At 40.8% G+C, this 138437-nt stretch overlaps 7 protein-coding genes across 15 annotated transcripts; 4 read left to right on the plus strand and 3 right to left on the minus strand.

Annotated features, from left to right (window-relative positions):
* The first annotated feature begins 6939 nt into the window (after positions 1 to 6939).
* Positions 6940 to 40413, plus strand: tmem131 (transmembrane protein 131). Of its 3 annotated transcripts, XM_083940661.1 has the most exons (41): positions 6941 to 7204; positions 9638 to 9699; positions 9985 to 10025; positions 13312 to 13380; positions 14685 to 14805; positions 18932 to 19048; positions 19161 to 19283; positions 20491 to 20571; positions 20689 to 20839; positions 20956 to 21012; positions 21115 to 21176; positions 21261 to 21369; positions 22339 to 22447; positions 22524 to 22677; positions 22779 to 22949; positions 23836 to 23946; positions 24326 to 24460; positions 25583 to 25687; positions 25779 to 25865; positions 26022 to 26174; positions 26264 to 26339; positions 26432 to 26546; positions 27693 to 27831; positions 27929 to 28038; positions 28124 to 28196; positions 28370 to 28521; positions 28624 to 28766; positions 30755 to 30941; positions 33630 to 33815; positions 33909 to 34064; positions 34679 to 35118; positions 35216 to 35400; positions 36522 to 36652; positions 36755 to 36873; positions 36955 to 37107; positions 37202 to 37352; positions 38113 to 38228; positions 38316 to 38397; positions 38975 to 39078; positions 39210 to 39346; positions 39431 to 40413. In XM_083940661.1, exons 1-41 carry the CDS (start codon positions 7033 to 7035, stop codon positions 39695 to 39697), a joined length of 5412 nt encoding a protein of 1803 aa, XP_083796787.1. In that variant the 5' UTR covers positions 6941 to 7032; the 3' UTR covers positions 39698 to 40413. The 3 variants fall into 3 exon arrangements, 2 of the variants coding, with proteins under 2 accessions (XP_083796786.1, XP_083796787.1); XM_083940660.1 differs by having other exon boundaries at positions 6940 to 7204; positions 36755 to 37107; XR_014593851.1 differs by lacking the exons at positions 38975 to 39078; positions 39210 to 39346; positions 39431 to 40413 and having other exon boundaries at positions 6940 to 7204; positions 36955 to 37111; positions 37205 to 37352; positions 38316 to 38349.
* A 236-nt stretch (positions 40414 to 40649) lies between these two features.
* LOC310966784 (inosine-uridine preferring nucleoside hydrolase) lies at positions 40650 to 45992 on the minus strand. Of its 2 annotated transcripts, none has more exons than XM_083940681.1 (6): positions 45959 to 45992; positions 44453 to 44641; positions 42136 to 42318; positions 41950 to 42061; positions 41740 to 41876; positions 40650 to 41657 (listed from the first exon to the last, which is right to left on the minus strand). In XM_083940681.1, exons 2-6 carry the CDS (start codon positions 44633 to 44635, stop codon positions 41295 to 41297), a joined length of 978 nt encoding a protein of 325 aa, XP_083796807.1. In that variant the 5' UTR covers positions 44636 to 44641; positions 45959 to 45992; the 3' UTR covers positions 40650 to 41294. The 2 variants fall into 2 exon arrangements, with proteins under 2 accessions (XP_083796807.1, XP_083796808.1); XM_083940682.1 differs by lacking the exon at positions 45959 to 45992 and adding an exon at positions 45289 to 45469.
* Positions 45993 to 46255: 263 nt separating this feature from the next.
* Positions 46256 to 53342, plus strand: LOC310966780 (basic immunoglobulin-like variable motif-containing protein). 5 transcript variants are annotated; one of them, XM_083940673.1, is made up of 11 exons: positions 46256 to 46566; positions 46761 to 47321; positions 47456 to 47585; positions 49481 to 49576; positions 49663 to 49767; positions 49865 to 49959; positions 50033 to 50165; positions 51139 to 51222; positions 51296 to 51392; positions 51479 to 51794; positions 53224 to 53342. In XM_083940673.1, the coding sequence occupies exons 2-10, from the start codon at positions 46835 to 46837 to the stop codon at positions 51776 to 51778; spliced, it is 1527 nt and encodes a 508-aa protein (XP_083796799.1). In that variant the 5' UTR covers positions 46256 to 46566; positions 46761 to 46834; the 3' UTR covers positions 51779 to 51794; positions 53224 to 53342. The 5 variants fall into 5 exon arrangements, with proteins under 5 accessions (XP_083796799.1, XP_083796798.1, XP_083796802.1 ...); XM_083940672.1 differs by having other exon boundaries at positions 46256 to 46495; XM_083940676.1 differs by having other exon boundaries at positions 46256 to 46495; positions 50039 to 50165.
* A 1411-nt stretch (positions 53343 to 54753) lies between these two features.
* Positions 54754 to 59664, minus strand: LOC310966783 (homocysteine S-methyltransferase). Of its 2 annotated transcripts, none has more exons than XM_083940680.1 (8): positions 59457 to 59664; positions 58366 to 58433; positions 58015 to 58187; positions 57810 to 57913; positions 56759 to 56920; positions 56455 to 56660; positions 54971 to 55050; positions 54754 to 54887 (listed from the first exon to the last, which is right to left on the minus strand). In XM_083940680.1, exons 1-8 carry the CDS (start codon positions 59559 to 59561, stop codon positions 54790 to 54792), a joined length of 996 nt encoding a protein of 331 aa, XP_083796806.1. In that variant the 5' UTR covers positions 59562 to 59664; the 3' UTR covers positions 54754 to 54789. The 2 variants fall into 2 exon arrangements, with proteins under 2 accessions (XP_083796806.1, XP_083796805.1); XM_083940679.1 differs by having other exon boundaries at positions 57771 to 57913.
* A 566-nt stretch (positions 59665 to 60230) lies between these two features.
* Positions 60231 to 83587, plus strand: nme7 (NME/NM23 family member 7). The gene is made up of 12 exons (XM_083940677.1): positions 60231 to 60318; positions 62184 to 62285; positions 62489 to 62655; positions 63074 to 63184; positions 65282 to 65332; positions 65532 to 65739; positions 65865 to 65970; positions 70630 to 70694; positions 71369 to 71437; positions 75258 to 75359; positions 82820 to 82927; positions 83448 to 83587. The coding sequence occupies exons 1-12, from the start codon at positions 60316 to 60318 to the stop codon at positions 83478 to 83480; spliced, it is 1125 nt and encodes a 374-aa protein (XP_083796803.1). The 5' UTR covers positions 60231 to 60315; the 3' UTR covers positions 83481 to 83587.
* atp1b1a (ATPase Na+/K+ transporting subunit beta 1a) lies at positions 83533 to 92942 on the minus strand. Its single transcript, XM_083940687.1, has 6 exons — positions 92710 to 92942; positions 88201 to 88329; positions 86618 to 86773; positions 86193 to 86377; positions 84971 to 85054; positions 83533 to 84875 (listed from the first exon to the last, which is right to left on the minus strand). Exons 1-6 carry the CDS (start codon positions 92801 to 92803, stop codon positions 84618 to 84620), a joined length of 906 nt encoding a protein of 301 aa, XP_083796813.1. The 5' UTR covers positions 92804 to 92942; the 3' UTR covers positions 83533 to 84617.
* Positions 92943 to 117251: 24309 nt separating this feature from the next.
* Positions 117252 to 122641, plus strand: dpt (dermatopontin). Its single transcript, XM_083940688.1, has 4 exons — positions 117252 to 117577; positions 120210 to 120335; positions 121436 to 121543; positions 121780 to 122641. The coding sequence occupies exons 1-4, from the start codon at positions 117303 to 117305 to the stop codon at positions 121844 to 121846; spliced, it is 576 nt and encodes a 191-aa protein (XP_083796814.1). The 5' UTR covers positions 117252 to 117302; the 3' UTR covers positions 121847 to 122641.
* Positions 122642 to 138437: the final 15796 nt, after the last annotated feature.

A 138437-nucleotide genomic window follows, 5' to 3' on the forward strand; every position in this document is an offset into this window, starting at 1 on the left:
GTTTGAACCCACCCCCTCTGGCGAATCACATCATAAAAACAAATATTTCAGAGGAGCTTGACTGACAGTTACCGTTAGCCGTTACAGCTAAGTAAACATGAAAGTTAGCTTACCGATCAAGGAGAAACGTAGACGTTTCGGCGTGCATTTTACTCCCGTTGAACTCTTTTATCTCAGTCCATGGAGTGAATTCTTGGCCTATAGTGACTCTGGTTTTTGCCCGTCTCCGTTCACTCAGCTGCTGGGAAAGAATAACCCAGTGCCAGCCTACAGTAGCTGCACCAAACAACAGAAAACCTGGCAGCCCGCAATGCTGGCTGCTATTGGCTGGTACAATGTAAACAGAACATGAAAGAAAGTCATTGTCAAAAAAAAAAATGTAAATATTAATTCAGACTAAATATATTTTTTTATGGAAAAGCAATACTTTCATTCTGTACCCCTCAAAAACGCCCCGTGGGTGTATTCTTTATTTTATTTTTTAAAAATATAGCTTTTAATAAAGATTCTACATATTCAATCTTTGAATTTAAAAGTCTAAAAGATTATCTAAAACAACTGGGCACTGAAGTTTTTGACCAACTTTTCTCAGCAGGAGTATGTCAGGAGCATGTCAGCCTGTGCAACATTATGTCTCATTGATGTGCTTTTGGACATCAATATCGTCTATGGCACAACACAGACAGAAAAGTAACGAATCAAACCAGACTTATTAACTATGTTAGTCACACATGAGACCCCGAGTGGAAATATCGTCTCTGGTGTGTCCAATGAGGAGCATAAACACATCTCTGTACATCGTTGCTGTGCAGACTGGTACATCCTTGAAATGTGCTGAGAGACACAGAGTGGTTGTACGTATGTGTCTCTTGGTACACACTTTGTTTCCTTTTCCTTTTTGTAATTTTCTATGTCAGAGCACCAAAACACAAAGAAAGGCTTCAGACGTGTGTAAAATCTGTGGTAAAATGGAAAAAACATGCCTGACATGCCTGTGACGTAAAATAAGAAGACAAGCTGCATAACAAGTAGGTCCTCAGATGTGTCTTGGCAGCCAATATCAGTTTGAGTGGCCGTGGCACTGCTCTGAGTCCTCTTGTGCTGATGAGCTGCCCGCTGTTCATCAGACGCCATCCATGATTATCTGTACATGTCTTTTTTCCCTTATTACAAAACGAGAGGATGATTTATCCTCTGCCAAACCTTTACACAGGGTTGCTATAACAACCTCAAGGACAAACTTATGGGCCTTTGCCTGAAACATCAAACAAATCATGCCAGGAAGATGTGAAACTCTGATCTACAGTCGCTGCATGTGTGAGACTCTCTGCTGATTTGTTTTTACTGTTTGTTTCACAACCCTCTAGTAGAGCAGTAATTTCACTCGTGCTGTAATCAGACACACTTCTACTGATTGTTCCTGTTTCCACTCGTAATCAGTCGATCGGCAACAAGTGTTTTACAAGTGTCCTACCTTTACGTTCACGCTTCTCCTTCACTGACCTGCAACAAATAAATGGATGGAATGGAAGTATTCAAAAAGCTGAATACCATTTTAGTTGGTTTTGCTGATAAAATAGAAGATGAGGCTTTTCTACAGTCAGTGGTGAGCAGCTGAGAAGATGTGATTATTCGGGACATTTTGACATGTCGCACAACAGGTAAAGTGCAGTTGTCAAAAACAAAATGACTGTTGGCAGAATTCCATTTAGCTGTTCCTGTATTATGCTCAGCGACTCACTGTCACAGCGTACCGGGACACTTGAATGCAACAAAGCCATCGATAATGTTATCAGTCACTCTTGTGCCTGTACAAGTCACAATGTCTGCTACATATCAGTTGTCGTCCACGCTCACTGGTTTTTATTTATACTTAACCCAATATGTGAACTTGCCAAAATGCTGTCTTATTGAATCCTTGGTTTAAACTCAAAAGACGGAATATAATATAAATATTGCTGTTAATATTCTGTACAGGATGAGTTCAATTCTAGCAAATACTGTGTATGATCATAAAAGCAAGGTACCTCATTACATAGCTGAGTGTTGGGAATAACTAGTGAATCTACACACAGTAATGTACAGGTATGAAAACATAAATATATTATGTATGTACAGGTGTGTAACATACAGTACATGGATGTAAGTTCAAACAAAGACGGACAACCATTCCCACTCACATTCACACCTACGGGCAAAATATTAGAGTCATCAATGAACCTAACACGTGCATGTCTTTGGACTGTGGGAGGAAACCGGAGAACCCGGAGAAAACCCACACAGACACGGGGAGAACATGCAAACTCCACACAGAAGGGCCCCAGGAACCAGGAACCCTCTTGCTGTGAGGCGATGGTGCTAACCACCACACCATGCACCGTACCCCCCTAAATGATACTCTGTCCAGAAGTTGAATTTCAAAATCTAGACACAAAATCAATGAAAACTATTGAGAAACTCTTGAGGGGACTGATTTTGCCACTAAACTTCACAACTTGCTATACTTTGAAGTCCTATTTACCACACAAAGAGAGCTCCCACAACTGATATTTCATCCGACTCGCCTCGTACTTATGGTCTTCATAAATAGATTGTGGTGTTAAACAAGGAGTAGGAGGAGGAGGTTTCAACACTTTCTGACAAAATGGTGACGGAAACTAAAGAAAAGCCTTGCTCTGAGAGGGATGCATTTTATTACATCTCTGCCCTCTGCAGGAAGCTTAAGACACTACAATCACAAGCTCAGCAATGTGTCCTTGAAGCTGATTCAACGATCACAGACCTTTCTCACAGACATTCTGACCTGTACAGTTCATCACAGTATGAAAAACAAAAGTGTAATCAAAAACACTGGCTCAGTCATTTGGTGGTAAGTAAATGTTTTGTATGGAACTATGGTGCATTGTGTACAAAGCAGTCATTAAATATATTACTGACACCTGTACGACAAGTCAAACTGTCAGTCAAAAGTCAGCCACGTATTTGCTCATGTGTGCTCATGTGTGCTCATACGGGGTGTAGCACAAAACTCTGCACCCACATAGGCACTGTCTACAGACCCCTCACCATATCCACAGCTATTCATTCTCTTTGTGGGCCCTTACTCAGTGCCCCCCCCCCCAGTCTGAGACTCCATCCTACTATATAACCTCTAGTAGTTGTTTGTATTACCTAATTTGCAATACATTCTTCACCACTTTCAGAAATCTGGTTTTGCCTGTTGCTTGTTCTTGACAGGTTGTCTCCAATGCCCCCCCCCATTCAAAAATGATTTAAAATGAATAACCCACAACATGAACTAAACATATGTCACCCATATGTTCTTCTTGACACACTAAGTAGCAGTAATCTTTCAAATATTCAAACCATCCCAACTGCTCATTCAGTTTAGCGTAAAGCAAAGTAATAAATCAGCTTTCAAATGAAGACCTGTCTTGCTGCTCGTTCTGCTGTTCACAGAAAGTTGATTGTTAACATTCCTTTATATGCTGTGATCTGCCTCAAATGTTTCTTTGAGCAAAGTTAGTAGAAGGTGTTTCTGACTGTTTCTCTCTTGGCAACAGCCCTGCAGCCATGAACAACTGTCAGTCCGGATTCCTGTCCTGCTTGCTCAGTGTTTGGTCCATCATCAGGCCAACAGCCGCTAACAAGTAAAGAGTATTATTACAGCGTGTTAGGGGACCCCAGGGCAGAAATTAACCCTGTTAACCCCCACTATGGCAAGTTCATTATTTACCTATAGGCACCTGGAAACCAACCAGTGCTCATATGGAAACGATACGTTCAGTCAATTAGTCAACTGACAAACTGGCAACAATTTTGATAATTGATTAACTGTCAAAGGCATTTTCTGTGCAAAAATACCCAAAATTCACTGTTACCAGCTTTTCAAACGTGAATATTTGCCAGTTTCACTTTTCTGTTGGTAAGACAAACAAACAATTAGAATATGTTAACGTGTGCTTCAGGGGATAATTATTGGGCATGCTTCCACTTCTTCTTGACACTGAGAGATCTTTTTTTAGAAAACTAAATGTATCTTAATAATGCATAATAAACTATTATAATATAGTACAGGAAAATGTATATAACAACTGTTGTTGGTTGCAGCCTTACAGTTCTTCTATGATTGAATAATACAATGTTGCCCGAGGTCTCATGAGAGTTAGTTGACACACGAAAAAAACTAGAAGCATTTGATAAAACACTTATCAACAAATGAGCAGAATAGGACCTAAAAACCTCAACAAGACAGACTACCCAAATTCTATGGGGTACACCTGTTTTATTTTTCAAAAACTCTGTGGAGTTACTATACATAAATTCACCAAAACAAAAAGCGTTACAGTGACATGCTAATGCCTAATGAGCTGATGCATCACTTTACATCTGTGCATAAGCTCGGGCTTTCTTGCGCAGCCACTCCCATCCTCAAACTCGACTTCCATTTTGATCTCAACTACACATCTGTAACGTTTTGTGACTGCACCTTGCATGGTTGTGACAGTATTGTAGTGTCAACCATATACCAACACTGCTGTCACAGCTGGTAATTAGGAATAACTCTTGTTCCTCCTCTGTCTTTGTAAGAGCCTGTTGTACTGAATGTTAGAAGAGGCGCTGCACCCATAAGGAAACAGCCAACCTTTGTCACCCTTATAATAAGTAATAAGCTTGTGAGTGTTATCTCACTATGCATGCTCTTTAGTGATATAGTCTGTTGATGGATAGGGCCTCTGTCAACCATAAATTACGCATCAGTTTCTATTCATTGGATCACCTCACTTGGTGGCTGTCTTTAAGGCCTAAGGCCAAACTGAAACCTACATACCCAAACACACCAGAGTCAGCTCCCATCAGCTGAGCAGAGAGAATCTGAAACATCCTACAGGACAGCATTATCATGGCTCAGGTTATCTTGCTTTATCAGCATTTATCTGACTCTATTGCTGTAAACCATTAACCTTCTCCCTGGTTTTACTTTCCACCAGCAGCCACATGTTGTATTATTTATCTTGATCATTATCTATGTACATTATTTATTTGCTGTCTGTTGGACTACAGTTGTCCACTGCTTTCCTTTCCTTCACTATAATGGATCCAAAGGATGATAGCAAAGAAAGGGAGGAGGCTGAAATAAAATAAACAACAATTAATGAACAAATAAGGGATAATGATAGCCATATATAAAAAAGGGAAATACTCAGGTAAAGTGCAAGTAGCCCACCTGTGCTAAGTATAGCACTTGAGTAAATATATTTAGTTACTTTCCATCACTGATCAAATTACACCTGTTTAAACAAATAATGAAATGGTTGCAGAGGTGCTGGTTGCCAGCCCCAGGCCAGTATGGGGCCCGCAAGGGCTGACAAACTTCAAACTATTGAGTTTGCAATGAGAATAGACTTAGACTTAGACTTCTCTTTATTGATCCTTTGGGATGACTCTCGCAAGGAAATTAAGATTCCAGCAGCTTACAAAAACACAAGGGAGGTATAAAAGATACAGTAAAAGATAACCAATAAACTCTTAGCTAAATAAATACAGGAAGTACAAAAAAAACAATAAACAGTAAACATTAAACTCTTAGTCAAATATAAATGAGGTAGATGTAAGAATACAGGTAAAATAAAATTCACAGCAAATGAAATCAGATAAGTTAAATGTAGAGGAAATGTATAAGATCAAATATGTATGACTGTATATGACAGAAATGAGCAGCAATATTAAATTATTGCACTTAAGTGGCGGATAAAGTTATTGCACAAAAAAGAAGAAGATAAATGTCCAGGTATGTAGAGAAGATTATTAATTGCACAGTGAGTGGCTCCCACTCCTTCCCTTCTGTCCTCTTTATTTCCTCCTGCCCCGAGTGAGGAGGTGTAGAGTGTGACGGACTGAGGGACAAAGGAGTTCTTGAGCATGTTGGTCCTACACTTGGGCAGGGGCAGCCTTCCACTGAACAGGCTCTCCTGGTTGCTGATGACGGTGTGCAGGGGGTGGCTGGCGTTGTCCATAATGTCCAGCAGTTTGTCCAGTGTCCTCCTCTCTGCCACCGTCACCAGTGAGTCCAGTTTCATGCCGACCGCAGAGCCGGCCCGTCTGATCAGTTTATCCAGTCTGGAGGTGTCCTCCTTGGATATGTTGCCCCCCTAGAACACCACAGTGTAGAAGAGGAGAGTAGGAGGCCTGACATCTCTAAAGGGACCCCAACTGACTCCAATCACTCACTCCCATTCCCTTTTTTTTTTTTACTCCCATTGCAAGTGTCTTGCATGCTTCAGTCTAAACCTATCTGGCTGTTTAGTTGTGACGTAACACCCTTTCAAATATGATTTCCGGGTCCAAGCCGTTCCGAGCCTCGTATTTCTACAAAGCAGCAGTGCCGTGTTCCCGGTTGTTTGAACAGATCTGAGTTTTTATAAAACTACGTAATTGTCATTTTACATCTTTCTTATCAATGAAAAAGATGTCTAACTGATGTTAGAGGTGATCGTAATGGTTCACATGATCTGTAGTTGTATCTGTTGGAAATCCGGAAATCGTATTTTGAAAGGGTGTTACGTCCGACTTCACAGCCGGATAATGGTGACGCTGGTTCAAAGGGGCCCCTGTGAATGTTTGGCCCCAACAGGCTCTAGAATCGCCTCTGAATGGTTGTACCAGTTAAAATGACAGTTGTTGAATAGCACCCGGTAAGTAAAGCTCCCTGATGCTATGCTACCTTTTCAAGCGCGAGACTGAGTGAATAAACCGCCCGCATTAGGGAAAAAAACACGATGAAAAGACAAAACGTCCATTCATGTTTCTGTCGGAGAGCCCCGCTCACTCCGCTGCAGCAGGCAGCAGCACACACCGCTGTGCGTCAACCTGGGACGCGTCACACATGAAGCGGAAGAGGAGGAAGAGAAGAAGAAGAAAAGAGGCCAGCGTCCTGTTCAGTAGTTAGCTGCTGCTGCTGCTCAGTTGGGATCGAGTTTTTTTTCCCCCTCCCGGCTATGATTGACAGAGTCAGCAGAGGTTTACACGGGCATGTCCGCACACTCGCTCGGTTGTTATCCTAACAGACAGAAGTGCAGCATGGCGGGTCAACACAGAGCCCGGAGTGTCCGACACTCACACACCAGAACAAGAACACCGTGTATCGGATTATTGAGGATGTTATTTATTGCTTTTATTCACTCGACGCGGGCCAATAAACAAGGTTTGTAACTTAGCTGCGGCCGCATTAGCTCGAGCTAACTTCCGTAGACAGTTGGGGCTTCCTCTGCGGGCCAACTTTAACACAGCTAGCATTAAACCTCTCTAACACCGCTTTCCTGCACTTGTTTGTCTTTGCCTTGAACGACATTCCCTTAAAGATTGTATTGATGTTTGAATTGATAGAAAACACAGCGTTAGTTGAGAATGAAAGTGCTAACAGTTATCTATGTGGCCTTTAACTACAGTGACGTTAGCTTGATGTGTAGCTTGTTGTCATGTTGTCATCCCGTCCATGTATGGCTCAGTTAGGCTAACACTCTTCTAACAAACACAGAATAATACAGGCAGCTTGTTAGCATCATGGCTAGCACTAATGTTAGCTTATACCACCTACTGAATAGTCTTAGTATACTGGGATTAAGGGACATTCAAATCAACATTGTCTCCCTACCTAACAGTACTTCCTCAAACTGGACTAAATAAAGGACATGTTTGGGTCAGTCAGGTGACTGGTTATTTGTAAACGTGGCTGAGCGTTTTTGGTTTTGACGCTGGGTTGCTTCCAGCTTGGCACTGAGCGGTCCAGGGGTTAAATGTGACAGCCGCATGTTATTTATCCAGCGGACTGACTGAAGTGTTGTGCTGTCATCATGTCAGGTCATAGTGATAAGTCCACCGATCATGAATGGACAGCAACGGTCCTAGTCCGAGATAAGTTGTGCCAACTTTGACGCGTGCCTGGTGCTCTTTAAATTGTTTACATTGGGTTCACGCACTTGCAACACCATCTGAGCATTTACCTAACAAGAAATGCCCTTTGGGTGGTCAAAGCTTATATTGTGTCACTTTGTAATGCATCTACTAATCTATTAACAGATTAACACTGTTATTTGTGCTTTACTGTTTTAATCAACTGTCCAGATTTACACAGGGCGATGCCAGGAGAAATGGTGTGATTTAAATGAGAGAAATGATAAAACATGGGTTTGCTTTCAGTTTGGTGATGGCCTTAGAGCAGTGGTCTCCAACCCTGCTGCTAGAGTTCTACTGTCCTGCATGTTTTAGGTTTGCCCCTGCTCCAACACACCTGACTCTAAAGATGTGTTCCTTATCAAGCAGCTGAAGCTCATCAGGATTTTGATGATGATTAGAATCAGGTGTGTTAAGGTAGGAAGATATCTAAAACATGCAGGGTAGTAGCTCTCCAGGAGATCCACCATTGCTGAATAACAAGAGATGTATTGATTCAATAGTGGTCTAAAACACTAGGTTTCACTTTCTGTAGATGTGCATTCAAGGATCTAGGATAACTTTTACAATGGGTGTCCCTTATTTTATATTAACTTCATTTACATAGGACTTTTTGTCATTCTTATTATTTATTGTTGTATGTTCCCACTGAGGTTCAGTTGGAAAAGTTATTTATTTCCACTCCACTTGCCAAAAAGTGACTTGAACTTAGATAAATTCACCCCAACTCTGACCTGACGCTCGCCCACGGCAGAATAACTCTAATGTTAGCTGTGTGTAAATCAGTAGTACAATCTAAAGAGGAAATGAAACGTAGTTGGCGCATCAAGCGATTAGATCACCTGGATCTGCTGAGGCATTTCAAACGAAAACACGCTTTATAGCAGGCAGGAGAGAATGGAATGCAACAGTTTATTTATCCAACGTAATGACAGGTTTCCATGCTCAAGGTGTGCTGTGTGCATGATCTGCAAAGGTCGATTTGTTGTCAAGTAGTGGTTTGTGGGTCATGTCAGGTGAAAAGCTTCTCAGTGGAATGAAAGCGTAATAAATGCTGAGTATGAAGTTGAATTTTAGGCTCTCCAAGCTTGTAAATTAATTCTCGGAGAGTCATATGACAGCCAATGTAAGAAACATCCGGGCCTGAACGTCCTGTTGATAATAGTGTGATAACTAAGGCTTTACTACCCTTTCAACACACAACTCAACAATATGAGCGTGTGCTGAGACAATTCACTGTGAGCCTCATTCACAGAAGTGCCAGATGGACTCACACCTTATAACATCCTGAAACAGATGAGTGTGTTTTGTGCTCAGAGTGGTAGATGAAATGTTGAAAAATCCACGCCAAGTGGAGCAGATAGTGAAGCCTGGTATTTTTCTTGTCTCTTGTCTGCACTCAAAAAGTACAAGAGATTAAAGTTCATGTAGGGAGTTATCTAGTTAACTAGTAATATATAATTTTGTGGCTCAGGAAGCTATAATGACGGCTAACTGATGACGTTTGCTTTGCAGATTTGAGAGGAGGCGTAAACAGTGGAAAGCAATTTTTAGATATGTCCAATCCTGCTATAGTTTGAACTTAAAGTTTTCATAGGTGTTAAATGTTCAAAACTCTTGTTCTCTTTTTTAGTGATTGTGATAATACTTATACGGTTTTCCTGTTGTCTCTTTTTATTTACAGCATTCATTCAGTCAGACACAATTCTAGAAGTTTTACATTTTGGTGAGGGAAGCATATTACAGGTAAGTGCTATCACTTTTTAGTCCTCATTTTTGTTGCCATTTGTTTAAGCCAGGGGTGGGGAACCAGGACAGTGGCCCTCCAGGAGCAGGGGTTCCCCACCCCTGGCTTAAGATTTTACTCACCACATATACAGAAACATTTCCTCTATTACAGAGCTGTAAGCGAGTGTTAGAATAAAGCAATTTACTTGGTTTACAAATGACCCACCCCTTCGTGTAATAAATAATGTTATGTCTAGTTAAATCCCATTTAGATAATTGCTTATGTCTCTGTTCTTTTTGCAGACTGAGTCTGACATTGATTTTAGTTTATATCATCAACAAAGGTAGGTTTTTATTTTTCACTTCATTAATATCCTCCCTTCTTTTGCAGAAAGAACTCCAAACAATTGTATGCTCATGTAGTTTAATGCCATTATAGTAGTGTGGGTGTTATAGGGCTGGGCAGTCGAGATATCTTGGTAGGCAATGATTGCTGATCGTAACAAGCGCATGCTCAAATTTCTCAGAAAATCTAACGTGAAGTATTTTGAGGGAATATCATTTGAAGATTGCGGTTTCATTTTTACATCACAATATTTGTATGTATGCATGTAATCACAAGCAGTGTATAGCTGTGATTTCACTTAAAACTTGTGTTAATTTTGCTCTACAAATATAAAACTCAGTACACAGGAGTATAAAAATAGGCTTTACCATGTGGTTATTTTATATGACACTATTTATGAAATTACATGAAAACATGTTGTGATATATATATATATATTATAGTTATTGAGATATGGAATGACCTGTATTGGGATAGAAGATTTTGTCCATCACGCCCAGCCCTAGGGTGTGGTTCAGGTGCACAGGTACTGTGTACACAATCTACCTAGGTTGCGTTCTTTTGTTTAGTGTCACTACAAGGTGAATGAGGGGAGCTTATACAGAATAGCCTGAATAGCTCTTCAACTGAACTGACACTGCAAAACAAGAGCAGAACAATTATGCTTCCAGCTGTAAGGCTGCATTGACACCAAATCAGGCATAGCGGTGCAGATGCCAGTCCTCCTGTTCATTTGTGTGTGGGTAGTGCATTCAGGCTGTGGTTGTGGGGACAACAGGGGACGCTGAAAAAAAAGAAAGTTGAAACAGAAAGAAGAACTTTAGGAGAAACGCAACCTGTGTGGTGGCCAATCACGTAAACAACCGTTGATCAGTCAAAGCCCAATGTCCAAAAATTGTCCATTTCAGTGACACACCGCCGCACAACCCTGAACCAATCGCCGCAACACCTGATTTGGTGTAACTGCAGCCTTACATGACCAACAGGCATAAAAAAGTAGAACACCACACAGACGAAAGGTACTGCAACAAATGCCTTATCAGTCACTATGGACAAGCAAGTAAAAAAACTTTTTCAAGGCCAACAAACATGGGTAGGAATTTGGTTGCTCCGCCAGGCTACAGAGTATCAGTTAACAGCCAAAAATAAAAAGCTTCAGCATCATCATCACCAGCTACAAGACAACAACAACTTGAAGCCGCATTATCTAACAAGTTTGGTCCATAGCTTAAAATCAATTAGAGAGAGAGAGATCACACCCATATGACCCCCTCAGCTCTCCGAAACAGGAGTTGTCAGGGAAACTGCTCAGTCTGTCACCTGTTGCTCCACCAGAAAGCAGTGGGCCTCTCTCCTGCCACAGCCACTTGGAAGAGTTGAGATCTGGCAGGGCAGAGTAGAGTGCAGAGAGAGACAGTTTGTCAGTTTGTATCCACAGTGACAAGGCTGAAAGGAGCAGTGTGTGTTTTTTTTCTCGTTACTTCATCTATGTAGCCTCACTTACCTCCAGTACTGACAAGTGTCTGGTTCGGTCACATTGCCTTCTAGTCAGGATGGCTTAAAATGCCTTGAGACAAACGTAGCTGACAGAAGAGTGCTCTGAGCACTGTGAGAACTTTCTAAGAAAGGCTCGGCTACTGCACCGATTTTTCAGTGTGAAGTGTGTGTCTTAGGAGACAACTGGAAAGGGCTACGTGGCTATGTCCAACAGGTAGATCTGCTCGAACAAGTCTACACTGTCAATCAGTTGACTTTTTAACATCATGTTTTTGTTTTGCAGCCTCTGCATAAAATCAATATTGCTTCTTTTACGCACGTGTTTCGTCTGCCCCAGCAAGCCTTTACTGTTTGTACAATATGTTCTAATCCATAAAAGGGTTATCTCCCACAGGCATAGCATGACCACTCCCTCCAGTTAGGGGGCGGAGGGTGTTTTTTTGTTTTGTGTTTCAGTTTTTTTCATATTTTTAACTTCCCCTTTTTTTCCCTGTGTGTTCGTGTAGGGTTTGGAAACCTTCTGGTGTTCATTACTATCTCTATTACTCAGAGTGCTCCTCTTTAGAATGGTTCTGCAGGAATTCAAACGCTTGTTAGAGTCATTATTTTTTAATTTTATTTATTCTATGCACTTAATTTTAGCCTGACACTGGACAGATATGTACATCTGAGGCCAAGAGCCGTAGCCCTCCTCATGATCTCCCCGGCTACTCCAATTACACCCCGACATTCAACACATTAGCTCTGAAGCACAGAGCGAAAAGGCCGCCACAGAATTCACAGCCAGGATGCATCTGAACCCTTTAACTCCGCAAGAATTTTATCAGTAGATGTTATATTAATGGTTGAAGCGAAGACAGGCTGTGGGTGACAGATTATCCCAGAGGAGCAGTGCATGGTCGGGGCTCTGTTAGGATTACTGTGCGCCTCAGGGGATGGAAATCCATCCCGTCTCTAGTGAGATCTGCTATTGGAGCACGCCGCTGCAGCCATTGTCTGCCCCTGTTGGTTTGGTAGTAAATAGGTGAAAATGATCTAATTGTCTGACTCTAGGGTAATGTTAGAGTAATATCATGTGAGTGAGGTACCACCACAATAATTCTGGTGCAAAAGACAGGAGTATAAAAGATTTCAGCTATAGCGTGTAATATTTTTGTGGCCATTTTAACTTGTACACAACTTTTTTTTTTCATTGAAAAGTTCATTTGACATTCCAGTTTTTGCTGTTCGACCATAAAATGACATATCGTTTGGTTATGTGCCACACCCGCATCAATGATGAACCTTTTCCATGAGATTTACATAAAGGTTCTCATTACATGGTAGGGTAGAGTATGTTACAAAGAGGAGTTGCTTCTCTTTAGGGAACAGCCCTGTCTATTGTTAAGATACACCTGTTGTTTAACAGGTCTGGTGAGTTATGACTGTGTCCTAACCAGGCAGGTGCAACCGATGCTCAAAAGTAGTTGCCTTCGTGTGAGAGACGCCACACTTACGGTTACAAGAAGAGACACGTTTGAGGGGTTTTCTTTGGTTTTCTTTTTCGGTTGACTAATCTTTTTTTTATGTCTATGGCTTTTTCATGCAGATTTTACATATGGAAATCATGCGCTGTATATGGGAGTGGTCCGGTGGCCTCCTTAATGTATTGTTCAAAAAGCCTGGGCACAGACTGTGGTGTCTGTGCTTGTGTGTTTAGCTTCTCATTTGTTTGAACCGCACACAAACATGGATACTATTCTTCCTTTCTTGCTGTTGCTGCTGTCACATGTCCGTGTCTCTCGCAGCACGTCCCCGCACCGTGGGAACTGCCGCCCTATACGATTTGAACCTCCAATGTTGGACTTTCACGAACAGTGAGTGAGCATTTTTTATTTTGTTTTTGTTGCATGTTACATCGTTTGAGACACTTGCCATTAGTAAATCTTAGTGTTTTCTTTTTGGCAAGAAGAGACATAAATCTTAAATACTTCATCAAACACCCTCAGATATAATATTAAACATTTTCAATAGTTAGTACAGACTAGAGCTCAGTCATTACATCCTATATCTCTCTGTATTATATGGAGTAATCCTTTTGAGTGACTCTGTCTAACCTCAGCCTGTCAACAAAAAATGCATAAGTGAAGAAGCGTTTAAGTCCAGCGTCGGCGCCTAGCTTCACCCACACCAGACTCAATAGATCACATTCTTCTCAGTCAGTGGGTGCACACCCATGTAGACTGACCCAGCTTTAAGTGAGGCCTACCTTACCACGGTGCAGAGTGCAAATGATTCAGTAGCTCTCAGAAGAGCCAGCTAGCCCTACACAAGCTCACAGAGAGAGACCCAGCTGTCTCAGCCTGTCCTCACTAAACAATCCACTTATCAGCTGTGAATGTTTGAGGGCATGAAAATAAAACCTTGAGAAAACCTCACCCTGCCACTAACACACTGGAAAGGAAGGCAGGATTAGATTAGAGGTCTTTGAAAATCAGACAACTTAAGATGCACTTCATTTAAGATGTTTAGATGATAGACATGTTTATATCTTCCTTATTTGTGTTGGAAGAACCGCACTCGACTCTTCATACACTTCATTTAAAGGACCATACAAGGAATGTTTCAAGTTGAGTCAGCTGTGGGGCTGCACCAAATACATCAACATTGGAATGCTTCACAGATTTCTTTCTTTGCATGTCTATATATTAATTTTGTTTATATACTGTATTTCTGTTCCATTGCAGATAAAGATTAGGCTACACTAATATAAGTATCAGTATTTGTAGAATTAGATAGCAACGTTGGCTGTAGGATTGTTTCCGATTCGTGTAATCTAAATATTTCCACTAACTCCAGAGCGTTGTTTCTGTCGTAGCATAATGTTGCTATCAGCCTAAAGGCGCTGTTATTATGTCATCATTATGCTGCCTACGTGTATTTATGGTAATGAAACTGACAAAGTATTTTCATTAAAGAAAGTTGACTTTGATTTGACAGTGGCTCTCCAAGACCGGAATTGCCTACCCCTGTCTTAGACAAACCCTTTTGATTTTTTGTCATCGTCGTCATTTTGTCATTCAATCATGTTGTTGTATGTTCTTCTACATTTAATCTCTCGTCTCTTTCAATATGTCGTTGTGTCATGGCTTTTACAAAAGCTTCTTCTTTTCATTTACAGGCCCGTTGGAATGCCAAAAATGGAGAAAGTTTATTTACATAATCCTAGCTCAGAAGAAATTAGTTTGATATCAATATCAGCAACAACAGCACATTTTCATGCATCCTTTTTCCAGAATAGGGTAAGTACTATCACCTGGAAGTCTCTTTGTTAACATCGATTCATTTTTATCACAGATTCTAATACTGGTCTATTAAAAACTATGAAAATGCAGATTTAAGAATTTGGGGGCAAACCTTTGTCTAAACTGTTAAATGTTTTTTGGGGGCATGTTTAAAAAGAAAAAGTAATTAGTGTGTACATTTACAATTCTTAAATGTGAGATGATCCCATATTAAAATGCATCCAGTAATTACCACCTTGGGCTAACATGAGTAAATAAAAAGCATACTTTTGCTATTATCAGTGAACGTAAATGTAACAGTGTTGTTGATAGAGAGGGAAATGAAAATAAGATGAATTGAATGAAAATAAAATTCTGGTTTTAGGATTAGGATAGTGGCATAAACTGGTAAAAAAATAAGTTAGATGTTTTTTTGAGGCGTATCCTGAGGTGGTATTTCCCCCTTCATTTCTTACACTGACAAATGATTTCAAAGGAAAAAAACGGTTCCTTGATCTTAAGTCAGATGACTGTTGATCTCACCATGTTTTTGATCACCATGCTTCATGTGGCATATTTAAAAATGGAAAACTCATTTTGATAACTTTGCTTGACTATTGTAAACCCAATCAGGAAACACAATGTATCATTGTCCTATCTCGCAAGAGGTATTTGTATTCTTTCTTTGCTTTCAACCCGAGTAGACTCGAGTGCAGGGCACCTTCTTGCATCAACAGCATAAATGTGAACAGCAGTACGTAGATGCTGACAATAAAGTGGGAAGTCCTGATGCAAATTACATGTCATTAGAGCATGACCACACCAAAGAGATGAATGGCAGTGTATAAAGAGACGCTCTGAGATGCCAAGACTGACTAATCCATTGCCAAATAAACACAAACTCTAAACATGGCTCATACTCTTTGTTGGCATTTATTGGCAAACACAGATATTCAGCATTTAAATCCACAAGCTGCAGGGTCCCAAAAGGATGGATGCACTGCACAATAACTGATACTGAAGCGAAGGACCTGTGGACCTTGGTGGCTCACCCCTTTTGTTGTCTGATGTGTGTTTTTGTCTCTTAACCTCCAGTTCACACAACCTACTATACAGTTCTCAAAGTTGGTAAAAACAGCAAATCCGACCATGGGCACAAAGTTACAAAAGTCGAAATTAAGTTTAAACTGGGTGGCTCCCACTGGCTCCGGCCGTCGCCATCTTGGCAGTGCCTAGTGCTCCTGGCTAATCCAAAAATGAGCAAAGAGCTGAGGTGGGCTGAATGAAAGCACCAGGCGTCGCAGAATGTTAGAGGCCACAGCTGCTGGTCTAAACTGAGTGGGAGATATCTGGAGCTTGACCTTGGTACTGCCGTTTACGCTTCCTGAATTTGGGCTGCTAGTGCGGCTAACTGAATGTCTCCCCTGGTCAGTTACCACCACGGATAGAAGCTAACTGTGATTCAACTCTAATACATGACTAATGAACAGATTGAAGTCAATCAATCAACCTCAATTTAGATTACACTGACGCATCGGCAAATAAAAAAATGCAATAATCGTTAGATTAGAATTCCCCACACCGCTTGAAAACTGCACATATTTATGGTTTGACACTAGAGTCTACAGGGGACTGTATGTATGTTTTTCATTTACAGGCTCGTTGGAATGCCAAAAATGGAGAAAGTTTACTCAGATATTTGATAAAATGCAAGTCCAAAGTGATCACAGGCAGCAGATGGAAGTTCAAGACTAAACAAGAGTCGAGAAGAACTTTCCGATTTGCTGTTAGCAGGATTGTGATGCTTTTCCGATATACATTTTCTCACATGGGCATATTGGCAGATAAACAGAAAATGTTTTCTGTAATGATTAAGAGCCTCCTTTCAGGAAAGACCTGTTCTGTCACTTTAAGTGCAGTTTCTGCTGCACACATCGTTTGCTTGTTTAAGTGGGGCAAGGACACGGTGTAGATTTGGCCAGTGTGTTGCCCCAAGACATTGATTATACAAGATGGGTCGTTAAGAGGAGGATGTTAGTTGTTATTGTAGGTATGCTGGAGGTGTTTAAAGTGGTAATACAGGTAATATAGAGGTGCCCGAAGTCCAGCGCGTTCATGTGAACATTAGTCGTGTAAAATACATTCAATTTCAGGACATGAGGGTTTAGTTCACAGAGACATTCAGGGGGAAGGAATGTGGTGTGGTATTGAAAAAAACTGAGGCCTCTCGTCCTCTGTCATGGGATATGTTTGTATAAAGGCTTTCTACATCAGAGGAGATAAAATCACGTCTCCTCTTTCAGTGACTTATTTCTAAAATCATAAGCATGAACCATCATTAGTTCAGGTAAAATGGAAGATTTTGAATGTACAGTTTTACGTGGTAATTAACATAATTTGCCACGGGTTAGTTTGACTCTAGGTTCCTACGGGTTTCTCTGAATTATCAGCAACTTTAAGAACAGGTTTACATAGAATAGAAAGACTTTATTGATTCCAAGCTGGGAAATTGCATGTGGAGGAATGTTTGCAGTTTAGTTGTTGCTTTGATATCCAGTTCGTTTGAGTCAAACTACTCAAATTCTTCTTGAGGCAGACACATAAGACACATAATGGGAGAATATATGTGAAAGCTTTATGTTAGACCAGTCGTCTCGGGACATGCAATGTTTTGGTTTAATATTGGTGTTTTTCTTTAATAAATGCCAAATACATGCTATGTTTATTAACTGCATGGCACCAATGCATATCTTGTATCTATTTCTGTTTATTTTTGCCAAGTATTATTTTGCTATGGTTTTATTTGTCTTGGAGGACGTATTTATACCCCAAGATTCTTCATGCACTCAAACCCATTAATAGTTAGAGACCACAATCTCCAGAGATCTCTGCTGTGGTCACGTGTGACCAAGTGTTATGCATCAGGACTTACCAAGTGACTGTGTTTATTAGCTGTGTCGCTATGCACTAATGCTTTCAAGTACACACTGCATAGTATATTGTTATTTAAAATAAATAAATGTACTTAACTTTTAGTTGAGCTGGGACTGCGGAGCCTAACTGCCACTGCCAAGACCAAGCTAAATGTTTATCAAAGATTAGGGTTTCCCAGAGCTGTCTCTCTTCTCCATTTCCCGTGTGGATTTTAGTGTGTGCGCCTTGTGAGGAAACTAATCTGAGCATAGAAATGTATTTCACCTCCTCTGCATTTTCTTTAGATAACAGTTAATGTTCTAAAAAGAGCTTTGACTAAAACATCGATCAAAAGCAAAGCAGGCAGTAAAGCACAGAGCTCTTTGTAGCGCACATGCAAATACAAGATTATCTATTGTCACTACCAAGGTAACTAAACATGGGTTGATTTAAGGATAGTACATTAACAATACGGAGCTTCATATAGTATTCCATCTTAATGGAAAGCACTGTAACAAATGCCACCATACTTCTTTTTGACTTAAAAAACAGGAAGAGAAAGTAGCCGGTTTAAGTGTATATGAAAGGCACAATATATATGTACACAAACAACAAACCCATGCCCTTGGGATGTGGTATAAAAATGGCCCAGTTTATATATTGTTTCCTGCTTGAAGAAGTTTCCTGGCTGAAATGAATTGCCGGGCTAAATGAATAATAATAACAATGCACAAGTTAGAGCGTATGTTTCCTGTTATGATTTATCATTTTGCTTCTGCACTTTCAACCAAGCCTTTATGCGGAGAAGGGTGAATTTAACTTCCATTATCTGCATTTCTGAAACTCTCAGAACGTTCTGCAGCAGCAGAGATGACACAAAGTCCTGTTCTGTTACAGTAGTGTACAACCACTAACCACGAGTCTGTGTAAATCAACAAGAAGTTCTTTCTGTAGATGCCCTTGTTAGTATAAATTGTCAGAAAAGGCTTCAGGGGTTTCTGAGTCAAAAACCCACTGAACAGTCACCACCAAAATGCTAAAGTTAGAGTGTAGCTGTAATGTTTTCGTAGCAGCAGCTCTTTAAGGTCAGGTGTTATGGAAGCAAGTGTTAAGATCTTTCAGTTCATTTTATGAGTTGGGAGTCAGTACACGTGATCAACTCAGAGAAGCTGTATTTTGTTAAAAAGGGATGGTTGTACCGCACATAATGGATGTTGTGTTCTTTCTACAGATAATTCCACCAGGAGGGAACACATCATTTGATGTCGTGTTTCTCGCTCGAGTTGTTGGGAATGTAGAAAACACTTTATTTATTAATACATCACATCACGGAGTGTTTACATACCAGGTATAGACCCAAATCTACAATACTTCATTTTTAAAAGTGGAATAGAAGGTGCCGTGAGAAATGTGACTAACTTTGCTTTTTTTTTTTTTTTTTTTTAATACCTGTCCTGGAGGTTTTTGGGGTCGGCATCCCAAACCCCTACAGACTGCGGCCCTTCATTGGGGCTCGAGTTCCAGTAAACAGCAGCTTCTCACCTCTTATAAACATCCACAACCCGTTCAGTGAACCACTGCAGGTATTTTGGAGTGCATACTTTTTACAACTGCCAACGAGGTTATGTTTTTTCGTTTTGGTCTGTTTGTCAGCATGATTACGGAAAAAATAATGGCCCGTTTTTCAGGAGACTTTGTGGAAGGGTGAAACATGGATCAATGAAGAGCTCATTAAAAGGCTACTATTGTAGAAAGTCAGATTTCCATTTTTTTTTTCATTACAAGGCAGGGAGATGGGTCCATCAGGCAGACCTTTACCTCCGAGGAGAAGTGAGGGCCAGGGGCTAGCTTTCACTCAAGAGGCTGTGTCCCTAAATTTTCATAAACTTTAACCTCCAATAAAATAGAAACTAGCCTGGTACAAAAAATTCACCCCCCTCAGTGTTGTCATGGAGATATGACCTAAACGTACAGACTATAATGTTTTTTTGTTCCAGGCCTTAAATAGGTTTAATGATGCTGTGAAAAACGGCCTGTTTAACATGGGGGTCAATAAGAAACCGCTCTATTGTGCAAACTACTCCTAGTGACACTCTGAGAACTGCAGTTTTTGGCACTTCAGTAATGGATCAACCAGGAAGTCGCTGTGGCGGGGGCTTGCTTTAAACAAGCGGTCAGGACCTTTGAAAGGTTGTGATGTCACAACTATACAATATATAGTATAGGTATAAAGTGCCACCACAGTCGTTCCCTGGCTGCAATGAAGGTGCAGCTGCAGAAGACCCAGAAACACTGACCAATCGTTTCAGACAGAGGGTAAATATACTGTAGGTATATTCAGATAGACAGGATGAGAAAAATAATGTCTTTTTTGAGCTTTAAAGCATGAAAACATGTTCTAGCAGAACAAACAAACCCATGTATGAACCTGAAAATAAACATTATATTGGACCTTTAAATTTTGGTGAAGATCTGAATCACTGGCCGGATACAGAAATAGTTTTTCACTTTCATTAACATTGTGAGATTCCATGGCCTTGGCAGAGGTCTGCGCTATTAGAGCGTCCTTTTAGTTTGTTTTGTTTTTATATGAAACAGCTTTTTCATAAAATAAAGGTTTTTGTTGAAGTGCCTTGGTTATTTAAAAAACATGCTAGTACAGCAATGCTATAGCCACAGCGGATATTTTATCAAATTCTCAACAATAAAACAGTATTTCGGAATAAATCAAGTATTAATACTTTGATCTCTAGTTTATATGTTGTGCTCCTTTTCTATTTCTTACTCCAGGTTGTTGAGATGTACTCCAGTGGTGGGGATCTTCATCTCGAGCTTCCCACAGGTCAACAAGGGGGCACTTTGAAATTATGGGTTAGTTTGACCTGTCAGTGGTTTTTGTTGCAGTGTTTGTGCGGAGCCTATTTTGATTTGACGATAACAGCAGTGAGAGTCACCTCACTGTGTCCCTTGCTGACCTTCTCCTTCCAGGAGATTCCTCCATTTGAGACAAAGGGAGTGATGAGAGCCAGCTTCTCGTCGAGAGACGTGGACAACCACACAGCTTTTATCAGAATCAAAACCAACGCCCCCAATGAAGACAAGTTCATCATCCTCCCTGTAGAGGTGGAGGTCACAGCAGGTATGCTACCAAACCTTTGTGAAGTTTTTTTATCACCTACCGTACATTAATTGCTATGCTCCGTGTCCTGTTGTCAGTCAGGTCAACCTGTTTCTGTTTTTACTCCTTTTTTGCAGCCCCTGGTATATACTCCTCCATAGAGATGCTTGATTTCGGTACACTGCGATCACAAGGTAAGCAGTCCAACAAAACAAGCTTCATCTTGCAGTTTTTCTTTCATAAACTTTCTTTGCTCACTCCTCTGTTCTCTTTTCCAATTCCTTTTTGTCTTACAGATCGTCCAAAATTGCTGAATGTACATCTTTTAAATTCAGGCACAAAAGATGTTCCAATTACAGTAGGTATCCATAGTAGCCTTTTAAAATCCTTAAACGGCTATTTTAACCCTTCTATAACCCTTTCCTTTATTTACACTTCACAGAGTGTACGTACGACACCGTCAAATGAAGCAGTCACAGTAGATTTCAAAGCAATCACACTGAAGGCTGGAGAGAGCAGATATACCAAAGTTGCTAGTATTAGTTTTGACGGTAAGTAAGATTTTTACATGGTAATATTTGACACTTCTGTTAAAATATAAATGTTATACTATAAAAAACTTTGTTGACAAAGGTGCTGCTGTTAAATTGTGTTGTTCCGACAGGTGTTTCTTTTCTCTTATCCGCACCGTTTCTATAATAGATGCTAGGCTTAATAACAGAAACACAGAGGATTTATTGCAGGACATGTGTTTTAGTTTTGGACTTAAAAACCTGCCAAATCAGTTTGCACTTATTTTATTCCTTACTTTAACTACTAAGTGTGTTTTTTCTGCTAAATAACTTAAACATTCAACAAATTCAAATTCAATTTGGATTTTCTGAGGAATTGTAAAAGTAAACAGAGACAGCTTATGACACACAATCAATCAAAGTTAGAAATTGATAACTATCAACTAAAGGATATGATGTAGACAGTTAACCAAACATATCTTATAGATTAAAAGTACACATCTCCATTTTCACTTTAAAATAGTGCAGTTACAGGCACCATTTCCACTGAAGCCAGGCTCTTAACAGGGAAACTCTTAATAGTGTGTCACAAAGTGTGGAGCCTGCATGATGTCAGTTTCCTCCGAACATTTAAAGGAGGTTCACAGAAAAATCATCTTAACAAGAAGTGAAGCTGGCATTCTTTGAGTTTGCAGTGTTTTTTGCTTCGACTTCCTTTTTAGAGTTTTTCCATTTGACCTTTATTTCAGGTTTATTCACATACTTTGTTGACAATAAAAGAAACAGGAAGTCAATATATTTGCTTATGTGGGTGCCCTGTAATATATTTTGACTGTATAGTAGTGAGGACATGGACATACTTTAGCTTTTAGAATTTAACATCATGTCCTAACTCAAGCCATTTCTTACACTTTTTGGTTTAGAGAATTGCACAACTTCCTCTTGTGAGGCCTTGTACCCTTTCGCAGTGCACTTATATGCTGTTTTGATCTTTGTTTTTCGTTGCAGCCTCAAAAGCGAGAAGACCGTATCAGTTCTCTGGTAAGATAACTGTGAAAGCGAAAGAAAAGAGTTACTCCAAGCTTGAAATACCTTACCAGGCTGAAGTTTTGGACGGGTGAGTTGTTTTGTGGAGGAGAAAAATGTTCCTGTAAGAATTTTAGTTTTCTAAAAACGTCTCTCTGTTCTGGCAGCTACCTGGGCTTCGACCACACAGCCACATTGTTCCACATCAGGGACAGCCCTGTGGACCCAGTGGACAGACCCCTCTTCCTCACAAATGCCTTCAGTTTTGCAATCCGGATACACAATGTGTCCCTGCCCGAAGAGGCCAAAACCATGTTTAATGTGAGAGTCATCAGAAAGGGTTAACGGAGGACAATCTGATAGTGAAGTGTGATTTATGTATAAAAGTCAATGCGACGACACTTTTTCTCTTTCTATTTTAGGTGCAGAACTTCAGTGCACCCATCCTCATCCCCCCTCACGAGTCACGCTACATCTTCTCCCTCCTCTTTCGGCCAGTCCGACCCTCCATTCACATAGACAGCAACATCCTGCTCATCACAAATGCATCCAAGTTTCACCTGCCTGTCCGGGCCTACACAGGCTTCTTGGAGGTACATAATGGACATGTTTATGTATAAGAAAAATAATCTTAGTATGAAGTTAATTAACTTAGTATCAAAGTGGACAAGAGCTCATTAATCTTATCTGCCATTCATTACATTAAGTCTGTATCCACAAGCAATTAATTAAAAAAAAAAAAAAAGGTTTAAAGTCTTTAGGCTAGCTGACAAGCTGCAAAAGAACATGCTCCTTAAGCTTTCTTGCCCTATTTAACTAGATTCTTGAGAAAATAAACTTTGTTTTGATCATGTACAGTCCGTAGCTTATAGGAAATCAGTATGAGGAATTCATTTACAATTAGTAAAGTATGTTAGCTGCATAAATTCCACTGGTCCAGAGCTGAGGTTGAAGCTACTGGGATCTGCTTAACTAGTTCCCTTTAGCTTCAGGGTTTTAGTTCTCCTTCTTGATTCGATTGAACTGATGCCACATTTAGTTCTGTGGAATAACAAGCTGAATTCACCTCACTTCATCAAAATGGGTATTTGTTATTAACAGGTGAGGAAACTTCAATGGGTACATTTAGTTTTAGCTTTAAATAAAGCTGGCAGTGGCTATTTAAACAATTCGCTTTTACTCGATATAGCCATTTAGCTGGCTTTTTTTCTGTGACGGTGAGTGTGATGCTGTTTTCTAGAGACCACAGTTTACCAAGCAATACAAAGTCAGAATACAGGAACTACACAACCAGAGTGTATTGATTGCGGTTTGGCTTTGGTTTTAGCTCTGCGTCTGTAGTTACTTTAAATTTAAAAAGGTGCTGTTACAGAAAGTAACCATTGTTGTGGAATAAAAATGGATCAGATAGATATGACATTATGATTCTTGGTGATGTGTGTAATGTGGTGTTTGTTGTTTGTCGCCTGGTGTGAGCAGCCGCTGGTGCTACCTCCCAGTCTAAAGGAGAACATCCTGGATTTTGGTGTTCGCAGTGCAACAGACACCAGCAGCATCACATTTGTGGTGGTCAACAGTAATCCCATAGAGGTGAGATCACACAGCATACTGCAGTTATTGCATTTATTTTAAGTAACATAAAACGCTAGCTGACTATGTAACAATTGGCAAGTTTTTTTTAGATGGCTTGTGCTGATCAGAAAGTAAGAAATAATGAGAAGAACTTATTTGCTGTAGGTTTGTTTCTCCATTGCCCAATACACAGCAACATCCATTGTGGATTGTTCATGGACTTAAATGTGCTGACTTGTGCTTTCACATATTTTCAGTGCAACAGTGTAACATACTCATTTCCACTGTGGTAGATGATTTAAATGACAGTCACACATTGTTCACCAAAAGGGCTCCGGCCATCATAGTGTGCAGTTTTGTCCTTTTTGTCCTTGACAAACTCTTTTGCATCCTGCAGCTGGAGATCAAGTCCTGGCTGGTCACGGGAGACAGCCTTTCCATGGAGCTACTGAAGACAGAGAAAGGAAACACAACAGCCGCCCTAAATCGCCTGCGAGAGCTGCAGAACACCTCAGCATCCCATCACAAAACAGTAAGACCTCCACAGTGTCACTCCAGAGCTGCTTCATCATGATGCTAAATTTGGTAGATATTCTAAACCCAATAGCAGAAGGGCAGTTAGTGGAGAGTAGTGTCACCAATCTAATGCAATCCAAAAGAAAGACCTGTGTTGTGGTAAACAGAAAACCTGTTTCATCAGTCATCTAGTTCGGAATAGCAAATTGGAAGAAGAAAAATTGGTTACATTGCAACTTTTCTCTGTTACACACAAGCACTCACTCTCTGTTCCCCCTACCTGCCAATAAATGTCATGTAGTTGATATGAATTGAAAACTTTTACAGTGTCTGATTCTCACATTCATAAGTAAGCCTTGATATCGGTCCTTGAAACCTTCAATGTTTCAACTGAAATAACCACTACCAAGTAGTATCAAATCTTCCCTTATTATTTGTGTGGTTTTGCCCGCAGCAAATCACTGCTCGAATTCACTCGAATTATGACATGCGATTGGCCCACTACCGCAGGAGCTACAGTCCATACAGTCTGAGGTGAAAGTCAGACCCAAATAATACACTTGTACAGTGTTGTACAGTTGTGCATTTATGTTAAAATAACTTGGTTGGGAAGGAGTGGTGGTGGAATTTTTCACAACTGAATGCTTCCAATCACATGTTGGGTATTGCATTAAGCAGAAAACAATAATGTATCATATGAAGTACCCTGTATTTTGCAAGGGTATTGGTGTTGAAATTGGTATGCAAACATTAGCAAGCATTAATGCAACAGACTCTGACTGTTGACTCTAGGGACTCTAGCTGCTTCAGGTAAATGCAAAATTAAATTTGGGCTCAGTGTATAGAGGCTGATCTTCCTCATCGCGGTGGTCCGGATTCAACTTGGCCCGTAGCATGTGTCTTGCATGTCCCCCCCCCATTTCCTCACTGACATATAAATAATAAAAGGCTTGAAAGGCACTCTAGTCGGAAAATAATCTTGACAAAAAAGACCCGTGAAGCTTAAAAAAAGAACATCAGATAGAAGGAAAGCAGGAGAGACGGCATCAGCAAAAATTGAAAGACAGCGAACTGATCTGCAGCGCCAAGAGTGTTTTGCATAAAAGGAACTAACACCCATATTTGTGTCTCTGCAAAGGTTATATTAGCATCTGGCTATTATGCAGCATTCAGAGTGACGCTTGTGGCCAAGGCACTGGAAGGCATGTATGACGGAGCCATACACATCACCACAGATTATGAGGTAGGAACCGGTCAAATCTGCTGGTTATGGCGTTCTTTTAAAGAACTGCACAGTGCGTTCGGTTTTAACAGGGACTTTTCTTCTTCCTCAGATATTAACCATCCCAGTGACAGCTCTCATTGCTGTGGGGACATTAAACAGCTCTCCCAAGCACATCATTTTACCACCTTCATTTCCAGTAAGTGTCACTTAAGATTTAATCACGAGTACGATTTCACACCTGTCCAGTCCTGGTACCAAGCAGATGATGAGATGACACCTGCAGAGCTTACATTCCTGTGGAAAGCCTGGGGTGTTCTGGCTCTTGACGTGTCTACGTGTGTGTGTTCTTTAGGGGAAAGTTGTTCATCAAAGCTTCAGTATACAGAGCTCTTTTACTCAGAAGGTGCGCCTCCAGCAGATCCGCTCCCTGACTGAAGATATACGTTTTTATTATAAACGGCTCCGCAACAACAAAGACGAGCTGGAGCCAAGACGTAAATCTAAGGTAGCCCCTTGTCTCACCGCGCAACAATCGTGAGCCATGAGTGTCCTTCTAAACGTAAACTTATTTTCTATCTTCCATCTCTTTTTCAGGTGGCAAATATTTATTTTGATGCCAGCTTGCAGTGTGGTGATCACTGTTATGTGGGGCTGCCATTTGTGCTTAAATGTAAGGTTGTTTTTTTTTTCGAGTGTGTGTGACATTCAGATCTCACCAAATAGAGTCAAAATACAAATATAATGAATCGCTTCCTTTCACAGCTGAGTCCAAGCCTCACGGGATGGCGTTACAGGAGGACATCTGGGACGCTGATGTCGACCTCCACCAGAAACTCCTCAGGCGATGGAAAGAGCTAAAAGAGCGCTCAGGTCACAAGTAAGTGTATTAGGCGTAAGGATTCAGTGATCTTTGGTTCTTTGATTTTCAAAATTTTACTATTAAAGGGATAGTTATATCTTTTTTTGGAAGTGTGGTTGTATGAGGTATTTATCCATAGTCAGTGTATTACTTAGACTTGGAGACTTAGACTTCTCTTTATTGATCCTTTGGGATGAACTCCCGCAAGGAAATTGAGTTTCCAGCAGCTTACAAAAAACAAGGGAGGTATAAAAAATACCGTATAAGATAACCAATAAACTCTTGGCTAAATAAATACAGGAAGTATAAAAAACAAAACAAAAACAATAACAGTAAGCAATAAACTCTTAGTCAAATATAAATGAGGTAGATGTAAGAACACAGGTCAAATGAAATTCACAGCAAATGAAATCAGATAAGTTAAATGTAGAGGAAATGTATAAGATCAAATATGTATGACTGTATATGACAGAAATGAGCAGCAAGATTAAATTATTGTACTTAAGTGGTGGATAAAGTTATTGCACAAAAAAGAAGAAGATAAGTGTCCAGGTATGTAAGAGTAGATTATTAATTGCACAGTGAGTGGCTGCCACTCCTACATACAGTAGATGGTGGTCAGCACGTCCCCAATTTGGAGAAACAGGCGGGAATACTTTCCAAATCGGCCAAATGATATAAAATGCATCGTTTTGCCTCATTGTGCTCTGCCAAAATAGATTTTTACTCCATGTGCAGGGAGCCACCAGACTCCATTGATAAAAACAGCAGTTTTACATCAGAGAACACAGGAGTTGCTGGGCTTCCTTTGCCTTGATCAATTCCCCCATTGTAAACTTAAACAGGGCTGTCTGACGGTAAGCTAAAGCAGTCAAAATACTGTTAATAAGTTAATAAGGATAAGTCCTCACCGCCGCAGCCCAGGTTCGACTCTGATCTGCGGCTTCTCTGCCCCATTTCCTATCAACCTTTAGCTGCCCTAAGGCATAAAAAGCCCCAAAATATAATCTTTAAAAAAAAAATTGCTTAACTTTCATGTCGGTACTGCTACCTGCTTCTCCGAACATACACCACCACTTAAAAAAAAAAAGAATTGTCCCTTTAATTAGTTGCTCCCCTCTGCAGGGCAGAATGTCATGAGATGTTTTTCTTTTCTTCCTAAAGGATTGAAGCTTTCTTTGAAGTCAACACAGACCTTCAGAAAAACGTGCAAGCTAAAATAACGGCACACTTGACTTGGCCCTCACTGGTCAACTCCTCACAGCAAATTATGTTTCCTCTGACCAACACAAACAGCTCCTCTGTGAGTAGAAACAACCGGCCTCTTGTTGGTACATGTACACAGTCACAAGCTGGTGTTAAGGTGTCATTGTGTTTGGGACACTTTCCTGTATCTGCAGGAAGAGGAGGTGATTCTTCAGAATCCTGCCGACGTCCTCGTCTATGTCCAAGTCCTCCCCTTGGCCCTGTTACCCAACCCCTCAGTGTTTTCTGGAAAGCTGGCTGACAGGTGGGAAATCTGCACAACCCCAGCTCGTCCCGGTCTTTATCTCTTCATTTTACTTCGACAGTGATCCTCTGATTTTATTTTTCAGGCTGCCATTAGGAAACTTGTCCAACATCAACATTGACACAAATACCTTAGAGTTCCAGATCCACCGAAATCAAGTGAGTGCTACAAGAGTGATAATGGAGTTCGCCGCTTATTCAGGAAGTCTGAGAATCAGCTGGTTGACATGTAATTGCATTGCTAAGTAATCACAGTCCTCTTGTCTGCAGAGGAGGCAGCATGTGGAAGCGGTTTGTCTCCAACAGGCTCTGCTTGTTTGTTTGTTTGGCAGACATCCCTAATGAAGAGCAGTACAGGGTTCATAGAGGGATCAACCAGACCGTTTGTGTACAACCTCCTCCTGCTGCCCGGAGAAGTCAAGTCACTCAGTGTGAGGTTCACCCCCATCAGCAACCACAGTGTCTCCTCCCTCCTCATAGTCAGGTAATGTCATTTTTTAAAATAAAACTAACCAAACACTCCTTTTAGTAAATACGCACTTCTCTTCAGTAGTTGTGTGCTTCACTGTGTGATTCATCTGCTTAGGAATAATCTGACTGTGATCGATACAATCGTACTTCACGGCCGAGGTGCAACGGAGAGCCTAAAAGTCGCCGGGAAGCCTCCGGGACAAGGCAGCTCGCTGAGGTTCAAGATGACCGAGGCCCTGCTGAAAGACTGCACAGAGAGTGAGTTTGAGTTGTTTTGTAGGTCCAAAGCGATGCTTTGCATCCAGATCAAATCCAGATGTGTTTTAGTACACCTATAATTTACTCCTGTGTCCCTAGCCCTTTCGAACATGCACTTCAAACATGAAAGTAATTAAACATTACCGGACGGAGCTGTACGTGAGAATGCAAATTCAGTCGGCCCAGTTATCAAACGGACTTTACCCTCCCAGCTCTCTAGTACAAAGACAGTTTAATCCCAGAGTAACCCCATGTGTCAATACAGCCGCTCATTCTCCTGTATATTCACGGGGAGTGAATGGCCGTGTTTCTATCATGCTGCGGCCAACAGAGGAAGTAATCAAACCTCTGACCTTAAAGGAAAGAGTGTGATTAACACACAGACGGCAACTAAAATGTCTAACTTGAGAGTTGAAATTCAGGAACTTCTGTCTTTAAGAACCAAAACCAAATTCAGAGAACAGATAGAGGGGGAAAAGAACCGGATCTGTCGTTGCGGTGTAATCTGCGTTATGTCCTCCCCTATACGTGTCTATACGTGAATCTCCGGTTGTGTGCTGCATGTCTGAAAGAAAAACTCTCCAGACCTGATTCTCCTGACAGTGTCTAAGGTTGGTATGTGAGTACGGCTTCTGTTGCCCACATCACTAATCTGACTCTAGTCCCTCTGTCATTTCACCACCCATATCCAAAGCAAGTCGAAGAAGAATGACTGGTGCACTTTTACAGTTTAGCTACAGAAATTAACAGCTAGCAACAACAGCTAGCAAGCTAACCACTTGTAAAGTGACAAACACACAGATTAGAGGCACTCTCTCCCACACACATTATTCAGTGGTTGAACTGATGAGGGATCCTATAAATGCTACCACAGCTCGATGTATAAACCGCTCATTTCAGTGTATTGCCTCCATTATCATGTCAGTGGTGAAAACCACAGGCCCCCCTGCTGACATAGTTACACAAGGGAGAAGTAAAGATTTTGATGCATGAAATGACTCAGTGTAAACTCTTTAAACGTCTAAACACATGAAGTATGATAGCTTTCAAGATCAGATCATGTTTTTAATCATTGGAAGTCATAGTTAGAGACATTCTGTATGTTTCATTTATGACCAACATCAGAATATTTAATAAGATGTATTTATTTTGTATAACAAGCTTCTGTACACCCCCAATATCATATCGGTGTAGTGGCAAAGGGCCATTTTCCAAACACTGGAATGTTGGTGGCCATTATTAAATTATATATTATTATTATTATTTTTATATTAAAAAAATGCAATGTCTTCAATGTATTTCAGTAATATTTTTTTGGTCAGAGTCAAAATAAAAGGAAAACGAGTACAACTTTTTGCCTGTGTATTCACACAAACATAGTGATACAATTAAAAACATTTAGTTTAGGAATCACACTGGTAATAATAATTTAAAAAATCCAGCAAAAGTTCTATATTTTTCTATCTTTTGTTACATATTTAATTAGTGCTGTTTTAATTTCCCGTATGATTTCATACAGTATATAGCCATACTGCTGCACGACTGAAACAGCTGCTTTAACTCTTCAATAGGCAGAAAAATATATGATATTCACCGCAAAGAGCTCTACGGTCGAGGCAAGGTATGAGTGTATTGCAAACCTGCATAACCTTCCGTCTAATGGTCATAACGTTTAACACAACAATTATCTAAAAACCCACAACTAGCTCTCTTTCAGGGCAAAAAGCTACAACAATCTGCAACATAAACATTTTAGAACACTAATAATTGTACATTTATAAAATGATACTGCTAAACTGCATGTCTCTATAGTCTATGTAGTCCTGTTGGTAAAATAAGTCACCATAAGCCTATACTAAGTCCTAATAGTGCAAAAAATATACTGTGAAACTGCAAAGCTTAAAAAAATACTGTTGTGCAATTTGTTGTTCGTACGGCCCAGTACTATATCCAGCGTCCATTACTGACTATCCCTTCACTAATTTCAGAGACAAAAGTCAAGGAGCCAAACTTCACCCTGAAAAGAACCTTCAGGGTGGAGAACACGGGCCTGCTCCCCATCACCATCAGATCAGCGGAAATCAACGGACAAGCTTGTGAAGGATACGGATTCAAAGTTCTCAATTGTCAAGAATTTGCACTCAAGCCAAATGCTTCAAAAGACCTCATCATACTGTGAGTGAACACCCATGTTTTTCTCTTATTTCCCTTTGTCTGATTTGGAACTGCAGGTTGAGGGCGGCATATGAACATGGGTGCTGCATGGGAACTTGTGTGTGCGTGTGTGTGTTTTCTCCCCATCACCCAGAAGCTCTATTAATACTTGTCCTGAGTAAGCCCTCAGTAAGAGGATGAATTGGCTCTCTGTCTCTCTGCAGCCTCTGCATGCTTACCCCTCAGGTCTTGTTTTTCTTCGTCTCTTGAAGTTCAAGTCCACTCTCAAAATGGACACACATTCACTTGTTATTCATTTGCAAATAAAAAAAAAACCCAACTTAAATATTCCTGTCAAAAGTCTGAGTGACACCAGCTCTGGTGGTTTAAATCATCCTCAGCCCCTCTGGCTATATATACTGATAGTATGTAATGGTCTGTTTGTCCAAATTTTAAATGAATCCTATTTCAAACTGCGGTTGAAGGTGAATGTAAGGTGAACACATCATCAGCGTTATTCTGCATCTGTCGCCTGCTTGTTGCTTGTGAGAAATGTCGTCATTCTTACAGAAAATGTCATTAAGAAAAACAAAAAGAGCACAACCACCAAATGCTACTTGTTTGAGGTTCACTGTGCTAAGCTATGAGACTACTGTAAAGTCCCATCAATTAGAATATAAAAAACTGAAATAATAAATTTGCTCTTAAATGTACCCATTGGTGTAAGTGTTTTAAAAGCCTGACACACTCATGCTACAGTCATGATAGTCCCTACAGGTATTTCCACTTGTTTTGCCTGATTAAGCCTCTTGGCCATCCATACGTACGCCAAATGATGAATGACTCATTAATCAAGCTTTCTCGAATTCTTCACATCTGGATCAAAGCGAGTCAAAGTTTAAGAGTGAGTGCCTTTTTGTCTCATCGTGGTATAGACTTTCTCATGGCAGACATTTTTGGCTTGTCGTAGCAGGAAATGCACAAGTGGAACAACAATGGCCTTTTTTATCGTTGTAGCATCACTGACAGCAAACCACGCCAGGTAGCCAGCATGTTTTACTGCCTGAAACTGCCACACCTGAATGGAATGTACAGTAACCATTATTAGAAGTGTTATTAGCTGCACCTGTGCTCACAAGATGACTGAAAAAGTCCCATGTGTGTCTTCCAACTTATAACTAATCAGATAAAACCTGGTTGAACAGAAATTTACACTGTTTACTTGATAGGTTTGAACATTCAGTTATACCAAAATGCATGTATCGTATCAATCCAGACCATCTGCAACGATAGTACACATCAATCTTTCTTCAGTTTTTATATTAATAAATATATATATTTTGTAACTGAAAGGTTTAGAAGAAAATGTAAATGGCAGCTGCCTATCTCAAACAGCATGCCTCACCTCAGGAATGTTCATTTTAACAACAGTTAGTTAATAAGTCAGAGAAGGACATTCACCTTAATTGTTGAGACAAATGGCTTTGAAACCAATTAATTGTCCCAGAAATGATTGCGATAAGCGATAATGTTGCCGTCTTGAGAGCCTTTTCAACTGACATAATGTTAATGTACCCCCTTTTAAGGATCAATAAACGTTTCTTTCTAAAGAATATTTAACATGAGAACTGGAACCCTTTTTAAATATCCTAAATAGGTAACCAAAAACGATAAATAAAATGGACTCTAAGTCTATTTTAACAAAAAAAATGCACTTAAATAAAAACACACACAACCGAAACAATCGATAAATTGGATGTTAACTAAATTCCCTTCAAAAAGTCTAAAACATTAGGCTCAGACATAGTGATTCCTTTAACAGGTCAAACTGCCAGTTAGGACCTTTGTAAACAGCTTACAAACCTGCACAACCAACTAAGTTAAAGTGCCACGTGCACACAGTGAAGCTGGCAGCAGCCACACGTTACAGACAGTCTGTGTAGCAGGTAAGAAACCCTACTGCACCCTGCCTACGTACACTCTGCCTCCGTTCCTGTTTAACAGTGTCAGAGTCAATAAAAGTTCAATAAAATCACACAAAACTGAAACAATAGATAAATGGATGTAAATAAAATGCATTGGATGGTTAAGCTTAAAGTGGAGATGCAGGTTTGTTGTACTGGCGCGTTTGGTTGCTATTGTTTTCAAACAAACCGCGCATTCAGGGGAAGTGGTTCATGCAGTCATTCTGTTTGAAACCGAAGTGTTCCCACACAGCAGCTGTCACAGTCGGCTTTGAAACAAATTTCATCTTTAAAACTCAGAATCTTAACTAGCATGTTACTCTACTCATGGGGCTCTCGTGCTGCACTCTGATTGTAACGGCAGGGGTCTGCCTCCGACACAACACGCGGCGAGAGTTAAGAGGGGTCAGTAGAAACTGATGCACCGGAGTGAAAACTCTTGTGAGCCAGTCGAGAGACACGAGGGAAAATGGAAATTGTCACGGCTGGCAAAGTTACCAAGCTCATTAAAAGTTATCATGTGATTAATCGATTTATTGCTTATCACGACGGGCCTACCCACACAATCTTTCTAGTGCTCAGGTCATTTAATGAGTCAAATAAGTCCATTTTGGTCATTTACACAATGAACATGGTGCATCTAAATGGCTCATAGCTTCCTGAATCAAAAAGATACCGCCCTGGTCTCCCAAGCCACCACTTCTGACCTCTGGCTGACGTCAACATTGTCTTCCTTTTCTTACAGGTTTACACCGGACTTCACTTCATCTCGAGTGATCCGGGAACTTAAATTGGTAACGTGTGGAGGCTCTGAGTTTGTGTTTGTCCTGAATGCCTCCTTGCCCTACCACATGCTAGCTACGTGTGCAGAGACCCTGCCCAGACCGAGCTGGGAGCTGGAGCTCTACATCATAGTGTCGCTCATTATGAGGTGGGTACAAATAAAACACCACGCTGTTATAATTCATTTTGTGTATTTAATCCCAGCTAACAGCTCGTATTTGTTTTGTTGACGCCTCTTTAGTTCCATGTTTCTGTTGGTGATTGCCACAGCCTACCTGGAGGCTCAGAGCATATGGGAGCCTTTCAAAAGGCGCGTGTCTGTGGAGTCCAACTCCACCTTGGAGACAGGGAGACCATTTAATCTCAGGGAAATTGTGCAAATTCACAGTGATTCAAAGTAAGTGCAACCAGGAAAAGGCTGAGTTACTCGTCTGTAAATCAAACCGCTAGTCCAGTTCCTAAAAACGAAACAACAAAAAGACGACAAAGCAGAACTTTTCAATGCCAGTTTAAACTTTCTCTTTTCACTTTGTATTCCTGCTTATGACTTAACAGTAGTATAAAAGAGATATTTGCTTTCTTTTTTCATTTTCATTTTCATTTTCACATTATTTTTTTCTCGATGAATTGAAGAATCATTTGGTCTACAAAATATCAGAAAACAATTAATTACCATGACGACTTCTAAAAGCTGCAACAGATGCAGCTAACTGCGTCAGTTCTTGTCCTCTTCAGAAGCTACAAGCTTGGTGGTGCGTTTAATGGCAACTTTAGATGGAAGGCATGAAACTGTTTAAAACAACACAAAGCGTTTAATCAGTTGTCCTTTGTCAGAGCTGTGTCTGTGATCAGATTGGTGTTTCAGAGCCTTTGGGATCACAGAGGCCTTTTTAGCCATTTGTACAATTGTTTAACGTTTCTGACAGTCACTTCCAGGAGCTTCACTGCACTCTCAGTTAAACACTGCTCCATGTAGACTGTTCATAAAACAACTCAACTCAATCTTTCCAGGCTGAACGATTACGCCGACCCTCCCCAGACTTCTAGAGGTGTATATACGTCCAGCAACGGAGCGGCTCGGATTGGAGGCCGACAGGGCAACAGCCGCACCTTCTCAGATTCAGACAGCCAAGATAAGAGGTCCAGGATCAGCTTCAGCCGCCCATCTATGCAAGCTACTTCCTCGCAGCTGACCAAAGGAAGTACAACCTCGGGCCAAGAAGGCCCTCCTGCTGCCTGCCAGCTAACCAACCGGAAGGCTCGGAGTACCAAACAACTGGACCTCCAGGGTCCAGGTTTTGCCGGGTCATCGCTTCCCAACAGAGGCCTCTGTCCGGAGGATTCAGAATATGCCAACCTGATAGGAGCAATGGACAACGACCTCGACCGTCCAGATTCACTCAGTGGTGAGGCTCTACAGGAACAGAGCACTCAGTCAATACAAAACAAAGGTACCCACTTCGGTTTTGATCATGAGAGAGTAGAAGGGCAGATGGCCTCTGTAATCATTTACAGGTCTTTGAGATGTGTGTTCCATTTTGTTTGCAGTGTTGGAATCCAAAGGAAAGCTGCGGGGCAAAACAAAAGCCCAGAGGAAGAAGGAAGAGAAAGAGAAGAAATCTTCCGCTAAGACTCAGGGAGACGAGCTCAAAGATAACCTGGCTGACAACGACGACAGCTCCTCCACTACTACAGAGACCTCCAACCCAGATGTGGAGACTAACATCAAAGAGGTACAATGTTTCCTAGCTCGTACATCATTTCTGACAACTCTCTCTCCGTGTTGCATCTGCCAGAGCTGGAGATTTGAGACATGGACTCGAAACATGGAGTCGAGTCTCATAACTTAGACTTGTCTGCCATGAGAATCGGCCGAGGAGACTCGACTTGTGGACCAATGAACATTGAAAAAAACTCTATCTTCAGATGAGAGAAAGTTTCCCTTTCTCTGCAGCATATCGATCATTTTCCTTTGTGCAGCCGTGCAAATGATTATCACGCACAACTCATTCATGTGCTCCTGTATTTAGCTATGAAAAGAGCTCCAGTTTAGTTTTGATTAAATATGTGTGGCATTTGTCTGTTGTATTAACAGAGTACCTACGCAGCCTGGAAAACCTGGAAATTTAGAGACTACTTTTCCAGTCATAGAAACACCTGGAAAGTGAATAAAATGACAAAATATGTAGGAAATAGTCTATGTTGTCCTGGAACATTTTTATTGTTCTCACTCAGATCACCTGCGTAAACCAAGATGCGTGTTTTGCACTCTCATGTCAGTCGACCTACGGGACGGAACGGACTTACAGTGATCTATACATCATCATGCCTATATTTTCCAAAGCTGTAAATGGATTAAATGTAACAGTAAATTATATGACTGTTTGTGAGCGTGTGCTCTCCTGAATTAAAAAAAAAAAACACTACTGGAAAGGTCCTGGAAAATGATTCCTCTAAAAGACGAGGAAGGAATTTGTGATAAAATATCTAATGACATATTTTCGTGTAAATGCTCCTACAGCTCAATGCTAAATGAATGAAAACTGCTGAGGCAGCATGGGGGTGCTGTGGGTAACAGTTGCACCTTTGTTGTGTTTTCACTTGACTGTTTAACAGATGCTTTGATTCATTACTTACAGCTGGACGTCCAAGTATCCGGTGTGATTTATGGTTATATTCACACTAGAAATGACAGACCGGGAAAACTTGCATCTTGACACGCAATTCATGTCTCAGAGACTCACATACTCCGACTTAGTGCAAAAGACTTAAAAACAGCCGTGGCATCTACTCCTAAGGCAATGACATATAATAAGGAAGCGGTAAATATTCATTCTCCCATCATTTCTTTCAGGAACCAGTGAAAAAGAAAGGAAGGACAGCAACCACAGGAAAAGTGAAAGAAGAGACTTCAAGTTTCCTGATCAAACCCAAAACTAAGAAACAAGGAATCGCAAAGAAAGAGACCCCATCTGAAAAATCCAGGTCTGTTCATATAATCACACCTCATCTTTTATTCATTGCTTTTTTTAATCTCTTATGACATACTGTGAAAAGTTCTTTTATGAATAAACATATTGTTCTCAGTTCTCTGGAGCTCCCGTATGTAACACCACTGGAGAACAAACAGCGCAAGAGCTTCACATCCAAAGCTCTCCACCCTCTCGTCAACATCCCAAAGACAAGACCCCTGCCCAAACAGAGATGTGAGTTTCTTTATTCAATAGGTTTTCACGTTGTACTTTGCTTCAGTACCAGATGTGTTTGTGGCATGTTTGTTTTGGCAGTCGATGGGAAGCTGGAAGAAGGGCGCCCCTCTCTGTTGGCCAAATTGTTGTCCAGTGTTCCAGTGCCAGAGCTGGGCCACAGCAGCAGCTCTGAGGGGGAGAAAGAGTTTGCTCCTCCAGAGTGGGATGTGCCACTTTCAAAAAACAGCGTCCGTAAGTCAAATCTGAAAGTGTCGCCGCCACGTCCTATTTCAAACACTCACCGATGAGCCCTCTAAAGATCAGATGTTCTTCTGTTCTCACGCAGAAGCAGACAGTCTCCAGCAGATTTCCCTCCAGACGATAAACGCAGACCCTTTCCTGAAGAGGTCAGTCACAGCAGGGACATGCTCCCCTCCTCCGACCTCCCCCAGCTTACTGTCCCGAGGCTCCTACAGCAGCGTGCTCAACAGCAACAGGTATTCACTTGGTCTCAGGCATCATTACCAGCGACTGGCACAACCCAAGGGTCTTTTTTTTAATTAAAAAAACAACAACAACAAAAACAATCAATTCTGTTATCAACTTGCGTCCCGGCCAACGAATGGAAGACTGTCTTACCATTTGTGAAAGTGTATTTCACCAATAAACCATATCCGCCTCTAGATCATTCATGATGACCATTCTGAACACCATGAACCTCCTGCCTTCCTCTGTGCACTTTTACTAAATTCAAGTTTTCATCAGGCCATTCAGATATTTGGCCCCTCTCCCGTTCAGACAGATTTCCAGCAGAGCAGATCCGTAGCGGCCCAATCACAGCGGAGCATCGCCCGCCATTCTAGATTTCGAAACGTCACTCGTCACACGTTACAGTGCTCTGATTGGTTGAGTGTCTATCCAAGTGCATCCAAAGGCATTTTGGTGTGCATCCCCTGGAAACTGAAAATTAACTGAGAGGTTCCATGCTAAATGAAACATTTGCAAATTAGTGCAGTGATGCTTTGACCCTATGGAAATAAAAAAATCAATGTTACCACTTTTATGAACTTAAACAGTATTTAGTTGTTCTAGTGAATTACAGATGTCTCATTAAAAACCAGTGTTGAAGAAAACCTCCAGTGTTGCAAATGCTTAATTACAGTAATTGTTATTGTGATAACGCATGCTGTTTTGGTACTTTTCATTTTTTACCAATATCTAATCCAGATTTTTGGTGAATTTCTGACATGTTTGCAGCGAGGTTAACCAAAAGAAGGCCCCAGGAAATAAATTGTCTGCAGCCACTCCACTCCCGGGCAAAAATGGAAACCCCACTTTTGCCGCTGTAGCTGCTGGTTATGATAAAAGCCCAGGTAAATGTGTAATCGAGAATAACACCACTGCTGTGGTGGTTGGGTGATTGTTTGCAACACAACACTTATGTTTTCTGTTCTCGTCAGGTGGCTCTGGGCTAGGTAAAACTGACCTACAAGGAAAGACTCTGGCACACATGACATCAGTGGAGAGTGACAGCTCGGACAGGTAATCTGAGAAAATGGCAACATTTGCACGCAGACCATTGACTGTATTTACTTAGTAGATGTAGCTCCCCTGAGTGGGAATTACACTTTTGAAGCCCCTGCATCTTGTAAGAAGTGACCATATTTGGACAAGAGGGCAGAGTTTGGGAGTAGCACTAGCCCAGTGTTCTTTCAGTGGCGCTAAGCTAAACGCTAAAGAGGGAAACTTTTCTGATTTTCAACTGAAATTAAAAACCGGCAAAGTTTCCCTCAAAAACATCAAATGAAAATAGACACATCGATAAGACTCAAGTTCAGAGTTGTTTAAATGTATTCTGTGCCTTGGATACACATTACTAAACCGCTATCATGTCATTACAGTAGCGACCTCCGTCCTAAAGCAAACCCTGCTTTATTGTCTTTGACTCTAAATAAGATCATCACCCTGCTGGCCATTACATAGAATGCAGGTTTAAGGCACTTCACCATTCACTTCTCAGATCTGGAAGCTAGGTCCACTCCTGTTATAAAGTCTAGGATCCAGACATGACATCGACATGTAAGCCAAAGTTAATATCCTGAATTTTTCCCTTCCATAGCTCTGGATTATGGAGTCCCATTGACACAGCCAGTAGTCCACACTTCCATTCGGCCAACTCATTCTCTGCTTTTGGACCCAACAACTCCTTCAACCTGACAGGAGGTAACCTGTGTGGCTCTCTCACTCAAACAAACACAAGAATGTAGAGTAACTGGTGTAACAGTTTATGGTTGACTGGCTGCATTCAAACTGAAGCATGTGTGGTGTGTGTGTGTGTGTGTGTGTGTTGTTAGTTTTCAGTGGAATGAATCTCCCAAAGTCCTCGGAGCCTCATCAAAGCTGGCCTGCCTCCTCCATCTGGGACATGCCGAGCAGTGACTCTCTGCACTCCTGGCCCAGCAGCTCCAGCTCGCCGACTGCCCCAACTGCGGTAAGATCTCTCCTTTTCATTCAGTGTAGCTCACAGATTTACTGCTCATTATACTATTGTGAGGCGTCTCCTCTCTTTATTTAGTCACTCCTTGGGAACAACCGCAATCCCTGGTCTGCTACCACACCCTTTGGCAGCTCCATTTGGTCAACGAGCGCAGATTCAGCCTTACACCCCTTCCCTCCAGCGACCACCTCGACAACGCTGACTGATCTGGGAAACAGCCCCGCCCCGTCGCCACCAGCTTCAACGGAGATGAGTCGGACCTACAACCCATGGAGCATGTGGCGCCCCACCCTGAGCAGGCGCAGCTCCGAGCCCTGGCCCAGCTCCTCTGACAATGGCAGTTAAACTGCTCGTGACTGCACTTAACAGAAGCACGTCATGGTTTTGATGTACTCTGTACGCAAAATCTAATACTTTTATAATCAGAGAATCCCAACAGACAGCAATGTTACCTGAAATGTGATCGGTTTGGTGGCCCACTGCTGTTGGTTACCAACCCCACAGTTTAGTTCTCTGCAGCTTTTTATTCATGGGGGCAGAAATAAGAAAAAGTTTTATTTGGATTTGTTTTAACAGGTGCCCCTACATTAAAGATGTTGATAGCATGGTATGCTAATGCCAGTGCAGACATTTTGCTGTTATAGAAAGGCTGGTAATGCTGCATTCTTTCTCAAAGTTTGGTACATGGCACAGAGTCTCTGATGTTCAGTATTAATGTTGGAAAGGACAACTTATTTTAAGCCATGTGTCTTGTTTTCACAATCATTTTGGTTCTTATTGGTTTCTTATAAAAGTTGGTTTGAAATGTCAAATTTGCACACATTCGCATTTAAGTCATTGCACAAGGCTTTTATTTGGCAGCAGGAGTCTTTTATTATCTGAATTGTGATTCTTCAGAACACCAACGGTCCAAAAAAGCTTCGTGAACGTTCACCTTCTCTGCCCGGATAGTATTGAAGCCTTCTGTGGGAATAAATTGGTGGTCAAACACTTAAGTTTGAGGTTTGTATTGTACATCACCTCGATTTGTCAGCGAATTTAAATAAAGGATTTCAGCAGAACATCTTGTTTTTCATGTTATTTGATTCATTGAAACCTAAAATAACTGATCTTTTTATTCACACGGAGCATTTTGGAAACAAACTATCACCTTTAATGTTGAAATGGCAAACTGCTTATTTACAGATCCAGCTGTTCTGTATAAAACAATGTGTGTTTTAATGTAAGGCTTTACACAGTAGGCCTTTTAGTAATTCAATTGTTAAATAATGTGTCCACAAAATAGTCCAAATACACGTTAGGGTGCATAAGCATTTAATAGTAAAAAATTATAAAAAATGATTTTGTAGAAATATGCAAACAGAATGAAGAAAATAAGGAAAGCAGAAAGGACAAAATGGCACATCACCACCCGACTTAATGCTAAGGAAAATCAGTCGAACAGGAGCACTGCCAAAGATTAACGAGTCTATTCTTTTATACATGTTCCTATTTGTTGAAAAATACAATGTGATCATTTACCCGGTGATAGAGCAACTTCTCACAACTGCACATTCTGTACTAAACAATTTCTCACTCTTTATTAAAGTGAGAAGTAAAACTAAAGATTGTACATTTGTGTACATTAATTTTTTACGTTATTTAATATGGTGAATAAGTGACTATGATGTCCTGAGACAAAACGAAGTGAAAGAACAATATGCCCCACTGTCCCCTACCTGCTTGTCATGACAAAAGCCCAGGTAAATATGTAACAATAAACTAACTAGTGATAAAGGTGGCCTTGTAACGTGTTGTTGTAGGTAAAACAGAACGATGGAAAGAAGGTTTGTATTACATCACATCTATAGGTTGTCATTTTTATACAGTATACTCAAAACCAATGTGATTCATGGTGGCACGTTTTCTAGTTTCTCTTTACTCAGGTGCACGTCATCAATGATTACTTCTTGGGTTGTCTGACAGACTCCATGAGTAACTGACCAAACTTGGCGATATCACACTTAGTCAGAACAAAGACACTGTGTCTCTTCTTCAGCTCATTTGTGCGATCTAGTACCAACATGCCACGGGAGAGGGAACCTTGCAGCTCCACGCGGACAGGACACTCGATTCTCTCTGTTACCACACTGCTGTCAATAAAGGCGGCCATTGCATATGCGTCGTAAGAGACGAAGCCAGGTCCAAAGTACACGTCTCTCTTGTTCTTCAAGGTGTCTTTGGAGTAAGCCCAGCATCTAGAAGTTATCATCTTCATAAAGACCGCGGCAGGTGCGTTCTGATTGACCAACTCTTTAAAGAACTCCTGTACAAATGAAACATAGAAATCAGTTTGAAGGGGAACGGTTGTGCAGGGTTATGTAGTTCTGCACGAGTACACATCTTACCCATGTCAGTGCATTTCTGCATGAGTATTCCCATGATGCCAGGTATGTAGTGCAGAGGAACTCTTCAAGAACAATATAGGCAGACTCTGGATCCATTGCAAAGTTAAACTCTGCGCAGAGTGACACGTTCCCTTTTCCTACAAAGACAAAGTCAAGTTAAATGAGCCTGCGTGTTTAAAATTCAACCCTGTAATCATGTGGCGCTATTACCTTCGCTGTTGCCACCCATGATGTACAGATCTTTGAGCTTTTGGGGAAAACAGGGATCCAGTCTGACCGCCAATGCCAGATTAGTGAGCGGGCCCAGGGCCACCAAGGAAACCTGGAGGAAGCATGTTTTAATGGTACAACACTCACGAGCGCGCGCACACGCACACGCACACGCACACACCTCACCTGCTTTTGGTTTTCAGTCACCAGCCTAATCATTGCGTTGACTGCGTGCTCTCTCTGGATTTTCTCCTCCCACCGTGGGTCTTTGTCATTGATCACATCCCCGAGTCCATCAGTTCCAAAGTGGTCACTAGCTGCTTTACTGGCTCCAACTAGAGGACTACCGGAACCTCGAAACACTGGAATCTGCAGAAAAAAGTTGCACGGTTTTCAGTGGGATTTGTAGACGGACATGCAGGCAAGCCTTAGATGAGCTCCGCTTCCACAATACTCAAGTATAAACTAGGCGTGGGCATTTTAGGAACTTCTATATTTGAGTACTTGTATTGAATAATCATAGTACTTGCAAAGAAAATCTAACTTGTGAAGAATAGTGTGTGTGTTTTTGATGATGTGTTGAAGTAGTGAGCATGAGTTATTCATCTCCATTGTTGAAAAACTCCCATTGGCTGTGAAAATCTATCTGACGTGAATCAGGCAGAAATAATATTTACAGACAAGTTTTGTTCACATAAGGTCCACTAGCCTGCTGATGGCACTGGGTTTTGCACAGGCTGAATTTGAGCGCGGATGGGTTGCTAACTTAGTTAGCCAGCCAACCGCTAAATGAGGTTTAACAACTTAAAGGTTGAATGAGGAGAATGAGCAGAACACCGCCATCTAGTGTCTCAAGATCGTAGTCACAACAAAAAATAATTCCAGCAGTCAGGTCTCTCGCTAAAATGTGCATGGTGTGAGGTGCATTAGCTTGCTAACTTACCATTAGAAGAATGAACTACCCATCTAGCCATGTGTGTTACATTGCAAATACAATAGGGAGTTAGCACAGCGCAGTTATCTTTCTTTAAAACAATCATACCAAAAATAACTTAAGGCATGTGTTGAATGTTGTTGTAATGTTTTAACCTTTCTGTATGCATTAACTTGGTGGCTGCTGGACTTAGACACTTAGGGTCATAGTAGCACATCAAAGTAAGATACTGACAGTTACAAAGTGCTTGATTTGATCCAATCGGCTTGAACTTTTCATGCAAGACAATGCCCCCTGTCAGCCCAGAGTCCAGATCTAAACCCCATAGAGAATCTCTGGAAACTCCTTGGCTACAAAGTAATGTCTAAGAAACCCACTCCAGTTAGTGAACTGTGGAAGAGACTGAGTCAGAACAGACCCAGATCAAACCAGAGCAGTGTGAGAAACTAGTGATGTCCTGTGGGCGCAGATGTGCTGAAGTCATTCAAAGCTGTGGCCTCTACACTTCCTGTTCATTTTTGAATCCTATAGAAGAAAACATTGTTTAAATCTTCTCTTCTGACACAGTGAACACTGTTCTTTTATTTTTCTCACTGTTTTCTTACACATAATAAAGTTCTGGGTGAAGTGCCTTGAAGTGCCTATTTAAAAAAATTCTGCTAGTATAGCCACAGCTGATATTCTATCAAATTATGAACGGAAAAAAATTACAGTATTTCCGAATAAAAGTGTTAATACTTTGTTCTCTGATTTTGTTCCCCAGTGTATATCTAAATATATACATGTACTGTATAGACATTTAGTTTTTTTGTAGGGGAGTGGGTTGATTTTAACATCACCTGCACTGGTAGGTCATTTTTCACCCCATCCTGGAACCATGACTTAACAGGAGCCCAGTGAATAATTTATTCCTCAACATAATTTAGATAGAAATTATGCACAGTACATTATCATCTTGTGTTAAAGACATTTTTATAGTGTGCCTGTTTAGTGTAAATAACCACCTGACCACAGCTGTTGTGCACTCAGTTCACCAGCTGAAGTCTTTGATGGACCAGAGAGTGATGAGGAATGAAAATCATAATATTTTTAACAATGATCTCTCACCAAAAACTCCAAATGACCCCATCTTCTGATCTCAGGCTAGTGAGCAAACATAATAAATGATCCCAGGGTAAAAGAAATCTCTAAGGGAGCCTATTGTTCATTACCCATCTCCTATCAACATTCACACACTGGTTGTTTTTTAAAAGTGATCACTATCTCCTTCTGACCTCAACCAAAACAAACCTTCACCATAGACACGGCAGACTAGAAAACAGTTTTATCAATCATTGTTTAGAAGATAAACCATATCCTCCTGCTGATAAGATCCATCAGAAAAAAACCTCACATGGGTCATTTCTGAAGGAAAAAGCCTCTTTATCATTTACGTTGGAGAATGTGTTGCCAAGTCAATATTACAAAATCCACTCCAGCACTGCTGAAGGACAAAATAAGTGTATAGTCTGTCTATGAATGTATATAATAGTTTATTTGGTATTTCAAAGAAAGCTTCAGAGAACTTACCCCCTCGCGCTCACAGACGGAGAGCACCCTCAAAACATTCTGACACACGTTATCAACCGCTGCGTTCCCAAACACACAGGTAATGGCCACGATCTGAATGTGGGGCGCCGCCAAGGCCATGAGTATAGCCTGAGCGTCATCTATGCCGCAGTCTGTGTCGATGATCACCTGCTTCTTTGCCATGGTCTCCTGTGAAATGTTTATTTACAGAATCACTCACAATAATCCAGCAGACTGCAATGTGTTCTGTATTGTGCTGGAAGTTCTCTGATCGTTCACTAGTATAGTGGACTAATAATGTTACAAGTAAAGGGCCTGCATTTAAAATCTAACTCAAGTAAAAGTACAGTATTAGCATCATCAAAGTATACGTAAAGTACCAAAAGTAACAGTAATATTTCTGCAGAATGGACCACTTCAGAATCATATATATTGAATTATGTTTATTAATGCACTCAATTTAATGTTGCGGCTGTTCAAGGTGCTCATTTTAATTATTTAATATGCTGATGGGTAGTTTAATCTATAATATTACATCATAATATACTAGTTATTATATTGTGGAAGGAAAGGAAAGTGTATTGTATAGCACAATTCAACAACAAGGTAATTCAACGTGCTTTACATAAACATTAAAAGCATTGGGAAAAATAAAACATATACATTTTAAACACATAAAAGGTCATTTAAAACATAGAAAAGACTTGAAACACCTAAAAGGTAATTTTAAAAACCATAAAAGGTCATTTAAAACATATAAAAGATTTAAAACACATAAAAGGTCATTTAAAAAACACATAAAAGACGGTTACAGTTACAGAAGTGACAGAAGTTACAGTGCAGTTGACTGAAAAGCAGCGGCAAATCGAAGAGTCTTCAGTCTTGATTTAAAAGAACTAAAAGTAAAACTAACTAACTGCATTTATCAAACACATGCAGTGCAGTAAACAGTCCTTGTGATATGTATAAGTACACCAAAAGTCTAGTCCTCTAGTTCTTTACTTGGGTGAATGTACCCAGTACCTTCCGCCACTTATCACATCCGTTTGTTTGGGTCTCAAAGCCAAAGTCATTTCGCATCACATTTTACCAGGCGCTCATGTGGGTGGTCCTTAACTTATTTATCTATGAAACGCGCCTTTGTATCTGCATAGTACGCTTGAGAGAGGCTTTTGTGGCTTCCTACAAGACCCAAAACAAAAGTCAGTTTGGATTTCTAGAACTTTCCCCATGTTATGTCTGATACTCTTGCAGCAGTTGAACAGTACAGAGCATTCCCCGAACACATGATAGTGATTTCCTCTCTGTCTGACTCACCCTGTCCACTCTGTTTGACCATATTTTTCCATTTAAACTCTCGCCATGACAGGGAGTTGTCTTTTCCCGTGGTTTGCCCCCCCCCTACTCCTCTGCTGGGGATACAAAGCTTCCCTCACTTCCCCACTTTCACTGTTTTAACTTTGAAATGATGTAAACCCGCCTGTCAATGAACGTGAACGGTCTTACCTTCAGTGAGTCTGTGAAGTGAAGTTCAAAGAGCTCCCGCAGCCTCTCCTGTGATTGGGTGGATTTTCCAGGCTCAGTCCATTATTCGCTCACACGGGTTGTAGACGCTAAGTAACTGACAAAGCATTCAAAGTATATGTCATTTTGTTATATAAGATACGACCTTTAATTGGCGGAAATACTTTTATTTTCGCCCTTATCGTTTATTTGAGTGTTTGAAATTATCGAGCGTTTGCTACTTTTGGACACCCCCGGTTGCTCCTCGGAATGGTACAGTCCTTTCAACCTGCACAGGAAGAGGATACGGGTCAGGAGGACGACGCTTCGGAAATCTGAATTTTATGGTTTATTGTTCGACATGTCCCAAGCTAATATGTGCCTACGTTTAGTGATAAGCGGGTTAGCTTGACGCTTTGCCAGTTCCCGGCCCCGTTTGGTCCTTAGCCATTTCGAGAGGTATGATGATAAAAAACAACGTAACATCTGGGCGTGTTTACATGTAGCTGTGTGTTCACCCCGGCTACAGCGGCTTCACAGGTGAAATGTCAGTTAATGTTCAATAACCTTGCAACCATCTACAAGAGCCACTGCAGGTTGTTTTATAACAGGTGACCTACTGTAGGTTAAAGCTAATGCCTGATGGTGTCTAATGTGTCCGCGCGTTAAAACAATGACATTCAGGGCTGTGTCAGAGATTGTTTATGTGCTGAGATGTTCCCTTAGTGCACAGTGTTGAGTCTCTATCGCTCCAGCCCCATCTCATATGTGTTTCTAAAGAAATGCCTGTCCTTTTCATCTCCAGAAAAGACAGCCATCACTCCGGTGTCGAAGTCAGCCTCAGCCAATTCTGCCATCCATCATATAAGTGGCTGTTCAATGCCTAATACATCAGAAGGTCAAGGAGCAAACCTACCTGGGCCAGCAGAACCGTCAGGGCTGCAAAGGCCCACCGATGGGGAGGAGGAACGCAGCCTGATCAGCTCCCTAGCCCGGGATGCTGCGAGAGTAAGGAGGGCTTCGAGTGCCGAGCTCCACCTGCCGTGGACCTGCCCGGTGACACACTCCCGGGAGAAGTTCTACACCGTCTGCTCAGATTATGCTCTTCTCAACCAGGCCGCTTCTGTGTACTGCCCACCACATGCCGCCAGGGACATGGCGCTGAACAAGCAGGATGACGGGCTGTCCCTAGTGAAGCCCAAACCCTCCGCTGACTTCAGCGCTGGCCAGTCTGCAGGGGCCAATGTGGGATCAGATGGGGACTGTGACATGGTGGAGGGGTCTTCTGGCCACACTAAACCTATGTTGGCCTGGGAGATTGATACCACAGACTTCAATGCTGTGCTCACTAGAAAAATAAGAACAAGTAAGAAACAAATTATTATAGAAGCCTGTCATATAAATATATACAAGTGGTCTGGCTTTATCATTTCTCTGTGCTTTAATTGTTGAACAATTCAAACGCCGGTTTAGTCTCCATTGTCTGATGCTGTATTTCAGGCAATGTGAAGAAATGCAGCACCAAGAAGATGAAGTCATCAGACAGACCCAGCCGGAATCTGCAAGACGTCCCTCCTCACGCCTCGCCGGAGGAGATCAAACAGAGAAAAGTGCTGGACCTCAGAAGATGGTAATGCTATGTTTAGAGCTTCAGTAGTTTAAAAGAGAAATATTGAAGTGAGCTTCACATTGGGCTGTAGGAGTCCTGCTAGTTATATTTTACAATTGTTAACGCACAATTCTCCATACTCTATACCTTTTCAAAACTGCTCAGAAAGATCTCTTCACCAACATGCAGCTCAGTTGATCTAACAGCCAAAATACACTAAAGCAACTGAAACACTTGATACTCACCTCAACAACTCCACCAGAGCTTTGACAACATTTGTCTGCAGTCAGTAACAGTTACGCTTTGTCAATTACAAAATTACCTAAAAAAAACAAGTAAAGTAGGAAAACCAAGCTAACTCCCGGCTAATCCGAAGTAAGGGCAAAGAGGCAGAGCGTGGATGGAGCTGTGGCGGGCCGAATGAAGTCTTCTATACACATATCACCACCAGTGATGACACCCTTCTGTCACGCAAAGCTGCATGTCCTTAATTCTGCAGAACTTTGAGCCTAAATATAATTGAAACAGGTGAGTTATTTAAGCCCCCTATCCTCGTGCAGCTGTCATGAACAGGGGAAAACTGTTTTTTGTTCCGGGCTGTAAACATGTTTATCTCTGCTGTAAAGTTGGTCATTTGAACATGATGGTTTATAGAGATTGACTATCTTTTTGTGCCAAGTGGTCAACTGCAGTTTTTGGAACTTGAGGTTTTGCTGCGTGGTTTAAGATAGTCAAAGACATAGAAATACAACAGTGGTGGTGAACCCTATTTTCTGCATTTGGCCACACACATGATCTTGTCGACATCACAGTTTCTCTCTCGCAATACATCCAGGAAAGGATATTCTCCTCTTTTTCATCTCGTGCAGATATGTCCAGACATCCACCGTTCACTGTGTCCAAGAGCGACATCTGATCATGAGGCTGCTGGGCATAAACTTTCCACCTCAGTGACGGAAATAGTTCCTCTGTGAGGTTGAGGAATGGAAAATAAGGTTACAAGAAATGTGACACCACTCTGTAATAGAGGTCATCAATGTATGGAAATAGGTGCTCAGGTTTTATGTCCCATTTAGAAGTTTATGCATTTTTATTTCATTTTAGATTTAAGACGTAGCAAGTTGCAAATGTTCCCAAAAGGTCCCATATTCTGCTCGTTTTCGTTTGGGTTTCTGCTAGAACATGTTTTCATGCTTTAATGTTGAAAAAAAAAAAGAAGAAATAATGGACTTAAAGGTCCCATATTATGGTCATTTTCAGGTTCATACTTGCATTGTATATCATAGTTAGCTTCTACTAGAATATGTCTACATACTTTAATGTTCAAAAAAACACATTTTTCTCATCCTGTCTGTCTGAATATACCTGCATTCACCCTGTCTGAAACACTCTATTTTAGCGCCTGTCTCTTAAAGGTGCTAAAACTGAGTGTTTTTTTCAGGAGGGAGGTCCTGAAAAAAGGCCAGTCGGCCCTGATTGGCTTGCAAGAAAAATATGGTGCAAAGCTATTTTGTCAGCCGTGGGTGGAGATACTCAGATGGGGATTGGCATATTTTAATGTGCATGTGACAGGAAGGAGGGACGTTTTCTGATCCAGGCTGCTCCAGATACATAAATAAATGTGCAGTTCACAAGCACTGAAAAGGTGAGTTTTCCATGATATGTCCCCTTTAACATTTGCAAAATGAAGTGTAGATCCACAGAGAGTTGGTGGTGGTTGAGTTTGAGTGGGTCATTGAATGCATTTTGTTAAAGCAATGAAAAGTGATCCACAGTTTAGTCCACATTGACCGCTGTTGTGCTGTGTGAAGGACTGAACTCAGTATTTATAGAGAAGTGTGTGTGTGTTACCAACTGTAATATAATGTTTTCATTCTGTGTATTTGTATATCCTGAGGGATTCTCTTGTGCTTCAGGTACTGCATCAGTCGGCCACAGTACAAGACTTCATGTGGAATCTCTTCTCTGGTTTCCTGCTGGAACTTTTTGTACAGCACTCTGGGTGCAGGGAGGTGAGCGGCACATCATGTCCTATACCAGACTTCATGTAAAAATACAGCTTCTCCGACACTGAGTGTATGTGTATTTGCATTGCTAGTCTACCACCCATCTCTCAGGAGGAGGCGCTGCACATTCTGGGTTTTCAGCCGCCTTTTGAAGAAATCAAGTTTGGTCCTTTCACTGGCAATGCCACTCTAATGCGGTACACACAACTGCTTGTATAGTCTTTTTAAAGAACCACTTAATTTTAGGAAATGCATGCAGCACAGTAATCTGTGGTGTTTGTTTTTTTCTTCCAGGTGGTTCAGACAAATCAATGACAATTTCCGAGTGCGAGGTTGCTCCTACATTCTGTACAAACCACATGGGAAACACAAGACAGCAGGAGAGACAGGTGAGTCCCTCAGCTGTCAAACTCCGCTGCATGTCAACTCATCAAAAGACCATAACTTTTCCAATGTTTTTAGCTGAAGGAGCGTTGATGAAACTGACACAAGGGCTGAAAGATGAGTCCATGGCCTACATTTACCACTGCCAGAACCACTACTTCTGCCCAGTGGGCTTCGAAGGCACGCCACTCAAAGCAGCAAAGGCTTATAGGTATGTCACATCCCTCCCTGTTGTAAGAAGTGAGAATTCCTTTTTTTTCTTTTTTTAAGATTATTTTTTGGGCCTTTTAAGTAGAGAGTATAGCTGGAGATTTGATAGGAAATGAGGGTGAGAGAGAAGGGGCGGTATGTAGCAAAGGGCCGTAGGTTGGAATCGAGCCTCGTCCGCTGCGGCGAGGACTTTCAGCCTCTGTATATAGGGCATCTGCTCTAACCGAAGCAGGTTGAGGTGTTGTATAAATACTGTGAACGTATCAAAACACTCAGATGAATGCACACAGCCTGTATTCAGAAACTGTGTCTTTAAATGAGCCGTCAGGACTTCTGTACAATTGTGATGTCGCAACTATACTGTATAAAGTGCTGCTAGAGTGACATTATGGACATTCCACAGCTGCAGTGATGGTGCAGAAACCTGGGAGGGCCAATGGCGAAAAGCTGGTCTTTTTAGGAAGGAGTCTTAAATAGACAGACGCTAAAACAGAGTGTTTCAGACAGAAGGTGGAGAAAGGTATATTCAGACAGACAGGATAAGAAAAACAATATGTTTATATATGTAGGCATGTTTTAGTTGAAACTAACTATGATATACAATGCAAGTATGAAGCTGAAAATGAGCATAATATGGGACTTTTTAAGTATTTTCATTACTTATTAATCTGCTGATTTTCTCTTTTGATTAGTCATTTAGTCTGTGAAATGTCAGACGTTTGCATACGTCTTGTTTTGTCCAACTGAAAGTTTAAAACCAAGTTATTCAACTTGCAGTGGTATAAAGCTGAGTAACAAAAAATCATCACATGAGAGAAGCTGAGATGAGAGAACGTTATTCATTTGCTTGACAATGGCTAAAGCCCTGTATCAGTTATCAAAATGGTTGCTCATTATTTTTCTGTTGATTAACTGATAAATCGTTTCAGCCCTAAAGACTTTAGAAACTGATGAGTGGTCTTTTTCATGCAAAGGGGCCCTCTTCCCACAAATGAAATGGAGTACTGGATCCTTATTGGCGAGCCCAGTCGGAAACACCCGGCTATTCACTGTAAAAAGTAAGCAACCTCTGTCCAGTTACATTTGATCATGTACCGCATTTGAGCTTTTTAACATGAAGTCTCTTTTCAGATGGCTGGACATTGTGACCGACCTCAACACACAAAATCCAGAATACCTGGACATTCGTCACACAGAGAGGGGGATTCAGCGCCGCAAAACCAAAAAGGTTCCCCCTTCTCCTACCTTACTTTAAAAGTTGCTGATCGTGTTAACATTTCAGAGCCTAACTGAGAGACTGTCTCCGGCTCACAGGTGGGCGGAAACCTGCACTGCATCATGGCCTTCCAGAGGGTGAACTGGCAGAAACTCGGACCCTGGGCTATGAACTTGGAGAACCTGCGCCACGACTTCCACCACGGCGCGGAGCGGGCCCACGGAAGCGTCGCAGAGGACGCTGAGGAAAGAGCATCATCCAAGCGCCTGGCCTTCCTGGGGCGCTCACACAGCATGGGAAGTCAGAAAGACATCAACTGCAAACGCCAGTCCAACACTACCGAGTACAGACAGAGGAGCTCCCCTGACAGCGACCTTGAAGAAGACATCGCAGACTGAAAAGGTTTATTCAAATGTACGGGGACGGGGGGGTAAATAACATACACTACAGTACAGTACAGTACAGTACAGTAGCCTGAAGGCACTTTTGGAAAGGATAGGTCTGGTGTTGTTCGATATTTTACTATTACCAACAAATCCCATGTCAAGACCAAAAACAAAAATGTCTCTCTGACTACCTTGACCTAAACCTGCAATAATATGGGCTAGCAGTGGAAAGTGGAAACTTGAACTCCGTTTAAGATCATGTGGTGAACAAAAAAAAGCAGAAATGGAGCACCAAATTGTTTCCCCTATTCAGCCTTCGATTGGCTAGCACTTGTTGCCTTCGTTGGCTGGTCAGGTTTAGGACTGGAATTGGTTAAGGTGAGGGTAAGAATAGGTTCATGGCTAGGAGCGACCATAGACTGTATAAAATATTGACGTAGTTTCTGTGACGTCAGCCAAACATTTCCGAAGAGCTGTTGCGACGCTCAGCGTGGGTGGCTCTGGCCGTCGCCACCGTGGCAGTGCCTGACTCCGCCTGCCCGCAGCTAATCCAGAAAATGGGCAAAGAGGTGGAGCGTGGACGTAGCTGAGGTAGGCCGAATGAAGCCTACAGCCTCTTCTTGCCGCCTGTGATGGCACCCACCTGTGATTGCACCCGCCATGTCACTCAAAACTGTCAGCCCTTAATTCTGCATAACTTTATGCCTTGATATAATTGAACTGGGTGAGTTATATGCAAATCTAACCCCTGCACAGCTGTCAGTTTTCTGCTCCAGGCTGTAAATGTGTTTATTTCTGCAGTAAAGTTTGGCATTTTAACATGGAAGTGTAGGGGGATATTTGGAGCCAGCCTCAAAACTGCAGTTTTTGTCACTTCATATTTCAAACATAGAGGATGCTGCTTGGGGGCGACACCTTTCACATTGTCACATTATCAATTAATATATTGTGATTATAAATATATCTATTATAGCCCCTTAAAAACAAAATAGAATTAAACAGGAGGATGTAGTGCCTTTGTTGGGGACTTTTTTCACAGCAGCAGGAAGGCTGTTGAAAAATAAACTACATTACCCACATTCATTGTAATGAAGGAATCCAGTGCAGCAGTGCGGCTCATTGATGTTTTGATTCTTTGGAACAATGGAGCTCTATGGCACAGTCGAATGAGATACAGAAACACCTTGTTAACAGGATTTAGCTTCAGGCTCATCGTGGCATTTGTTGACAATAAGAAAAATATGAAATATCACCAGATTAATACTTTAACAAAGGAGGATCGATGTTTTTTTAAGACTGACAGATGTGGATTCATCTCTTTGTAGTTTTTATTGCTTAATCTTAATAAATCTTAATCTAATATTCTGTCAGGTTTGGCGAGGATCTGTCTATTGCTCCTATTTGTCTCCATGATTTTAAAACGTTATTTTTATTTCTCACTTTTCTCTCTTTACCAGTGTCTGTGAATGAAACACCACCAACTCCTTTAAATGAGAAACAACGGCAGCTAAACAAGTGAGCCACATTCATTTGCCATTGGGCGGTTACAGTCGGACTTATAGGCACATAGACTGTCACTGTCTGAGCTGCTACTGCGACTGTTGCAAGGTAAAGTATGTTTTGTGAAAGAAAAGGAAACGTCTCAAAAACGAACGTGAGTAGCTCTGTCGACTCGACGTCCTCCGCATTGTAAGGTGTTTCTACCTACTACTGGAAGAGGGAGATTGCCTAGGCTGTTCACACTACAGGATTATTTTCTATTTCATCCTCATTCTAATCACATGCACATTTGTCTGAATTTAAAATGTTGGTATAACATCGTGTTAAACTCCCTACAGTGATACAATTAAGACCTTTACACGCCAGGGGCTCTGTTTTTTTTCAAACTGTTGTTTTTGTCAGGGGTACTTACACACAGAACGTGAGAATTATTTACATGTAGATAAAGCAATGTTTTTTTCCAGAACAAAGTGGATTTTTCAGAGATTTTGCACTGCGAAATAAAGGCAAAAGGATTATAAAACGACAATAAAGACTCTCCATAGTCCGATTCTAGACAGCAGACCTTCATTCCTTGACAAAGGCAGCTCAATCAGCGTATTAAAGGAACCTAGTCAGGCCCCAGCGCTCCTGGCCCTGACTGCAGACTCGCAAAATCATAGCATTTTTTTTTTTGTAAATGTGGTCTGTTATTGAAACAGGACATTTTAGTGAATGGGGAAAAAAAAAATCTTATTTAATACATTCTTAGGAAGATCTGTCTATTGTAATTAATAGCCATTTCGAATAAGCTCTTTATTATTTTCTATACAGTTTGAAACCATTGTTTTTGTTTCTATATGGTCAAGTAGTAGCCTACTTTCCTGAATGATAATGCCATCTTCTAACAGAACAGAGCGCGTAGCTGCTGACCTGATCTGGCAGGCCGAGCACATCACTGCTATGAATATTCACAGGCGAGTCTTTGATATTTCCGTGTCATTTATTCCTCAGGCGCCCGGCGTGTAAATGCCTTTAGAGTGCACATTTGATTAAGATAGTGACGTACGAGGAAGATGACATATGACACATTTGCTGTAAATTCTGTTGAAAGACGACACACTTCCATAGTTCATTGTACAGGTAAGTGGGCTTGTTTTACGCCTGACGTACGTACAGTGCTTAATTCAGTGGAAATGCCGTCCAGTACAAGTGTTGTGAAAGCAGCTGACATTTTATTGCGCTTTGTGAAACACCCACTAAGACCGTCATGATCCCAGTTTTTAAAAGCTGTACAGGAGTGATCGTGGAATCTCTTAAGAATCATTCAAAATGTGAAAACCTCAAAGTGAAGACCGCATCGTTTATTTCCACGTGTATGTACATCCTCACGTTGTTCTCACAGTCCTGTTCGCACCTGTGTGGCGCCATTCGTCTCTAACCCAACACAGATGTCATTTTGTGATTTGATGAAGTGGTTTTATTTATTTCTTTTCCAATAAATTAAGATTTTTATACATTTCTGGAACCAGGAGTCTTTCTTCTCAGTCACCATCACAGGAGGATTCTGGAGACGCACTGCTTCCTTTTAACGCCCGACGTAACTCTGCTATGTGAGCGGGACCGATACGACAGCAGCCCCCTAATAAAAAGAACAACAAACTCGTGAGAGAAAATACAGAAAAACAGGACAGAACTGAAAGGGACAAAAACTGGTTATGTTACCTATCAAAGCAGCCCCTTGTTTCCTCCATGTTCGACTTAGTCCAGGTATTAATGCTGAGGTTTTTCCTGACGTTAGCCACCTTGGTAAGGAAAAGGAAACATCAAACAGCAGCGGTGGAAAAAACTCACTAAGTAAAAGTAGCAATACCAAATTGTGGAAATACTCCATTCCAAGTCCTGCATTCAATATTTTTACAAAAGTATTATCACAAAAATGTACTTAATATAAATGGTATGAAAGGTAGAACGACATAACAAGGCTTAGGTGAATATTCAATTCTGATTGGTCAATCATGGCATTCTGTTATTTCTGAATAGCAGACTGGATGCTGTGAATGCAGTTCTGATCATAGACTCTGGATAACCCTTTTTAAATCAATGAAATTATTTTTCAATCGATATTTTATGTCAAATTATTGATTTCTTTTACTAGCTGTGTAATAAGCGGGATAATGTTCCGCAAGCAGGTCATTATTGTAAATTAAACCCTGACTGCATATTGTATATCGCATCGTATCTACATTATCCCTCACATACATTGTTTTATTATTCTATCATTATAATCAAACGCATGCTTTCAATTACTGAATATATAGTGCACAATTTAACCCATAAAAATGCATTGAATATTTAATGACTTTAGTTGTTTACTGTGACTACGTCGGACATGGGTTGTTGGGAGGGAAAGTGGGTTTTATGTCGGGTTTTTTCTTTTTCACTTTAAAGCTGACGCGTTATACAACTGTTGTACTTTTTCCTTTATTTGCCTGTTTGCAAAACTGAATAAAAACAAAATTGGAGAAAAAATGCATCATACAGTACAAGATGATCAAGTTTGATCTTAATCTGCAAAGTTACTTGTAACTATAGCTGCTAAAACATTTGTGGTGGAGTAAAAAGGAGCAGTTATGATGTGATGATGTCTCAGCCTGTCATTAGGCCCTGCAGTGGGAGTCCGTGTCATAAATCTACTGAGCCCTCTGACAGGTGACATGATCATTCTGTGGCCCGGACCTAACACTGCCGTTTTTACCACTGTAGTATGTACTGCAATGCATGTTACCGCAAACATTCAGAAACTACATGAGGATTAACAACACCTCGAAACATGAGGTGGGTATTGTTAAAGCCCCTGAACACCCACACAGGTGTTTTCAGGGTCATAGATGTCCATCTACCAATAAGAATGATACAGGTGTCCTTTGTCCCGCCTTAACAGGTGAAACAAAGCTAACAGGAGACTCTGGAAGATGTCAGTCAATCACAGTAGACACACCCACACAGTCCTGAGAAGAGGTCTGACCAACTAGTTAACTGAAAACACCTGTGTGGGTGATCAGGGGCTTTAAAAGGGTTTGGGGTCCGGCCGTCCTTTGCATGGTGTCTTAGAAGAAATGAACAAAAGATGTTCAGGTCTTCTACATTTCACATCTGTTGATGAAACGACATGATTTCCTATTAATACGCCTTGACTCCAGACTCACCCCTGCTCAGTGTTCCAGTCCTCTCCACTGTTGGGGTACACCACCCAGCTCATGTCTGGGCTCAGCAGTGACCTGGCAGACTCTAGCAGCGGCTCCACCAGCGATGCTGAGCAGCAGTTGACTCCGACAGCAACCAGCTGCGCGGATCTACTAGCTATCTGCACTGCATCTGTGAATGGACTGCCATCTGATATACACCGCCCATCCTGACAGTGTTTGTGTACAGAACGAGAGTCATTTTGATACACACTGCACGACAGTTAATGAATGAACACTAGTGATGCTGTTTATCAGCAATGCTTACCTTACAAGAGAAGGAGAGCCAGGCTTTAGAGTTTGGGAACTCCCTGAGCAGCTCAACCACAGCTTCTGCCTCTTTCATACTTGGGATTGTCTCAAAAGCAATGAGATCGGCTCCTGCTGCTGCTAAGCAGTCGATCTGCGGCCGATGCCAAACCTTAAGCTCCTTGGAAGAGAAAAAAAGATGCCTGAGACCAAGGATTATGACTTAAAGGTCCCATATTCTGCTCATTTTCAGGTCCATACTTGTATGACGCTCCACCAGTCTGATGGAGCGTCATTAAGTCTGATATATTTCCTGCTAAATGTTTCTTTTTTATCGTTTCATAAAGGGAAATTGGCAAAAAGGTGAATTTCTACATTATTAAACAATTTTAATAATACACTTATACACAAAAATAACTGTAGTACTAACATAAAGTAAAAGTAGATAATAACAACAACAACAGTTATAAACAATAAAAATACATAACCAAAAAACAAAGATGTATGATCATTCACTCCGTATTTGCCCTCACATACCCCCATACCACCATCTTCCTGTCGTCACTGGACAGTAGTTCAAATAAAGGAGGGAGAAATAATTATATAATATACTGTATAATATAAAAGTAATAAAATAAAATAATGATAAGATCAGGGGTCAACCAAAATAAGAACCTGCTGAGCCACAAAACTTAAAACATATGTAAGATAACAAATTTAAATAAATAAAAAATACATAAATTAAGTGCCTGTTTCTTTAAGACCCCTTCCAGTCTGCTCTGATTGGTCAGCGTTTCTGGGTGCAGTGACACTTTATACCTATATTAAGTATAGTAGTGACATTACAACCGTACAGAAGCATTTCAACACTTTCACGGTGTTTATATAGCACCCTGACCTGCTTTATGCTAAAATTTAAAAAAAAACCTGGAAATCTCACTTTTTACAATACGGGACCTTTAAATAAGTCAAAAGGTAGGTAAAGCGTTATGTTTTTATTTGTGTCACCTTCACACAGCATGCATACTTACTCCTAAGGTAACTAGCATGAGCATCTGAGAGCCACTCACTTCAATACTCATCCCCTCTGCGTAAGCCCCAGTGTACTCTGAGCCGTCGTGCAGAAAGGCCCCGTACGGTCCAACAGAGCCTGCTACCAAGGGACACCCCTGCCCTTGAGAGATAAATAAACAAATCACAATGACATAGCCACAAAGTTCACAGAGACACAGTGTGTCACAGATTAGAAAACATCAATGATGTACAGTTTTGTACCTGTTGGATGAGTTTCTGAGACAAATTTCTCTGCAGCCTCTTTGGCCAGGTGAACCCCGGACATGAGCAGATCTCTGGCACGTTCAGAGCTCATGTGCAGGTGATGGATGAACCCTGGAATACTCGCCTGGTATGTAGCTGTTGTGATAACATCAGCACCACTGAGGAGAAACCTGTTGATATGAACTACGGTCATATTTGAACTCATTTCTACAATTGTTTATCATTTTTGTGCACCAAGACTATTGTTTTGGTGCAAATAATGATTATAATAAGTAGTGATACATCTGCCCATTATTTTCTCTATTTTTGAATATATGTGTAATTTATAATGTTTTTGCATGGACCTACCTGTAATGAGCCTCTCTTATAGCCTGGGGATTAGTATGCAAAAGCCTGGCGCTCCACAAAGGATCACCCTAGGAGTGTAAGAAACACAAAAACACCCAGTTAGCTTTTAAGATGTGTTTGACTGACAGTTTTCTCAACAAGTTTTCAGATGTCAACTTATAATTGAAACTAATACACCGTGTCATATTGACATAAAATATCTCAGTTGAACAAAAATATTAGTAAGTCTAATGACATACTTGCTACAGATTATGATCAGAATGACTGAGGTCTGTAAACGCATGGCAAACGGTGCCACCTAGTGGATTTAATATTTATTTAATAACAATTGCAAAAGCATGACTTCTTTCCTTTTTTGTTTTTAATCAAAGGTGCCTCTTAATACTTTTACTCCACTGCATTTATTTGGCAGCTGTAGTTACTTTGCAGATGAAGATTTAAAAAGCCTATTATGAGAATATTTAATACAATGTATTGTTAAACAGTATATTAAACCACCCAACAGTATAAAATGAGAGAAATGAGCCTTACTGCAGCCAGCTTCAACATTAAAATACAGCTAATGTGACAGAGTATCAATAATAATAATCCAAAGGTATAAGACATAATAATGGTGACAGAGCCCATTTTGGCTGCATAGTAAGTACTTATAACCCAGAGACATAAATGATGTCATTACTCTGGTGATGAGTTAATACTTGTTCCCCTACTGCTATTCTCATTGTTTTCTTTTAGCACATTATTTAATCAAACCACAAATTATACGTTATCATTACAAGAATTTGCTATATCTGGTCAAAACACACAGGCCTTATATTGGCTTTAATTACATGATAATAAACATGAAGCTGTTGTATGTATGTATGTATGTATGTATGTACTGTATGTATGTATGTATATGTGTGTGTGTGTGTGTGTGTGTGTGTGTGTGTGTGTGTGTGTGTGTGTGTGTGTGTATATATCTTTATTTATATATAAATAGTGCTGAGAGATGCTGGGAAATGAGAGTTTAAATGTGGAATGAGAGAGAGAGAGAGTTAATGTAGTAAAGCAGGTGATTGTATTTTTTTTTAATTGCTTTAATGTTTTACCTGTAGTTTGAATCCTTGCGCTTCCAGTTCAGTTGCTAGTCCGCCATCCAAGATCAAAGGTCCTTTATCGTTCATGTAAAGTCTCAGGCGAGCGGAGGAATCCATGGAGAAACACTTTGAGGCACTTAGGTTACGTCCAAACACACACAGTTGAAGGGACAGCACGGTTAATGGGCAAAGATCTAACGCCTACGACGTAAAATAAAGTAATGTACGTGAAATACTTCACGTTACTTTACAGACTGTTGTTGTTGTTCCGGGTAAAATAAAAGGTTCGAAAGTTGCGTTTACAGCCGCTCGAAATTTTAACAATTATGGTCATTCCGACCTCCACAATTGCACCACACCACCACTAGATGACGCACGAAACAATGACACGAGGTAGATCTAAAGATGTCGGGTTGTATATAAACTGTCTATGGTTAAAACCTGTGATATAAACGCAGCCCTGCACACGAATTAATCCGCTCTGGTGATTTACTTGTTAAAATGCTACTTGAACAAAGCATCGTGTCACTTCACATCTTACGTCATAATTCCCCCACTTGCCTAAGATTTTCATATTAACTTGTGTAAATGCAGATATTTGCGTGGTGCCTCTGACTATTATACATTATGTTGTATACTTAATATTACCTTTTCTGTGACTTCATTTTTTGTAACTTTTAACCACCCTAAAGTGGTTAAACGTTTTCTTACCATAAAAAACACCTGCCATGTACATTGTGAGGTGAGTGTACCCTGAATGCATCTTGGCTTGTCACTTCAGTTACCATAGAGACGACGGATAGCCCGCGGTGGCTAATGTTTGCTGGTTGAGAATAGTATTGGCGTGTGTAGACTTTGTTCATTTGTCAAAATGGTGAGTTAAATGTCCCCCGTTAAATAACAGTGATGCGAGCGCGCCATTCGTTGGTTAGATGTTCGGCACCATTGAACTAAAACGCTTGTACGGGAAAATGTTTGCTAACGTAACGTAGCAAACACAAGCTAGCAGTTAGCATAACAGTTAACAGGTAACCAACTAAACTATCGTTAGTCAACAGCGTCAGCCTCAGTGAAGGTATTTTATTTATGCTGTGATTTTCGGAGTAGCCACGTTCATTAATGTGCAACTTAAAGACAGTTTTACAACAACAATACCCGGTGGTAACTAACTGACACAATGTCTAGTAGATGAGCATGGACCAGCTAACGTTACTGTAGCTATGCTGTAACGTTTGTAACGTTGATACCAATTTAACGTTAACGCTACAGTTCCATTCACATAACGCTACGTATGTTAGCTCACCGAAGAAATAAGCTTGATATCAGTATAATGAATTTTAATATGAGTTGGTAATCTTTTATGCAGTAAATTATTATATGCTAAATTGGGTTTGAGATAACGCATGAGGCACAAACTAGATGTATTTCAATATGACTGGCTGGGTGCTAGCTTGTTTGCTAACATTAAAAGTTAGTTTCATTTAAAGAACAATAGAACTATAGATTGCTGTGGAAAAATAGGTAATGAAGCACTGTCTGCCCAAGTGCCTTCGAGCAAGATATTGGATCTCGGGCACTTGTCTTTCAGTGTCCACGAGCGTTGACTTTATTGTGGTAGTAGTGGCCAAAAAAGATAAAACATCAAAATGTCCCAAATATGTTGGGAATCTTTGCATGCTAAATAACTCATCCCTGAATCATTTGTTTGATAAGATTATTTCCACGTGTATATCTAAATACTCTGAGACTTTAAATTCTATCTAAGTGTTTGTATTTGCAGAATAGAGAGATTGTTTATATTCTTTGCCTCCTCAGTCAGGGTCACAGGGTTGGAGGTTTTTTTTAAGTTAACAATGGGCAGACACAAGGAAATACTTTGGACATGTCGTCCTTCACAGAGACAAACACACACACTAGGGTCAGGATAAAGTCTTCCATTTCCATTCAACTGACTTTAGACCATGGAAGGAAACTGGACTGCTGCACGGAAAGCTCTGGAAGTCAAATACAGGTCCCTGTTGCTATGAAGTGACATACTGTAGCTAACAAATGAGCTGGCACTACCAGTAAACCTTATCTGGGTTTAAGCCAAAGTGAGGAATAGACGAGATGAATAGAATCTGATCTGTCGTCACTCACGTGTCGATATGAGATCATTCTAAGCTGTTAGTGTAATCACAACAAACAACTTTGAGACTATTACGTAACACAAGAATGTTCCAAGTCTCTGCAAGTTTATCATCACAATCAAAACACTGGTCGAAGGGTGGATGACACATTCAAAAATCTCAAACACTAAAGCATGCACAGGAACATTGGTAAAGATATAAAGCACCTGTGATGGGCTAAGACAAACAAACCTCTGGTGTGTTCCCTTTATTCAATAATTTGAACTCATACTCACTGTTTATCTTTTCTCCTTTTAGATACTTGTAAAACCATTTGGGTTTACACCTGGGATTAAAACCCACACAAATATCTTTGTCAAAAAAGTTGTTAGAATATCAAATACTCGTGGTTTGAAGCAACATTATGAGATGACATTTTGTCCCTCTTTATTAGTCTCATAATCTGTCCAATGCACCTTAGATTATTATATGTTTACGTTTGCACAAAATCTTACTGTTTTGATGTGTCTGTTTGTAATGCTGCTGTTACACTGCAATTTCCTAGCTTAGGATCAATGAAGTATTTCTATTATATTCTATTATTTGCTCTGTCTCTTGACTTGATTATCAGGAGGACCGCTATGCCTTTCTCACTGAGTGGTACGACCCTACTGCAGCTCTCCTGAGGCGCTACCAGCTCTTCTACTACCCCAAAGATAGCTCAGTGGAAATGGTAAGCATTTAGTACTTTTAAAGGCAAGGCTACTATAATTAGAACAATTGTCAATGATGACATGTTTTTGCATTGCTGACATCTGGAGAAAATGTTTGCAGCATAGATTGTATCCTCTGGGTTATTTTTCAATGTCATCATGAACTGCTTAAGTCAACTATTTGATTTTACTAAACTACCAATGTGTTTTTCTTTATTTGCAGTTTGATGTAAAAAACCAACGAATATTTTTGAGAAGGACCAAGTATGAAGACCTCAATCAAGAGGACCTTTTCGTTGGTAATAGAGTCAATGTGTTCTCGCGGCAGCTTAATCTGATTGAATATGGAGATCAGTACACAGCAAACAAACTTGGCAGCAAAAAAGAAAGGTATGATTGTGTAGGTTGTGTGATGAGTCTTCTCCGATTACATGCCTCACTTCTGGAATGTGTTATATCTTGATTTACTTCTTTTTCTTATGTTATTTTGATTAATTCTTATACCTATATTGTTAGTTATTAGATGCTTATGAAGCAGCATCTGCTGTTAAACAGATGTCACTCAGCTATTTAAAGCAAACAATATGACTTTGACTTACCAAGTATTTCACATAACTATGCCCAAATAAAATACAAAACAGACCAAGTATGCCAAATTGCCACCTAATACACATTGAGGTACCCAGCCCTACACATCATAAGGCATTGTTGTAAGCGGGAACGTGTGTCTGTGTTGTCCAATCTTGATCAGTTGTCTCTTATTGGCTCTGTCAGATATAATCAATTTTTCTCTCTGTTTTTTTTCCAGGACTCTTGCTGTGATAAAGCCAGATGTAGTTACCAAGATCGGAGATGTCCTTGAATTGATATACTCCTCCAACCTGATTGTGACCAAAGCCAAAATGGCAAAGCTTACATGGTAAGGTCGAAGCCTCACTGATCAGAGTAATTACAATAGCGCAAGTCATAGTGTGGAAATGCATCAGACAGACTCTTATCAGAGAGGGAGACACAGGCTGTTTGGTGCCAGTATCCACACATGAACAGATGGATGGCTCTGCTTTCTCACACATTAGCAACATATGGCATTTCAAGGAGCAGACAAGGACAGTGTTTAATGACGGTTTCATCAGGTGCTCATTCCTGGTGCAGATACACTGGAGATCAAAATTAGAGAACAGAGAACACATTATAAATATTTGATTTATTCTGAAATACGGTTATTTTTTTACTGTTCAGAATTTGATAGAATATCCTCAGTGGCTATACCCATGCTGTACTGTTTTTTTGAAATAACCAAGACACTTCATCAAAAACCTTTATTTTGTGGAAAAAGAAAAACTGTGAGCAAAATTAGAGATCACGTTCAGGGGAAAAAAAGGCTGGACTTGCCTTTGCTGAGGAGCATGTTGTGTGAACAGAGGGTAACTGGTCCAGAGTGTTGTTCAATGTTCAATTTATTTGGGTCTGATGGAAACATTTTTGTTCGTATGACTGGGGAAAGACTGAACCCAAAGTGTGTAAACAAGTCAGTTAAATTTGGAGGAGGAAGTGTCATGGTTTGGGACATGTTTTCTGCAACAGGAGTTGGGCCTCTTGTTCAGCTCCATGGCAGGTGAGTGCAAATGTTTATGTGAACCTCCTTCAACAACATGCAGCACCTTCACTGAAATTTTCGTGAAAGACAATGCCCCCCGTTACACTGTGAAACGGGTTGAGAAGTTCTCTGGAACCAAGAATATTAAAACAATGACACGGCCAGCCCAGATTTTGAATCCTATAGAAGAAAACACTGTTTAATTCTTCTCTTCTGACACAGTGGTTACTGTTCTCTCATTTTGCTCACTGTTTTTTTTTCTCCATAAAATCAAGGTTTTTGTCGAAGTGCCTTGGTTAACTAAAAATGCTAGTACAGCAGTGGTATAGCTACAGCGGATATTCTATCAAATTATGAACGATAAAAAAAAACAGTATTTCAAAATAAATAAAGTATTAATACTTTGTTCTCTAATTTTTATCTCGAGTGTTTATTATCAAATATTTTTTACATCATCGATAATAATATAGATTATTAATTCAATAGTCCCTTGGCATTTTTTACCATGTGTATTTATTAATTACCATTTGTATTGTATTAATGTATTTGCACTATCCTTTTTTAAATAAAATAAACATTAAATTCAGGTCTGTAAGCATCATCTTAGAAACACTAGGTGAGGTTAAAAGTCCACCCAATGCAACATCACCACTCCCAATTCTTTTAATTCCTTGGTTCACATTTGATTTATTCAGGTTTTAAAAAAATAAACCATTTCTTTTTGTATTTTGGGATTTTTTTCTATATAGTTCATTCAGTTATTCGAAAAATTGAAATTTATAGTATCTTTTTTCCAAAATCATTCTTCTTGAAATTGAGCAGTTCTTTCAAGGAAGTTCCTCAGCACAGCACTAAATTCTAAGTCCAGTCTGTCTCAGAATCTCTTTCTCCATAATTAGAAGCGGTAGCATATGAACTTTTATTCACACCTAAGCATATGACATCTTTACTAGGAAGTTACACAGCCGTAAAATAATGTTAGTTTTATTACCCAGCTGTTTCACACTGTCAGTAATAAAATCCTGATGGAAAAATACCAGACTCTGCTTTAAAATGTGTACATTTTTAAATGCTGAATTAAAACTCTCCCAAAGTAAAAAATAAATAAAATAATAATAACACGAATAGTTTCCTCATTATTCTGAGCACATGGTACCAGTGTATGCAGTGTTTGTGATAAAATGTCATTTTATGTCAATACAGTCGAAGAAGAACTAAGTTTTTCCCCCTAACAATTAAGAAGATAAACTCCAACCAGAAAGGATCAATCAGCCTTTTACCCTGGAAATAAATGACAGGCTTATTAGTGACCCCAGTAAATGTCTTTGTCGGTAGTTTGCTACATAGAGTTCACGTAGAATACCTTGGATAATGTGGCCACTCATTAACTCTACGGTTTATGGTTTTCTTACATTACAGGAAGCAAGCCGCAGACCTTTATGTGGAACACCAGTCAAAGCCTTTCTTCAAGTGAGTGCCTGTAAATGATTTGCCAGTTCAAGCAGGTGTGAGCCAACAGAGAACATTTCTGGTAACGATAATTAACAGAACCTGTGGCAATGCTCCTAATGACATTGTAGTGACATTTAAGCATATTTAACACAGCTGACATACTGCTGGTAGGATCTCCACTCATATGAATGTGTTCCATCATTGCTCCGTTTTACAGTAACCTGGTGCAGTTTATGTCCTCGGGCCCCGTTGTTGCCATGGAGCTGATGGGTGATGAGGCCATGTCTATCTGGAGGAGGCTCCTGGGACCTGCGGATTCTGCTGTGGCGCGGAAAGAGGCACCGCAGAGTGTCCGTGCCAAGTTTGGAACAGATGGCATGAAAAATGTTGGTCATGGCTCTGACTCACTTGCTTCAGCAGCAAGAGTAAGGATGTGAAACTACCCTCTCAGCTTTATTCATGTTCAAATGCGCCGTTATACCAAGTTTCTCCACACTTCCAGAAGTGATTATGCACTCTAAAGTGTTTTTTATTGTGTTTGTTTTATTAGGAGCTTGAGTTCTTTTTCCCATCCACAATTGGCCACGGCCCCCCTAATACAGCCATCTATACGGACTGCACATGCTGCATCATTAAACCTCATGCCATATCAGAAGGTAGGAAACATATACAGTACCTACATATATTTGCAGCCACCAGATGTGTACATTATCAGTTGTGTGCCTATCTTGGTACTTATCTGTTCGTTGATACATTACTTAATTATGCAGTCACCAGTACACTGAGATACATATATGTATATATATGTATATATATATATATATACATATATATAACAATATTTGTTCAGAATTTGATAGAATTTCCAATGTGGCTATACCACTGCTGTACTAGCTTGTTTTGTTTTTTAAATAACCAAGGCACTTCAACAAAAACCTTTATTTAAGTGATAAAAATTAGAGAACAGTTTTCACTGTGTCAGAAGAAAAGATTTCAACAGTGTTTTCTTCTATAGGATTGAAAAATGAACAGGAAGTGTAGAGGCCACAGCTTTGAATGACTTCAGCACATCTGCACCCACAGGACATCACTAGTTTCTCACACTGCTCTGGTTTGATCTTGGTCCGTTCTTGTTGAAGTCTCTTCCACAGTTCACTAACTGTAGTGGGTTTCTTAGCCATTACTTCACAAGGGACTTCAAGAAGCAAGGGCCTCTAGACTTCCTATTTAAGTTTGAATCCTATAGCCCTGAGAAAACATTGTTTAAATCTTCTCCTCTGACACAACGGTTACTGTTCTCTAATTTTGCTCACTGTTTTTTCACAAAATAAAGGTTTTTGTTGAAGTGCCTTGGATATTTAAAAAAAAACATGCTAGTGCAGCAGAGGTATAGTATCAAATTCTGAACAATAAAAAATAACAGTATTTCAAAACAAATCACTTATTTACATTTTTTTTCTCTAGTTTCTCTCCACTGTATATATATAAGTGTGTGTGAATATTTATGTATTTGTATAGGTATAATATTTTCCCTCTTCCACGTATAGCTGTTAATATGTGTGTGGGTCACACAAAGGCGCTACATGGTTACCGCATTTGGCTTTGGATTTTTCCAAATCCCTGCCCTGATCCCTGTTCATAGGGCATGCCACCAGAGCTCTGACCTGTGAAATGTGAAATTCTCTGCACAGAGCTGAAGTATGCACACAGAAGGTTGTTGACTGAGGAGGGGACCTTGTTCTGGACATACCAGCCCAAACACAGCTCATTAGAATAAACAAGCTCTCCATGCTCCCATTTAATTTGATTAATCTTTACTTCTGATTTGATCTCAAGTGCTTATCCTCAATCGTAATTTCGTTGATATCTGATTTGGACCATGCTTATACAGTATCAAGTTTCCATGGGTGTATATTTGTGTTCTTTGTGCTGTGTTCTTTTTCCATGTTTAGCCATGCTAACAGCAGGCTTTAGGGATGGCAATGTTGGTCTGTTGGTAAATGACTGGTGATCCTTTGACATAGATAGGTTAAGTGTAGGTACCATTTGGTCCTGGACTTTAGATGCTAAAATGCTGATCATGGTAAACATGATACTTGCTTAGCATCAGCATGTTAGCATTGTCATTGTGAGCATGTAACTGCATTTAGCTCAAAGCACTGCCTCACAGTACCACAGGCATTGCTGTTGACTCTTAGTCCTGTTCGAAAGCACTTCACATGCATAACACACTCAACCCTCAAAACTATTTTTCAGCACTGTGGGCTGAGATCACATTCTGTTTGGGAGATGCTAATCCTTGCTTGAAGTGTTTATTCAAATACCATCAGAAAGGATGTAACATAAGTACTTAGCAGAAATGCTACCATTAATAATTAATACATTTAAGGTTATATTATTCCCTGTGTATAGACCCTTCTCGTTGCAGGTGATTTTGGGCCATTAAAATAACATTAATAATGGCTGTATGATATGTAGGTGTGCCAGGATCCTGTTGCTGTGCATGCTGCTCGTTGGCAAAACACCCTGCCACGCCTAAATGGCATAACGCCATCATTAATGTTACTACTGCAGTTACACCGGTGCTTTTCTTGCTATGACAAGTTGAAATGTCTGCCTTGAGAGAAGTCTATGAGAGAGGACCCATTAAAAAAAAAAGCTACCTACGTATGAGACATGCTTTGTTTTGCTGCAGGGCAGAATCGTGCTGTAAAATGAAATTCCTCCAAAACATAGTGTGGATTTGTATGGAGGTTTCAGTTATTTCTGCTGATGGTTTCAGCAATTACACTAGTGTTGTTGTAGTTGAGGTTGTCAGTTTATCGGGTGTGTCAGAATCTCTCTCATGCCTCTTCTACTTTTTTCTCTCTTAGTTTTGTTGTTGACTGTTAAAAAAAAAGGGTTGACTTATAGACCTATTCATATATCGGTATACAAGTTTTGGTATGGTTAAGTTCATTTCATGTAAACATTTCTACTGTAGGGCTGTATCAAAGTTGGAGTTTGTGTAACCTCAGTTTATGTAACAGCCCACAATTTTCTCTGTGCTCATTGTGGTCTTGCTGCTTAATATGTATTTGCACAGGGCTTCTGTCAGTTACAGTATAATTGATAGTTATCTGGCTCACCAAGTCATGATTATGACCCATTTATCTTGTGATGTACTAGTAGTAAAGATATGGTGGCTTTTTTGAAAATGTTTTCAAAGTCCTTCTTCCCAGCACACTTAATTTCTGAGTAAATTGTGAAAAGCTTGCCTGTTTCATGTCTACAATACCTTGTTTGAACAGTTGGAGGCATCAGAGGCATCGAGTATCACCATCGCTCTCAGCAATTGGTTGACATGTCTGGCTTCCGTCTGACAGACTCAGTTCATTTTCAATCCATTTTTCATCAGAATAGACTTGGGGAAAGTGCACATGTTCTGTCGCAAAAAGCCCAAAACAAGCTCATAAGAGTTATTATGGCTAGTGATCAATTTTTTTTGCCTGATTACAAGGGTTTGGAGTTGCATAGGTAAAGGTCCTAAATTGCTCAAATTCTCGTACTGTCACTGTTTTAATGTGACAACACAATGTTTACCTCAGACGGGATGTTGTACCTTTGGTCTAAGCCAAAACATAATAACCCAGTATGAGGGGTTTAACCAGCTGAGCCCAAACTGGGATTATCAGTCATTTTAAAGGGATAGTTTGGATCTTTTGAAGTGGGATTGTATGAGGGAGTTATCCAACTAAAAAAGGGTAGGTGTACGCAACAAGTGTACAAGTGTACGCTATATTTAGAATATTTTTACCGCTTAACCTTGTCGTCAGACAGCCCTTTCTGTTAGGGACCTGAAGCCATTGTATACCTTTATGCTCTCGTCAAAGCCACCAGTCTGCTTCGACAAAAGCATTTTACCCCACAGAACTTGTGGGTTGCCTTGATTGGTTAGTAAGTTTGTGTTACTGTGTAACTTCAGTGTTTGAAAGGAAAAGGAACTAACAGAAGTAACAATCTAACGAACCTACCAGGGCAGGTAGACCCGCACTCTGTGAGGTAAAATTACTGTTTTTGTCAAAGGACTCTGGAGGCTTTAAAGAGAGGAATATAACGGCTTTAGTTCCCAATCGTGAAGGACTATTTGAATGGTAAATTGATGAAAATATTCTAAATATAGCGTACACATCAACAGTTTTTTTTAAGGTGGCTAAAATATGTCTTGTACATTGCTTAGCTTGTGTGTCAGACTTCTGTCTGCTTTTCGAAAATCTTACCATCTACTGTAGGTAAGACACTGACTTTGGATACATACCTCATACAACCCCCCTTCAAAAGATCTAAACCATCCATTTAAAGACAAATAGCATTAAGCTTTGATTTCCCTTGAATATCACGTAGGAGGTCAAATTACGCTAAAGCTACGTGTACAGGGCACAGCCAATCACAGTGGTGATAAGGGAAGTTGTGGCTGAAAATGCACTCAGACATGACTGGAATAGAGGAGCTTCTGTTGCCAGGCACCCAGAATAGGATCTCCTAGCAACAACACCAGCTGCTTTTGGGAGCTGTGCTGAGTGTGTGCCTATCCTAGGCAGGCTGCTGGCTGGGGAGGGCACAGAGGACTCGGGAGGTGGTTACTCGTCTAATACACAGTGGACCGTGACCAAACGCTTACCCAAATAAAAAGAAATTAATCAGCACTTGCTGCAGCATCTGGTTCAAAGGGAAAGCATGATTATGTAAAGCAATATTTAGAAGGAATGGAAAATAGTATCCTGCCTGATGAGTGCACAGACTACTTATCAGGATGTCAGACTGAGATTATGAAGCTGGCGCCCTCTTTCAATTATGTGTGTCTCCGACAGTCTGACCTTCAGTGTCACTGTGGCACCTTTGTCACTGTGGTTGTACCGTTTTCACAATAATGTTCTACCTTGGTGACCAAAGGTACAGCTCTCACTCTCTAAAGTGTTGACTTTGTGGACAAAAATAATGTCTCCTCTCCTAGACAGGACATCTGTAAGATAATCTCACTGTACTCTACCCAAAGGAGACAATCTGAGGTCATTGCAACATAAGATAACACTTATGTTTGAATAGGAACAATATGATATCATCATAGCACATTCAGTAATAATAAACCCAGTCATTTAATATAAATAAGATCTAAACTGTTTTACTTAAACGAGCTGTGAAGGCTTCTAAAACAATATTTGCTTAGGCTTATATTGATGAGTTTATTGCAGCAATAAACAGCTTATCAATGTTTGTAAACTTAGGGAAAAGCTCATAAAAGCCCATAGATGTGAACTGCTTTGATGTGTTCACAGGTTTGACCGGGAAGATCCTCAACTCCATATCTGCAGCTGGGTTTGAAATCTCAGCCCTTCAAATGGTAAAACTTGAATGATTCTCCTGTCCTTGTGCAATGGTCTTTTGTAGAGTCTACCATACATTTTCTATGATAAAAAGTAAGATGTCCTATCCTTTCACTATCATTATACTGAGAGAGAGAGAGAGAGAGAGAGAAAGTATAATATAAATAAACCCATGTATCTTAGCATTACTCTTATAACTCATATGCTTACTGTATTGACTTTCTCTGATCCATCCTGACCTCATAATGCAGCTGCTGCACACAGTGACCTCTCTCAGTCCATTCATTTTGCTACATCAGATGTGATGCACAGTCTGGTCCGTTGAACAAAAATCAATCAATCATGGTTTTATCTCTGTAGCCACATGAGTAATAGGAATAATAATAAGGGCATATTAACAATGCAGTGTCTTTTTTCTAAGGATGCAAGTTTTCCCTTGATGTTTTTAATACAGTATCATTTATGGAAAGTACAAAAGGTCTTTAGTGATAATGGAGGTGCACAATTCAAAGTGTCATACATTAAGTGAAGTATTTGATACCCTTTGATCAGGGACAATTCCTTCATTGTGTCTGTACTGTTGTTGTTGTTATTGTTGTTGTTTTTTTGCATGAATGCATTATCCATATTCCATTGTGAAACATTCATTTTTTTGCACTTGATTTTCATGAGTAATATTTCCTCTTGACAGTTCAACGTTGACCGGGCAAATGCAGAAGAATTCTATGAAGTTTACAAAGGTGTTGTCACAGAGTATACGGTGAGTATAAAGACTCTATTGTTCTGCTGTCATAGTAAGTGCCTGCATCCTTGTTACCAACCATGACAACGATGCTGGTATTGTTTTCAGTCTGTCTGTGTGTGTCATCATGGCAAAATGTGATCCTGGAGACACCTACTGTAGCAGGAAATACCACAGAGGAGATTTTGAGTAGTTTGCTGAATGTTAATGTTTCTGTCTGTCTGTTGCTGTGCAAGATACAGCCACGAAATGTTACAGGTTTGTGGTTAAGTTCACACCTAAGATGGATGTGGTCTGAGTAAGGGCGACAGAAGTAGGGGGTAGGAAGTATGGAAGGGGCCTTTAGCCCCAAGATACCAAGATGATCCCTATCTCCAAATAAATTTAAGTCAAAAGCAACTGGGCAACTGGAATTGTCTTAAAATACACAGGGATGCAGTGTTTGTTTAAAATCCTCCTCAACGAACACTACATCCCTGTGTATTTCAAAGCCAGTAACACACTCAGACAGAGACTAGTACATCCCAAGGACAGAACACCACACACCCACAAAAGCAATCTGGTTTATGCTGTCCAATGCAACAAGGAATGCAAAGATCTCTACATTGGAGAAACAAAACAACCACTGCATAAACGCATGGCCCAACACAGGAACTCCTCAGGCCTGTACTCTGCTGTCCACTTACACCTCAAGGAGAAAGCCCACTCCTTTGATGACAACAATGTCCAAATCCTGGACAGAGAGGACAGATGGTTTGAAAGAGGAGCAAAGAAGCCATCTATGTAAAAGTGGAGAAACCATCGCTAAACAGAGGAGGAGGTCTGAGACACCGCTTATCTCCAATTTACAATGCTGCCCTTTCATCCTTTTCATTCAAAAATCTAACCTCAAAGAACAACTGTTCACAAATGACCTCCTGTGACTCCAACGACTTAGTCGTTAGTCAATAGTGCTCTATTGAGTCGTTAAGAGCGTGATCACACTATCCTTTTGGCCGCGGCCAAAACCGTTTTTTCAGCTAAAGTCTAGTACCTTTAAGTAGTGTGAGCGCACCCGCTCCGCGCTCAACTGGGGCCAGCTGGCCCTCCACGGCCCGCTTGAAATAGGTGGGCTTTAGCGGAGCCGTTTGCACATGTACGAGCACGAGCGTGCGCACGTGTACGAGCACGAGCACGAGCCCTGCGGCAGTAGCGTTATGTCCGCCTGTTCGGACATGTAAATAGAAGGACGGACCATGCGTGGACAACTACAACAACAATGGTGGTGAAAGGTTCATGTTGGTGTGATGCGGAGGTGGAGTGTTTACTGCAGATTTTGTCGGATGAAAATATTTGTTGGATGAAAATATTCAAAAACAGTCGACAAGACGCACAAAAACTCCGAGGTCTATGGAAAGATTTGTAAACAAAGCCACACACACGCGATCAATGCGTGTGACGTGTTACGGCTTGAAGGCGTATGGACAGCAAGAAGTATTGGCCGAGGCCCTGGTAGTGTGAGTACAAACGGGGCTGGGGCGCGGGGGGGAGAGGGAGGGGGGACAAGTATACTAAAGTCCGGGTCTCGGTCCGGGAGGATAGTGTGAGCGCGCCCTAAGAGCGTGATCACACTATCCTTTTGGCCGCGGCCAAAACCGGTTTTTCAGCTAAAGTCTAGTACCTTTAAGTAGTGTGAGTGCACCCGCTCCGCGCTCAACTGGGGCCAGCTGGGCCGCCACGGCCCGCTTGAAAGAGGTGGGCTTTAGCGGAGCCGTTTGCACATGTACGAGCACGAGCGTGCGCACGCGCACGAGCCCTACGGCAGTAGCGTTATGTCCGCCTGTTCGGACATGTAAATAGAAGGACGGACCATGCGCGGACATTTAACAACAACAACAATTGCGGTGAAAGGTTCATGTTGGTGTGGTGCGGAGGTGGAGTGTTTACTGCAGATTTGGTCGGATGAAAATATTCAAAAACAGTCGACAAGACGCACAAAAACTCAGAGGTTTATGGAAAGATTTTTAAACAAAGCCACACACACGCGATCAATGCGTGTGACGTGTTACGGCTTGAAGGCGTATGGACAGCAAGAAGTATTGGCCGAGGCCCTGGTAGTGTGAGTACAAACAGGGCTGGGGCGCGGGGGGAGAGGGAGGGGGGACAAGTACCCTAAAGTCCGGGTCTCGGTCCGGGAGGATAGTGTGAGCGCGCCCTAAGGGCCTGATCACACTATCCTTTTGGCCGCGGCCAAAACCGGTTTTTCAGCTAAAGTCTAGTACCTTTAAGTAGTGTGAGCGCACCCGCTCCGCGCTCAACTGGGGCCAGCTGGGCCGCCACGGCCCGCTTGAAATAGGTGGGCTTTAGCGGAGCCGTTTGCACATGTACGAGCACGAGCGTGCGCACGTGTACGCGCACGAGCACGAGCCCTACGGCAGTAGCGTTATGTCCGCCTGTTCGGACATGTAAATAGAAGGACGGACCATGCGCGGACATTTAACAACAACAACAATGGTGGTGAAAGGTTCACGTTGTGTTTACTGCAGATTTGGTCGGATGAAAATATTCAAAAAAAGTCGACAAGACGCACAAAAACTCCGAGGTCTATGGAAAGATTTGTAAACAAAGCCACACACGCGATCAATGCGTGTGACGTGTTACGGCTTGAAGGCGTATGGACAGCAAGAAGCATTGGCCGAGGCCCTGGTAGTGTGAGTACAAACGGGGCTGGGGCGCGGGGGGGAGAGGGAGGGGGGACAAGTACCCTAAAGTCCGGGTCTCGGTCCGGGAGGATAGTGTGAGCGCGCCCTAAGACTCATTAGAGCACTAACAAAGTCCAAACCAACTTCCCACCAACGACTGTCACTCTGACGACGGTCGTTGGCACTTGGAGCACAAAGGGTTCCAGTGGCATCATCGGCCTTGTGCACGCCCTCAGGGCGCACTCACACTGTCCTTCCGCACCGGGCCAAAACCGGTTCTTCAGCTAAAGCCTAGTGCGTTTGACCAGTGTGAGTGCACCCGCTCCCATAACTGCAGTCAGCGGGCCGTCCACGGGCTGCCTGAGAGAGGTGGGCTTTTGTAGAGCACGTTTGCACATGTACGAGCACGCGCACGTGTACGAGCACGAGCACGAGCCCTACGGCGGTAGCAGTATGTGCGCCTGTTCGGACATAGTAAATAGAAAGACGGACCATGCGCGGACATTTAACAACAACAATGGTGGCGAAAGGTTCACGTTGGTGTGATGCGGAGGTGGAGTGTTTACTGCAGATTTGGTCGGATGAAAATATTCCAAAACAGTCGACAAGACGCACAAAAACTCCGAGGTCTGTGGAAAAATTTGTAAACAAAGCCACACACGCGATCAATGCGTGTGACGCGTTACGGCGTGATGACGTATGGACAGGGAGAAGCATTTGCGCGAGGCCCAGGCAGTGTGGGCGGAGAGGGAGGGGGGACAACCCGGGGCGTGGTGCGGAAGGACAATGTGAGTGCGCCCTCAAAAAAGGGTTAAATAACTGGATCTCCACACCAGATGTTTGGACCAGTCGCAGCCTGGTCAGATGTGTAAATGAACTGATGAAGCCTCTTGGATGAGAGGTGAAACGTCATCCAAGACAAATAACCAAGTCCAGTTGCTTTTGACTTGATATTCTTTGGGGCTAACGATGACCTGGACACATGAGAACATTCACAGGCTTAAGATGATCCTTAGTTACTTTTCATAATAAGCACAAACACGGGCCAATATTTTGTAAAGACTTGAAGAGTGACAAAATCTCACCGATTGTGTTAATTACCAAAATTCTAGTTGTTGTCTATATCAGTATCATTTTTACTTTCTCTCTCCCTGCAGAGTATGGTAACCGAGCTTTGCTCTGGACCCTGTATGGTCTTAGAGATCCATGGCACCGACACACCACAGTCCTTCAGGGAATTCTGTGGGCCCGCCGATCCAGTGAGTCAAACAACATTCAATATCATTTGCTAGTGTCTCATTATATTATGTACTAGAAGACAGCTCTTTCAGAAAAATGTAACCAATAGAAAACAACTGGTTAAATGTGGTGAAACTCAATATAGCACCATCATCCTTTTTCTGAATCAAGTTATACAAGTTGTTGTTGTTGTTGTTGTTGTTTTTGTTGTTGTCGAATGTGATATAAGCCGTTATCTCAAATGAACTCCAGAGAATGTCAGGACAATCAGGTCCAGACATTGTCACCCTCTGATGTTCTTTTTATTTCAGTTTTACCTAAGCTACATGATAGAAAAGTCATCAACACACTCGTTTGTTGTGAATTCTCACACTTTGGGCTCAATCTGTCCTGTTGAGCCCAACACAGACTTTTGTTCTTTTTAGCTGGCAGGGTAAAGTCTGTTTAATTTCCGGTCCAACTGATGCAGACATTTGCTCACAAACAGCTTCTCTAGGTTATGTCTAGGTTTGCAGTTCATGTGGAAAAGAGTCAATACACTCACAGTTGCCAGTTTATTTGGTCCACCTAGGTAAATCAAATGCGGTCTAATACAACGGCCTTGTAATTAATCCTACCTTAAGTGTTCTCATGTTGCATGGTGTTATACTGAGAGTTGTTTCTATATTGGGTCTAGCCTCAGAGGTAATGTTTCATAGACTTAAGCAATAAAGCCATTTATGTTGCTGTGTGAGTTTGGTCGTTTAGCCTGAAAAAAGCAACAGAGGTGTTATTGTCCTTCCTCGCCATTTGAAGACATTGGTGAAAGTTGAGTAAGAGCAGTCAGTAATGTGGAACTGGCACTCTCTCTGTCTTGTATCTTGCCTCTTCAGAGTTTAGTTTTTACTAGCTCAGTCTGGGATGCATCTGCTGAGAAGTTATTAAGCCTGGCAACTGGAAGCCAGGTAGCTGAGGAGCCCAAACGTTTTTAGTATAAACTGAGCGCAATAGTTAGTTTCAAGCTAAAGCTGATCACATGAAAAGTATCAGGCAAAATAAACTTGCGATAATTTGGAGAATGTTGTTTTAGCCCTTGCTCAGTGTACATTGTAAAGATTGTGTAACTTACTTGACTAGATAGAAGAGTTGGTCCGTGTGTGTGTGGACATGTGCATGCGTTTGTGTGTTTGTGGGGACTGTGGGACCAGTGCTGCAGGGCTGTGCTAGTGCGTGATGTGAAATCTAATGATAAGACGTTCTGCCACCATAAAAATGAGGGACTACACACCTTCACAATTCCCTTACAAGTTCAGCAGTTGTTCAATACTCAGCCGTCCATCTTACTAAAAAATAATTCCACTTTTTATGTCTTGTCATTTGTTTTAAAATGTAATCTGTTTCATTCCCAGTTATGCATTCTGTCTTTAACCATCAGTCCTCCAGGCTACGGTCAAAATTTCACAGAGCAGGAAAAGGCTTAGTTAATTGTCTAATGATTTCCAGGTCACGTGACACTAAAGCAAAGCTCCGTGATGCCAAAATAATTAAGCATCCACCCTTCATTATTTTATTAGTTACAGCCCTCAGATCTGCCTCCAGTCGGGTTGTTACAAGCAACAATGGAAGACCCTGTGTGCACAAATGTGATTGTTGTGATGTGATCAGTTGCACTTTATTTTAATAAATGTAATTGCTAGACAGTTTGGGTCATCATATTGAAAAGTGAAAAGTGGCATCAGTGTATATAAGGAGCAATTTCTACAGTATTTGCTGTCACATTTCTCCCTATATTTGATATTATTTAGGCTGCTGCCAGAGTTTCTCTCCCTCAACTTCTTCTTTCAATACTAAAGCCCCTGTAACCTCCAATGACTAACTGGGAGTCCAAGCAGTTTCATAACTCCATGACCTCAGACTCACCTCAGTACTATCTGACAAATAACCTCAACATTAGCACTCCTACTCTTAAGGGTTCAGTCATTTGATACACAAGATAAACGAAAAGTTGCAGCAGCACTGAGGTCTCAGAGAAGAGCTGTTTTAGATTAGATCAGCATGTTAGAGGTTACCAACAGGGCACATATGTGTCCATCTCACATTGTTCCTAAGTATCAAAGTACAGCACAGTTTCTTGTCAAATGCAGTGTGTGAACACATTCCAGACTTCATTATCAAACCTGACAGGTTGTACATACAGACTGTTTGAAGAGGTCAGAATGTTTATTTAATAGTGAAGGGTCAGTTGTTTGTGGTAAGAAGAAGCTATTGATTAGTTCCAGTTGACTTAAGACTAATCTATAAACAACACATGACTGTACAGCTGAAAGGCTAAATTAAGTAACCTTACACTTTATCAGAAGAGAACAGAAAAGAGAAGAAACATCGAAATATGTGACACCTTCTTAAATAAGCGTTGTATATCTTGCCATAAGGGATCCTCGTGTATTCACACCTCCACACCCTTAGCTGCCTCGCATTGCACCGACTTAGTCATGAGATTGCGCTCTGTCTTGTGATGTGTCCTGATATCAGAGTGGACAGACACAACGGTCCTCTGTAAGCCCTCCCTAACCCCTCCCTAACCCAGACTGTACTCTCTACCCTCTACCATAGTGTTTTATTACGACCCCTTTAAATCATCAAACCCCCCCCCCCCCCCCCCCTCCACATTAGCATAGCATGGTGGTCACAAAGTGCTGCGTTGGCTCACTTTGTCTTACAGTGGACGATGAGTGTAAGAAATGGTCAAATAGGCCTGAACTTCCTGTTACACAAGGCTAAGATACTATCAGGGCACCATGTTGTTTAAAAATAGGACTTTTTCTCATTTATTTTTGACCTATTTGCTTTTGTGGGAAAAGACATCAGCTGTTGGCCGTCGGTGGCAATTGTGCTTAATTTAGCGAACACCCAAAAGATCCATCTGACTAGAGTAGAAATGTAGCTTGATTTTCTTTTTCTTTGTTTATTAAACCTGTGACTAGATATTAGTATTGCTCCTTTCAAACTCTGAAACTTCAGTGAAATTAGTTTCCACAGCGCTTTAATTTTGCCTGTTGCCGGAGATATTTATATTTATATCTCATATGACTATAAGCAGTTCTAGTGTTTAAGACAGTGATTCTCAAAGTGTGTGTGTGGGGGGGGGGTGAAAAGTCTTCAGATTCATTCATTTCAATTATCATGACATTTCTCATTTTTTCTGTTCAGAATCTGCATGTTTAATAAATGTCTGACATATTTCTTATACATTCCTCTTGTGTTGTTCTTCCACATAATTAAGACTATAGAAGTGTTAAATAACAGCTATGTGAGATTATTCCCAGGGACACAAAACAGGGGGGTATATTCTTTATCTTGTAAGGGGCCCTTGGCTAAAAAAAACTGACAACCTCTTGAGTCATTAATAACAATATACACAAAGTTGAATTGATTTAAATCTTTACATTTCTGATGGCAAGACACATGTGTTACTCTGGTAATTGTATTTTATATAAGCCTTTTTATACAAGCCTATTTAGGGACAAGCGATTGAAGATGAATGAATGAATAAGCCTAATTTCTGTTTATTTGCTTGTTTGATAAATAGCCATGAGACTAAAAGTCACTCCCACTAGGGCGGTATGACCAAAAATAAGTATAACTGTATTGTTTTAAGATTCTGGCAGTTTCACAGTAAATGATTATATTATGACTGGGTCATTATAGGTTTATCTGTGCTACACAGATCTGACTACATAGAATATAAAAACAGGCCACTTGGCAGTGTAAAGTACAATTATTAGTGTTACAAATTGTTCATGTGTCACAAATTGTTGTGTGCCATGGTTTTTGCCTCTAAGAGAGAGTTAGTTGTGGGTTCATTATTTTGTTAAAAGTTCTAACTGTTAGTAAGAAGGGTATTCACTTAACAGGAGTCCCCTCTCAATACACTCATAGCTTGCTCCAGCTGTGGTGATTAGAGCAAGGTTAGGCAAATCTTCCAATAACATAGTGACGTTTTTAACTGCCAAAACCCCACTGGTAGCCGTAAACAGTGCGTAGACTCAGCGGTCCATGAATGATCAGACGTGAAACTATGGATTTCTGGACTGTCATGTAACCACCAGGTCACTCTGCCCCTGCCATTACTCTCCAAAAAAGCCAGCCGTCATTATGTGAACATCAGTCTAGGACACTATGGGACTCATTAAAATCAAATTAAACGGTGACAGTAGGTCAGTCATGGGTAACTAATGCAATTACAGAGAGGAGTACTTTGCAAAGAATTCTTTTATCACTAAGTAAACCCCCACCCAACTTCCCCTTTACCATCATTGGCTTTAGTCTCATGTGTCATGTGACACAGCTACTGCTGGGCCAGGGCAAGTTTGCAGATAATTGCTGTATGCACAGGCTGCGGTATCTAGTTTCCTGAGACACACAGACACATATCATAACAATGATTATTCCAAAAGTGAGCCGCCATATCAAGAGGCCTGCTATTGTTTCTGACTGGTACAGTCTAACTGATGCTTACTATTATTCCAATTAGCCAGATGATGGCATCACTGTTACAGTTAATAACAATGATAAATGTTTTTTTGTTTTCCCCAAGCCATTTTTGTGAACTCTTCCTGTAGTGTTAATTGAATTGGCCAAGCAACATCGCTGGACTACAATGACAAAATGTGTCACATGACGTTTGGAATGCAGAATTGTTTGACCACTGTTGGGCCAACCAGTTTAAAAACATGGCACCTCACCTCTCAGTTCCCTGTCAGATATCCCTGGGAACCCAGTCATACACACATTATTGTCCATCCTATCTGTGGACTTGTTGCTATGGTGTTTGTAGGCGCAAAATTAATTGTTGTCAACTAGTATCGCTAACAATGGCTATCCTGGCTAGAGTTCCCATCCATCCATCCATCCATCTTCAACCGCTTGTCCCTATCGGGGTTGCGGGGGGCTGACATCGGGCGCGAGGCGGGGTACACCCTGGACAGGACTCCAGTCTATCACAGGGCACAAAGAGACAGAGACAGACAACCATTCACACTCACATTCACACCTACGGACAATTTAGAGTCATCAATTGACCTAACACCCGGAGAGAACCCATGCAGACACGGGGAGAACGTGCTGCCCTTGGCTAGAGTTCCCCCACCACGTTATTTATAAGGATTTTCCTACTTGTAAGTGAAAGGAGGTCAAATCAAATGTGATGTCATTCCCACTTCCAACCTCCGCCTCCCAAGGTAAATAGAATGCAGCGTTAGACAAGGCGGTGCTTTAAGCCAAATGCTGACATCAGCATGCTTACATGCTCACAGTGACAGTACTAACACGCTGTTGCTGAGCATGTATGATATTATATGATATTAAATATGATCACCACCTTACTTTAGCATTTAAGCGTGCCGACATTTGCCCTTAACACAAAGTACCGCTGAGGCAAGTTATTTGGACGTAAATTGTGGACTGATTAACATTTTGACCTCATGGCTGTTGGTGCTGAGGACAATGAATGTCCAAGGTTCATGGCACACTAGCTAGTTGTTGTTGAGACATTTCAGTGGACGGACCAACAGAGCAGAATTGCCGTCCCTAGAGCCATGGCCAAAAGTGCTTGGCCAGTTACTCCTAATGAGGTCAAGTGGATGCCCATTTAGTCATCACCTCATAGACACTGTGGTGTTTGCCTTATTATTATTATTATTATTATTATTGCCTCCTTATATGTGGCATCATTGTTTACAGGGTTCCTAGACCTTTTCCAAAGTCAAATTAAAGCACTTTTCACGTAGGGTACATGTTCAAGCTTTTACAGCACCGTAACACTGTGATGGATAACACATTTATATACATCACATACAGATTACTGCACTTCTTCATCACATAAAGTTTCATGTTTCAAAAGCACCAATTTATTCATTTATTCATGGAAAACACAGATGACAGTTTCAAAAAGATATGGCAACATAAAGAACTAATAATATGACTCAAAGCAACCTGTTCTATTATGACTTAATTTCTCCAAATTATTCTATTGTATCTGCTCTGTCGTGGTTGACAGACTAGAATCCAGCCTTGTGACTGTTTCTATTAGAGCAGCTTTTGCCGTCTTTATTTCATCGCAGCGGAGCCTCAACATGGTTTCTTCTTCTACTAATGCACATTCTCTATATATCAAGTGGGATGTGTCCCCTGCTTGTCTAACTCTTTGTCATTTTTCTCCCTGCCTTTTTGGAAAAAAACATAAATCATCCAAAGCAGAAGTGTAACTTCAAAATGCTACACTCTTTGGAAGAGGCCTAAAATAGAACTCAGTTGAACAGTTCTCCGGTGGACCACAGTTCCCCTTATCCTTGAACCCGGCAACATTTCTGTTTTCATTTGAATGCCGTGTACTACAACCAATGACTAGAACCAGGCAACGTTTATGTTTAGGTTGATTTATGACATTGAAACTTGTTCCTGCCTTTTGTCTGCACTCTCATAAACCACCGGTGGATAAAGAACTTGTCATAGGAAATGTTTTAAGACGCAGACTCTTCTTTGACAAGATCTAAGACAAAACAAAGCTCTGTTATGCCAATGTATTTGTAACTTGTTCAACCGATTCTCTGATAAAAAAGAAAGAGGTTCTGTTACAGGGGTTGGCTTGGATCAGTTTGGCTTTGCTTTGATGTTGCCCACTCCTCTAACAAAATCAAACATCTGTGTCAGAGCATACAACATCACATTATTTGCATAAGCACTATATGTTGTATGCTGTTTGCTTTCCTTTAGAGTTAATAATCGACTTGGTGAATTAATTATTCACATATTCTCCCTCCCCTGATGGTGGACCCTGTGGGAGGGTAACATTTCCTGGAGGCACAAGGAGTAGCAAAGGGCAACGTAGCCCTGATTTGACCTTGGGAGTGTCTGATGTTGAAAGGAAATAGACCGACTCTCAAGATAAAGCTACTGCATTTGAAAAGGAGAACTAAGTGTCTCCATAATATATTTGTTACAGTAATGGGGGGGATATTGAAAGGTAAAAAGATTGTATTTGATTTGTTTTAGAGCATAATAGGAAGTGTGGTAGTATGGTAAATGTATGAAAACAAGGAAATCTTGTAGTAAGCCTAGTAGAAATGACAGAAAAGTATCGGTACCTGTTGCAGAATTATAACACAAGACTGGGATTGTGCCGCATTTGACATTTTTTTAAATCCTGAAATGTAAATAGGAAGCAATAGTAATCTATCCCGTTCAGGATGTAAAAAAGATTTGTGTCCGTGTTTTGTCACTTCCTCTACAGCATCACATGTCTCTTGCTGAGTAATCAGTGTGTCTCAGTGACACGCAACAGTACAGGATGTTCAGTTTTGAAACTCCACTGTTTTCATCCACTGATGAAAACCATCATTGGTTTTAGTTCCATGTTTATGATAGTGAGTTAAACGCTAATAAGACTATTTGTCTGTGTTTTATGAACTAAAGAATCAGTCGAGATGTTTTCATTCAACAGGAAATTTCCCGGCATCTCCGTCCAAACACACTGCGTGCTCTTTATGGCAAAGACAAAGTGAAAAACGCAGTCCACTGTACAGACCTCCCTGAAGACGGTGTTCTGGAGGTGGGTAGTATGTCTGTGACACTCACACATTGTACCCTCCATGTACTGTAGAATACACCCACAGTATTTCATCTGTGTAATTCCTCTGATCCTACCAATAGGTTTCCTCATTGTCTTTCAGTCCGTGCATAAATGACTTCCTTGCATTTAGCCGAGAACAAAACCCCCGACTTTTGTGAAGCCGTGACTTTAGTCGAGTCTCATGACTCCGCTCTGTGGGCTGGGGCAACCTTAGCTCGCACTGGTGTTGAGAACAAGAATGGCAGAGGAATTTGAAACACAACCATTGTTTAGCAGGGAGTGGGTCTGACCCATCAAGCGTCATTGTTCACTCCTGATCTGTTGCCTGGACAAATGCCTCCTTGTTAAACATTAGCCTGACTGACTGAGCTGCTGTTTTCCCAAGACTGGGACATAGTGGCCAGAATAGAGTGTAGTCTAACTATAGCAATGTCACTACGGCTACTTTGATGTTCACTTCTAATTCAGTCATTCATTTTTTTTTACATTCCTTTTACAGGTGCAGTATTTCTTCAAGATTTTGGAAGGGTGAATGCAACAAGAAAACATGTAACTACATATTCAAAGACTTCACAGTTGTCTCATTTTTCCGTTTTATTGTTTCAGCCTTATGCAGATTAAATAAAGTGACAAGAGCAGACTCCTGACAAGTGTTTTGATCTTCAACATTGAATTAAGTATTTTCACACCAACTAAACATCTTATTACACGGGATACTGCATTGCCTCTGATATTTTCTAACTTTTTGACCAGCGACTTTGGTATTGGATTCATACATTACACTTTGAAAAAAATGTACAACTGCATAAATATAAAATTCTTCCACCATGAAAATGGCTAAAACATTCAATAGTAAGTTGCATCACGTCACGTGATGTCTCCAGCAAAACAGATTTCAAAGCACTGAGTTGCCACTGTTTCCATGGAGGTGACAGTCTTCTAGGCTGGACCCACAAAGCTCTACACTATGAATTAAGAATGAACAGATGTAAGAGTATCAAACAGAAATGTCATCAAACCATGTCCTACAGCTAAGGTGAACAACAAAGAAAAGGTGTACAAATGTATTCTTCCACAACCTGGGATAAAGAAACACGCAAAAAAAGATTCCATGGAGCGCAGTCATTTACTCATACATGGGCCTTAAAGGTTTAGAGTACCATGCTAGTATTTCAGTTAGTCAGAGCACATTAACACACACTCCACACACTCACATAAAGTAACACCTGCACACAGACACGAGCGCACGCGCACACACCTTGGACCACTAAAGCTGACATAAGACAAAAGAGATTACAACAGGACTCGACTACAGCACTGGACACTTCAAAAATATATAGAAACCACATTAGAGCGATGAAACACTTTGGGGACAGAAACACAGCTCGCTACACGTCAGTAGTGGAATTGCGGCTTTACAGTAATTGATGAACACATCCCATGGCTCAAGGAATATTTTCATGTACAGTAGAATAAATATTTGCTATTGCTACTCTTGTATTTTACATTCTAACCCTCGACAAACACACAGAAAAGCTAGTGTAAAGCACACAGATTAAGTGTAGGTCCTGTATAGTATGAATGTTCAAAGACTAGTGGTGTTTATCTGAACTCTTTTATTCTCTACATTTTATTTGTTTCAAAATGAGAGTGCTCGTCATGGCTGAGGTCACGAGGTGATCACAAACTTAACATCAAAACGTCCTTGATAGCGGTCTTTCTCACTGTATGCGATGTTTTCGCCATAAACCTTGCACTCAATGCGGAGTTCCTGATCCAAAGTGAGGTTGGTAAACTGAATGGCCACCAGAGGCTGCAGGTACTGGGGGTGCAGCTGTTTGCCATAGTACGGGTAGTACTGGAGAGGAAAGCCTTCGCCCATGCCAAAGTACTTGATCTCTCCAATCTTGCCTTCATCCTGGTCTCTCTGCAAACACAACAGTCGCATTTAAATTAATATCCAACATTTATACATCATTAATACTAAAACCTTGTAGCCAGATGCTGTCAAATCAAACATACCTTATTTTTGCAGTAAATGGGGATCAGGTTGGGCTGTAACTTGGCCTGCAGAGGCTCTGGAAGTGACTGATTGCTAGAAGGAGTCTAAAGAAAGAGAGCAGGTAGTTATGTTAGGTTTAGATTCAGTTCAATTCTATTTTATTTACAGGGCCAAATCATAACAAAAGTTATCTCAGGACACTTAACGGACCAGGTAAACGACCACACTCTATGACTTATTTATGATTTACATAGACCCAACAATTCCCCCGTAGAGTACGGTGGCAACGAAAACCTTCCACATAACAGACAGGAACGTCAGACAGACCCAGCTCTGTGGAGGACGGACATCTGTCTGCACCGGTTGGGGAGGAAGAAAAGGAGAGAGAAAATGTGGCCGGCAGCAGAACCAGGACGACTCGTGGTGAAATTTGGTGGGATTTGAGTTCATTTAGAATAACAAAAATAAATATTAAAAATGTTTTGGCAATGACAAGTTCTAATTTGGGATATTGATGATTGTAGTGTGTAAAAAAAGGCCACACTCTGAAGACACTTCATGCAACTTTTTTCACATGCAGAACTACTCCCCAACACCTGTAAACACACATCAACGTTTGGTGATGTCTGAGCTCAGTGGCTTTCCCTTTAAAGAAATGGTTCCTGCATTCACGTGACATCCAAACTGAAAAGTCAGTCACATCCAACGTAGTCTGTAGCTGAATGCATGAAAAGTAATGAAGACCAAATGTATATGCACTTTTAACTTATTGTACGTTTTTGAGCCATGCTTGATTTATTGATACTGGATGAGGCTGGATTTCCCTAGTGCCATCTCTGTGCTGCTTATTTCTGTAAAGTGAGTTTTGAATTCTTCAAAATATGACCGCTCTAATAAAGAAGGGTCACCTTTCAGCCATCCTGACAGATTTATCATCAGATTGTTGAGTAACATCAGCTAACTCTTTGCTTCACTGTATGTCACATTAGTGTCTTGGTGGGTGACATTTGATGCTAATTAACATTAGCTTTTAGAGAATGTCTAAAGAATGTTTAAAGAATGTCTGTGTTAAGGATGTTACCCTCGAACCCTTTTTCTAACACATTGCAACTTTTGCTGGTTTTATAACTGTTTTATTGTTCCTTGAAAACATTCATTTAATGTTGAGCCTGTGGCTTTTGTCAATGTGGGTGCAGCTATAAAGATGAAAAGTATCCTGTTGGAAGTATGCAGTAAACCTACCCTTGGTTTGAAGTTGACAATCCTGTTGAGCTTGACGATAATGCATGGCTTTCCTTCCTTGAAGCCGTAATGGGGGTCACTCTCCCCTGAGCAGCTACCGAGCAGAGTCCTTTGGAAACGGCAAGCTTTCCTCTGTCCTGGCTCATTCTCCAGACTTCCACGCTCCATGTATGACTGAGGAGTGGCTGCAAACGGCACAACAAAAGACACATTAGACCTGTAAACATAACCAGATGCACTCTTTTTCACCTGTATTTACATGAAATTAGGAGAAAAAAAAAAGGTTTTAGAAGTATAATTTAGTTGTGTATTTTAAAAATAGTAGGTCTGAACACATAAATATGAGTCACAAATCTTGCCTGATGACTGTTTCACGCTAATCACGGATCGGTATAACGACCCCGGTGTGAGTGGTATATACTTGCCTCCACAGTCTTCAAACTTCATTTGATTAGTCTGGCGATCTTCGTCATACAGCTTAAGGAAAGCATCCATGGCGGCGGTGTACTTCTTGAATGAAGCCTCATCAGTCTTATTGAAAGCTATTTCAGATTTTTCTGAGCGTGGGGTGTGCGATAGACCTGAAGAACACAACATTGTTTTTGATAAGAAAATAACAAAAAGGGGGAGAATATTGATTCTAAGAAAGTGAATGCAACAACTTGAGAAAAACAACATAAAACAGTTTTTTGGGTTGTGAACTCCTGACAGAAGACACACCGTATATCATGTGAGCTATTCTTTGTAGAACCCAGAGAGTCTCTGGTCTATTATCTTAGGACAACACACAATGTAGGGTCTTGGGGATTTCCTCAGATGGTCCCTGTCAGCTCTTTATAGCAGTAATTTTCCACAGACCTTGTCCACAAGGCCTCAGAGAGGCGTGGCATGAAGAGTGTGAGATGGGTGAGAGCAGTGAAAGGAAACATTAATGAGCCTTTTCCCAGCTTTGCCTCTGGATCTGTTCACTTGTTGCCGTAGTTATGAGCGAGATTAAAGTGATTTGAGCAGCAGAGAGAGAAAAGTAACATTTAGTCATTTCTATTTCAGCGGAGGCTTATGAGAGTTCACCAGTCCCCTGCCCCCACCCATTCACTCTCACGTGTGTCTCTCTCACAATGGAAACTTTTAGCCCTAGAGTGAGAGGCGGGCTTGAGCTCTGAAAAAAAAAATAATCTAACTACTCCCTGCTTCCTTTATCATGCCACTACTGGAAACTCACTTCAGCTCAAAGGGCTCCACACTTCTTTCTCTTCCAGGCTACTTCTTTAATGTCAACAGTCATGGATGACTGACAAACAAAACGGCAGGCGAACTAACCCGTGTTCATGAAGCCAGTGGTTTACAATGACTGCTAAAAATACAGCCATGGCTAGAGCATGTGCTGTGCAAACAAGTACTGGCACAACAAGACGAGGTTTGGACACATAAAATCTGCCCTGTCAAGCTTTCATGAAATTTCAAAACACTTGTAGCATTACTGTAGCAGCGTATGATGTTCTCATAAGATTAGAATTTTTCTGCAGGAAAAACAAGCTTAGAGGCCTCTAAGCTGTGACAAAGCTAAACCTTTTTTTTTTTCTTTCTTTAACAAAATAAACTACAAACTCTACTACAATACTGGCTAACGCACATGTATATGTCAGTTGTGACACAATCATAGCACACATGAATCGTTTTAGTCACAATGGGTGTAAGCTACAACAGTTCCCTGTAGCCTGAGGGGGGAAACATTGACTGGCTGAGAGGAGTGAAGGACAAAATGGCTGAACCTATCTAAGGTCAGAAAGACTCCTGATTGAGTAGCGGCTTAAAGGCGCACCCCAACAGTCATGTTTAAGTACATGAACCACAGACAGCAACTGCATCAGACTTGGCCAGACACACTTCTGATCTGTGTGACGGAGCCCAACCCCAAACTGCTCTTTCTTTAGCTTGGACTGACACATCCATTACTGCGGCCGATCACTCAAAAGGGCAAAAATAAAAGGACGAAGAATGTAATTACCTGGGGGGGCAACTCTGTCTTGATAGGTGGGTTTGTTGCTACTTAACGTCAGCAGCAATGCCTGAATGGTCCCAATGAAAATTCCTGCCAGGCATCCGTAAAATATGATGTAGAACAGCAGGATTTTAACTGTAAGGGAAACAGTACATTTCATTGGTGATGCAAAAGGATTAGAACTGCAAGAAAAAGTAGATTAACTGATTATTCAGCAACTATTTCTTTAAGAATATTTTCAGTCATCTATGAAGGGCAAATTCCAAACATTATCTGATTATATCTCCTTTAATGTGAGATTTTGCTGTTTCTCTGTTTAATACCACTGTAAACAGAAGATACTTGGGCTTTGTCAGACAAAAAACAAGACATTTAAAACCATGACATCTGGACAATCATTTTTTTACATTTCATAGACCAAACCATTAATCGATTAAAAGAAGCAGACTTTAATATGATCAACTTTTTTAAATGTTACAGCTCTACATTATGTAAAAAGCATGAAATGGAAATCATGGACCAAATATCAAGCTTTATTCTTTTTCTTTTTTTTTTTTTTTAGATCCAATGAGTGATAAACATAACAAAAACGTATGCAAGTATGTTCCATTCCTTACTTTGAAAAAAAACGAGTAGAGCTTTATTTTCTCAAAAGGCAACTTTAAGTTTCTATCACATCTTGAAACAACTGTTAATATTTATGTGTTAGTATTCAAAGGGTGACCTTTGGACAAACCCTCCAGGAGAAAAGAACAACCTTGTGAAGTGCCTTCAGTAGACCCTCGACCAACTACCACCACACCTTTGTCTTTACCTTATGGGAGCCATTTTAGAACAATAGTGACTCCGTGTAGGGTTTTCTCAACAACCTCATTTAAATTTTTACTCAGCAGCAGGAGGGCCACAGCTTCAGTTCAACAGGATGAGTCACTGGTAATTCCTGTCGGGCCACCTTGTACAGCGATCCCCCCCCCCCCCCCCCCCCTCATAGTGTCACCATTTGCAACAGGTTCCTGCATGAAGACTCTGTCCTCATTTATCTGAACAAATAGGCTTCACTTTTTCATTTTCTGGCTTCATTCATGCTGTTGTTGTAGACAGAAACCGGTAATTAGCATTTCTTGTTTGCCAGCTTCCCGTCAAGTTTAGCAGGGAAGGGATAAATCAACACTTAAATGTGTACTCTGAGAGGGCCGTGTGTTTTATGTCTCTAATTACATTTCTATCACTTTTAGATGAACACAATTGTTCTTGTTTGTATCCAACTATGCAACACTGTATCTATACTACAACTCTGAGATGTAACACTGTGGTACTGACTGGCTCAAAACGTTTTGTGGTGATCTCAAAGATTAGAGTACCTCCAGGAACAGCATGTGCTCGAATACCAATTAAAGGGCCTCCTTCGTGATTTGTATCTTCCAACCCAAGCTCAAATGTAACCTCCAACTTACCGTTTAGTCTGTTCCTACTGCAGCCAAAAAATAATGTCACTATACTCTTTTGCAGTAATACGTTTAGCTATTTCATCTCCTATGCACCTCTGAGCGTAATTTTAAAATTGAATAACACATATTTTAAATTGACAGATAGACCTTAATGTCTCTGTAAGAAGACCATCACCATTGAGAACACCTGAGGCCTTGAAATCTATTGAACAATAACTTATTCAGGGTACATAAATCACTGACATACGGTAACAGCCATCTCCTAGCCTCATATTGTTTGTGATTTTGGGTTCCTGAAAACTGAACCACCAAAGATCAATCTTTCCATTCCTCAACTTGTATTTGCCAATGTTGTGGCACCTTCCCAAAATGTCTCCTCGCTGCCAGCTGCGTGTCCAAATCAGCCACTGCAAAACCAGTTGGGCGGGTTGATAAAAGCCAGGTTCCACTACACACAACCTTATCTCCTGCTACAGACTCAACTGAAAAGTCTGCAGGAGACTCAGTTGGGCTTGTCCTCTCTATGCCTTTTGTTATTCTGATACTGTGAGTTTTGCCATATAAAAGGGAAGAGTACACGTAAGCAGTGTCTCCAGCGAGCAAGAGCATCATCTGAATAAATGCAAAACGTCTACACTTTGGAGACAGGCAGCCTTGATTTGGTATTCCAATATGGCTACTGGTAGTCACAGCACCTGCTACCGATGTAATGGCGAGTTATTTCCCTATGAGCATGTCTGCAACAACTGCAGGCTTGCTGGGTGATGCACCTGTTGAGAGGGAAACTATACACTGACACGTGCTGACGAGTTGTGTAGGATCATAATTATGTGGAGTCATTCCTTAAGCATCGGCCATCTAGGAAATAATTAAAAGGTTGCAATCAGCATGTTATATGAGCGATATTTTTTTGCAAAACACTTTTTTACTCATGGATGCATGAATGCAGGCAAACAGGTGTGTCGAATGGTGTAAAGTTATAGCCGTTGTTGTATTCCGTCAACCCTCTGTGTCTCTGCAACTATTCAATTAGTATCAGTAACAATTCTTAGCAGGTTAAAAGCTGTGGGCATGATTGCAAGATTGCATTTAAATCCAATTAGCTCAGCTTGATAGGAAAGACAGGACACCAATACTGTGTGAGTGCGCGTGGGTGAAGGAAGCACACAGTACCATTTTGTAGCCAGAAATGCCAGTTATCAACACTGTTGCACAGAAATGTAAATAGCTCAGAAACTAGGCCTACTGGTGGTGACAGGCAGAGTTTGAATGGAGAGCACCTCCCCCACCGTGCTGCTGCAGCGTGTTGTGAGGAAACCGTCCCCACATTCACACCACGCTGATGTCTCTCCACTTTTACTGACGCTTTTTGGTGTTGAAGCCTGGTCGACGCGTCACTGTCTCTGCGGTACATTTCCTCACTAATTCAGCTGACTTACATGTACAAAACACCGGTGGAGGAAAAAAAGTGAGCCACCTGTATGACACTGAAGCTCGTCTTTTTTCGTGTCTTTCCCACATTGAGAACAGAAATGGAAACAGTTCGCTTGAGAAAAAACACCCATTAGTGATGAACATTTCTACCACGGGCTGTAGCGGCAGACCGCGGTGATTTCAGCGACTCAAGGGCACAGACATGGCTACCTGTTGCTTTTAGAGCAACATCTCTCGCGTTTAGTTGGTGCGTCACCCTCCCTCGCGACAAAGACCAGCAGTCAGTCAGTAATGGGCGCATACTAACAACTACAGTGGTCACATCACGACACTTCCAACGCGCAGGGCTCGAAATGTTGCACCTAAAAGTAGCTCCTGTAAGTTGGCCACGAACTCGCCATTGACTACTGTTACCACGGCGATACTACGGCAGTATTACTGTGATTTTCTCCGTCTGAGAACTAGCCTTTCTCGGAAATAAAACTGTTTATTTGAGCTTTCATTAAGCTTTGAGGAATGGGTGCTTTAAACTGGTGGAGATATGCCGACCAATGTCTCGTTTTTTTCAGGGGGGAAAATAACTGAGATGGAGCGAGAGGGGCGGCCCTTGAGACATGTGAGTCGTGATGTGTTCAGCGCCGTGTTACCAAGCAGTGTCTGGCCGAACCCGGCGGTTTCACTCGGGAGAAAATGCCACTTCTGTGTAAAACGGTTTAGCGAGCTTAATGGGCTCCTTATAATGGCGTGTGGTTATCCTATCAAATCGACAGCCACGGCTGACCGTATTAGGCGAGCATTCCCCGTCTTAAAGTATTGAAAACGGGTAAAACGATTAGTTGGAGCCGGAGCCATTAATCTTGGGTTTGAGTGAAAGGGGGGGCCCATAACCGGGCCTGTATACAGGAGCCAGAGATAAGCTATTTAGCTTATTACTCGGAGGTATAAAATGTTCTGTTTCTATTCTCTTCTCATTGAGAGGGTAAAATACAAGAGTGCACCAGCGAGGCACACGACAAGCCAACCTAACTTTCACCATTTGGACTAGTGAAAAGTCCTGGCCCACCTCACAACACACTGTCCTTCAACATGACCTTTTCCTAAAGGACGTTTATTAATGAACGGCCCTGTATGGGCTACGCCTTTGACAATCATTTCCTATTACAATGTATTAACCATAAAACCAATTGTCTTAATTGAATCTTGTGAAACTCATTGAGCTTAACAGTCAAAGTGGCCGACACGTGTATACGGGGACAAATAATTCATTTATAGCGTGAGTTAATTGATTTTCAGTATATATAATAAGCTTAATTTAAACTACAATCGACCTGTAGCGTGTCTATAAGGCTAACTCGTGTATAAACGTGCTTTTTTAAGTTTCCCAGAGGGTTTACTCAGATTTGACAGACCAACTTCTAACGTAGTGCACAGCCTCCATTGAAGACCGAAGTCACGACGCAGCCAGTCACATCTAACAGGTGCTGTCTGTCTGTCTGTCTGTCTGTGCAGGAAACGGAGAGAAAGAGCCCAACAGTTTCCACTCTCTCAGCCCAACGTGTGTTAACCTCCAGCCCTGTGTATTTTACAGTGTACCGCCGTCTGTTAGTTCAGTAAGACCGTATTGAATACTTACACCAACTGATCCCTGTTCGTCCTAGAAACTCCTTCTTCTCCGAGTTCCACACAAACGTCTTCCATCCGCCGTCGCTGTCTTTGTTTCCCGACATATTCACTCCCGGTAATATCCCCTGGTTTTTTTGTTTTTTTTTGGTTGACTTGATTTAACCCTTCGGTTCAGGTAGTTTGAGCTCAGACTGTTCACTGTCCCCCACAGGAAACGCGAAAGGACAGTATCGTACCCGACTCCTCCAATAATACCACACACAATTTATCTCTCAGGGAAACCGGCTCCGCCTGCTAACTCCGTAATAAGTTACCCCGCGAAGAGGGAGGGCTGGACCCAGCAAATCACAACCGTCCCTGCTTTCTGCGTAAGAGGAGGCGAAGGGGGGGCTGCTACAGGCTCGTACCTATCACAAACTAACGAAGGAGACGGCGGGGTAGACAGAACATGTCCAACGGCTGCCACAAACGTTTTAAATGATACCGGTGCCATGGTAACCACTGCGGCTCCTCGCTTAAATCTCCAACTCTAACCTGAGAAAAAAGTAAATAATAAGTTATACTGCCACTAATTATAGGATACAGCTGTTGGTAATGAATGTATATATAGTATGCCATGAAAAGTGGATACACTATTTCCTACAAAAATAGACATAAATTGGTTTTAGCTCCAGTTAGCCTCCCCCACAGGTGTGCCATTAAGTAGTCTAGCTTAATTCAACAGCTGCCCCCCATTCAGAGCCACCTGTATGGCCCCTGTAGCCTAGGGGAGACCGGAGCAATTGTACTATCTCAAATTGCACTAATCAAATACAAGGCAGGAGCATGAAATTCACTGTGCTCATGCTCTGCGGTGGTCCTTCTCTGCCTGCCAAAGGACACATTGGTGTCTAATACTTTTCAAAGTTTTTCTGCCAAGACTCATTTTGGAGGTCCAAAAGTATTTTTTTCCCGTCTACACTAGAATTTTTCTTATACAGTCTCCTCCTGTAATATCTATGGATTGAAACGTGTCTGGTTTTGATGGCCATTCTGTTGTCTAACATTTGATATCTTTGTTCAACCCTAGCTTCATTGTATCTAGCCAGCAGGGTAACGTTTGACATGGCTGTACAGTTGTTGGTAGTTGTTTGAAGGTATTATGTGTGCTGTTACAATCAAGGGATAGATAAATGTAACATTTGACTTCTCGTGTTTCAATCAATATTGCGACTCTCACTTTGATGACTGTTAACAAGTAGAACACACACTGTATACAAGTTACCCCAATACAAATTATATCTAAATAGTTCAAGAGGTTTTTGAGTAATGACGACAAACCAAAAGGTGTTACAATTTCCCCTGGTCTACTTGAAATGTAGCAGTACATACATGATTTTAAACTACCTACAAATGATGGCCATACTGTTCAAAGCTAGTTTTGGCAATGAGCACTTTTGCTTTTAAAGAAACATGCTCACAAAGAAGTTAAAATATACCTAATGAAATAACTGAAATTGTATTTAATATTAAATACGGGGAACAGTCTGGAACATTGTGATATAATGCAAAACATAAACAAACAGTGCTGAGGAAGAGCAATAGCATTCATAAGATGAAAACTAGCCAACAGGGATTTGAGGCCCTGCTGTTCCTTGAAACAAGCTTCATCATATTACAACTATGTTATTGTTACTTGAATAAAATAGCAATAATTTGGTTAGCGCTCAGCATCCCTACATTTTGGCACTACCAAAACCAACTCTCATAGATGAATCTGACAAGTGTAGCCTACTGTGGTGCTCCAGCTCGGTGACACTGGGTCCTGAGGTCACAAAACGATGTCTGTGTGCGGAGAAGTGAGGGTGACTGCATGACTGTGCACAGAGGAGGTGCTTACTGACACTGAATGTGTTTATTATTTCACTGCGTATAAGAGTAAAACATTCACAGAAGACTGAACTGCTGATTGAACAGTACTCATTTTCACCATAGCTATTCCATTCTTATTATCGTAAACAAACTTGTGAGTTAATGGTAATGACAGACAGTACAGAACAAGTCTGTCCTGTAACTTCCTCCATGCGAGGAGAGTGAAGGGAGGGTTTCTGGAAAGCTGCTTCAAATGTGGCACAGGCCAAGAACAAAATATGCTGTTAAGCTAACAGAGTTTCCTATTAAACTGTGATATAATCAACTGAATAAATGCATAGTAAGTAAGTTTGCTGTCAGCGCATAGTTTAATGTCACAATCTGGATCTCACCATTGTTAGCTATGAAGATGAAAAACACATCACATAAACTTAGTTATTGTCTTTGTGAGTCTGCTTTCTCTCCTTCCTGGGGGGGGGGCATTTAGGTTGAGTACTAATATGTACATTAACACATAGATGCATTTATGTTTTGTTTAACTCTTTTGCCAGTTGCTAAAACACAGCAGTCACTTAACATATATCTTGTATGAGGTTTTACTTCTGCTACTATATGTTAATATAGCAGGGACATCACAGGAAGTGCGTTAGGGCACTGCAGGAACAGACAGTGTGCTAAAATGTATGTCACTGCATGAGCAGCCCTGGCTTTTGCCATGAGACAAAACAACACAAAAATATCAATTCCAGAGGAAGAAAGTAATCAGAAAGTTCTGACAGTACTTATGACGCTGTTAAATTGCCAAGTTGTTTCTGGGAAGCAGAGTGCAAAACACCGCACACATTACGGTCATTGCCTTTTTTTATTTTAAAAGACAGGAAAAAAATTATACAAACCAGATTTTCTTCTATTACATAAAAAGAACAAATCTGGTCCAAATGCCTTATTCTAAGATGGGACACATTTCAAACCACAACTTGTTTCCATCATCCAAGTCATCAGTATTTCTGTTCTGTCCTGAGTAAAACAGCCAGTGTTATGTGCTGGGCTGTGTTCACACCATTATAAGTAAACAATGTAATACACTCCTTTGTGAGACTATTGATTCTGCAGTGATAACATAGCAGTCCACTGTTTACATAGATCAAGGGTTTGCCAAGATTACCAGGAGGTGCAGCATTCTGAGATAGGTTGTGGATGGAATCTGGTATGCGACGTGTGAGCTGGACTAGAGCTCATCAACAATAGTGTGTCTATGCAGTGGGCCCGAGGGACGATGAACTCCTGGACTGGCTCTCTGACAGCGCGGTGGATACATGGCGAGGCAGATCAAAACACCTCAGTCCAAAACAATCTCCCATGGTCAGATGAGAAAGAGGCAGAGGAAAAGGACTTTAAATACTGGACTATTCCCAGTCCAGTTACTGTCCTGATGGGGATTAGCCTGGGAACCAGACAAATCTGCAAGCTCATGTTTTATTTGCTCTGGCAGATATGTCTGGTCCCCCGTTCAAACAGATTCCCAGCCGGCCAGATCCTGGCCAATCACCCTTTCAGCTGGTTTCAAACACTGACTGACAACTTGCGGGGCCTTGGCACTTTACACAAGATACGTGATGACCTAATTCTTAGCTCACGCCCCCTTGTGGCGGGGACACAATGGCGAGCATAAACCTAGCTTATGCTGCGTTTCCTTAACTTCAGAACTTGGAAGTCGGAGCTGGGAATGACATCACACCCAGGTTGGCCGCATTCCAGTACAACAAATCGTAAAAAACATTTATTTCATAGTGGGGGTTCTTAGCAATACCAGTTGATAACAACACAATATTTGCGGATACAAACAAACACAGTAGCCTCGTATCCGCAGACAGAAGATGTACAGTGCTGTGTGTACGACTGAAGTGCTAATAAACAGTATATCCCTGCAGCTTTCACTACTGTTGATGCAGCCTTCTTGGATGGAGAGGTCAGGCTTGGTGAGGTTCTCCCGAGGTAATGGAGTTTATTACATTTTTTGCTAAAAACAGCACCTGTTGTGTCAAGAAACAACACCAATGAGAGAACCAAAACAGTAAAGTTGCTGGTCCGAAAATCAAAACAATGCGCTGAAAGATGTTGAAGCAAGCGCTCCGTAGGGCTGAGGGGAAATGCAGAGTTGGCTGATAATTACCTGCGGGTTCGTGACCACCATTATGACCCACGCCTTTCACATTACACATAGTTATTTGATCTAATGTTAAAACATTTTTTATTATTATAGCAGCTTAAAAAAAAAAGCCACAGTCTACATATTTCCCCGTTTAACTACAAATATTGTGTGTTCTTTAACTTAAAGCAAGGAAAAATCTATATATTATCATCATAATGTTTCTATTAGAGAAGGAAATATGTTGTCAAAACAAACTCACCGCAAGGAGTTTTATGAGTACGTCCTTAATAAACATTTAAAAGGTCAGGAATGTAAATCGGTCAGCCACTTCCAAGCAGTTTTCTACATTACTTTGAACAGAAGAAACAGACAGCAATTTAGTTCCTTTGTAGTGTAAGGTGTGAAAAAGTGTCGTCGTTCTTAGCTGGAGATGATTTTTTTTACCATAAAATATGAGTAAATGTAAGCGGTCTCAGTGCTATTCACCACATTCTCTGCATTTTGAAGCCTGAATAAACATTATTGCTATTCTATTCAAAGTTGTATTCATGTATGGCAGGTGCACAAGGGGACGACCATAAAAGATTTGAGAATGTTGTCGGTGCAGTGCGTTCTGGCAGCACATTCCTGGCAGTGAAAGGCATTCATTTACTTCATATTTCTACTTCAGATACAGACTGTCCAGTTCTCACTTTCAAGATAACACAAGACTTATCAAGGATGCTGCAATCGTTGTCTTCATGCCCACAAACCTACAGCTCATGATGTTTTAACACACAACTATATTACAACTTTTTAATAGGACTAAGAGTAATTTTAATGTGACAATAATGCACATTAACGGTTGGGTATTCAAATTCGTCTATTCAAATTTTCCACAAGCTTCTCTCAGATATATGGTGAGTTGTATAAGCCTTTATGAACCATTTGTTTTTATTTATTGAGTCTCGAAGGGAGAGAAGTACCCAGATCCTACTTGTGTCCTCAGCGTTTAAACTCATTTTGTACTCACTTGGGCTGACTGCATCCTTGTCCTGTGCTGCTACAACACATACAAGCATGTCTTTGTTCTCACCTACAAATTGCACTGTGGTTTGGGTGCTGCGTGGAAAAGTTGATGTGAAGTTCTCATTTCAAGGATTCCAGGAGGGTCCCGCACATCCTTTCCTTCTTCAGGTCCTGAGCAACATGTTGACCCTCTAGAGGCCATACGGTTCTACCTTTACGTTTGTGGGGCAGCCCCTCTCCCTGTGTGAAGCCTTTGCTGTTCTGCTGTCACAGGTGAATAAGCAAGTGTTACCACGCAATCACACTGTGGAAAAAGTGATCAACAAGAGATTTCGATAACATCCTACTGTATATAAGTGATCCCAGCTGAGCGCTTTGTGGTATTTGACTGCCTATATCAGATATTTATTTGTTTATTTTATACTTCAGGAAATGAAAACACAGCTATCCGAGGCTTTTTAACCAAGTTACTGTACAAAGTAAAGTCAGTGTAAAAGATACTAAATGTATTGTCGATGATGTTTAACACAACACCAGATTTAAAGGCACTCAGCCAGTCTTGGAAAACATGACATCCCAAATGTGTCATCTGAGGGTGTTTCATTTTCTGCTAATATGTCCCGTTGAGAGTGGAGAATGAAATGGGTCGCAAAATATGGTCCACATGTTTGACCTGATTAAAATACTGTTTAATAATGTTGTGAACTGGGAATATTTTTAAATTAGATTACACAAAAATACACATACATTAAATAGACACAAAAAGTTCAACCAAAAACATTCAACTAAATGACAAGTGTCAGTAAGGTTAACCCTATCATCATTTTGAACGTAATGAATACTACTAACTGAGATGTATGCAGATATGAATAAAACAAAGGCATAGACTACCTACCCATTAATACAGAATTCATACATTTACTAGGGCGTTGAATATATTGCTTTGCCCCTTGAACTGTCATTTTTTAAGTGTTGCAACTTGAGATGGTGCAATTTCCTTTTATTTTGCTTTCAGTTGTGTGTCCTTACCAATGATTCATAGCCCATTATTTAAACAGGACTAAAGTCTTAAAGCTGCAGTATGTAAAAATACAAGAAGGCAGAATTTGAAGTTACGTGAGACCTCTTCTTGCAGCTCTCCCTCTCCCTTCTCTGTCCTCAGCCAATAGGAACTGCTCACTCTCGCTGAAATAACCTGTGATTTTCCAAAGCCTGAAAACAGAGGAGGCGCAAAATCTAGTTTTCTCTCAGAACACTTGAATGACAATATGAAAAATATGATTTTTCTTTTCGCCCAATATCGCCAAAAAGCCCCCAGGTTAAATTAGCTAAGACATTTCTAAAACTTTAATGCTGGAACTCAATTAAGTAAATCCTTAGTTTGAAAATATAGCTAGCAGTTCAAACCAATCCAGTACTTCAAAAACTGCTGCAGGAATAAGTCCTAAAACACGGAAATAAATGAATAGGTTTTTGGAAGGGGTTTTTGGTTTGATGCCTAAAATAAGGTATGAATTAGAAAAGGCTTTAGAGATTTTCACGTTTTATTCTACAACATAAAAGATGTCACTAAATACCCTGCTCGTGAATTTTGAAGCTAATACGTGTCTTTAAAAAGGCGGTTGCAAACAAGTGGCTAAATTAGACTACAAAGGTTGTCTGAAACATTAAATGCCGACACACATATTCAATGCCCAAGAGCTTGTTCTTCGCAATAATTCAAAACCCCAGATCCAATGGAAAAATCCCAGAGACTTTTTGCAGAGGGCAATTCCGACTTCCGGGTTGGCCTACAAACATACGTCATCCCCTCAACACTGTATTTGGCATCAGACACTAGACAACGAGATAAACTATTAACATCCTGATTTGGGATACTTCCTGCATTTTAGTAATTTGTGACTCATTTATTAACAACATAATGGACAAAAGACTAAAGTTTCATTCAATCAGTAGTCCTGTGCATTTGCAATAGAGACTCTCTGGATTCACCTCAGAGAGTCTGTGATAGAATAGGAAGTAAGGGATGTCTGCTGTGGAGCGTGCCGATGGAGAGTGTGCCCTGCAGCGTAAATGGGGGAGCAGTTGTCCGAGTTACGTGGCAAAATCAATAAACTTCACGTCACATTATTTCCATAGAGTGATCACAGCCAGCCACAGCTTGATCCTTTCAAAATAAACTATTTTTGAGGTTGGTTTTCTCGTTGGTATTACTTGTACCAATAGGGTTCAATTCTGCACCACGACACGGTCCAGCTGCACCACACTTATTCTGAGTAATTATTATGATGAATTTCTGTTATTACAGCAGATGTGAAAGATGACAACAACCCTTCTGAATAATTATAGAAGTTGCTAGTGCTTTCTATCTGGTTTCTATATATTTAACTATACTGTATAATCTTAATGGAAAACATACCATAGTTATCATTCATAATCGATGAGGATGTTATATATATATATATATATATATATATAGGTTTTTTTGCATTAATTCAGAAATACCAGTTGACTGCTCAACCATCAGGAGGTTGTCTGTAAACCGGGTTGTCATGTTGTGATGTCAAAGTGGTATAGATAGGTTGTTTTTACATATGATGTAGTGGTAAATGGTAAATGGACTTATAAAGCGCCTTTCTAGTCTTCTGACTACTCAAGGCGCTTTCACAGTGTTTGTCACATTCACCCATTCACACAGACATTCACACTGATGGCAGTGGACATCTACATACCATCTAATCTAACCGTTCACACCACATTCACACTTCGACATGCGGACCCAGGGAGCTGGAGATCGAACCGCCGATCTCTCGAATGGAGGACGACCCACTCTGTCACTATACCATAACATACCAAAACTGAGATGTGCGATGTGCTCAAGAAATAATTCAACTTTTGGGAAATATGCTTACGTGCTACAATGATAAGAGTTAGATGAGAAGATTGACACTTCTACCTGTATGCTAACAACATAGCTTAGCATAAAGCCTTGGAACAGGGGGAAACAGCTAACCTGGTTTTGTTAAATTGGCAAAAGAAATCTAAAGCCATAGATATACTTGCTTTTAACTATGTGTACGCCAACACATGACGGCGCCTTGTGTCCTGTGTCCGAATCTTGTACACGACTACAGAAATCAATGCGGGAGCGCACCTATGTTCCCAGGGTCCTATGTTCCCGCTTTTCACAGAAAGGGTCCTATGTCTGTTATTTTTCCCACTGCCGAATTCTCTCGGCAAATAGGCCTATGTAGACCCTAACCCTACTGCCTAACCCTGACCCTCACCGTAACCCCTAACCCTAACAAAATGCTAAATTAAATCAGTGAAGGCATAGGCTTATTCCCTGACCGGGGAGCATAGGGATGACCCCGATCAATGCTACCGCATGGTTCAAATGCAAGTATATCTCAAGTTTAAGGCTCACAAATGACTGATATGATATGTTCTCTGATGGTATTCTATTATCCTCTCAATTCAATCACAGTCCTCTCTTTGTTCAAGATTTAATTTAAGATTCAAGAAGCTTTCATTATCCCAAGGGAAATGATTGTGTTTCAATACAAAGATGGGAAAGGGTCAGAGTAACAATAAGCTAACATAAATCAAATAAAAATAAACATAACATAAATCTAAGTGATAAGGAGCAAGAGATATTACAGGTGTGAACCAGAAATGTGTTTACTATTTATTGTGAGTGATAAGATATTACAGAACTCAGATGCTTCATCCACAAGAAGCGATCAATTGAAGTGATGGAGCTGGAATCAGCAGGGTCAGACAACGGTTTCACACGTTTACATGAAATCATTTGTTGCAAAGATGTTTTTAATGGTGAAGAAATGTGGTTCGCCAGTTTTCATACCTACTGTGGGTTCAAATGAAGCATTATCAGCAAATAAATGGCATGCATTTTAACCGACCGTGGGCATGGTTCGCCTGTGAACGCCACAGAGTTTTGAACTTAAAATATGCTGCAAAAGTTGGACCGAGCCTCAGGAATAAAATGAATACACTCATTAGTAGAATAGCTTGTGTTTTCTAATTTCTGTCAGAGTCATTTGAATGACATCAACATCTGAGGCTTAAAATCAATACAGCATTAGCAGAGTCAGTGTCACTTACCACAGTTTCCACTCCACTGTGTGACTCATGATCATTTCAGCCCAGTGCTCTCTGCTATGGATTAGATTACATATGCCATGCCTGTTTGTAGAGATATTACATTAAATGGCATTGAGACTGGAGTCAATCGTATTATATAGGAAACATAATACTAATGTGGAATTAAAATGAAATTGTTGCTAAGAAATCAGTGTCAGTCGCCACTTAAAGGAGCAGCTTGTACAGTACGATTTAGGGGATCTATTGGCAGAATTGGAATATTCATAATTATATTTTCATTACTGCATAATCACCTGAAACTAAGAGTTGTTGTGTTTCCATTAGCTGAGCCCTTCATATCTGCATAGGGAGCGGGTCCTCTTCCCTACAGAACAGTCAAACCTGAAGGTCACTGTAGTTTCTACTACAACGCTTGGAAAGGGAGGGGTGGGGAAAGGCGAATTCACTCGGTTGTAATCTGTGACCTCATCACTATGGAGTAAGACAGCTGTCAAAAAGATGTGTGCATGATTAAAAGATTTGTCCGTGATTTGGATTAATAATAGTAATAATAAAAATAATAATAATAATAATTAATAAATAACTAAATAAAAATAAACAAATGTTGGATGTGTTATTGACTTTTCCTGTGATGATTCTTCCCCTGAGTTACCGGCGGTGTCAGTGGGTGCATCATTCGGGGTTCGATTACTTTCCCTGTGACCTGCCTGTGACCTTAGTTATGTCATTTCAACACTTTTTCAATCCGTACCCACAAACTAAATTCATGTTCACAGGGGAGACGTCGTAGTCGTAGAAATTAGAGTTGTATTCACAGCTTTTAGATTCATACTCACATAAAAACAATCCTAACCTGAACAATTTCTCAGACTTGTGTAGGACAGCAGAATTTTGTGTGCAACTTTTTTAATTTATGAATACACATGGTTAGAATCACGGACGAATCTTTTAATTATGGACACATCTTTTTGACAGCTGTCTTACTCTATACATCACAAGATGCCACAAAATCCTCCACACTTCTACTTTAATAAAAAGGCTGAAAACGATCTATGATTTTTCAGTAAACTGTTTTAATGCGTTCGTCTCCAACGCGCCTGTTGATTTTTTGTAGAATCTTGAACAATAACCCACATAAGCATGGACAACATTACTCCAGTTAGAGACTGCAGATGGACAGATATCTGCAGAAAGACACCTCGGCTGGTAAAAAAGAGTCTTCAGAATAAAGGATAGGCTTACACAGTATGATGTTCTCTGCGTCAGTAAGTACCATGGAAGTTGTAAACCAGTAAGAGGCATGAAGCTTTGACTTTTGACTGTTTCCATGAATATGTCCAAAAACACATTTACCCTCTTTTGATATAGCTACAGTATCATCATCACCATAGTTTAGGTTTCCTTTAAAAAAAATTAAAAAGAAAGCTTGACAAATTGTAGTTTGAATTCCATATTAATTTCTGAGTGTCACTGCAGTGGGGCTGAGCCACCAGAAAAGAGTTTGTCCTTGGTCTGGTAGCCCAGCGTCGTGGAATCTGTCAGAGGAGATGAGACAGCGTTATTGAACTGTTCTGGTTTCCCAAGCAGAACTAATACATTTATTTAATTTGTCAAAATACGAAACAGAGACGCGGGCAGTTCTTACAAAAATAACAAGACAAGACAAGGTCCGTGTGTGGCATTTGTGCGACATTTCTGTTCATTTAATGAAAACGAAATATATAATTACACCTGGCTCTGGTCATTTCTGTGATGTGTCAAACATTTTGACCCTTGCATACAGTATATCTCCCGGATAACCTTGAAACCTAAAGGGGGACATGTGTGGCATCACTAAAGCCAAATAAATGAGCCCAGGGTATCATGCGCCTGAAATACTTAGGGCATGATTATTTTCCAGGCAATCATTCCTGCTCTCCCATTATCACTACTGTCCGTGAGGCTTATCGTTGCCTGCCTGCCTCTCCAGCCATGGCTCAGACACATCCTCCAAGCAACCACAACGCATTGTTCTAATGAGGTTACAGCCTGAAGCAAAGTGATTTGTTTTGTAGACGTTATTATGGTGGCCTTTTGGCTGGCCCCTTAATTTCATCAGTGAAGCACTATTAAACAGCAAAGGTCTTATGGGAAAATGGACCCTGCCAGGGCACCTTTTGACATCCTCACAGTGGCAGTTGCGTAACCCTGCATACCAAAGATAGTTGTGTTTTTATAAGTGAAGTTTCAGGCTATTCATTTATAATTAGAGCCTAAGATATCCAGACTGAGTTAATTTTCATTGTTTGTTTTTTATATATTCTTCAATATTCTCAAAGATAATTGTATCGATATTCATCGCATGTGCAGAAGAGTGTGATCCAAGTTGTATAAGGTATAAGGAGCAATGACAGCAAGAAGCTAAAAGATTTGTTTTTTTCCCCATTATGATCAACCTAATTTGGCAAATTGTGAGTGTTAAGGGCTGTCCACACCAAGAATGGTAAGAATGATATCATAACGATAACGGCAACAATGTGAGCATCCACATTGACGATCAATAACGTTCTATAAACAGCTACGCAAAGCAGGTGCTGCTCCAGCTGATGATGATACATGATACCTTTTTATCAATTATCAAATGGCTCTGAAAGTGAACCCAATGATATTGTTTGTCACTGTCGTAATAGACTCCACTTACGCTAGAATGGTCTTCTTTTCTTTTTTTAAATTGGCTTTTTATTTCTCAGTACAGTTGAAGATTGACAGGAAATTGGGGAGAGAGAAAGGGGATCACATGCATCAAAGGGCCACGGGTTAGAGTTGAACCTGTGCCGATGAGGCCTGCTCTACCAGGCGAGCTACTGCGTGCCCCAGAACGATTTTTTTAAACGATACATTTATAGTTATAGTTACCATTCTCAGTGTGGCTGCCCTTTGACATCTTAGAAACGTTCTAAAAAACTAAATTCTAAGTCACACGTAAGAATGTGTGATTTCAATGAAATAACAGCAGATGTACAGTACAGTAATGTATTCTAATAAGTCAAAAAAGACTCCAGTGACATGTCATCTTGTGGTTTGGGTTTGACAGGATAGGTAAAGGTTGACTGAATTACCAATTTGCATATTATAATCATAAGATCAATAATCATGGTGTTTAGAGCTACCTGGATTTTATTTGCATAACCTTTTTCATACTTATCAAGAACTAATTCAAGTGAATGAAGTGTAAATACACTTAATAACACATGTACACACAACAATAACACACGTTTGTTTGGTTTAAACTTGTTGTGGTTCAAGATCTGCACCAAACCCTGAGGCTAGCAAGGCGCCTGATTGTATCTTTCATGATACCCCCGCCTGGTAAGTGCCTGTATCTTCCAACACAAACTTTCTGTGATATACATGTAGTCTCTAAACCCAAGCTTAGATAGTGCTGTTGAAACTTGCAAAAAGTCGCCTAATTACACAACAGAATGACTGATCCTTTCAAAACTGTTACAAATCACTGTTTGACAGATAAAGCATTTTCTGATCTGACACTGCTGTGGTTACGGTTATGCTTTGGTTGGGTTTAAGCAAAATACACATCTTGGTAAAAGTTAGGGAATGATTGTGGTCACGGCTCAAGTAAATTGATGCTGACTGATGGGTAGGCAACGGGAAACAAGCAGCAGTCTCACGTGATAGTCTGGCAGGTCGGACATCTTGTTGACCCATCCATCCACCCTCACCACCATCCCCTGAGCAATTTAAGGGTCTTTAATAATGTCACCTGACTTACTGAGTGTAACTTAAGTTTGCAACTCTGCCTCCAGAGCCACAGAAGAAGAAGAAGTAGAAACTGACCTCCATATGTAAAATAAGCAGCGTGACAAAGATATAAATCCACGTTATGCTGTGGACACTTTCATGCATGTTGCTGTGAGTTGCTGTGTGTGTTAACGAAATTGCAATTTTGTGACATTACATTCAAAAAATCATATTGAGGGGCCACTTGGGAGTTTTAGAGGCTACTACATCTGAGACAGGCAGACAGTGGTGTGGAATAATATGTATAGAGTGTCTGCTGAGTTTGTCAAAAGGGAATTGACGACCTTATTTGAATAAGATCTGTTTTGACAAGAAAGGCTGTTCAAAGCTCTCATTCTGTCCTACCGTGGCTCTTTGATACTTTTCAAAATCTCCACAGGAAAACCTTTCAGTCCGTTTTAAACAAGGCCTTCTGTGTGGTTCTAATTAACAAGAGATGACAGTTTCATGCTGAACGAATGAAGCGCACCAATGTGTGTGTACACAGTGGGATGAATCACAGGTTGTTGTGCTCCTGTACAGACAGTCCCAACATGCCACCCTTGTGGAAACGTTTCTGAATGGAACACTATCTACTTGGCAGCTGCTCATGCACGCTCATTTGAATACGGACCTTATTCTGGACGCTGGGACAATGAGAGTCCTGGTGCTCAGAGACCAGAGCTGCCCTGACGCGCTGTGGCGTAAGGAGAGGAGGGATAATCCATGTGTATGTGTAAACTGCTGTGTAATAACTTTGATGTTTGGATTGCGCTTTTATATTTCCCATCATAATAAATACAGAAGTTCATTTCTGTTGTGAAAACACAGGATGTTTCAGTGTACAGTCAGGAGAGTTTCTTTATCATTCAACATCACATAAACAGACACTGTCAAAAAGTGAAATTAACCATCCCCTCCCCTCCTCAGAGAGAGAGGCGTTTTTATTGCCTTTGACTCTCAGGAGACTCCCCACATTAGGTGCATTTCCACTATGGTGGACTACCCTGAATGAGGCAAGTCTATCTCACCAAAAACGCCCCTCATTTGCATGTGAGAAGCTCAGGAGGCCGTTTGACTTGACAAATGGCCCTGTCGGACCACAGGCTCTTTTGTCCCCTGAGATTTACCCGGTTGCTGATTGGATAACGCTAATTAGGATGTGACGTGTGTGAAGTAGAGTAGACACTTTTATTCAGGGGTGTAGAAAAACGCAGCACAGAAAATGATCTGTGCACGCACTGGCACGGCACTTTGCTGCATGCTCCTTCTCCCTCCCTCTCTCCCATTTAAACACACACATCACGTGAGTACTGCAGCGGTGTGACGGCCTGTCTGTCAACAAACACTTTCACAGAACCTCGAATCTTACGTGGATTGTTTTCTTTCAAGTTGCTTGCTCCAATTCAGGGTGCTACGTCACCTCCAGAGTCTCGTAAATCCCTGTCGGGGCTTTTTTTGTAATGGAAACGCGACGAGTGAACGGCCATTTGAGAGGGCGTGCCCTAAAAACTTTTAGAGTGGCCACTCTAAAGGGCTAGTGGAAACACGCCCATTGCTACCTCACAGCAAACACGTAGCTCCTCATCTGATATAAAGGACACTGAAGATACTTATTTTTTTGTATGTTCTAAAATACTGACTGAATTAAGTGTAAATTGGATGTAATATGAGTTAATCTGTGAAAAATATGTTGCAATTTGAGACTACTCTGATTTTTCTGAGAAAGGCTTAAACACAATATTATAGTACTGTGTTGGAGAAAGGTAGGACCTTAACTAATTATCATCATAATTAACTTAGATTCACAGAATCCTATTCTGTTTGAATGGGCCTGTGAATGTTCTCATTTGTCCAGGTCATCATTATCCCCAAAGCAATTTCAGTCAAAAGCAACTGGACTTGGTTATTTAAGGGCGTGATCACACTGTCCTCCCGGACCACGACCCGGACTTTAGGGTACTTGTCCCCCCTCCCTCTCCCCCCCGCGCCCCAGCCCCGTTTGTACTCTCACTGCCAGGGCCGGCCAATGCTTCTTGCTGTCCACACGCCATCAAGCCGTAACACGTCACACGCATTGATCGCGTGTGTGTGGCTTTGTTTACAAATCTTTCCACAGACCTCTGAGTTTTTGTGCGTCTTGTCGACTGCTTTTGAATATTTTCATCCGACCAAATCTGCAGTAAACACTCCACCTCCGCACCACACCAACGTGAACCTTTCACCACCATTGTTGTTGTTGTTAAATGTCCGCGCATGGTCCGTCCTTCTATTTACATGTCCGAACAGGCGGACATAACGCTACTGCCGTAGGGCTCGTGCTCGTGCTCGTACACGTGCGCACGCTCGTGCTCGTACATGTGCAAACGGCTCCGCTAAAGCCCACCTCTTTCAAGCGGGCCGTGGACGGTCCGCTGGCCCCAGTTGAGCGCGGAGCGGGTGCGCTCACACTACTTAAAGGTACTAGACTTTAGCTGAAAAACCGGTTTTGGCTGCGGCGAAAAGGACAGTGTGAGCACGCTGTAAGTCGTTGGAGTCACAGGAGGCCATTTGTGAACAGTTGTTCTTTGAGGTTAGATTGCTGAATCTCCTGAAGGGATGAAAGGGCAGCATTATAATTGGAGATAAGTGGTGTCTCAGACCTCCTCCTCTGTTTAGCGATGGTTTCTCTACTTTTACATGACACATATTATCATAGAAGGTATTTTAACACATTATCACGATATATTAAGTGACTACCACTAAGAATGAATATTTGACCATATCAATGTGTTGATGTTAAGTGTGTCACTAGCAACTTCCTTCACAGGTTTAAGTCAGAAGAAATAAGTCATGTTAATGAAATGTGTCCTTTTCCATTAAACTCATATATTTAATCTCTGATTTGGTCTATTAATCTGAAAGGGTCCTTGTATGTTTAATGAGAAATGAGCAATGGCAAAAACCCCAAGTGTTTATTTTATTTCAGTTTGAAACATTAAGAAATAGCTCTTCAGTAAGAGTTATTAAAAGCTGTGAAACTGAGCTCCTCCTGCTCACAACAAAGGAGAGGGAGTTGTTCCCAGTGTGAGCGTGAAGCTGAATGCATCTCATCCCCATTGGCCACACATTGAAACTGGACCTCTTTAAAGATAGCAACACAAGCTGTCCAACTCAGTTATTAGTTAGGCCTTTTCTCCTATATGTAACCTATTGGTTTCTTATTCATAATGAGTAGTTTCATCTTTATCTTTTAAACGTCACTTTCTTTAACTAATGTTAACTTTCGTAGCTAAGTTGTGCTGGATTTTGTTTTTGGAAGAAGTTACGTGTTTTATTTTATTGATAATATTCTATGAATCAGTCAAGCTTTGTTTTAAACTTTAGCTCTCATGTTTTTGATCCAAGGTGGGGTTTTTATTTTTATCTCAGCTGAAGAAAACAAGCTCAGTCATCTTGCAAAGTTACAATTTCTAAGTTTATATTAAAATCCAGCATTCACAAAGAGCTTGCAAAAAAATACCAAGTGACTCTCCTGTGTCTAACTCTAAAGCTGTCCCTGCAGAGGATCCCAGAAAGACTCTTTGTGGCTAAAAGTGAAAAACTTTGTCATCCAGAATAACCATTAAACTCTTAATTAACTCTTAAGGAGCTGACCATCCTGTTGCCAAGGTAACTGTATCAGTGTCCCCTCTCGAGAGCCTGTCCGTGTTGGACAGCCGGTCCACTGCTTGGCCTCTGACAAATCTTCGATGACCCAGAGGTGTGCTTCCTCCTCCGCCGGCTGGCGTCCCCCGGTCCCCAGGCCGACAACTTTAACTTCACTTTGAATCAGAAACTAGCCAGTATAGCATGAAAGCATGGTGGATCATAGATTAGCAGCCAGCTCTCTGGGAGAATGGTATTTAGAATCGATTGCTCTTCCTTGGTTTCCCGATTGTCAACATTGAATCTTATCTAACACACTGAATTTTGCAGCTGAATTTGACCTGTTGATTTTTTTAACTTTGAATTTCTAAACACTGAAAAATAAAGATTTAAATTCAGAGTCAAAACACTCAGATACATATTTTCAATGCATAAATATTCAGTGCTAGAAATTCAATGGCTTTTTCATTCAATACCCAGTGACACAGATCTACTTCCATAACCCTCCCTCCTCCTGGATTCCCTTTTCAACAGCTGAGAGCTCGGTGAGGTGACATTGTATGGTGTCTCTGATGACGCAGATCTGGTGACCAATGACCATTTCTTATCAAACCTTTCCTTTCAATAAAAGTATGGTTATGGAAATAGCGTTAAATGTAGTGTTCATTAGGTTCAATTGCTCTCGCTCCGTGTCATAGCCTTCGCCATTTGCCCATTCATAAAAGGTGAAACCATTTAACTCTTGTCATTTTCATATTGCATATTATCCATGTTATAGCCTATTATATATATATATATATATATATATATATATATTTATGTATATTCGGAATTAGGAATAAATTACCAATAATAAATTACCAGTAACCAAGTCTGTGAGCTTTGATTCTGTCTTTGAAAAAAGCTGTGGTCCCTGTTATCAGAACAACGTTTTCAGATTAAAATTGATAAGAGAAATTGATAGAAAAATTGATTCTTCTAAAATGAAAGAGACTCTTACTTTAACAGCTATTAAACCCTCGCCAAGTTGAATAAAATCCTGTATTTTTTAGCCTAATTAATACTAGGGTGATTTATTAATGTATTCACGCATATTCTTGTAGTACTCTTTCCTCTCTCTACAAGAGACATAACTCCTTATTTTGCTGGCAGCATGGGATCAAGATATTGATGTCAGGGTGTGTACAGAATGTCTGACTTGCATGCCAGAGACCAGAATTCATACCTCAGAGCATCAATCAGTTTCTGTTTTGTTGTTTGGTTTTGTTTTGCTACACAAGAAATATAGATCAGTTCATAGCAGTCGGTTGGTCCATTAATTTGGTCCAGAATTAAATTTCCCCCAGAGGATGAATGCTGAGGACTTACAGTTATGTCCTCTTTTGGATGAAAGCACATTGACGATTTTTTCAACTTTGTGTCACCATCACCAGCTCAAATACCCGCTTCAGATATTATCACTTATCAGCATCATAGATTAGGAGTTAGAAGGTGCCTGCTACACCTACCAGTAGGTTCAGAAGGCTGTTATCATCTACATGGTAACAGTCGTCGTTAGTACCTCTTGGCATTGATTTTTAATGGTCTTTAAATCCTGTTGTGAAATCAAACAAAATGTACAGGATTTGGCTATGTTTAGGCAACAAAACTATGTGGTAAGGTTTAGCTGACAAACTTACCTGGTCTTACAGGGCTGCGTTCAAACATTTGGTTGATAAGCATACAGATATAGATGATAACAAAGACCCAGAAAACACTGAACCCTAAAGCACGATTCCAGTGTGTGAATAACAAACTAGGCAGTAAACAAAGCAAGCAAACTAAACTGAGGGAGAAAGCCCCCAAAAAACTCAGAAGCAACAGACAAAGTCTCAGGCAGAGCAAAACCAGCTAGATTGGGCAGGGCATGTGGCATGAGGATCTGACGGGGGGAATGAGAGTGGGTTGTATCTGAATTGGAGGCTGATGAAGCCAGCTGTGGCCAACTGGGCGGGGACGCTCAGGGAAAGAGGTAATTGCAGGGCAGACAATGGTGTAAGATCTGCAATGACAGGAGAGTTAGTGATAAGCAGATGAACACAAGTGATAAACAAAAACAGTCCTTAAGCAGGTGACCCAGTGACAGACAACCAACTAGTTGGGCCATACGGCCATCTATGGTAGTGATAAGCAAATGATAACGCCCGCCCCCAATCGTCTGACAGTCGAATTGGCTGAGGTCAAACAGTTTTTTCCAAACTTTGGTTGACCAATATCTGCAAAACCGATTATAAACTATTCTAAATGAATCTGAACTCTTTTCCGTTTGTAGCCCGAGTGTAGTGTTGACCAATGACGTTTTTGCGGGCTTTGGTTGCATGCAAATAAACAGTCGGCTCGGAGAGCAAGGGAGGCAGAGCGCACTGGTCAAAATGCCATTTCAGAACCCATTGGCTTTCGATTGATGAGGATTAAGCCCTTTTTATGCAGATATGTGTTTATAGAGATTTGCAGAAATGCATGAACTGTACAATGACCAGCACAAGGAATAAGAAATCTTGGCCTGGATAGACGGCTACACCAGAACCCAAGAAATATTGTTGGGAGCCCCGAGAGGATAAAACATTGTCAGGCCCATAGCAGATGGATTCTGAGCTTGTAACTGAGGTTAAGCCTTTCGTTTTGCCTGCTGCTCTCTTCTCCTTTTATTATTTTTCGAGCTCAATTAAAGTGTGAAAAACATCAATGGTTTCTTTTCCTTCCCGATATTTTAAATAAAAAAACTAGAACTTACTGGTGTCACCCATACTGGAGGCAAACTCATGGTGAAGGATTGATTCCATCATTGCAAACCAGCAACCGTCGCAAGACGCATTCAGGCAACCTTTAAAAAAGGACTGGGTGGTGTCCTGCAAGTGTTGCCGTAGAGACAGTTCTTTATGAAAGCTGGTGCTGTGTTCAATGAAAAGCAGATGTGTTCTGCAATTCCCAAATATTTATCCCAGAAAGGACTGGCATTCATTTGTGCACATCTGATCCAAAGATGTCATTTTTAAAATCTTACTCATCACTGGAGAGCATTCAAATAAATAAAACTTTCAGTTTACCTGGGACTTGCATTCATACCGGTTCACCATGCTTCTTAAATGTCAAGAACCTTTTTCTTATGCCCTGTGATTCACAAGAGGTAACAAAGTCAGTAACGGCCGAATGCCTGTGACGCAGTTCAGATCTTGCTTGGTTGGCTTGAGGATGTTGTGGGACTGTCCCTCAGTCAGAGGCCGGGCTGCCTCCAATGTGATCTTTGGCACACTGCAGTGTGTATGTCCCAGTCAGATCAAAGTATTATGAATGGAGCCCGACATTCTCCAAGTGCCAACACCACTGCTCTAAATAGAGATTTTTAAATAGACAGTCATTTCTATAAATACCTCCCAGTCCTGTTCCATTCTGACTTTTGTGTTACTCCTCATGCAGTGACTCCCAAACTATTCCTGAACATGTGCTGTGATTTATTTTTAGATGCTCAGAGATGATCTCTTACAGGGGATCAGATTCTCAGGCATGCAGTGATCAAACGGATTTCAAACAGTAATCTATTAGGTCGTCCTCCTGGCCAGGAAATACTTGAAAAGAATTGAGGTGAACAGTGCATATGTAGGGCTGCTGTGTTATATTGTATACATTATATTCAATATGTTTGTATTGCTTAACTAAACTAAGTTAAGTGAGCCTCTCTCTAGGCTCGGTACAATATACAACAGCTCATTTATGTTTTCTTCGACATTCATGTTTATCATTTGCTTTGGTCATCAATATAATCATAATTTCTGCAAATAGAGCAAGAAATACCAGAAAAGTGTTTTGTTTACCCGTCAAAGTGAATTCACATTGCTAATAGACATATAGATAGATAGACAGATAGATAGATAGACAGATAGACAGATAAATAGATAGATAGATAGATAGATAGATAGATAGATAGATAGATAGATAGATAGATAGATAGACAGATAGACAGATAGACAGATAGACAGATAGACAGATAAATAGATAGATAGATAGATAGATAGATAGATAGATAGATAGATAGATAGATAGATAGATAGACAGATAGACAGATAGATAGATAGATAGATAGATAGACAGATAGACAGATAGACAGATAGACAGATAAATAGATAGATAGATAGATAGATAGATAGATAGATAGATAGATAGATAGATAGATAGATAGATAGATAGACAGATAGACAGATAGATAAATAGATAGATAGATAGATAGATAGACAGACAGACAGACAGACAGACAGACAGACAGACAGATAGACGCCGTAACGCTGTATTTCTCAGTGGAAGTATAGAAACATATAAACAGGTTCTTCTTCTAAAAGAACATATTTTATTGTACAGCTTACCTCACAACTGTGACACCAATCTTTACTTTAGCCTTGTAATACTTATGTGCGAGTGTCTATATGTTTTTAGAATTTCAATTTTCCCTTTTCATATTCTTATTGTTCATTCCTTATTCCCCTTTAGCATGTAGGCATGACTGTAACCATGTATATCACTGCACACATTGAATGAGCATCTTACATTACAAAAACATCAAGAAATCAGTTTTGAAATCCATTGCAACAGTGTTGGCCGTTGGCAACTGTCACTCTCCACTGAAAAATGCAAAACGCACTGCCAGTGTAGTCATGTGTGACATGGGACACACAGTTCCTGAACAAATTCTAACTGCTTTCTAATACCCATAGTACCATACTATTAGGCCAAAAAAAGACTTTGCAAGTCATGTCAAATGCAGTATGCCAAAAATACCAGGATGTGCTACATCCTGTTGGATTTTGCACTAAACAAGCAAGCACGTATTTTTGTCTATTTTGACCCACAATCCTTTGCACAATTCAAGAAGTAGTATTTCCCAATATCATGCATACTGCATTTAACTGTACGTACTTTGTAGGGGCACCTCCAGTGTGTACTAAAAGTAAAAAGTAAAAAGATGCAAATTGGAACGCTGCATACATCTGCTATTAGCACATCAAATATGTAAGCATGACCAAAAGCAACACTTGCACAAACTGTTATAACACCACACACCATAAATAATATAATTTTCAACAGAGCCTAATTAAACTGCCAGTCAGCTTTTACAGTCAGAGTGCTGTTTCACAGGAACATGAGATGCTGTGGAAACTCTAACAGCTGTTATCTTATGATACAGTGTAGAAAATGGATTCTGCACTGATCCATTTGTGTGTGGTTTCTACTGAATGTACAGATCAGTCTACAGATGTCAGCACTTGGTGATCTGTATATGGGCAGAATAGCTTTATTTACAAGACATTTGAATGATTGTTTGTAATGGATGGTCTCCTGCTGGTACTGGTCAAAGCAAAATAAATTTCTGTGACCCTTTTATTCAGTTACCTTAATGTAGAGCTGATGTGACAGAAGATCAGATATTCAGTGGCACTGAGATCCAAATGATGGTAAGCCATTGTACATGTGGCGTATGCCAATCCCTGTAATGGCATGCCGCTCATTACAGCTGTATACAGATCCCCTGAGTAGCAGACCATACCGTCTGTTCTGCATAAAATGGCCAATGTCAGTGAGATACAGTAAAGTGATATCATACATCTTTGTAGATGTGCACATGTTTCTATAAAAAGTAGCTTATTTATGGGGAATAATAACATACGTATATGCCATATCTATGGCTGGTGAGTGTTCTGTGACAGAGTTTTTTGTAATGATGTAATGTGTGATTACTTTTTTACTATGAAACGAACAAAAGTTAAAAATGTTGGGCTGGTTAACGTTAGTTTGCTCTGAGGTTGCTGGCTCTAAGTCTCTGTTATTGATTAGTCAGACTGGCTACAGTTAGCTAAGGTTATCTATAATATTGAGTTGTACATCTGCAATGATATAGCTATGAAATTGCTTTACTGTGATTTCATCATCAAGCATCAGACAGAGAAATTTACTTTCCTTTTATTTACTCTGAATTTCTGTTATTGATTAGTCAGACTGGCTAGTAACTCTGCCTGCACAAAGTTCATATTACAGCAATACTTTGACAACCACTGTAGCCAGTCTGACTAATCAATGACAGAAACTCAGAGCCAACTAAGCAAATAAAAGGAAGATGCTTTTCAAATGATAGTAAAGCAATTTCACAGCTGTATCATTGCCGATGTAACTAAATATTATAGCTAGTCTTAGCTAATGCTACAGTGGCTAGGGTAACAGTAGTTAGCTAACTTTGTTAGCTAAGCTGTAATATTAACTTTGTGTACATCCACAAGGATATATGATATCACTTTACTGTATGTCACTGACATTGGCCATACAACTAAAAAGTATGTTTCAAAACTCTTCCAATATAAAGTATAAATCTCACCTTTGTATCACAAAGTTTGTTTCAGAGTAGTATGGGCTCATTGTTGACCTCGGAGTTTTTGTGCGTCTTGTCGACTGTTTTTGAATATTTTCATCCGACCAAATCTGCAGTAAACACTCCACCTCCGCATCACACCAACGTAAACCTTTCACCGCCATTGTTGTTGTTGTTAAATGTCCGCGCATGGTCCGTCCTTCTATTTACATGTCCGAACAGGCGGACATAACGATACTGCCGTAGGTCTCGTGCTCGTACACGTGCGCACGCTCGTGCTCGTACATGTGCAAACGGCTCCGCTAAAGCCCACCTCTTTCAAGCGGGCCGTGAACGGCCCGCTCGCCGCAGTTGTGCGCGGAGCGGGTGCACTCACACTGCTTAAAGGTACTAGGCTTTAGCTGAAAAAACGGTTTTGGCCCCGGCCAGAAGAACAGTGTGAGTAGGCCCTTAAGCCCCGTTTACACGTACAAGGTTATTTTTTAAAAACAGAGACATTTCCCTGCGTTTGTGCCCTTCGCTTACATGAAAAACGGAGAATTTGCCTCTGAAAACAATTCTTTAAATTTGGTCAGAATGGAGATTTTAAAGAGAGCATGTAAACAGAGAAAAACAGAGTTTCCAGGCAGCCAACATTACGGTATGTGCCAGAACTTGCACCTGCGTCATAGGTGCCACCGATGTTTACATTTTCATCTAGCTGTGGGGATCATGGATGCATTCAGTGTAGCAGTCGCATGCATGTTGATGCAAATTTTTTTCGTTTGTTTGCATTCGCAGATACAGCTGTTGTACTATGTCGAGGAGCAGAAGAGAGAGAGGAAGTGATTTGTTGCTGTAGTTGCTATTTTGGGGATTTTGAATGTGTGCTTGAGCTTCTCTATACACTGCCACCTACAGGTTTGGCATGCTCTGGACGGCATATATTTTTATTCATGAAAATAGCCAGCCACGTGTAAACGTAGCCTTAGTGCACCACAAAACTTGCTTGGACATGCCACACAAAAGTGGGATCAATTCTTTATCCGGAGTGTTTTCCAACTGTATTTGTTTGGTTTTCATTACATTACATGTTTGATGAATGTCTTTTTGTCTTTGGCCATACCCACATGACTGTTTCTTTATTTTTATGTTGATAAATATCTCCTGAGTGAACAAATATTACTTCCTGATCACATTTTTGATGCAATTTTGGCAAAAATATTAAAATATTTTAATAGTTTTTTGCAAAACTGTCAAATGCGTATCTTAATGTCTGTTTGGTGAAATATATATGATGTGGTTCTTATAATGAAATGTTTTAATGTCCAAAAGGTTCAAGGTTCTTTATTTATCCTGTGCACAACAATTACAGAAGCATCCGTTGGTAATGAAAAGCTTAGTTAACAGCTTGAGTAATAAGATGGTTAACACATTCTAACAATATCTGAATTACATGTAATTTCAAAGTGCTGACTTTTAAGGTAAAACCTTATCTATGGTGAGACTTTGTTAAAGCTCTGTCTCAGAGTCGACCTTAAAATGTCAAGTGAGGTCCACTTTTGGATTTGTCCCATAAGCTGCAAATTACACATCACTCCTGGTTACAAAACATCTGGACAACAAAAGACTTGGAGGAGTTTAAAGTGAGGCAGCTGTGAGGCAGGACGGCAGACGGAGGGATTTCTTCAACATGAATCCTGCTCTGGTGGTGTTGGCGTTGTCTTTGCTGGCCACAGTGGCAGCTCAGTCTCACGACCATCATGACATGGCCTGGGTCAACGGCTACCGCCAGAGCTTCAACTTCCAGTGTCCCCACGGAGAGGTACTCGTGGCCACCAGGAGCTACTTCAGCGAGACGGACGGTATGGACCGCTTGTGGACGTTTGAATGCCAGGCCACACCTGAAGGTCTGGGGGAGCCCAGTGACTGCTGGTGGGACGACATCAGCCGTGCTGGGATGGAGTGGTGGGTTCTCTGTCAGTGATTTATTGACTTTTTGACCACCGGAGTTCTACTTTCATTGACTTTAACTGCTGTGTCGCTTGGATTTATCAAATTTAGAGCGCACTAAAAGTTTAAATATCAGTTTATTTTGGCTGATTTGATTTTTAAGAATCCATATCAGTTGAATTTTAGTAGCTTTCTTGGTATGATGTACAGCCTGTTGTTGAGAGATGCACAGAAATCTGATGAACTGTAGGCTTTTCTCCTGTTTATCTTTCTGCAAACAATGTTACACTAATTGTCTTAGTCGAGGGACTTAACCAGCAGGAGTGATATGAATAAATCATACAGAACAATATATATGATTGCAATACATCAGAAATGCACTGAAAGGAGTCAGATTACACGTGTACAGCAGGTGATGTGAAAAAGCCGTTTTTACAGCTTCTCTTTCAATCTGCACCGCAGCTGTGAACATGTTTGTTCATCTAGATAAACATTTCACAAGGATGTTTTTTCCAGTCAAATCTGTATGCCACATCATAGACACGTTTGGCACGTAGGTCTGGCACTGTTCCAATCAACAGGAGGGCGTACAGATCAAAGATAAAAATGCCTGAATTTCTAAATTATGTGCCTTCACTGTTGGACATACTTTGACCAACAACACAGGCTGTTAAAGGTCACTATTAGCAGACAACAACGGCCCATACTAGGTCCGTGGAGTTTGATGCTGAAACTGTTGTATGAACAAAAGCACCCGTGTTGTTGGAATGGAAGATGCCCAGTCCTCAGCTAAAGCATATCTTTGATAGTTTAAATACCAGGTTGCACCAGCTCTTTACAAGTGTAAACTTAGATGTGTTATACACAACACAAGTGTGTAGTAGGTGAACATTTATACATCACTGAATTAAAACAGGTTGGCCATGCAAACTATGTAGAGATTAGTTGTTTGCAAGCCGTGAGAGCGAAGTTGGCATTGTCTTCACCTTGTGTGTGTGTGTGTGCGTGTGCGTGTGTGTGTGTGTGTGTGTGTGTGTGTGTGTGTGTGTGTGTGTGTGTGTGTGTGTGTGTGTGTGTGTGTGTGTGTGTGTGTGTGTGTGTGTGTGTGTGTGTGTGTGTGTGTGTGGGGGGTACTGGCAATTTGAGTATTTTGCTCGGTGCTTATATGAAAATGAAGAAGGGTGCTAGAAAGCAGGGAAGGCCCCTGGCCCCATTTGGCATCATAACCGCTGCGTAGCTACTGAACTAGCTAGCTAAACTGACAAAACTAAGCTAGCTTGCTAACATACCTGGTTAGAGTGAGAAGAGGGAATGTGGAAAATGTTTAATGATTACATTTAATAACATTTGACCAAATGTCACATCTTAACTGAAATAAAAAATGTTAGCTAGGTTACCATGATTGGATATTTAAATCTGGATTTTGTTCTCTTTGACAGCAACTGGTGAATTGCAGTGGGCTATGGGCTCAGTTACTATTGTGTTACCCCATTCAACGATAGATAGCGACTTAACAGACATTTATTTGAATGAAAATCTTAGATTATCTGAGATATCTGAGATTATTACTTTTAGTTTAATATAATTCTCTTTATAACAGAATGCCTAAAGTTGATTTTGCTGTTTTGTCATTCAGAGGACCAAAGCCAGGTCCTCCTGGTCCTCCCAGGCCTGCATGAGTTACTGTCTCACTCCAGAACAACAATCTGTGTCTTCCACTGACAGTTCCTGGGAACATGACTACCTCCAGTGAATTTTAACAAGATTCGTCCAACAGGCTGTGTCAATGGCTCTTCAGAGACATCTCATTGTATTTTATGGGCTGCATGTTACAGCCTTTTCCTGGAATTTGGGATCATGTCATTAACAAAAACTAGATAGTAAAAACAGACTTTTCAATAATAACCCACTACACAAATGCCAGCACTTCTCATAAACATGCTCCACAAACTTTGAGCTAACTGCACAGAAACTTTGATCTAAATACAGGACTTGAATCAAACTGTTAAAACCTGTTGAATAATTATAGTGTACCATCTCTGTGTAAACAGCAGCTTAAATGAAAGTAAACAGTTCAACTATATACAATATGCGCTTCAGATAACTTGCTCTAAGTTGGAGCATTTTTATTCGTGCTCTTCAGATTGATTTGGAGTTAAGCCTGATAGTCCACTTATTCAAAGACAAACAGTGAACTCTGTCACTGCCACGCCTGCCTCTCTTTAACGTAGCTGTCTGTTTGAATTACACCAGTTAGGACATTACCCTGCAGGGAAACTACCCCCACTGGCTGAATGGCTGATGACTGTGCCCATGTTGCCATGACAAACGTCTACACATTGTGCTGCTCCTGCTACTTGGACCTGGTATTCTTGCATGTGTTTTGGTGACAGCAAAGTCTATGGGCCATAAACACACTGCGCTGTCATCAAACCAGTATTTATTTAAAACGATAATGAAGCATTTTATCTTTGTGTTAAATGTTTTTCAATGTCTTACCTCTCAAGGAATTCCATAAACTTTATGTTTGCAAGCGGAGAAGAGAATGACAGAGTGGGGTGTCATTTAAAAGAAATGTGTGTCCTTCACTGTCATAAATTAAAATAGATTTTTATAACAAATGAATGACTCTCATTTGTCTTTGCAGGACTTCAACATGCACTCGTAATGGCCTGGTAGCGGGTGTACAAAGCAAGTACTTTGAATCTGTTCTTGACCGGGAATGGCAGTTCTACTGCTGCTATTACAAACGCCGTTGTCCCTACTCCTGCATGTACGTACTGACAGGGCTATATTAAAGGAGGAATTTGACAATTTGTGAAGGTGCTTGTTCCCTTTCTTCACAAGAGTTAGACAAGAAGAAACTACTCTAATATCTGTCTGTCTGTAAAATATAAAGCTGAAGTTAGACGGTGGTTAGCTGGGTAGAGTGTGCAGGAGGCAGGACATGATGCAGATTACACCGCCATGCCGGAGCTGGTTCGTAATTTGATTGTAACCAACCAAGTCTCTTGCCGTTCCTTGCCTGGTAATCAGGTTTGCAGTGCATGTGTGAAAGGGGCTTTAGTTAAGCATAAATACTGGAAGTAGGGGAAACAGCTAGGCTGGCTCCGTCCAAAGTTATCAAAAGCTGCATACCAGCAGCTCACTAATAACCAAACAAAACAAGACAAAATAAATAGATATAACATGTTGACTAGTAAAGTAAAGAGGTGGTGGTGAGAATTTTTACCTTCAGACAAAGAGTAGGGTATTGCCTCCAACCTCACAATACGATACATATTGCGTTACAGCGGACACGATACTGTACGTATCACAATACACGTTGAGTTTGAATAATGACCATGCCCTACACAGAATATATTTTACACAACGGCTGTTTGTTATTATTCTGTATAACACCAATCGCACAACTTAAAACACTTAGAAATCAGACCCCCAGAGATTTTAAAAGCCAAGTATAATATTGTTACTGTTTGTGTAATGTGATTGGCCTCGCTGCCCCCTATAAGCTTTTTATGTGCACTGCAACATGATGTTTCTTTTTCAAAGCTGCGATCACAGGATCTGCTGCTGTATCGACGCAGAAGCAAAAGCCAGGCTAGCTGTGTGCTGCTGCGTTGCGTTTTGCACATGGAGAAGTTGGCCTTCAGAGCTTTCTGCCGGAAATCTCTAGCAACAAAACTACTACTACCATCTCCCTGCTATAGCTTCATATTTACTGTAGGCTACAGACATGAGAGTGGTATTGATCTTCTCATCTAAATCTTGGAAAGAAAGCAAATAAGACTATTTCCCAAAATGTCAAACCATCCTTATGATAATATACTTAACATTTCAAAATATTACACTACGTTTTGTTGCTTTTCACAGGAAGACCAGTGACATTCCTGAAAACTTCAGAGAAGAGGCAGAGCTAGTGGTCCCTTCTTATGGCTACTTCATCCGAGGAGCCCAGACCACCTTCAGTGGAGTCCTAAGGTTTGCTAACAACATCTGTATATTTCCTAAATACTTATAAAGCAGCAGTTTGGATCTCTATTCCAAAATAGTTTTGAAGTTGAACTCTCATGGCTGAGCCGGAGGAAAAGATCTCCATAGTATGGCCTACAGGACCATAATTTATTGGCAGACCAAACAAAAAACTGAAGAATCAAGCAAGTTTGATAATTTATGGTGGTTGAACTGACAGGATTTTGTCTTGTACTTTGTTTCAGAGATCGGCAGTGGAAGTACATCCTGTGCAGAATGACAGACTTTGACTGTGAATTTGAAAATTTATAGACTTGTAATGATCTCTTTATTTTCCTATCTATAAACAGTTTTAACTAAACATACATATGTACTCTTGCATTTAAACACAAAAACAATAGTGACACCATATATAACTGATGTGATTTATGATTTATTGTATGTAGCTATTTCTGTTAGTTTAATCGATCAACCACAGGCATGTGATATATGTCTGTATAATCACGGTTTTCTAGTCTAGCATGCAAAAATGACTTCTCATATAAAGGGTAATCTTTAAATAAACAACACAGAGGGTCTACAGGGAATTCGGGCTCCACCAGATACTTTGGAAAGGTTAAGTGTTTTCATTTAGTTGCTGGAGGTCATTTGGCAGCAGGTGGAAGTGATTTTCCAAAACAAAGTCAATTATTTGATAGTGTGGTCGTTGTGGTGGAAAACACTGCATCAGGCTCTGCTCCAAGATAGGTCACGTGACAGTGACGGCCAAACCAAATTGGTTTTGGTTGGACCATTTTCCCACCCATAAAAGCATTCAGTGAGCTGAAGGGTGTGACTGATGGGGCATTGTCTTGGAGGTAACGCGTAGAACTTGTGTATGTGTTGCAACTCGCAAGTACTGAGAAACTCTTTCAGAATCACTGGCAACATCAGCTTTGCATGCAATGAAAAATGTCCCACCTGCTTTCAATTGACTTCACACCTCCTTTATGAAAGTGTTCAGTTTGGCAGTTACAGCTCTACAGCATACTGCACTGGAGCTCATGTAACTATGCTGTGTGAAAATGGGATTAAAACCTTCCCCTTTTCGATGTGGGTTGTGGTGTGTTCTTTCATCGTTTTGCATGTTGGAAAAAATATATATATGAGCAGTATATTATGTTTAAAATGAATTCTTAGATTATTAGTTACAATCTTATGAGCATTGAAGTAACAAACAATAGGTTAACTTGTTGAGGGAAAATGTTGTGGGAGAAAGGAATCTCGCCATGTGGGAACGTAAGCCTTCCAAAAACACAGAGAGGACGAATCAACAGCTCATTTGGGCTTAACTTGGCTGAGGGCAAACTCAACACTGCTTTATATTGCCATAACATGCTGCTGACATCAGGCATTACCATATCAGCAGAGAATCTGTTTTCTGTCGAGTATAAATGCTGAAGGAAAAATAACAAACAAATGTATCTCATGCAACTTAAAAGTAACTATTAAACAAATAACAAACTGACTATTTGGAAAATTTGGAGTTCCTCTAAGAAGAGTTAGAAGAGAAGATTGTAAGCATATGTGTCTGTTGGTTATACAGCCAGCAGCTTAGAATAAAGACTCAAAACAGTTGGAAACAGCTACCCTGGTTCTTTCTCAAAGGAACAGAATAATTCATCTGTTTTCTTTGATCCGTACAAGAAACACAGGGTTTACCTTTGGCGGGGCTAGTTAGCCTGATGCTGTCAACAAATATTCTAAATTTGATTATAAATTAAAATATATAAAAAACAGACAAGCCAATCTTAAAATAATAAAAAACCTATAAAAAACAACTTTGCAGGAGGAAAGCAGATGGCTGAGATGGACAAGCTGTGAACATTTTTGCCAGTCTCGACTGTACTAGCCTAAGCTAGCTGTTTCCTGCTGTTTTCATATTAGCACACAGATAGGAGAATTGTATCAATCTTTTCATATGACTTTTGGCAAGGAAGCAAACTAACATTTCCCATTATTAATTTAAAGAACTTGTATGTTTCAATTGTATTTTGAATAAATATATATATATATATATATATATATATATATATATATATATATATATGAAACACTAGGATGAGTGAGAGAGTATATATATATATATATATATATATATATATATATATGTTTACGTAAAGTATGAACTTTCATGCTTCACTTTTAAGCCAAAGGCGAAGTCTTTTCCCTTTAGATGGACTGGAGAAAATATGTACAGTATGGTGAGACAGAATTATTTGGATCCTGTTTGAATTGTGCCATGGATTACACATACAATGTCAAATTTATTTTATTTTTATTCAATTGCCGCGTTGAATAATACCATGGTGATCAGTTCTAGAGATTTCTGCGAGCCGACACCTTCCGGTTTAGCGCTTACTTGAATGGGGATTAAATGATTTAATTGTGTGGCTGTTCATCTAATATCAAATTGTGATATTTATGTGAGTCATTTCGTCGGTGTTGTGACACTCGAAAAAATGTTTCCACGGATTTACAGATGTCTGTTTCATAAGTCAATGGGAAAAGTCTTTTTGGGCCAGAAGGCTCCACGTGATGGACCTGGTAGTTGTCAAATTGGCCCAAGAGCCCGAGGCACTTCCTGGGGGCCTGAGCAAAATGTTCTCCAACCTTCCAACTTCATCAAACAACTCTGTGAACTTTCCAAGTATGAAATACATCTAATAGCATGTGAATTCAATGTAACAGAGAAAATAAAGAAAAGTAAAGTACCTAGCAGCCGCTTTGTGCTCATTCTCATTACATTAGTTTGGAACAGGACAAGCAGTGTTTCTTTACCAGTTCAACTCTTCAAAGTGATGTTAAAATCTATTCAAACTTAATGGAGTGAGCTGGCCAAAGGTCAGCTGGCTGACTGCATCGTCTTTAAAAGAACTAGGGACCAGGCCAGTAGCTTTCAGCACTGTTTGTTTATGGCAACTGCTGTCCTGGGGCACAGGGCCAAACACCGCTGCGTGACACAGCTGTCCCCTGAGCCAGTTGACGCTGGCGAGCCACACGCTTGCAGAGGCCTCCTTCCCTCAGAGACCCAATGTCCCTGTGCTGGAAGCCTCCTTCCTCAGCTGGAAAAGAGATATATTGTTCCACTCATCCTAGTGTTTCATAGATACAGCTGGATGAAAAACGATCCTTTCAAAACAACATTCACACTGGCTGTAATTACAGTTTAGATCACAAAGTCACAAAGCTATTTAAGTCACCTTACTGCAATCACTTTTGGAATCTGTAGTTATCCACCATATACTTAAGAGCTCAGTATACATTTATTACAACAAAGCCCCAGAGAAAAGGGATTTCACTTCTGATGAAAACATGCTACTGTTTTGAACATGAGAATGCCTGGACTATTGCATTACACTACACTTTATATAGCTGACACTTTTATCCAAAGCAACTTCCATTCACACCCATGCGCAGCATAGGGGGCGATTTGGGGTTCAGTGTCTTGCCGAAGGACACTTTGACACACTGATCGGAGGAGCTGGGGATCGAACTGCTGATTGTTGGTATGGAGGACACTAACTCCGCCCCTAACGCATACTTATTTTGTGAAACAAACATGTCACAAATCTTCAAATATTGTATTAATGATGCAAATGCATTAAAATGAAAACAATGATATAACATTTATCATTATTTCCTTTATATTGTCCAGTGCAGTGCCTAGCCGGATGACATAGCATTTCGTTTCGGCAGCTGAGGCAGAACGTTTTAGCAGCCAGGGGACCCGGCGTTGTTTGGCTGGAACAACAGTGATTTCAACCAGATGCTAACATCATATCAACATGGTAACTTGCTCACAGTTTCAAAGCTACCATGCTGATGTTAGGGGATAGTTTGTTTACCATGTTCACCATCTGAATTTAGCGTGTTAACATGCAAACATTTGCTAATTAGCATTAGACACAAAGTTGAGCTCAGGCAGGTGGTAATGCCATCCAAAACCAACCAAACCTTGTAGGACAAATAAAACATTTTTTCCTGATGGTGGAGTACAGAAAAAGGTGGTATTAACAAACCAGACAATTTGTTTTAAAAGATTATTTTTTGGCAGTTTTTCAAGCCTTTATTATGAAGGACAGACAGGAAATGGGGTGAGAGAGAGAAGGGAGAGACATGCAGAACCCGCGGCCGCTGCCTCGAGGACCTTCAGCCTCTTTACATTGCTGATCTAAACACTCAGCCACCGGCCGCCCCCAACCAGCCAAATTTTAATGAAAAAAGATATCTCCAAGTATGAAAAAATAAATTTCAAAATCATAAAGCAGTAGATTCTCTAAAACGCTGGGGGCTTGTCCAGTTATGGTAGCTATTAGAGTGATTTTTAGTGTTAGGATTGATTAATATCTGTTAGTGCATTAATGGTAATTACAATTATGTTACATGTTGAGCTAACACCTGTATCCACTTTTGGGCATTGTTGGAGTGTGCTTGGGTGTGTAAGTGTGTGTGTCTTGTGTTTATATGTTTGGTATGGTGTTAAGTATTCCATTTTTATTTTGTTTGTATTGTTTCTCATGATCTATCCTTGACTACCCTTGAAAGAATAATGAACTGACAAGCAGGTGCCCTCACACAATACAAAGTCAACGGAGAATGGCCGACCCCCCCCCCCCCCCCCAGTGGAAAAAACAAAACAAAATGTGAAAACTGTTTTCAAAGTCTTTTCACATGCTGACTGACAGCAATCATTCCCCAACATGTGTAATGTAAAGTCCCTGAGTTTACTTTACCTGGACTTGAATGCACAATATTTCTCTTTCTAATAATGATGAGATGTCATTTGGTATTATTTGGTGGCTGTCTTAATACAATATAGAACATTTATTGTAAGAAATGAGATTAAGAAAAGCAATTCAATCATATTTTCATTATCGGACTTGACAATGGTCCAAACAAGAACACAAACCATAATCGAGCATCATTCTTCCCTGAATGTGATGTGATTTGTACTCCCAACCTGAGTGTGTCTCTCTCCTCTCTGAACTTTAGACCAGCGCGTGCAGTTAATGAGATTTAGAGTGTGCTGGGATCCAATGAGGCTGCGGCCAATATTTTCATATTCTTTTTTAGATAGGACAGATAGGAAATGGGGTGAGAGAGAGGGGGTGAGACATGCAGCAAAGGGCCCCAGGTCTGAGTCGAAACCGCGGCCGCTGCCTCGAGGACCTTCAGCCTCTTTACATGGGGAGACTGCCCTAACCACTCAGCCACCTGCTGCATCAATAATCAATACATTTAGTAAAGCTGAAAGAGAGATTGCACTGAGGGCCCAAGCACGAAAGACGGCTAAAGTCTAGTTTGTTTGAACGGTATGAGTACAACTGTTTTGTGCCCAGGCGCGGCACGCTTGCCAGCCGCGGCCCGGTTGAGAGAGGTGTGCTTTAGTAAAGAATGGATGCACATGTACGAGCACGAGCATACACACGCATGTGTACAAGCACAAGCCTTGATGGAAGTCCTACTGAGACTATTTATACACCGCTGAAAAAATGCTGCTGAAGGGCTCGTGGTGGTCTGATGAGGAGGCGGAGTGTTTACTGCAGGTTTGGTCAGATGAAAATATTCAAAAACAGTCAGACAACAACAAACAAAATCAGAGGAGTGATGATGTCTATAAGCAAGAATCATTTCGAGTAATGTGACTACAATTACCCTGGGCCACGGGAGTGGAGGGAGGGGAGACAGTCACGCCCCATCACGTTTTTCCTGCTGCTTAGCAAATGTTAGTATGCAAACATGCTAAACCAACATGATGAACATCGTAAACATTATTCCTGCTAACGCGTTTACAATGTCATTGTAAACATGTTGATGTTTGCATTTAGCTCAAAGTACTGAAGGAGCCTCAAAGAGCCGCTGACTTACAAATAAATAAAATATTTTTTGATACTAAACTCACAGTATCTTTGAGGCTGACTTACTGCAACGTTCATAAGGGACACCATTCATAGGCAGGAAAGGTTACAGTGGGGATATCCTGGAGTAAGAGTACTCACACCAACTGGAAAAGCAGCATTACAACATTCAATAGTAAATTGGGCATGTTTTCTAATCATCCTTGACAGTTACATCCACATCAGTACTTAAATTAAATTAAATGTATATGATAATCACCTATTATTAGCTGGCAATGAAATGAGATGGGAGGAAATGTAACTAGTTATTTCCAGCACAGTGACTATTTTAGGGACAATAAATCCAGCATATAACCATTTGTCAAACTTTGCTGCTGATGGCTGCTTTTTCTAAAATACTGTTTGAATTCAAGTCAAATGTTCGGTTCTCATCCAGCGAAGAAGTGAGGCGCTGTGTTTGTGATGTGGGCAGGGAAAGCCCCAGTGAGGGAACACCATGGAGTGTGACCCTGACCAAGCCCCGGGGCTGCACAGATAGCCTGTTTATTTTAGGGAGCCTCTGCCCGCTCCCACTGCTCTCTCTTGAGGACAAAAACAGCTGCCTCTTTTCATGTCAGACAACAAGGGGCCCAGCGCAGGGTTGAGCCACCAGAACACCAACTGACCAACTCTTTCCTACACAACTTTTCTATGCTTTATATATGCACTCACCTGCCAACTGCTCGTTAATGCAAATTTCTAATCAGCCAATCACATGGCAGTAACTCTATGCATTTAGGCATGTAGACATGGTGAAGACGATGTGCTGCAGTTCAAACTGAGCATCAGAACGGGGAAGAAAGGTGATTGAAGTGACTTTGAATGTAGCATGGTTGTTGGTGCCAGACGGGCTGGTCCCAGTATTTCACAAACGGCTGATCTACTGGGATTTTCACGCACAACCATCTCCAGGGTTTACAGAGAACGGTCCCAAAAAGAGAAAAGATCCAGTGAGTGGCATTTCTGTGGGCGCAAACGCCTTGTTTTAGCCAGAGGTCAGAGGAGAATGGAGACACAAAGGCAATAGTACCTCAAATATCCACTGGTTCCTACAGAGGAATGCAGGAGAGCATCTGTGAACACACAACACCACCTACTTTCTAGCAGAGAGGGAACAGCAGCAGAAGACCACACTGACACTTTATTAAGAAGCAGGTGCGCCTAATAAAGTGGCCGGCGAGTGTAAGTGATAATGGTTTGAAATGTGTACACAATGGAGAATATCAGGTGGAAGCAATTCAAAGGGTCTATTCAGTCAAAATACATCTAATATATCTTTTGATATCTGCCTCCACTCTAGTACAACTGAGGGGAAAGGAATTTTGCATGCAGTGCTTCAACGTTTCAAAAAATTCAACAACAACAACATCTCTTTCCAGAAACAGTCTTTGTTAATCAGAATAATCCACTGCCAACCAACCCTCAGGAATTTTTATAGGGACTATTTCTTCTTCGAAAGTTAAACTACCATATCTGCATGACTAGATACCACTATGGGTAAATAAGAACATATGTTTTCTGTATTTTTGGTTAACCAACCGCTTAAGTGCCTGACTTTGGCTTTTCTGAACACTTAGTTGGTTTCGTTCACATTAGAGCAAAATGATGGCTGTTTTCCTGAACCACCGCAGGATAATGGTAAAGTGAATTTCCCTTCATTTCTCTCAAGTCACCTGTTTGAAAGTCATCACTAGGGGACCTGACTGAGAGGGATGGGACCTCAAACATGTTTCCTAGTACAAGTACAATGTGTCTTTTTGTTTTACTTGAGAAACATATTTGAATGAGTAGGCCACCTGTACCATCATACAGCAGCAACTCACTAACGGCAGCATTTAGCTAACGTTAGCCAGTCTAAGCTACTGGTCACAGTGTAATGAGCAGAGAAAGAGTGCTTTTTATTTTTAAAAGGACGATCGTGTCATTTCCTCTTTCATAAGTGACAGTTTCACTTTAATGGGTGCCTTAGGGTGACCTCTAACATTTCATTTTACTTGTTTATTTCGGGCATGTCAGTTAGATCAATCATCATCAAACATCTTCTTAGTTTAAATCATACAATTCACATGTCCGAAAGGGGAAGCAGGAGAAGCAAAAGCGTATATAGTCCCACCCCTGTGACCACAGAATACATTATCTTACGTACTGTTTTTCTTATGACATTGACTTAACATGTTTCAACAGCAGATTTTAAAGAGGACATAGGCCCATTTTACATAGTTTTCAGGTTCGTACTTGTATTTGTGATTTATTTACATGCTTTAATGTTAAAAAAAACAACCCCTGTGAAAGCCTCTTGGATGAGAGGTGAAACGTCTTTCTAGACAAATAACCAGGTCCAGTTGCTTTTGACTGAAATTGCTTTGGGGATAACGATGCCCTAGACAAATGAGAACATTCACAGGCGTTAAAAAAAACATTTCTCTCATACTGTCTTTACTGTGTGTATATCTCTGTGGATTGAGCGTTTTGATACTTTCACAGTATTTATATGGCATTTATATGACAAGGAAATCACACTTTTTACAATATGGGACCTTTAAACTATCACTGCATCAGGAAGCTGGCAACTGACCTTGGTCTGACCTGGGCTACATGTGGCAGCATGTGCAGTACACTCTGCACAGTATAGATCTTTCTTGTGTGGGACTAGCAAATACAGGTTGTTGTCCATGGATCAAGACAAAAAGAAACATGTGGAAACCTGTGGCTTGTTGGGCACAGCACAGGTTAATCATGTGGGGTGTTTCCTCTGCTCACAAATTAGGGCATGATTTTGTGTTCATCTCGCTTTAAAGAATCTCAGGCAGCACTTGCAGTCCAATCACATCCAGTCCTACTCTATAAACCACTCTTGAAACTCTTCAGCTGATGAACTGTGCATTACAACAGGCTGATTATTCCAGCTTTATGAATCTATAAACAATCATTTTGTGGGTCTAAACATGAGCAATAAGCTGATGGAAATCGACTACTTCAAGTGTTACAGATCCCAGTCGCTGGCTCTTGGGAAAGATTCTTTGCATTGAAGACTCAGGAGGGAGCGCTGCACTTGTGTTTACACAGTCAACTGGTGTTCGTCCTGTGATCACAAAATGATGGTGTCGGATAATAGAAGCTGGTCGAGATGTGAAGTGAAGAAAAACAGCATACTCACTTTCCCCCCTCTGGGTCTGTGGAGCAAAAAGTTTGGTATTGTGGGAGGTGGAGGAGGTGTAAGGTGAGCTCAGTGACCTACTGGTTCCCAGCCTTTCCTTTGGCTTTCTCACTTTCCCTGCTCGCAGCGCACCCCCAGACAAAAGCATCATCATTGCTCTTGGATTCTTCACTGGTGAATTCTTGGTAGTGAAACAGCACAGAATAAATTAGACCGTTTATGGCCTGTGATGGAGAGAGTTGAATGGATCCATGACGAGTAAGCCAGCATTGGGTGTTTCCAGTCATTCAGACTCTTAGCGGGAAATGTTACACCGCAGTATTTCCAATGGCGGTTTTGTCTCGCTCATTAGCCGTGATTAGCTTGTGGCTGAATTTCCTGGAAGCCTGAGAATGAAACCTGGTGCCACAGAGAGCAATGTCTTTATTTTTAAAAGGTGTCAGACCTTATTCTGAGATAATATGGGATCTCTCTGCAGGTGAAAGGCCAGAGCTGTGAGTGTAAAAGATGTACAGAGGCTTGTCAGTGCGTTAATCTGTCTGTTGGCCAGATGCCCAGGCAGAGAGAAGAGCAGGACTCTTACAGTATTGTGTTACACAAAACAGGCTCTTCTCACACCATTGAGCACGTGCTTGTTTCTTAGTTGTGTGGAAACCAACCGTGACCCTTTAGATACACTCCTGGAGTTTCTCAGGGTATAGAAAATGCATCACAATATACAGAAGAGTGCTCACAGGACACACGTCGACATTCTTGACATGATCATTTTTCTGGTGTTTTTCCATTAACTGTCTACTGTGTGTATATGTAAGCTAACAGAGTTAAAAAATAAAATAATAATTTTTTTTAATGGCTTAATGTCCAATGGAAACCTTTAGAGGAGCCCTCAGCCAGTTTTTACATGTCAAATCATTTACTCGTGATGGTTAATACTACTTAACCTGTTGTATAATGTCTGAGAAACATCTCCGCTTAAGCCTGGAGACTACAATTTTTTTACGAATCACCTCTTACGGAAAGCGTTACAACCTGGGGCGGAGTTTCAAAGGCATGGACAAAGGTGCTTTTGAGTCGCATTGTGAGTAATGTAGAGCCGTTTTCACATATGAGCCCCGAACAGTGTCAAGAGAATCAGGTCCTTTCACACGTGTAGCACACAGCCGGACATTCTCCATGTCAGACACGTTGTCACTTACAGGAAATACTCGCGTCGACGGAGCCTGTTCTGAATTTGATCATAAATACGTGAGTTTCTTGCCGTCCTTTGAATTTGTCTGATGATTTCGGCCTCCAGAAGTTCCTGAACAATCTCCAGTTCAACATTTTCATTGCCATCTTCGTGTGCAGTAAATCACCCTTCTTCGTCACCCTCACAGGTTTGTTTTCTTCCCCTTTTGTCTGCAGCATGGTAGAAATCAGCACACCCACTCACTCACCCTGAATACACAAGAGAATGAGCAGTTCTGTACACACATGGGCTCAATCTGTGATAGGAGGGGAACTCTGTTCAATGTCCGCTCAGACTGAATCTGACATTTGCGTTCTTACATACATTTCCTCTGCGTAATGTCAGATAATTACTTTGATTGAAGTGCATGTGTGAAAGGGGCTTAGAATAAAACATTTTTTTGAAGTTTAAGTACATCTACTGTTATTGATTTGATTGATGAGCAAATCATTCATTTTGAATTATCAAATGTTGTGTATTTCCCACAGAACTCCCAAAGTGCAGTTTAACTACAATATAAACTATCTACTATTCACGTCTCAACAATTTTCAAAGTTCTGTTTCTCCAGTGCCCAAAGAGCACAGGATGTTTTTAGGCTTATTAAGAAACAGCCAATTTGCTGTAAATACGTATAAAATGTCAGTCGCTCTGAGCCAGCCAGACAACAAAGCACTGAAGGATAAGAAAAAGCGGTGACATAAGCAGAGCCGTGATTGTGAGCTCTTACATCATCATCCTCCATTCACGGCCTGTGCCGCAAAGCTTGGTTTCCTTGCTGATTGCCAGTATCATCCATGTTGGCACTGAAATTACACCACCAGGAACGATGTGACATTTTCAACTCCGGGTGTCGTACGGGCATATTTCCTGTACAGCTGGCACAGAGTTTCTGCTCAGGCAGTGTGTAATGGAAAAGTACTAAGCCATAGCAAGCTCTCTATTGCGCTTTCTGGCCTTGGACAAAGCAAGAGGACGACAACGAAAGATAAGGCAGTCTCCAGTTGCTCAGTTCCCCAGCTGTGTTTGTCCTTAGACAGTCAGACACCTTTATCTTGCCCAAGAGTCTGGGTCAGACACAAGATCTTTCTGACTGCCAGTTCAGAGCCATTAGTGTAACAGGACAGATAATAGATTGCAAATCAAAGACCTTAAATCAAGTTTACAAATCCACTGTAGACCTCAGTCCCATGATAGTCTTTAAGTGGTTTCCTCCACTCTTCCATACACATCATGTGTTAGTGCAAGGTATCCTTATACAACTGTTCAGATGATATCTTATAAAAAGTTATGTATCATTTTTTGTGTGTTATCCTACGAATGTCCAGCAACATGAGCGATCTGTTCAAACTCCTGAAGTGCAGAACCTGTTCTGCCAACAAAACTACTTGGTTATGTTAAGGGAAAGATAAGGGTTTAGGTTAAAATAACTGCACTTGTTATGCAACGTATGTATGTGGCAAGTTACATAAGAAAAGTTAAGTTAAAATAAGTCAATTTGGCTTTTGATTTCACACACAAACATTAACAGTGGATGAAAATCCCAGGAGTTGACCCATCCATCCATCCATCCATCCATCCATCAATCCATCCATCCATCAATCCATCTCTCTCTTTCTCTATGTGGATTTTTTTTTTTTTTTTATACGTCTGACTTCCGCCTAGCAGGCAGCCATGCATGTCCTGGCCTGCTATTACGTAGGTTATATACAAATCAAATAGTGCATTCATTTTTTCATATGCAGAGAATGAGAACAGCCTGGTTACGGTGGTGGTCGGAAGTACATTTTGCAGTCCATAAGAATGGTCGTTAATTACAGCAGAGGTTTGACATTTTGGAAAATATGCTTATTTGCTTCACAGCGGCAAGTTAGATGAGAAGTTGATACCAATCACAAATCTGTCTGTCAAAATATGAGGCTACCAGCAGCCAGTTAGCTTAGCTCAGCACAAAGTGTGGAAACAGCTAACAGCTAGCTTGGCTCCGTCCAAAATTACCTTAATCAAAGACACAATACTCCTGTTTTTTTATGAAGGTTTTAAGTAAAATTGTCCAGTGTGTGGAGGCTACAATAAGAAATAGAGGCCTTTTATTTCAGGGCGGTAAAGATGATCTAAAATTCACAATACCAATACCAGATCATTTTATATCAAGGTCAAAACTCTGGCTTTAGGGTGAGCAGAGGATCATTTATTCTACTGTGTACAGTCAATACTGGCTTGCCTCAACAGAGAGTGGAAAGGGATGCAACAGCAAATATACAACCAAACGCCAAATGTCCAACCATGCGGGTAATAGGGGCGCTGATCACTACTATTTCTCTGCTCTGTAACGCCAGAGGCCATGTTTACTCTCTCATGTCAAGGTTAGAGAACGAGGAGAACATTAGGACGACTGTGCGTCATGTGAGGTGTACTGCGTGACAGATGTTTGAAAGAATGCAGTAAAATATGTCTCTGTTACAACATACGGACAGCCAATAAAGGAGGATTACATGGCAGCAGTGAATAACCTATATCTTTTCATGGGGATGCTTTAAGAAAACACACAGGCACAAAGCAGATTCCAGCTGTATCACAAAAAAAGCCTTAGGAAGATTATTTGACACAAACTGCACAGAGAAAGCGCATTAAGGAGGTTTATATAGGAGAGGAGAATGGGTTTTGGTATGTGAGGTGCAGACAGAGAACACTGTACCATCGCCTGATTTCCTGCAGCTACTGAAGATCTAAGAGGTAAAGAAGGTAGAGACTTTACTGACATGAGCTCCGTAAATCTGATCCAGCGACAGAGCACTAAAGCAGTTCAGCAGTCACAGTGAACACAAGCACGACATGGGTCAAGTGCAACAGTCATGAAGGAAGAGGGAAACCCAAGGCACTTATATGAAGTTAAAGTTTAAAAAAAAGTCTTTATACAAACTGCGGCTGAAGCACATAGGTGCCGGGCAGGCAACAGTCCAACTTTTTGGGAAATATGTTGACCTGAAAGAGGAGATGGATACCACTGTTTCTGTACTGTAAATGACACTAGCATAATTACTGGAAGTAGGGAAACACCTCCATGTCTCATTTGTTGTTTTAACACGCTGGTTGTCTGGTACATGGATGTATTATAAGAGCTGGATACGGCGCAGCTGCAGCCTTGCAGGCAATTTTTTTGCATTATTGCAATGAAAAATCCCCCTGTGGCCCAAAACGTATTTTCCCGTAGACCACTATTGTGAAACCGATGTGTGAGCTCTGCAGAACACCTTGAACTGCAAACAAGGAAATTTACGACTCTTTCTTTTATGAGTTTTTGATCCATGAAGGTTTCATATTTGTCAAACTTTCCTTAGGCTGAGAAAAGCGATTTAAAAACTAGTGACAGTTTATGGACAGAGCGGGAACCTGTGGTGGGCCACATATCATGGAAGTAAACTTTTTTGGCAACAACAGACAACCCTGGCAACCCGCAATGCCCAATGCTATTGGCTGGTACCCGTCAAACCCATCACAATTGTTTATTAATTATTAATTCAGACTATTTTTTTTTTTTTTTTAAAAGCAATACTTTGATTCTGTTCCCCTTCAAAACAAAAACAAATATATAGCTTTTTATAAAGATTCTACATATTCACCTTTAAACCTAACCAAGTAGATTTGTTTCCATTCAAAATGTCAGTTTCCCTGGAAACATAATTGAGAATTTGTTTAGATGTATAGTAATCTAATTTTATAGGGGACAGTGTGTATGCCTCCGACTTCCCTCCTCTCTGCGTACACTCGTTTCAATGCTAAGTGTGTGTGAATGTTTTTTACCTGGCTTAAACACACACTAGCCTTCCCGTTTTGAGTCGCAAACACATTTGTCTTCATACTAGAAAACCTGCTTAAACCCAAACAATTCCTCGAGCCAGGAGGATATGAACAATTGAGCAAATACCTCGAAAGGAGGAAGTGACAAGCTGTGCAGCACACTAAACAGAGGTGTCTTTATTAAAAAGAAGAAGGCATCACGGATTAGATTCAACACTAAAACCTGTGTTGTGCCATTAACCCTCAAAAGACGTCTGGATGGAGCAAGCAAATGTCCTCTCACACAGAAACACACTGACAGGATGGAAATAACCTTTTTCCCAGCGTTCATGTAAAGCCTCGGCGGCGCATGCTGAGCTGCCTGCCAACAGAAACTGAGAATAAACATATTAAATCTCTGCCTCAGGAGGGGGAACCGAATACACTTAATCGACTTTGTATGGGAACTTAAACAAGACGGGAATGACAAAAGACCTGAAATAATCGAATAGTCCGACACTTGTTTTTATGCCTCTGCATACAGTATACAATTATGATAAAGTGATGAAGTTTCATATCCCAAAGGTCAACTTCTGTCCATTATTCAACGCCATAACTCAGGATCAGCAGAGGGGACATTTGGTGGGACACTTCTGTGCAGCTGGGTTAAAGATGTGTGAGACATCCACTGAAAAAAAATACACTTTTTTTATTCAATTCTGTCAAAGTCTTCACTACATTTATTATGTAAGTCGGACATGGAGGTAAACTGCAACTTGACTGTTTGGCAAAGGCATACAACTACACAAGGCGGTAATTCTCCTGTGGCAGCAGCGAGGGAAGGGAGGGTCACAGGTTCACTTCTTGTGTTTCTGTGCGGCCTCCAGTTGAGTGAGTCCCGGATTTGTGGTCAGGCTTTAGTTTAGACCACAAAGGAAGATTCTGGAGCAGCTTAAGACATGACAACAGGTGGAAATGTGCCTGACAACAGAGACAGAAGAAGAGTATTTATATCTAGTATCAGAGTGCACCGGAGCTGTGTGGCTATTTCAATATATTCCAGAGGCCTGAGAAGATTTTGTTTCATTACCAGGTAACAGAAAATAAATATTTCACCCTGAAAAGACCTTGTCAGGCAGCAATAACAAATGCATCACTGTATTTTGAGCTGTACGTCCGTGTACCTCTGAATGTTGGAATGCAGCGGCGAGACACATCACTGACCGGTGTTTGATGTCAGGCTTTGGTATGTGACACATGGATGAGCAACACATTGTGTGACGCCCCTCCCCTCTGGGTCAGAGCGATTCAGAAAAAATAACAAAAACACAGCAGTGGTATTTAAACTATTATGTGTGACGTGCAGACGGTTCTGTATGGGCTGAAGTGCCACTGAGGCCTGCCACTGAACAGAGCTTTGAAATGCTGTGTTTCTTTCAGCTCCTGTGTGAGACTAAGAACTGGGGCTGATTCACACTCCCTTTATTTTATTGTGGGGGATAAAAAAAGAAAGAAACCTGCAACAGAAAATAAAGCTTTCCGAGCCGTCTTTTTTTCTATGTTGTTTACCATTAGTTATCAAAATGTTAAACTATGATTTGTTTTTGGAAAAAGTAACCTCTCTTTAATCTAATTTCTCACTAATCTCAGTCAGCTGGCGTGTCGGAGAGACTTTTATCAAAAGACATGAGGTGACACTCACAATGCTTATCCAATAACTGAAGCTAACGTGGAATGTGTTGTGTGCATTAGACACAGATATACCCCTTATCCTCTTTGAGAAGGTTAGTTTATCAACACTTCTGTCCAGATGATTATGTTAAAATAGGCCGGATCTCCTCAATTCAAAATATTAATGCTAAAGAGGTGATTTTATGAGTTTCTAAGGACATAAGGGGACATGTGGCCTTTAAAACAGCCCACAAGCTGAAAATATGTTGTAAATATGTACAGTGTAAACTCTGAGGGGTGTGTTTCAAGTAGCGCTTTCATACTGACTATCACAAAAAATACTTTCATACAAGAAATCAAAACCTCATCTCACTTTACAAGTTGGATGACTCTTGATCATACTAGTGTCATGCTAAACAAATAGTTTCAACTTTATTTAATAATGCACATTTGAAAACAGCGAATGTGTAGACTGAAAAGCTAAGTGAAGATTTGAAATGCCAACAGTGAGGGAAAGTCTGACAGTGAGAGGTAAACTGCTCCACAGCTGGGCCAACAACAGAAAGATGTTCTAAACTCAGACAGTGAAAAGGAGAGTTTGAGTAAATGTCCAAAAGACTCACACAGGAGCTAAGTGTTGGCCATCTCACGCTGCTGACTCTGCATGTAATAACACAGACTACTTTTACTGCTTTATCTCAGCTTTGGGAATGTGGTTTTGCTTAGGTTTATATAAAGGGGTCCTGAGTGAAGAACCTTTATATTAAAAAGTTTCCCCCCACTCTGCTTAAGCCTCTGAAAGACTCAACTTTAACTGTTATCAGTCGGGTTTAAATGTCACCAAACATCTAGCCTACTATTAATGTCCGTATAAACTTAGTATGTAAGCACTGTCACAAATCTGTTACAGGACAATCAAGGACACGGAGTAATCACAGCTGCTGTAGGTTGGACTGAAATGACACAATGTTACTGGAAGAGTACACACTTTTACCCAGCCACTGTAGCGACATTTAGTGCTACAGCTGCAGCATTTCTTCACTTAACTCATGCATGGGGCTACCACAATGGATGGTCAGGGTGCCTACTGAAGTGAAACAGCAAAGTAGACTGCTATAAACTTTTTTTAA

The sequence above is a fragment of the Echiichthys vipera genome (assembly GCF_963691815.1).
Source record: "Echiichthys vipera genome assembly, chromosome: 3".
NCBI lineage: Eukaryota > Metazoa > Chordata > Actinopteri > Perciformes > Trachinidae > Echiichthys > Echiichthys vipera.

Bases quoted from the DNA above. Each gene is read 5' to 3' on its own strand.
- tmem131 (XM_083940660.1), top strand. From the start codon at position 7,033: ATGTCCGCACACTCGCTCGGTTGTTATCCTAACAGACAGAAGTGCAGC. The intron at 22,950-23,835 runs GTACATAATGGA...TGGTGTGAGCAG, and splicing joins CCTACACAGGCTTCTTGGAG to CCGCTGGTGCTACCTCCCAG. The intron at 35,401-36,521 runs GTACAATGTTTC...CATTTCTTTCAG, and splicing joins TGGAGACTAACATCAAAGAG to GAACCAGTGAAAAAGAAAGG.
- LOC310966784 (XM_083940681.1), bottom strand. From the start codon at position 44,635: ATGGCAAAGAAGCAGGTGATCATCGACACAGACTGCGGCATAGATGAC. The intron at 42,319-44,452 runs GTAAGTTCTCTG...TTTTTTCTGCAG, and splicing joins CCGTCTGTGAGCGCGAGGGG to ATTCCAGTGTTTCGAGGTTC. The intron at 42,062-42,135 runs GTGAGGTGTGTG...TGCTTCCTCCAG, and splicing joins TGACTGAAAACCAAAAGCAG to GTTTCCTTGGTGGCCCTGGG.
- LOC310966780 (XM_083940673.1), top strand. From the start codon at position 46,835: ATGCCTAATACATCAGAAGGTCAAGGAGCAAACCTACCTGGGCCAGCA. The intron at 47,322-47,455 runs GTAAGAAACAAA...GCTGTATTTCAG, and splicing joins CACTAGAAAAATAAGAACAA to GCAATGTGAAGAAATGCAGC. The intron at 49,960-50,032 runs GTGAGTCCCTCA...CAATGTTTTTAG, and splicing joins CAAGACAGCAGGAGAGACAG to CTGAAGGAGCGTTGATGAAA.
- LOC310966783 (XM_083940679.1), bottom strand. From the start codon at position 59,561: ATGGATTCCTCCGCTCGCCTGAGACTTTACATGAACGATAAAGGACCT. The intron at 57,914-58,014 runs GTACAAAACTGT...TTATCTCTCAAG, and splicing joins CTCAGAAACTCATCCAACAG to GGCAGGGGTGTCCCTTGGTA. The intron at 56,921-57,770 runs GTAAGTATGCAT...TTCTCTTCCAAG, and splicing joins TCATGCTAGTTACCTTAGGA to GAGCTTAAGGTTTGGCATCG.
- nme7 (XM_083940677.1), top strand. The intron at 65,333-65,531 runs GTGAGTGCCTGT...TCCGTTTTACAG, and splicing joins CAGTCAAAGCCTTTCTTCAA to TAACCTGGTGCAGTTTATGT. The intron at 75,360-82,819 runs GTGAGTCAAACA...TTCATTCAACAG, and splicing joins TCTGTGGGCCCGCCGATCCA to GAAATTTCCCGGCATCTCCG.
- atp1b1a (XM_083940687.1), bottom strand. From the start codon at position 92,803: ATGTCGGGAAACAAAGACAGCGACGGCGGATGGAAGACGTTTGTGTGG. The intron at 86,378-86,617 runs GCAAGTATATAC...TGCCGTTTGCAG, and splicing joins GAAGTTTGAAGACTGTGGAG to CCACTCCTCAGTCATACATG. The intron at 85,055-86,192 runs GTAGGTTTACTG...CTCTTTCTTTAG, and splicing joins TTGTCAACTTCAAACCAAGG to ACTCCTTCTAGCAATCAGTC.
- dpt (XM_083940688.1), top strand. From the start codon at position 117,303: ATGAATCCTGCTCTGGTGGTGTTGGCGTTGTCTTTGCTGGCCACAGTG. The intron at 120,336-121,435 runs GTACGTACTGAC...TGCTTTTCACAG, and splicing joins CGTTGTCCCTACTCCTGCAT to GAAGACCAGTGACATTCCTG. The intron at 121,544-121,779 runs GTTTGCTAACAA...ACTTTGTTTCAG, and splicing joins ACCTTCAGTGGAGTCCTAAG to AGATCGGCAGTGGAAGTACA.